At 44.8% G+C, this 144,179-nt stretch overlaps 1 protein-coding gene across 2 annotated transcripts; it reads right to left on the minus strand.

Annotated features, from left to right (window-relative positions):
• Nucleotides 1–5,052: 5,052 nt before the first annotated feature.
• Nucleotides 5,053–117,681, minus strand: LOC105470570 (zinc finger protein 831). 2 transcript variants are annotated; one of them, XM_071079098.1, is made up of 7 exons: nucleotides 117,408–117,681; nucleotides 102,320–110,884; nucleotides 70,229–73,969; nucleotides 68,982–69,118; nucleotides 57,880–58,031; nucleotides 11,724–11,884; nucleotides 5,053–10,960 (listed from the first exon to the last, which is right to left on the minus strand). In XM_071079098.1, exons 3-7 carry the CDS (start codon nucleotides 73,931–73,933, stop codon nucleotides 10,115–10,117), a joined length of 5,001 nt encoding a protein of 1,666 aa, XP_070935199.1. In that variant the 5' UTR covers nucleotides 73,934–73,969; nucleotides 102,320–110,884; nucleotides 117,408–117,681; the 3' UTR covers nucleotides 5,053–10,114. The 2 variants fall into 2 exon arrangements, with proteins under 2 accessions (XP_070935199.1, XP_011720997.2); XM_011722695.3 differs by lacking the exon at nucleotides 102,320–110,884.
• Nucleotides 117,682–144,179: the final 26,498 nt, after the last annotated feature.

A 144,179-nucleotide genomic window follows, 5' to 3' on the forward strand; every position in this document is an offset into this window, starting at 1 on the left:
GTGGCCCCCAAAGCTTAGGATAAACCAATCACAGAGAACTCGGGTTCCCAGGGGGATAAACACCAAGTGATATTCCCAGCTGCACTTCTAAGTTGAGTCAAAACAGTTTTTGCAAAAACCTCAGGAAAAAAAAAAAATGGCCTTTCTAGAGCTACTGTTGGAATCAGTAATGAGACATCTAGAAGTTTCTTTCACATGACTGAAAGTAATTTTAAGAGTAGAAAAAGTCACAGAAAGTGTAGCCTGGTGCCTGGCAACATACTAAATATTCAATAAATGTTCGTTGCAACAATGAAAGCTTCTTTTTTCTTATTCTCAGTTTCTCCCCTAAGAATTTAAAACTAGAAGAAGATTATAAGACTAACACATTCAGCCCCATGCAGTTATTTTCTCCAAATCACTTGTTTTTAGCACAAAAGGGATAACTATCTGTGATGTATTTTTCCATTATTTTCTTTGTGCAGGAGGTTTTTAAATTAATTTATTCTCTTTCTGCATCAGGTTGTCTTACAATTGAAGATGTGAAGTGTTTGTCTTCCAAAGGCTTTCTGGTGATGTCTTTTTTTGCTGTTAACGTCTTCTTTGTCTATGCCTGTGATCCCTGCCAAATTGCCCATGGAACAGTAACTCAAGTGCATAAATTATGAGACCACATAGGCACCAGGCACATCTATTCGAGTCTAAATGTCTTAGGAGAGAAGTTTTCTTTTTGGAAAACAAACACAATCAAACCTTGATTAACTGGAACATTTGGGGGATGAGCAGTCTAGATAATTTGATTTTCTGGGTAATTTTCAGTTAACCAAAAAGTCATCAAAGTTTTCAAACCCTGATACAGAAAATCTTGATAAAAATGTTCTTCTTTCCACTTCTGGCAAAGGCGGTAGAGCATAATGGAAAATTTTGGAAGCAGAAGGTGGTGGTGTCATGGCAAAAATGTTGGACTTTAGGGGTGAAGTCCTGGTGTCAGTCACCACTTTGCCTCTGACTCAAGCTCGGGCAAAACCCTCTGGTCCTTGGTTTCCCCTAAAAGGAAGAAGGTGCAAACCAACGCTCTGGATTTTCTCAATGTGGTGCCCAGCATTGATGTTCATTATTTTTCGTTCCAGTTGGCTACAGAAGTTTGTAGAGCGTTTGGGTTGCATCTACTTTCACAGTAAAATCCTATCCTTCCCTATGTAAATATTTCCTTAGTGTCTACTCAGTGTTCAAGTGTGCTTAGGAATGGTAAAGCAATAAACAGCATCTATTCCCATAGACGTGTCATCCTTTCTCCTGGCTCTTTCTCCTTGAGGTGGAATGGAGCAAGGCAGGGGGAAGATTTTGGGATTTGATTAAATTATCACCAATTAATGTTGTGCTGTGTGTAGGCTCTAGAAACATGTCCTAATGGAGCTGGGAAGAAATACTGGACTGTGGGCCCTGGACTCTGCCTGTGGTCCTGCCAGGGTACGTCTTTCTCTCCACTCCAGTCTCATCATTAGCATGAGGGCTGAGCTGTTTCTGGGGCCGGCACTACACTGTCACCCTAATGCCCAAGACCAGAGCTTCTCAACCTCAGCACCACTGCACTACATACTGGATACGTCTTTGTTACGGCAACTGCCTTGTGTTATGCACTGCAGGATGCTGAGCAGAATCCCTGCCCTCTGCATACAGACGCCTGGGAAATAAAATTGCCCCCTCTGAGAACCACTGCCTTAAAGCATGATATCTTAATCTTTCTTGGGAAAAAGAATTTGGGGATAACATCAGGCATCAAATATTTGATGGTTTCTCCCAAGGAAGTTAGGCCTCAAATAGTGTCCACCTGGGTTTCTTTGCTATGTGGGATCGAAGACGCATTCATTTCCTTTATGCTGAGGTGCCTGGAAATTACCTTCTAGCAAAAGTAGTCCCAAGTTACCATGTTCAGGTGGAGAAGACACTGACACGGATTGAAGCTACCAGGAGGATAATAAAAACTATAAGCACAAGACTAGTGGGAAGCATCTTTCAAGCTTCTGTGCTCCACGTAAGGAGAAATGAGGCTGCTGGCATGAAACAGAGGAGGAGACGCATCTTAATGCATAGGATGATTTCTTCTTCTCTACTGAGGACAATTTTTAAACATTTTATTTGCATTAAGCGTTTTGAATTAGGGTAAAGATACACTTTCTAACATTCCCTTAACATTCTTCACCCTTACCACCATCTGATATTATGTAGTTTACATATGTGTTTGCCTGACTCCTGAAATACTTCCTCTCCCGCCCCCAAATAAAAGCTCCATGGATTCTGTGTCTTTTTCACTCTTATATCCTCATGTGCCTGCTACAGACTTAAGCACCCAACAAATATTGGCTGAACTAACAAGATGGAGTAAGTAATGGGAAACAGTTGCTAAATTCTGAAGTGGATGAATAATGCCATTGTTCATCTCTGATAATGAGATGGATCTTCATAAGGAAAGGGGTTGGGGCCAGGTGCGGTGGCACGCCTGTAATCCCAGCACCTTGGGAGGCCGAGGCAGATGGATCACTTCAGGTCAGGAGTTCGAGACCAGCCTGACCAAAACATTATGTGATTATTCATTTGAGACCAAAATCCTTTGATTTGAAATGTCAATTATTTAACTGTACAGTTTGACCAAAGAAACTTATCCAAGAAACCCACAATTCTACTTGTGGTCATCAGTTCTATCGTCTTGGAGAAAAAATGGAGACAGAGCTCTGCTCAAAAAGGAGCTAGAACAACTAGAGAACTTAACTGCAAATATACCGTTTAGGTTAGCTCGATGTTTCCCCAAGTGCACTGGGTAATATGAAGATGATATTTAACTGGCACATGAACAATTTTTAATAGTTTTACATTTTCACGCATATTCAAAAATATACTTAACTAGAAAATTCAACGAGTTTTCATAGACATTATTGCTTAGGACAATAATTGCTTCTTTAACACAGAGATAATTTAAATAAAAGTATTAAATAAACAACATACCCACATGTGGCTTCTTGATACATATGACAAAAAGCGTTAAGATGGTTCTCAAATGACTGAAGTTTGGAACAAATAGATTAATTATAATAATTGCGATTACAGTTTGATGAGTTCGGAAAAAAGCTATTAAGAGCCATCAGTTAGTATATCTGTTCCTTCCATATCCTCAATCCCACTTTTCCCTCCAATGAATTGTGCCCCATTGACTTCAAGTGTCTTCAAGAAGTATGTAAATAGACTAATAATATTGTGTTGCACTGTAAAAGTAAGTCTACTTATTCTTGCAAGGAGTACATAAATCACCTATATAAGAAGCTATGATTTTGGTTTAAGGACATGGTGAAACCCCATCTCTACTGAAAATACAAAAATTAGCCCGGTGTGGTGGTGTGCGCCTGTAATCCCAGCTACTCGGGAGGTTGAGGCAGGAGAATTGCTTGAACCAGGGAGGTGGAGGTTGCAGTGAGCTGAGATTGCACCACTGCACTCCAGCCTGGGCCACAGAGTGAGACTCCATCTAAAAAAAAAAAAAAAGAAGGAGTTGGGCTATATTATTTATCTTAGACTATTTTTTTCTTCCCTGTTTACTCTCGGTGAGCCATTTTCATTTGTTTACTCAGTAAAAGTGCACTAATGCCTGTTATGAGCCAGGCACTCTTCCAGCAGCTATGAAAACCAGGATAAACACACCATGGGCTCTGCCTCCAAGGAGCTCCCTTTTGGGCCATATATGTAGTCATCTCATTTCCTAACTCATCGGCCCTAGTCCACCCAGTTATTTTAACAAGGGGAGGACTTTTGAGGAAGTTTTCAATGTGTTCTCTCTCTCTCTCTCTCTCTCTCTCTCTGTGTGTGTGTGTGTGTGTGTGTGTGTGTGTGAGTGAGGTTCTCTGTGTGTGTGTGTGTGTATGTGTAAAGGATTCCTTCAGGCAAATATGTCCAACTAGAGTATTCGTATTCGTGGTTTACACATCATGTAGAAAAAGCAAGGCTAGATATCTGACCTTTCACGTATGATGGAGCCAAGAGGCTTCAATCCTGCTGTGTTATACCCCATTGCACGCAATATGTGCACAGAAGGCAACCAGATCTCTGCGGCCACAGGCAGAACTGGGCCACTCTTTCCCAGGTGCTGCAGGTACAAAACCTCTCATTCCCAATAGGAATGAGATATCCATTCACTCATACCTTACACAGAAAAATAAGTCACCTATTTCTGGGCTGAAATAGCCATGGACTAATCCCAAGATGCTCAACGGTAGAGGCTGTTGAATTTGCCTCTGGCAGAAACTGAAGGAAAGCGAAGGCAGACTGAATCTGTCACCACTGGAAACAAAGGTCCCAGACGCCACTGAGCAACTCTGCATACACAGCCCAAAGATCAACAAGCTGACACTAAAGAGACTTGAAAGGTGCTCTCTGTGGTTCTTAGTACGGCCAAATCAATTTTCCTCACAGTTAGAAGTATGGAAGCAGTTATTTCAGCAGAACTTACAGCAGTGCTTGTAGCTGGGCATGAATTCCTAACTATGCATTCCTATATATCATTTCTGTACTCACTGACTAATCAGCCAACACTCAAAACACCAAAACAAACAAAAAAAATGTTTATGCAACAAAACATTATGTGATTATTCCTTTGAGACCAAAATCCTTTGATTTGAAATGTCAATTATTTAACTATACAGTTTGATCAAAGACCCTTATCCAATAATCCCACAATTCTGTTTGTGGTCACCAGTTCTATTGTATTGGAGAAAAAATGGAGACAGAGCTCTGCTTAACAGGAGCTAGAATAACTAGAGAACCTAACAGCAAACATACTGTTTAGGTTATCTCGATGTTTCCCCAAGTCCACTGGGTACACCACTGGTAATATGAAGTTGATATTTAACCGACACATGAACAATTTTTAATAGTTTTACTATATTTTAATGCATATTTGAAAATATACTTAACTAGAAAATTCAACAAGTTTTCATAGACATTATTGCTTAGGGCAATAATTGCTTCTTTAACACAGAGATAATTTAAATAAAAGTATTAAGTAAAAAATATACCCATACGTGACATCTTGATACATATAGCAAAAAGCATTAAGATGGTTCTCAAATGACTGAAGTTTGGAACAAACAGATTAATTATAATAATTGCGATTACAGTTTGATGAGTTTGGAAAAAAGCTATTAAGAGCCATCAGTTAGTATATCTGTTCCTTCCATATCCTCAATCCCACTTTTCCCTCCAATGAATTGTGCCCCACTGACTTCAAGTGTCTTCAAGAAATATGTAAATAGACTAATAATATTGTGTTGGGCTATAAAAGTAAGTCTACTTATTCTTGCAAGGAGTACATAAATCACCCTCATAACAAGCTATGATTTTGATTTAAGGATGTTTTCTCTGTTAATGAGTAATGCTAAATGTCCAGAAAACATCAATTCCAAGGGAAAAAGTTTCTAGATTATTGCACTGTGGGATCGTGCCCTCCTGTGGCTTCAAAGTTTCGCTACATTTAAGAATTTAAAATTAGATTCCTCAGTTACGGACTACAAAATATGGCAGATAATGACAAACAAGCTATATGTGAAAAGGAAGCATCACAAGAAAATGAGATCATTGGACATGACCTAATCCCTTTGTTGAGTGGAATGGGATACCAATACGGCCGACGAGGCATTGGGTCAATGATTAGGAATAATCAGATGTCCCATTCGTAAAGGATATGGTTTGCAATGGTTTTAGTTAAAATGTTAACAAATCACATGAGACATTTGCATTTTAAGTTTTATTTTTATCAAAACAAAATAATTTAACCATATAAAGAAAGAAATTTCAACAACCAACCCAGAAGCCAATCAATTCCCTGATTGTGAACAAGCAATTGAGTAGTAAATCCTGAACAGTCGACCACATATAAAAGACATTCCGTCATCCTCTAGTGCTCCAAGTAGCAGAGGCTGATGTTTTTCCCTGGTTCCTGTTCTTCCAATGGTGAAGTAATGTGCTCGACTGTTCCTATACTTCTTCAGACCAAATTATGTATAAGTGCAAAGCATGGATGAAAAGAATCATACAGTGTATAAATCTAGCACATAATATTTTCTAGGTCCTGACCCTTATATTTAATGGGTTCTGAAAAATAAGGACAAGAAATTGTGCTTGAGTATTGAGAAATGTCGTGTTTCAAAAGCCAAAGTGCCTCCCTACATGAACTATGGGAATAACAACTGAAGTGAGGAAAAATACACAAGCCCAGTTTGCTGCAATAGTAGAAATATGATCACCCATAGAGCCGGGCAGGCCATTTTCTCCTCACCATATTAAATTATGTCTGGGGAGTTGAGCAGCAGCACATTCCGATAATGATGACAGTTTCCATAACTATAAAAATCTGCTGCACCAGGCAAATTTTGTGCAAAATGCAAATTTCTGTGCTGGGGGAAAAAAATGAATAATGTGATCATTCTAAGTAATGAATGTAAATGCAAGGAAATACTTTTTGGCATGAGACTGCAAATTGTTTATCTTTCATGCCAAGAACTGTGGTCACAGTGCGCTTCTACAAGGTTCCTCTTCCGGTCTCAGCTTTAGAAGAGTGATTTCAGGAAGAAAAAGTCTGACTTACCCTAGGTTACCACCATGCTATTGGCAGTGTTTTCATTAAAATTCAGAGACACTCTCCTCCATCTTTTTTTTAATCACTTGGCAAATGAACCATAGGTTCTCCTGGTTACTGTGAGATGTGAACCAAAGGGGTTATTAGCTTTGTCTCATATCTCAAGGGTTAAGCCTAACAGGAGAGATGAGCTGTTTTTCAATGTGTTTTACAAGAAGGAGGATTCCAGTTGTCCACTAAAAATCACATGACTTTGAGTCACTTAACAATGTAGGTTGCCAAGGAGGGGAGGATTGAACCCTCTTCCCTCCAGACATCTTTAACAGCAAGATTTAGCTGGGTGTAGGTACAGGTGGAGAGAGAAACTTGGTGAGTCTTGAACATCATGGGGAAATGTCACTTTTGAGATTGGCAAAAAAAAAATTCAGTGCCCTTTCCTTAGGTCATGACAGCGTCCCTGTAACTACTCTCTGTGGAAGAAACTGAGGCATCAGTTGGTTAAGATCCTTACCTAAAGATACAATAAAATTAACACGGGAAAATTAGCACTGGGGAAAGAAGGAAATCCCTGATCTTTAAACTCTGGTTGCTTTGTTCTAAAATAAATTTGTTTTTCCTTAACCATCATGCAGTACACACTTGCAGAGTATACAACTGCGGTAGTTATCAATTGATAATACTGACATTTTATTTTCATTAACCCAAACTGGGTTCTAGGTTGTTGATGTTACCCTTAAAATGTATTCTTATAATTGTATTTCGCTTTAAGAAACCCAAAGGAAAATTAAGATTTATAAAATCAGAGATTGTTCATTGCTTTATAAAAAGATTCTTCATTAAAAAAAAAAAAATCTTTACCTTAGGATGCTTTTCAAGAGCCAGCTCCCTTAGGGTCATTCAAAATACATTTTTAATTTTAAAAAATCCATTGAAATACAGCTTTTTCACAAATTCATGTTGATATAAAGTAAGGTACACTTGTAAACACTGCCAGCCACTAGCCAAAGACCAGCAAAGCAAGGTGGTTTGGCTACCTGTTCTACCTTTGTAAGAGATACAGGGAGTTAGAGATGAAATCAATATTCTGCCATATTTGACCCAGGTTGGGATGTGACAGCCGGCAACGGTGGCTCCTAGAAGGACACAGCTTCCACCATTATCCTGAAGTTGGTGCTATTTGGAGCTATGACTTACTGATTTACAGCCAGTGATCCCGTTCATGCCACAGTAGCCACCCAGAAAGGAGGGGTCTAGAAGACAGATTTTTTCCCCTGACCAGTGCCTCCTAAGACAAAGGAGCCAGTTCAGCCTACAGATAGGTTTTCTCCATTCTTACCGGAGAGTTCTGGTTTTGCTTTTAATTTTTTGAACTATGAGTCACATGTATAGGTTGGATGATTGCACCCTAAAATCTGGAACTCTGGGGAAAAAATTAGATGGAGCTTCTTCAGGTTCAGGTTCTTCACAGCAATAATTGGTGGAAGGTGTTTGCATTTCAGTTCCTCACTGTCCCCACCCAAACTTCTTGCATGCAAGGCCCCCGTGGCAACGGTTCCCCATGGGGAATATCTTCAAGCCATTGAGTCCATGCATTTTAAGGAGAGAGCAGCTTCTCTATCAACCATTCTCAGAAAAATTGGAACCTGGAGATACATTCATCTTGTCCAACTCTCTTATTCTCACTTAGGGAAACTGAGGTACAGAGAGACTCTTAACCAAGATTTCCCAGCTAAAGTCAGGACTTCAATCTCCATCCAAGGCTCAGACCATTTGCCTACACTGCCTCTCTCATTATAGTGGCATGAATCATTCAAAAAGGGAGATAATCACCACATCACTTTTGTTGGGTTTAAAAAGTACACTAAGTGAATGTCCAACATCCTTTTTACCTCCCTTCTTATGTTTTTCTTGGCTGGGCCTGAAATCCTTGGATATTTATGAGTGCATATGAAATGGTCACAAATATATACTAAGTAACCAGGGAAGCTGGTCTGGCATTGAAGTTTTCTATGAATAACACCAAAATTGGAAAATTCACATGAAGATACTTGAAATTTGACCATACTTAGTCACAGGCACAGACTGACGAAAGTGTATTCGTATGTGTGAGATGCTCTGCATTGCCGTGTCTTTGAAGTACAAGATGTCACATGAACATCATTACATCAAAGTTAAACCAAAAGAGCTCAGCTATAAATTTCAAATTGTACAAAATCATACCAAAAGCAAGTATAAAATTTTATTGAAATACAGCAATGTAAACCTCTTTAAGTTTCTCCTCTCCCATGGAAGGATGGGGAGAGGAAGGCAGTGGGTCTGAGGCTTTGCTCACTGGGCTGGTTGATGCAGACCTGCTGTTTTCTTCTGCACAGGGGCGCACTGGCTTGGAATACTGGAGAATTTTATCTGTGCAGTTCTGACGTGCACAATACAGAGGCTGATTTAATTTGACAGCAAAGTAACACTAAGCCCCGAAAATAAAATTACTGAGATGTAAAACAGCGTCAAAACTCCAATTAGTTTTGTATCCTTGAAGCTTCTGAAGGAAATCTAAAAGGCTCCCGTCACGATGAGCAGGCATCAGTTTAAGCTGTACAGATTACTAAAATGTAACCCTCTAATTGAAACTGCTCAGAGCACAATATGACAAAAAGAATCAGAGGAAAATAAGTGAATTTTTCCCTCTTAAAAATGACTCATTACAGACAGACAGTTCTATTAACTTTTAATACAATGTTCCTTTGCAAAAACTAGAAAAACCAACGGTCTCAGAGATCTCCACAGCAAAGGCACCAGGCACAAGAGCATGTACCTGCGTCATCTGACCATAAATAAGCATTGACCATTTGTGCAACATTTAAAAGTAATCAGCATTTCACCGGATCATAGGCATTTTGAAGTGTATTTACAACTCCACTAAGGACGTGAATACTCTGAACAAGCTTCAGTTTTTTAATGTATCCGAATTTTGTCTCCAAAATGAACAGAAGTATCTTTGTGCCCAGTTCACACCCCTGTCTCTTTGTCAAGCTACTCCAATTATCCCAAGTATGCTCTCTACCTTGGAAGCAAACCCTCAGTTTACTAACGGAGAAAGCCAGTTGCCTCGACTGTGTGGGATCCACTTGTGAAAAAACGTGTTGATTGTGGCTTTCTTGGTTAGTGCCATTTGATTGCAGAGAGGCAGTGGGGGACAGGTGCAGAAGAGGAGGCTGGGAGTCAAGGCCCAGTCACTGTGCACGTTGACCATTTCCGGAGTTTGCTTCCTTGCCATGTCTGCCCTGCCTGGCACCATGTGAACATAAGCAGAGCACTCCCAAGGAGAGCTGGGGAACACTGTGGCTGAGTTGGGGGTCAGGAGTTGGTTGGAGTTGGCTTGTAAATAACTCAAAATGGCTTTCCTAATCTGTAGGTGTTTCACAGATAGAGTTTAGTTCTTCCGCCAGTCTGACAACATTCACTTGTGAAGCGTCAACAGTCTTTGACCAAAGATACCATCTTTCTCTGGAAGCTTCATATTTCTATAACCAATCGGTCTTCATCGTCGCTGCTGGTATCACTGAACTCCACACGAGTTTGCTTTCTCATTCCTTCCAGACTCCTCTTCTTGAGGGATTTAGAAGGGGCTTCAGGAATTTCTATGGGCTGCTCTGGCTTAGAAGGAACCACAGAATCCTTCCGAGTGATTAATTCAGATACCTGACGTTTCCTACCGTCACTTCCTAAAGAGGGGCAGGGGACGGCCATTTCCCCACACCCATACTGGCCTCTGGAAGGAAAAAATGTCTTATGTCTCTCTTCCTTTTGGTGTGAACTAGCTGAACTTGGTCTTGAAGCTGGTATTTCAAGATGAGTTTTTTCAGTTGACCCCAATGGAACCGAATCTGAAATTCTTTGTCCAGATGAAGGTCTCCCTGGCAAGAGGGTCTGTGCTTTGCCCTCTCCTGTGGCTTTGCTGTCCGGGGAGCTTGGTATCAGAGTCCTCCCTGCAGTCTGGCTGTGGTCTTGTGGTTCAGCACTGTGAATTTCCTGGGCTATGTGATCTGTTCTCGCTGGCAGAGATATACAAATGGCAGACACAGAGGTAGCAATGTCGTGGCGGGGAAAAGTTCCTTTGGACCCAAAGGAAGAAGGCCCTTGAGCATCTGAGAAAATGCATGGTTTGGGATCTGTTGAGACTGGATCCTGGGAGGCCGGCAGCTGAGTCTCCAGCAACCCAAGGTCAAGACTTTTGCCAGGGGGTAGAAGAGCGTCATTAACCACTGCCAGGTAGGTGTCAGATTGCAGAGAGAATCCTGATGTGGCAGCAGTGCTGTGAGCAGTACAGTCACTGTGCTCACCGGCAGATGGAGAAATATCCTACAACAAAGTGCAAAGAGAAAAAATGGGGGGAAAAAAGGTTAATTGGTACAAAGAAAAATGTGGTCAGAAACGTGGTCCTCAATGAAAACAGGTCTTGAGGTCTTAATGATTCTTTACCAAGCGTGAACTTCAATATGACACCCTCAATAAGTTTCCATTAATAACTAATTGGTGCATTAACTCGAATAAAGCTCCCGATTGATATAAAATAGGTTGCTGAGATCCTGTGCTTTTATCTGGCTTTGTGAAAAACAGAACTGCTCAATCATCTAACCAGTTCTCAGCTTCCTTTTTTAAGTCACTACTGCTCATGAAGCAGATGTACTATTTTATAGGACTGTGTATTGAAGGTTTTTGCTTGTTTGTTTTTGTTTTTTTCCAGATGAGTGTTTTTCCAAGTGTGGTCTGGATACATATCTTAGTGGTTTTCAACACGCAGCCCCACAATCTGTCTGGGGGGCTTCATGTTGCAGTGGCACCTGTCAGCCATCTCTCTATTCAGGTGTGCAGTAATAACATACTTGGGTTTTTTAAAGAAACCATCAGAAATCATCCCAATGTTTGCACTACCAAAGCTGCTCAGTCATTTGATACAGAATGTTTTGACTTATTTGTTTGTCTTAATGGGCTTTCTGTGAGGCGAATCTTCATAAGGTGATCCGAGCAAGTTCTGCCACACTGAACAAGAGCAACAAGAACAAGCAGAGCTATAAATCTAGACCAGCAATAGGTAGGGGCAGTTCAAAATCATCACGCCCACCTTCACAGTTCGTTTGTCCATTTCCCTGACAGTCCTTGAACTTGTGCCAAGAGAGAGGGTTCCTGAGGTTTGTCTGCAGTCACCTTCCTTCTTCTCTTCCTTCCCACAACAAGGAGGTGATTCTGTGGTGGCATGAGATGGCTCCTCTTGCAGATTCAGACCTGAAAGGGGAGAGGCACATTTACGTACATCTGGAATTATAAAATTAGCAAAGAGTAATTTCCTGGGAGGTGGTCCATGACTTCATGATCGCCTCTGAGCTCATTAACCCTCATCTCACAGGGTGTGTGCAAGAACTCAATTTATCTCCAACCAATTCACGCTTGGTCAAATAAAATATATCCACTCTATGAAAAAAGGAAATGGCCAAACCAGTTCTCAAAGGAGAAAAATCCCTGAATGATACATATCATAAAATATATCTATATTTCATGTTGCTTCTTCTCATCAGAGTTGTATTCCTGGTCATGTCTGTTTAGGTAAATTTTAGATCAGCTTGAATTCTCTGGACATATTACAAAGTGGTCAGAATAGACATTTCAATCGATGTATAGTGGGAACTTAGAAATAAACCATGTCTTAATTCCCACTAGAGTGCTGGGCAGCAAGGGATGAGGTTGGCTTTTGTGATGCTGTTGTTTTGTTGTGGTGGTTATTGTTGTGATTGTGGAAAGAAAGAAGGGCCCTGACAATATCTGCAAAACAGCATTTCTTGTACCTGTCTTTCCCTCATCCTTCACATGCACTAATGACCTGGCAGACCAGTCAAAAGGATCACAAAATTTCAGAGAGGGCAGGTTCCATCATGATATGAGATCAGGGAAATATCTTAAAACGACTGTGTCACTAGAGAAGAAGCACTAGACCCACTTTTAAATTTGCTTTCATTTTGATGAAAGGTACACATGTGCAGTCTGAAAAGTCAAGCCTAACTATGTATTAAGAAAAACAGCAACCCCTGCCAACCCATCCATCTTTTCCCATTTGGGAGTCTTTTGACTTTTATCTCCTTCATGTCTAATAACATTGTTATAGGACTATATCTGGTGGAAGTAGTAGCTGTGACTTCTCATGGGGAGAGAGGAGGGTTTCCCTCTTCTTCCAGCTCCCCCACTCTTCAACCTTCATGACCCCACACACAAGCACACATTCCGCCTCTCTATCTTCTCAACAGTTCTCTAACACTGATGGCCTGTTTTCATTTAGACGAATATTCCGTGTTTATTGTGTGTGTGTGTGTGTATATACATATACATATATATATATATATATATATATATAATCTATTATTATATTTTACCTGTCAGCACTGAATCATGTAGTATACTATGATTATGTTGCCTTTCTTGCCAAAACTGCTTTCCCTGGAATTATTTTACTTTTTAAAAATTTCGCTGAGTTTTCTATGGACTTATTTCTAAAATCATTTTCCAACCGCCTCTCCAATTGTCTGGGGTTTCATTTCATTCCCTGAGAAACGTTTCCTTGAAACTTTCTGATTTGCTCCAAGTGGACCATGTTTCTCTACAGCATGGCTGTGCCCTCAGGGTCTCCCTTCATCCCTGCCGTGCTGATTCTCTTCACCTTTTTCCTGGTTCCTGAACCTCTACAACTTCTTTTTTCTTGGTTTACTCTCCTGCTTTCCTAACACAAAACTTCTAGTAGTTTCATGAGAAAGGGTACATGAAGTATAAGTCTTTAGATGTAATTGGCAGCTTGGCTGGGTATGACATTTTGAATCAGAAATCATTTCCCTTTAGGGTTGCAGACATGGTTCTATTGTGTTCTAGTTGTTGAGAAGTCTGGAGACAATATGACTTATGATTCATGATCCTTTGGATGAAATCTTTTTGTTTGTCACTCTCTGGAATCCCCGAGGCTCTTCCTTATTTCTGGTGTTACCACAGTCTGGGTCTATCTTCATTCATTGTCTGGGCACTCAATCAATTCTTTCAACCTGAATCATGTCCTCAGGTTTTAGAAAAACGTGGTTCTGTTTTTATTTCCTTTTTCTTTCTCATGTACAATGCATTGTTTTGAAATATATACACATTATAGGTTGACTAAATTAGCTTATTATTAATAACATACGTATTAGCCCATATGCTTATTTTTTTGGCAAGAACACTTAAAATATACTCTTAGCAATTTTTAAGAATACAAAACATTGTTATTAACTATAGTTACCATGTTGTACAATATAACTCTTAAATGTACCTGTTATTTCTGATTTTTTTCCCTTCTGTTTTGTCTTTTCTCTCTTTCTAGAACTGCCCTTATTGGGTTATTGGATCTCCTAGTAAAATCTTCTAGTTTTCTTATCTTTTCGCTCTGATGTTCTATTTCTTGGTCTTTTTGTTTCACTTTCAGGGGAATTTCCTCAACTTTATATTCCAATGAGTTTCTATTTCTGCTATATGCTTTTAATTTCTAAGAGTTCTTTCCCATGTTCTTTTTTTATAGCATCTGTTCTTATTTCATGGCTCTAACATCCTCTCTTTTACCCCCAGCAATGTTAATAATGGTTTTTTGTTGTTGTTGTTGAAGTCCATAGTCCCTCTTCCATATTCCTTTGTTTCCATTAGTTTATTTTTATTTCTCTCTAGGTTAGTGGCTTTCCTGAGAAATACAGCAATCTTAGCTGCTTATGTTTAGGAAATGGGCACGAAAAGGCTGACTTGGTGTTCTTTACAAGTGTAATCTGTCAACCATGGGCCCTACTGTTGTTAGGTTATGTGGTTGCTCTGTTTCAGTGGGAACCCTGAAGTAGTTATCTGCAGGTCTCCATGTGTGCTGGTCAGCTTCTACAGGAAGAGTCCTTGGGTCTCCTGACTGTAAAATAGAAGCCAGGCTGCTGGCATTCTGAAGTCAAAATTAGAGAAGAGATTCTGGGGGCTCATATGCAGTATTCACATTTGCTCAAACCCCATTTTCGATCTAGTCCCCTCACTCCCCTGCTGAACTAATTACGCCAAGTGTCCCCCAGCATTTTGTATGCTGTCCAGAGACTAAGCCCCTAGACTTCCACAAGGGTGAAGGAAGTTACCAAGCTAGAAACGGGGTGGGATTTGAAGTCTGATTGCTTCTTAGTCTTTCAATCAATCTTGTTTTCAGCCTCACCTGGTACCATGAATGTCTGAGTTGTGGGGAGTCTTCCCACTGTTAAATCAGGATTCCATTCCTTGGGGTCAGCTACATCAGTTCCCATTCAGACTCTGCACTCCAGCTTTCAAACTAGTGGCATCATTTCTTCTCCAAGTCGTTTCTCCTTGTGAGCTTATACATTACAAACACTTTAATTACTAACCTCTTGTGAGTTGTTAGAGAAAAGTAGAGGTAAATAAATGTGTTCCATCCTCCATCTTAAACCAAAAGAACAGTTCCACTTCTTATATCTAAAGGGGTAAGTTACTAGATTACCAAGTGTGCTAATCTTGAGCAAATCAACTTTGAAAATCCGTAGAGAAGTGCACAGTTTGGGAAAGAAAGCAATGCTTTTTTCTTCCACACAATCTTTCTTGACCCTCCCGTGTACTCTGGTAGTCTAATGGCACACAATGAGGCTTTTGTTATTCCATTCACCTGTTCAACAACCACATCCTGGGCCCCTTCAATGACCCAGGCACCATGCTCCACCTCGAAGAGTCTGAGAAGAACAAAACAAAGATGGCGCTGACCCTCAAGAGCTTCTACTGTAATGGGGAAAGAGAAGCAAAGACAAGGAAGCAGACACATATTGTGATGGGGTCACAAAGGAAACACATCGAGGAGGGGGGTATTACCGAGAGTGAAAATGGGAGTATTACAGGCAGTAACGATTAACAGGAGGCTATTCCAGAGACTAATGAGAAATGGAGGAAAGCATACTACAGAGTCACGATAAGCAGGGGGTAGTAAAGAGAGTAATGAGGGGGCTTATTCCAAAGAGTAACTGGGGACGACTTTTATATAGTCAAGGAAGACTTCTCAGAAAGGCGACATCAGAAATGAGACCTTCCGAGTGAGAAAGAACAAGTCCACGAAGGATGTTCTAGACAAAAGAAGGAACAATACAGAGACCTTAAAGGGGAAAGCAGCTTGGGGGAGCAAGGGACTCATGGGGGGCCAATGTGGAAGGAAAGTCATGAATGAAGAGGCAGGGGCAAGATGATGTGGGGGAAGTCAACAGGGACTCAGATCTTGCAGAGTACAAGTGACTGTGGTAAGAAGTTTAAATTTTGAAGCCAAACTTGGGAGAGAGGTGAATAGAGGTGGGAAAAACAGGTACAAGCTTACTAGGATAATCTAGGGGCCAGATGAGATGGCTTGACTAGAGCACCAGAAGTAAAAAGGGAAAAAAGAGGTGGATTCAAGGTACGTTTTCATTCTCACCCATGAAAAATTACCAAAAATTAATGGTGATGATATGCATTTCCTTAGCCTCATCGTTCACCAAGCACAAGCGCTCACTCTAAGTGAATTAAGCTCTGTCCCCACAGTGACAAAACAACCAGGCAATGCATTCAATTCAATGAAGAAGTAAAACCAATCAGTGTAGAGAAAATAATCAGATTGGCCAAATGTCTTCCCAACAGGTTGTTTTGGTTTTTAAGCTTAAGCAGAAAGGTCATGTACACATTTGACCAATAACTTCTGACTCATCTATGAAAGCAAAGGAAGAAAATCCACTGATCTGATTTGTTTTTGACCCTACAGTCTACAGAGAAGAGTGAGTTATCTTTAATAATTGTGAAAAATGCCCAAATAATGTCACTGAAGTGTGTTAAACTGATTTGGATTATTGAGGAAGGACACTAACTTGCTTTTAAATGAATGGCCCTTTTCAAAAAGTAAGTAGTTCCCTGGCCAAATTTTAAATCACAGAATGTGATTCCGTTTAGGCTTCAGCATCATACTATATGAATCACTTCCTACATCTTCAGAAATTACAAACTCCACTGTCTTAATGCAATCTTCAGAAATTCAATCGCTCTTACACAATTATGTGACTTTTATTAGAGAGACCATCTCTCATCACAGCTCTCTGTGCCGTGCTCTTCCTTCCCTGATTAAAGGCTGTGTTTTTAATAATTTCCCTCAGAAATAATCGCCAGACTGCATTTAGAGGAAGAGGCCGCTTAAAGTGTTACAGCAATTTTAAATGTGGCCATCTTGAAAAGGCTATAGGAAACTGTAAAATACTTAGAAAGAAAATGAAATAAATAAACAACATGATGAAACTTAGAACATGACTGTAGACATCTTTAATGCCAAACCTTCTTCCAGCTGCCTAATGTCTAAGCCATACTAAAATGCTATAAATACACTGCTCAAATATCATTAACTAAAAATGTAAGTAATTTGATATATGTCTTTTGGTTTGTCCCAATACACCAAAACTCCATGAATTTGGATTCCAAAGACTGAATTATTATTTTTAAAAAGGGCTAAAAATGAGTCTACAAAATCAACCTTCTAAGCAAACTGCAAATATGAACAAGAACATAGGAGTAATTTCCTAGACTATTAATTGATCTGTGATTAAATTGTTTAGAAGCATCCCTGGAATTAAAAGATCCACAATGTACTAGCAATTACTTAAAGAAAGCTGGGCAGATCTCTAAAAGTAATCACTTTGTGGATAGTTAATTATTCAAATATTTTTAAGCCTGTTTTCGAGCCTACGTTATTGAGCCTAAATATTTACTGGGCACCGAGCACAGCCAACAACTGTGCCAAGGACTATGCTAAACACAGGGCATTTGTTCCCTGGAAAATGAGGCAGACACACCCACATGATAATTCTAGTTCACTGGGGGAGAAATTCAGTAAGCAAATAATTATATAAAAAATTCACCAAGCAAATGTGGTAAACAGCATGAAAGAAAAAGCATGAAGGTACTAGGTGGCCATGATATAGGACCCCAACCCAACATCTATCTATGGAAAAGAGTAAAACCATGCGCACAGTCAATCATCTGACATCGCCCCTGTTCTGGACGGCTTTCTAAGTCTGAATCATCTATTCATGTAATTATTCAACCAATTTTCTTTAAGTCTCTGTCGCATACCTGACGTTATGCTAAAGTTTAACAGTAAATTCGTTTGTTTCTGCAATCCTATTACATTTTTTGTTTATGAAGCCTCTTTAGGAAAAAAAAAATGGCTAAAAATGATGGAAGAAAGAGGTTTTATTCCTCTCAGGCAGAGAGAACGGGAGACGTCGGATGTCAATGCCAATCAAAAAATAATCAGAAGTTAGTGGGCGGTAAGCAGTGAGAAGCAGCCCCGACTTCAGCTGCACAGGCAGCGAGGGTTGTGGGAGAGGACCAGAAAGATGGATTTATCAAGTACAGCCTCGGGTATTTCTGCACTATCCTAATGCAATCTTTTGAAAGTTTGCCTCTAAGTAATCATAAACAAATCTTTTATTTCAGCAACCACTTTTCTTAGTAATTCCCATCTCTTTTCTATTTCTTTGATGAAAGGCGATCGAGATAACCACCCTCCCCTTGCAGAAATCCTGAATTCAGTGCAAAGTAGTGTTTAAAATTTTGCTTTGAGTTAAAAATTCTGTCATGTCCAGACATCAAGAGTGTGCCCTTAAAATACAGAGTGAAAATAGGATTATGAAATTGGAGAAGGAAAAAAGATGATAAAAAAGCAAATGCCATTTGCAAGATTGAACGCCAAAACAGAAACTGGCTGATCTACTCTGTGTATCATTCTTTTAAGTTTCTTGTTGCTAAATGAAAATTGTCTTGCAGGTCTCTTCCCTGGGACATAATCGATATACCTGAAACAGCTTCTCATCTTTCCTCAAGATTTACGCCCTAGAATGAAGGAGGAATTATTCTGTTTTAGCAATTTCAGAGCACTATGACTTAATAGCTTTGGGGAAAGAATTAATACTTCTTCATTAATTCTAATGAGAAAAGATGTCGGAAGTCCTGTCAGAGAAGGAGAGTGAAGGCACAGAGAGAGAAGAGGGCTCTGGAGAGACCCCCCTGACCCATCCCCGGCCTCCTGCTGGCTCCAAATACCTCAGAAATCCCTTCAGAGGAGGATTATGTGAGCCCAAGGAGAGAGACTGTGGAGGGAGAGGTGAGCTTGCCCAGACCTGTGATGAACGAACAAAAGAAACCACTGAAGAAAACCAAAGTGTACAAAGCCAATGTCTACCTTTGTGCCAGAGATGTATTCAACCCTCTTCATACAGTATTTAGAAATTGTATCTTTTATGTGTGTGTAATTAGGTAAAGCTTTTACTTCAGAAACCACCTGTAATCGCCGTCGTCTCTCCATTTCTGTTCCTGAGATGAAAGGAACGTGTTTTGATCACTTTTTCCTCTCAAATACTTTCTCCAAACTCAGTGAATGGGGCTGGTTTGAAACATTTTGGTGACTATAAAGCTTGGTCGTGTACAGAATTCAACAGTGTTCCTTCATCAAGTGGAATAATGAAAACTGCCCAGGAACAGTCTTTGAAAAGTTTATCTCAAAATTGACTGAGGAAAATGCGTTTTGTGAGTTTGTTAAAAACCAGTGGTTCCAAAGCAATGGTGATGTCTAGAGACATTTTGGGTGGTCCTGACTTGGAGTGGAGGGGATGCTCCTGGCATGTTGTGGGTAGAGACTAGTGACCCTGCTACACATCCCACACTGCAACAAAGAATGGTGTGTCGCCAAATGTCAGCAGTGCCCAGGTTGAGAAACCCTAGTTTAAACCAAAGATCACAAACTCAAATGCTACAGGAGCCAGACAAATCACTAATTCAGGCGCCTGCCTGGGGATGGCCAAACAGCAAGCGCAGGCCCCAGGGGCGGCTGACCCCCAGCTCCAGCCAACTGAGACAATGAAGGTTGGAGGGTCCAGCTCACCAGATCTGTTCGTTTTTCAGGAGAAAAGTCGAAATCTGTATTTCACATGCTTTCAAACATTCATAATTAATTAGTTTTCAAAACAACAGTAGCACTGTGCTACCCAACACACCTGTGGCCTGAATTTGCTAATGAGAGGCCGGTTGGTGGTGACCTCTTGTTATTTAAGAAACTCACATGCGCCGCGCACTCTGATAGCAAAGCTTCACCCTGGTTTTGTTTGCTGTCTTGCTGAAGCAAAGTTTCTTTTTAAAAATACTGTTAAAAATATTGATGGGAGAGTAAAGCTGTTTTTGAAAAGTAATTTGGTGGTATCTTATAAGGTGATACAAATAAGTATAAAACCATTGATCCAGCAATCGCTCTTTAGGAAATTAGGCAAGCATGTGTACTGCAGCAATAGCTGTGGTAGGAAAAACAATAGGTATCAACATAAACATCCATCAATAAAGTAAGGGTTGAATAGATAAACAGTAGTACATCCAAACTAGGGGACTGGATGCCACTATTAAAATAATCCATATACATATCGGCCTGGAGTTATGTACAAAACATATTAAGAAGAAAAGAACTGCCGATTACTACATCTGATATAAGCCTTTGTATAAAAAACAACAACAAAAAAATGTGTCTGTCTGTATTCGTATGTGAGTGGAGAAAGATGTAGAAGGATGTGTGTCAACCTAACTTTCGTGGCCTCAGGGGCAGTGAGGCTGGAAGTTGTCAGGCTTTCCTTGGATAAGTCAATGCTGCTTTCTTTTTTGCAACAAACGTGATTTTGTGTTATCAGTTGGAAAGAAAAATAAGAGACACAAAATCATATTGGTTCAAAAATTCAGACTCAAAATAATGAGAAAACCCCCAAAGTATATTATACCTGAATATGCTCAGGCAAAACTAAAAGTCAAGTCAGTCCTCTTACCAGAAGATCAGAACAGGTTCCTGAAAGACAGAGATAAATCCTCACACATCAGTAACTAAAATTTAGTTTTTCAGGCACAGAAAAACTGAGAGATTCATGAAAGGAAGAGAAAAATATATTTTTTCCATCTCTAGCCAAATCTAGAGTATTTCTGTACTATCCTATTTTTTTTTTGAAGCTTTGCCTCTCTAAGTAATAATTTAAAATCTGTCTCTTTTTTTTCCCCCAGAAACCACTTTTCTCTATGGTTCTCATTTGTCTTCTCTTTCTTTGATGAAAGGCAATCAGTTGAAGAACACTTCACTTACCATTTTCTTCAAAAAAACTTCATTTTTAGTGGGGAAAGTATGCTTAAAATCTTTTGATAAGTCAAAACTTTAATTGTGCCCAGACAAGAAGAGAATGCTCTAAAATAAAGGAAGGATAAATTGTGATGAAGAAGGAAAACTAAATGAAGGGAACAAATTGCTAATATTATTTGCATTCTTCAGTGCCAAAATTGAATCAGGAGAATCTACCTTATGGATCATTAATTTCAAACTTTCTTAACTCTAAATGAAAATTGTGGAGAGAAAAGTTCGGGCTTTGGAACATAATTGATGTGTTTAAGCAATTGCCTCATCATTTCTTAAGATTTACACCCTGGGGAAGGAGATGTTATCCTGTTTCAGCAATTCTGTAAGCAATATTACTTAACTAATGGCTTTAGGAAAAGAATATCTCCCTATTAATTCTGACAGGAAAAATAATGGTAGAGAACCATTACTTCTAGTCAGAGAAACAAGAAGGGAGAGAGTGGATGAGGGAGTCCTAGAGTTCAGGCTGCCATTTTGTTTCTCCTTGGGAAAACATTTTGAGGTGATTTGTGACAGAGAGATCGGGCACAAGAAACACCAAGAGCACTTCCTCCCACCTCCCTCCATCACCTCATGGCAGAGTAACACAAGTGCAAAGGGTAAAAAGAAGAAATAACTCTCATCTACTTGATTTCAGAGAATTACATCACCATCCTCACATAATACTTAGCTATTCGACCTCTTCAACATGATTAGGTAAACCTTTTACCTCGAAAAGTATCTGTCTGAGAAGTTTTCTTTGCTTTTCTATTTTTTCAATGAAAGGCAGCTGCGTTGATAACTTCAGCCCCAGAGGAATTTTCCTAAACTATGTTAGTGGGGGAAAAAAATCCAGTTAAAATATTTTAGTCACTTAAAACCTTAGTTATGTGCTGAATTCAGAAGAAGAGATTCCAGTGAGAGGGAAAGTAAGAAAGACAAGGAGAAAGAATAGAGGTCTCCCTCATCCCCTGCCCTGCCTTGCCCTGGAGTTAAATACAGGTTTATTGCTAATAATTAAGAAGCTCTAATTCTATGTACTTGTTGTAGTATACACGTAGCTGAAGATTAAAAAAAAAAAAAAAAAAAAAAAAAAAAAACAGGACACAACTACACAATGATTGGTATTGTGGTAAATGCCACAGAGGAGATGGGTTATGAATCATCCCATCTCCACACCACAAGGGCGCTTCGTCTGCTTTGAGAGTCAGAAGTGACCAGTCTGAGGAATCGCCACTTCACAAAACTATCTAACGAGGGCTGACTTGGTGATGAAGCCTCAGCCCTGGTTCCTCAGAGAGACGTGGCTGAAGGACCCATCGAAAGAGCAGAAAAATACATTTATCAAAATCGAGCAACCCATGCCAGGGTATTTCTCTTTCCTAGTGCAATTTTTTGAAAGTCTGTCTCTTCTAAAGTAATCATGCATTTTCTTTCAGAAATTATTTTTCTTAGTGGTACCTATTTCTCTTATTTCTTTGATAAAAGGCAATCAATTTAAGATTTCCCATTTAGAGATTTTTTTTTAATTTTTCTAAACAATATTTAGTGGAAAGTCATATTTAAAATCAATCCTTAAGTTAAAATTTGTGCCCAGACCACAAGTGTGTATCGAAAATTTAGAGAGCAAAAGGATATATAAGACGAGGAGAAACAAAATATGATTAGTGAAAATACCTCTTGAAATATATAATGCCAAAATTGAAATCAAGAGTATCTACTGTTTGAATGATTATTTTCAATGTTTCTCAACACTGGATGAGTTCATAAACAACAGCCCATTTCTTGAAATATAATTAAGGTATTGGAGATTTTTCCTCAAGATTTGCATCCTTAAAAAGGAGAAATTGATCCATTTCAATGATAATAGCTGGGAAGAAAGATCTCCCCTTCTCTCCTTCATTAATCCTGAGAGGGGGAAAAAAATGGGCTCTTGTCAAACTAGAAACAGAAACAAGAAAGAAAATATTAGAGTTGGCATCATCAATTTTGGTTTTCTAATCACCTTAGGAAACAAAACTCTCTAAGTCTAGCCTTTGTGAAGCGACAAATATTGAAGGAGTATTCAGGGCTTCGCTCAAACCAAGACTTCAGACGAGTAAAACCTAATTCGACGAGAAAACCAGCAAAAGATGATGGGGGAATACTGTTCTGTTTTCATAACGCTTTTAGATATTCTATCTCGTGGAGTACTTAGGCGATTGTACTTTTCTTGCTTCTCTTTCAGTTCTCTTATTTTTTGTGTCGTAGAGGAAAGTGAAGCATTTGGAAAGCAGAAAACTTCCTTTCACCCAGTTATTTCTTCTAAACAATACTAGTGGAACAGTCAATTTGAATATTTCAGTAATATAAAATCCTGTTCAGGTACCAAATTCAACAGCATTTCTTAAATACTGTTTAAGACAAGAGGACTGAGATAAAGAGGAAAGAAATAAATATCGCCCAAAATACTCTTTAAAAACTTTCACACGCAGAAATGTACTCAAGAATCTATGCTTTCTGGCTTATTTCACAAGTGTCGTTTTCTTAATAATAAAACAAACTCAACTGGGTGGACTGTGGGGGTCACTGAAATACTTTCAGCTTGGCTTCTTTTCTCAAGATTTCCACCTCAAAAGAAAAGAGTACCCCGGGAACTGCAATCCTTAGCAATGCAGCTCAAGTGGCGTGTTTTTTTTTTTTTTTCCAGCAAAAGCCTCTTGATAGTTTCTATGGGTTCTGATAAAAAAAAATAAATAAATAAAGTGGGCCGGTTATGAATTCTTTTAGACCAAAGCAAGGAATAAAATATCAAGAGTTAGATCTGCCCTGCTATGAACAGATCATGGAGACTTGAGCCTCAAAGTTGCGTATAACTCGGAAGCTGAGACGTGGGGTAACAAAGAGGAATGGAGGAATAATAGGAAGAGAGGGGCCACATTCTTACAGAATTCTGAGAAGTCGCTCATTTGTCCTCACACCAGTTGTAGAAATTATTTTAAAAATAAAACTTAAATTATAGGACTTTTTTTCTTTTTTACCTCAGAAACTATCTCCTAGACGCACAGTAGCATCTCTGTCTTCCTGTAAATTTCATCAGTCTGGTTAAAATGCATTAAAAATTTACAAGCTCAGTCACGCACAAACCCAAAAGCTTACCTGAAAATACAGGTAGGACGACAAAAGCAACATTTAGGAAAGAGAGGAAATAAAAAAGGAAGAGTACTTCCCTAGAAATATATATATATATATATATATATATATATATATATTTTTTTTTTTTTTTTTTTTTTTTTTTTTGAGAGTGAGTCTGGCTCTGTCACCCAGGCTGGAGTGCAGTGGCGCAATCTCGGTTCACTGCCTCATCCTCCGGAGTAGCTGGGATTACAGGCACCCACCACAAAGCTGGGCTAATTTTTTGTATTTTTAGTAGAGACAGGGTTTCACCGTGTTACCCAAGATGGTCTCCATCTCCTGACCTCGTGATCCGCCCGCCTCAGCCTCCCAAAGTGCTGGGATTACAGGCGTGAACCCCTAAAAATAATTTTCAAACCAATCTAATCAATCCGTAAATCTCATTTCTAGATGTTTTTAAAAGAGTCGCAATTGATGTATTGCTAGAACTGCCCAGAAAGTCCAATTTTTGAGGCATAGAAAAAGCCTTTACGTCTTTCCTGAAGAATTCTACTCTACCACTCACAAAAGGAGTCTCTTTGGCAATTCTAAAGCAATATAGGAAAGGACATCCATGATCTGACAGAAAATGGAGGTAGTCATTAACTCTCGTCCGGAGAAGAGTGTAAACAATGTCAGGCATCCAGAAAATTCCATCTGGAGAAGGGGTAGAGGATGCCGCAGGAAGGGAATCTTGTGGCAGGCACACAATTCCGCACAGAAGATAGACAGCAGCTGGGGGGCTGGGGGGAGGGGGGCGCGGGGCGCGGGGCGGGGGCGGTGAGAAGAACAGAATGAAAAATACGCAAACCTTCCCCAAGGGGAGAGAAGGTAATCTTTAGAGTCTTCCAGCTTGCACTTCCCTGAATCCTCCCCTGGGGGTGGTCTTGGGCCGGGGTGAGGGCTGGAGGAACGGGTTCACCATAGCACAGGGTGTCTACCTGGGTATTTTCTTGAGTGAGACAAAACTGGAGAAGTAAGACTGTGCTGCCCCAGAATCTTCTCTCAATAGAAGTCACAAAGTCTGCTTAAAATGCTTACAGATGGCCGGGCGCAGTGGCTCACCCCTATAATCCCAGCACTCTGGGAGGCCAAGGCGGGCTGATCACCTGAGGTCAGGAGTTCAAGACCAGCCCGGTCAACATGATGAAACGCTGTCTCTACTAAAAATACAAAAACTAGCCAGGTGTGGTGGTGCATGCCCGTAATCCCAGCTACTCGGGAGGCTGAGGCAGGATAATTGCTTGAACCCAGAAGGAAGAGGTTGCTTGAGCCAAGGTCATGCCACTACACTCCAGTCTGGGCGACAGAGCGAGACTCCATCTCAAAAAAAAAAAAAAAAAACTTACGAAAGAAATAACTAAATCAAGGATGTAAAATAAAAGTCAAAGTCAAATAAAAAGAGATGAAAGAAGGAGGGAAACTTGAACCTTAAGCAGTTGTCATCAAAAATGTATTCGAGACATCTTGTTGGCTCATATTTTAAACTATGTTATGACTAAATTCAAATCACAAAAATAATACACAGCTTAAATGATCACGGAGTAAACTAACATAATGGTTTTGAAATAAAGTAGTTTACACTGTTTCTATGAACACTGACAGAAAAATAATGAGAAAATTGCGTGAACATCCAACAAAACCTGAGGGCTGGAAGCGCTGGGAGTGGGTTCTGTTTGGTTTTCTCACTCAGGCCATCATAAAAATTTATTTAAAAAAAAAAGTCAATGTGGAGAAAGGGGAAGAAAATGGGAAGTGGGCCTGCATCCCAAGGATGCTATGTGGGGGGAGTAAAAGAAAAATAATTGTCATATCCACATGCTTTCTATCACTTTATGGAGCTTCAACTTCTCTATGCAAAAGCAACCTTCAAAGCTTCTATTCGGGGAAATTTATTCGTCCATTTTACCTCCAATATTCCAATATTTCTCTCACAGAGAGGAAAACAAAGCTACCATTTTCCTTGCTGAACCTCTTCTGGCCCCACGTCTGCTGTGTGTGACTGCCAAGTATACTTCATGATTATGAAGGTTATCTCAGGGAAAGAAATCCATACCCAGGCTCTAATAAATACAAGGGGGAGAGGACGAGAGGAGATGAAATAGCATGAGGTGGATAAGAAAATTTAAAATAGGTTTTAGCGTAGAAATGTACCCTGTATATAAGATCTCATCTCGGTACTCATTATCGCTTCTGGGTGTATTTTCCAAGTCAGAAGGGTGCAGTTTTGATGCTGTCTCCCTCACGAATTTCAAAGAGAAAAGAAAGTTAACCCTTTTTCTTCCATGTATTAGCTTTGAAAACAAAGAAAGCAAATGTGGCCTTTCCTTTGTGGCCAAGTCAAGGTTGGACAATCTAGGCGACTGGCTGCTCCTCTCCTCTGGTCAGGGTGTTTGGCTAAAATGCCCCAGGTCTTGAAAAGGCCAGGCCTTACCTAAGCCAGGCAGCCCCACACAGAGGGGCGGGCAGAGACCACATGAGAAATAGAGAGGAAGAGAGAGAGAAGTCGAGATGAACTGATTCCAGGGGAAACTGGGAGGTCAGGACACTTGGTAGATGGGAACAAGCTTCCCAGTTCTTCAGAGGTAACCAGTTTAGTATTTGAAAAACAGAAGGCCCAGAAATCAAGCCAGCTGTGAGAAGGGCCCCAGGCCGACTGAGCAGGGACGAACAGGAATGCCCAAACTGATCAGGATTAAAAAGAAACAATCAGAATTGGGTAATTTTCAAGCAGGTGAAGTCCCCCAGGGAGGAATACGCCAGAAAGGACAAGCGTCCGAGGTCTCTACCGCTTTGCCATAGGGAAGGGTTGGCAGATAAAATATGGATGCCTGGTTCCCGGTGAACATCAAATCATTTTTAGCATAAGTATGTCTTATGCAATGTTCAAGGCATACTTATGCTAAAAGAAATTATGTATTCTGGGAGTTCTCTTTTTTTATTTGCAAAATCTGGCCATCCAACTTTAGGGAGGTGGAAGAGGAAGCAGGGCAGGGACTGGCCGAGCTTAGATAAGTCAGTCTGAAGATGTCAGGCCTGGCAGTCGCCACCTCCTCCCAGCTCCGGGCACTATAGCACTACAAGCTGTACATCCAAGGATGACCGCGGGCTGCGGTTTGGGATGAGTAATTATCATCAATAAAGACATCTCCATGGGGGGAGCACCTCACAAATATCCCAAGCATGGAGATGGCCCTGACAGCCCTCAGAGAGTAACTTCCATGAGCTCCCGAAACTCAGCAGAAAAAGTTCACAGCGGCTCACGCCCATAATCCCAACACTTTGGGAGGCCAAGGCAGGTGCATCACCTGAAGTCAGGAGCTCGAGACCAATCTGGCCAACATGGTGAAACCCCATCTCTACTAAAACTAGAAAAATTAGCTGGGCACGGTGGCAGGCACCTGTAATTCCAGCTACTCGGGAGACTGAGGCAGGAGAATTGCTTGAACCCGGGAGGCAGAGGTTGTAGTGAGCCGAGATCACAACACTGCACTCCAGCCTGGGTGACAGAGCAAGACCCTGTCTCAAAATAAAAAGCTCACAAGCAAGAGGTAAGACAGGGACAGGTCTGTGGAGAGAACCAGCATCCCACAGCCCTGCTATCCTCTTAGGAAGTTTTTAGGACCACCATGAAAAATAACCTTCTAAAGATCTACTTTGAAAAATCATTAGTCTATGATCATCTCAAAAATACTTCTCCCACTCTATCCATTTTCTTCCCTGAATGGTCCCCTAACTAGGAAAGGCTTTTAGGTATAGTTCACTATTATGAAGGTTCTTTCTGGGTGAGAAACCTTAGCTAGCCTCTAATAAATGAGAGTGGGAAAGGATGAGGGGAACAGAAATGGCATGATGTAGATAATAACCTTTAAAAGGGACATTATGTGGAAATGCGTCCTGGTGTTCCGGATGAGGCGGCCACACTCCAGTAATTGCAGGTTCGGGAACATTTTCTAGATGAGAGTTTTGTTATGCTCATAACTTCTCCCTCAATTTTAAAAGGAAGAAAAAAAAGAGGGAAAAAAATCTTTTTCTTCTTGTCTTAAGCTGGGATGGGGGAGAAAAAGAGCATAACCTTTGGCTTTTATTATTAAAGTTGTCAATAGCATGGCCTTCAGAGAAGGGCAGGAGTTGACTTTTTTCTACCAAAAACATCTTTGTCATCCACTTGAGGGCAAAGGGCTCATAGGAAAATAACCCTAAGCCAGGCATGGTAGGTGGTTCCCGCCTGTAATCCCAGCACTTTGGGAAGGGGGATCACTTGAGCCCAAGAGGTAGAGACCAGACTGGACAACATGGTACAACCCCATCTCTGAAAAAAAAAAAAATGCAAAAAACTAGCCAAGCATGGTGGTGCGTGCCTGTAGATTGCACCATTGCACTCCAGAGTGGGCAACACAGTAAGACTCTGTCTCAAAAAACAAAAAACAACAAAAAAAGAAAAAAGGAGAAAAGAAAATGGCCCGTCATGCAGGGAAAAGGAATCAGCCTGAAGGCGAAAGCTCTTCAAAGGGAGAAATCAAGCAAGCCAGGAAGACCCTTCTATATTCATTTGTCCTCTGTACCTGGGAGAGGAGAGAGATGAAATATAAGAGGACAAAAGGGCATGTTGTTTGGCCCAAGAGACTCGTTGGCTGGGCAGGGATGGACAGACACCCTGCGCTTTTTGTTCCTCACCTGGCTGCACAGAGGCAGAGAAAGGTGCAGCCACATCACCAGTGCCTCCTGACTGGGGAGGGATCTCGAACAGACCAGGAAGGAAGAATCAATTTACAAGGATGTCAGACAGACTTGGGAGGCCACAGTACATTGACAGAAGGCAAGGGACTGACAGAGGGCCAGAGTGAAAACCTGGTATCCTCTATCCTTCTTGTCTGAGACATTGTTAACCTCACTGTGCAAAAGCAACCTTCAAAAATTCTATCTTAAAAATTATTACTCTATTTACCTCAGAACTATTTCTCCCCTACATGTGAGGACCCAAGGCTATCTGTCTTTCAGCACTGAGCATCAGCTGGTCTTCTGCTCACTGGAAGAGAATTGGCTGTGTGCTGCACTCTTTTGGAAGATTCTCTGAGGGGGAGAAAGCTATGCCCACCTGCTAATAAATACCAGGAAAAGAGATGAAAGTTGATGAAACAGTACAGGGCAAATAATAAAATATAAAATAGGTGTCAGTACAAAAGTCTACCTTATGGTTCTTTTTTTTTTTAATAGGTAGCCACTCTCCTCTGATTATAGGTCCAGGGTATATTTTCTCAGTGAGGATTCTAATGTAGCTCATCTCAAATATTTTCAATGAAAATAAAAGTAATTTATGCATCCAACAAAGTTCTGGTTTGGGTAAAGACTATAATGAACTTGGTCTCACACAGCAGCTCTGATAAGGGTCTGGGTTAACTCTGCTCTGGAAACACTAATTGCAGCCTGCATCACAGGAAATACAAGTGGGGTGAATGGGGAAACTCCTGGGGGCAGGGGGCAGAGGTTACACTGAAAGGAAACATGTGCAGCAGCAGAGAGATGAGGCAGGCACCAAACACACTCAGCAGAGAAAAGCAGAACCCCTGTGGGTCAAAAGTCTCACAAGAGAAGCAGAAAATGATCGTGGTTGGCTGTTCCAGGTCAGCATCACAATGGGGAAACGTCATGTTGGCAAAGGGGACCTTGGCTGTGGCACGATGACAATGGTACTTCATCCCTGTGGTCTTCCTCCTCAACACCCACAGCCCCAGACTCACCATGAGGAAAATGTCAGACCTACCTCAGCAGAGGGACATCCTACAAGGCACCTGACCAGTCCTCCAAAGTGCCATAAAAATAAGGACAGTGACTGAGAGCCGGGTCTGAGAGGAGCCTTAGGAGCCATGATGACTAAATGTCATGTGGGACCCTGAATGGCAAGAGGAGGGCATTAGGGAAAAACCAGGGGAATCTGAACAAATGGTGAGTTTAGGTAACAATGATGGGTCAACAGTTAACGGTCATTAATGGTAAAAAATGTGCCATACGAATATAAGATGTTAATAATAGGGGAAAGGAGGCGCAGAGTTTATGGAACTTCCCTGTAGTATCTTTACAACTTTTCTGTACATTTAAAACTGTTATAAAAGTAAAAGTTTATTAAAAACAACAACTGCCCAATTCCTTAGGTGGTCTTCAAAAGATCACGAAAACTCCTTTGTCTTGGGGGAGGGATTTGTGTTTGCAGGGGGCATCTTTCACTTCTGTTGTTTTGAGTGTCTCAAAACCTAGACTGTCTCTAAAACCCTGGAAGTCTACACGTTCTCCTTTATTCTCTGGGACTTGGACAATACAGCTCTTCTAGGATGCTGCTTCAGGGTATCTTTCCTTCCCTGATAGGCCGTGAAATAAACACATTATTTTTTCAGTTCTCTCATTTCAAGCCACTTTCTTTAACAGTATTTGGGGTATTGTACTGTCCAGACAAACGATCTAATTGGCAGAGCCCAATGCAAATGAAAATGGAGGGCCTTGGCCGGGCGCGGTGGCTCAAGCCTGTAATCCCAGCACTTTGGGAGGCCGAGACGGGCGGATCACAAGGTCAGGAGATCGAGACCATCCTGGCTAACACGGTGAAACCCCATCTCTACTAAAAAAATACAAAAAAACTAGCTGGGCGAGGTGGCAGGCGCCTGTAGTCCCAGCTACTCGGGAGGCTGAGGCAGGAGAATGGCATGAACCCGGGAGGCGGAGCTTGCAGTGAGCCGAGATCCCGCCACTGCACTCCAGCCTGGGTGACAGAGCAAGACTCCGTCTCAAAAAAAAAAAAAAAAAAAAAAAAAGAAAAAAAAGAAAATGGAGGGCCTTTACTCAACATTATTAAGAATTTCAAGCCCACAACAGGGGAGCATCAAACTGAGCATGGGACCTTGGTCACACACCCATCAAGATGGCCTTGGATATTGTTCTAAACTCTAGTTTGGAAGATGTTTATTTCTTATTATGAAGCAGTTCTTAATACCAACCATGACAACCCATCCAACAACCGCAAAGACAGGAAGAACCAAGGAATGAAACTCTCGTGAAAGTGCTTGCAGCAAGGTGAGGCTGCTCCTTAAAGACGAGCCCTGCCCGCCAACAGCACTGTACCCCTCTGTGTTCTGTGGCTACCCCAAGGTGGCCCATCATGACCCCTGGCTGACTTCTCTTCTTAGAAAGGAACCCAAAAGCCCATTGTAGAAAAAGCTGCTTATCATCAGAAGTAGAAGAAGCAGACAGGAGAGGATGGCCCATCGGGGTTGTTTTCTCTTCTGCTCCTTTCGAGTAGGTAGGGATGAGGGCTGCCAGATGCGTGTGTGCGCATGCATGTGTGACCCACCCTAGGATCAACTCCTCAACAGCGGGCATGCAATTGTCAGATGAGAGTTCTCAGCTCTGATCCCCAGGAAAATTAGGGAGGGCTTGAGAAAATTCTTTAAGGTTCTTGTCCTGATTCCTGTCATGAGTTTGGGATAAAGCAGAGGAGTGACATAGGTCTGAGAAATAAAACTTTCAAATGGCCACAGTCCCCTAAAGGGGACATGATACTTCCATATTTATTGAATACAAGGTATTTCGGATGGAGAAGAGGTTGGATGGCCACTTGTTTACTCTCCTTCCACTGAAACAATCATCTATGGAGGCTTTGGCTTTCATAGAATCTCAATTCTTTGCTGTTTCCCAATAAGACTGAGGTTTTTTTCGTGTGTGTTTTTCGGTCTGTCATTTGCTTTGCGTTTTGGCTCTACTAGTGTCCAGTGGGGAAACAGACCTATTGAGTTCCCCTTCATTCTCAGGCCACCTGTGTTCTTGCTACTCAGACTTTTTTCTCCCACTGCACCAGGAGGGACTCAAAGGCAAATGTTGGGAGAAGAACCTTGGCCATCATTTGGGTAAGCTCGCTGCGCCAGCCACTGTCCTGTGCCCAGTACTGAATGGGAAGGGAAGAGACAACAGCTCCTGTGTCTCTAGGTTGTAAAGACAATGGTGACTCTCACCTTCATGCAGAGGCAGGTAACAATGCAGCCACTAAGAACTTGGACCTCAGAGCCAGTTGCCGGGTTTAAATCCTGCCTCTGCCACCACCAAGCCATGTAACCTGGGGCAAGTCTGTCTGTCGGTCTCTGTCTCTGTCTCTGTCTCTCTGTGTGTGTGTGTGTGTGTGTGTGTGTGTGTGTGTGTGTGTGTGTGTACGCCTCAGGGTCCTCACCTATAAATGAGAGGAATCCTAGAACTTCCTGCAACGAAGGTGGGGAAAGTTAAATGAATTGATACTACAAGCACCAAGTTTAGGATCTGAAACATAGTGCTCCAAAAACGTGGGGCTGTTATTCCTGTTAGTACTGTCTTTATGACATCATTGTATGTTGTTGTCTGATTCATTCACTTGTGGTCGGTGGCTCATCTCCCACTAGCTGGGACATCAGCTCCATGAGTAATCTGCCATGATCATCAGTTTTTCCAACACCTAAAACACTGTGTGGGGCACATAATAGATGCTCATGAGATAGCTACTAAAATTAACGAATGAAAACTAGTTTGTCTGACTCCAAAACTTATACCATTGACTACTTTTCCAGTTCATTTATCAAAATCTCCAATATAATCCCTGCACAGGGATGTTTTCTCCTTTAACATGATGTAGATCCTCTTGGAAGGTTCATCAAAGGGTTAACTCAGTGCCCAGTGTCTTTGGGGTCCCAGGGCTGAACTGGACTCTGAGGAGAATTCACATATGGATAGGCTTTACAGAAACTCTCCTTTTCTGATTAATTCCCAGCAGTTCTTTCCTCCCACCCCCATGAGCAAGATCAATCATGATTTGACTCTGCTCCACTATTCTGATTACAATCATATTTTAAAACTCTGATCATTTTTTAAACTCCATTTAATGTCAATTTGCACTTATCAAGTGGTTTTTTCTTCTTTAAAAAGGTAGTTCTCTTTAAAAGCTAAATATGAATTTTGAAGGTATTTCCAAGAAGAAACGGATTAAAGGTGCCCATAAATTTCAGCCCTGTTTCAGCAGGGACTGTTGCTGTAACGGAAAGTGAGAGCCAACCCAGGTTTGTGTATTCCTTGTGCCAGTTTCTCTTCTCTTGTTACATACGGTATTAACTTTCTGGAAGGGTGTATAGGTCTATCCATAAGCTCTATCCATAAGCTCTCCCACAGTGATCAGTGGGGTCTACTGGGAAGGAACAACAAAATATATACAAATAATGGGACCCTTTCATGCAGTGGTGATGGTCTCTCACGCCTTGTTCTGTGTCAATCACAGCATGGTGTTTTTACTTCTCTTATTACTGTAGCTCACCATATAATTTGAGAATTCTTCAGTGAGCAATAGTGGAAAAGCAGCAGTAACTGACTGGAAGTGACAAGGAAGAAAATTAACCTCCCCAGGTGCAGCATCCATAGCTGGGAGACCTTGTTCCTTCTTTTACAAACGGCAAGGGGCGGGTGGTGGGGAGAATGTGCAGAGAGGTTTCAAACAGAAGTGTTTGAAAGCAAAAGAAATTGAGAGCAATGTGCATCTCCAGGCTCATAAGCATGAACATGGAACACGGGTGCTTAGGCATAAGACTCTTGAAACAGGATCATTTGCTTTCTTCAGATAAACAAGCAAAAACATATTTTTCTCTAACAAGAATTTAAAAATTTGTCATTTTTTTTTAACTTGACTTTTTACACTGTGCTGGGGAGCGCAATAATGAGTAAGATTCTACTACTGCCTCGAGAGACTAATGGTCGAAGCATAAGGGAAATCTTAGCCTGAAAACAGCACCTGGAAAATGGCATTCCGGCATCAAGACTAACTGAAATTATTCTTTGTAAGGAAAAAAACATGTGGATGTTCACCTTATCTAGATCTCTAGCTCATGTGGCAGAGCATGCAAGTTGCCTATTTCTGATCCTTTTCCTCAGTAATAAGAACCTACTTTCCAGCTAGAGTACATTGTTGTTCTGCTAAAAACTACATTTCCCAGGTCTCCTTACAGCTAAGTATGACCGGGTAACGCATTTCTGGCTAAAGAGATGAGAGGCAGTGATACATGCAATATCCACCACATGTCCTTACAGGGAAGTAGGTACTCTCTCCTTCCTCTTTTCTTCTTTCTTTCAGCTGGAATGCCGATCTAATGGCAGGAGCTGGAGCAGCCATTCTTGACCACAAAAAAGTAAGGAAAACCTACTGTGAAGAGAGCAGAGGAATAGGACAGAAGAAACCTGGCCTCCAGTACACCATGGAGCCTCCTTAATAGACCCAGACTGCTCTCACCTGGTGGTTATTTGCGAGAGAAACAAATTTTATGTATCTTTTTAAATCATTGGCATTTTCAGTCTTCATGAGACTGCCAAAACTGTATTGTACTTAACACCATGGTAATGTGAAAGATTACAGTGTGAGCTCTAAATTTTAGCCTAGTTCCTAAACTTTGGCTATCCCCATATAACCTTGGTAAATTTGCTATGTCTGTCAACCACCAAATATTAGGACTTCATTCTTTTGTTATATCTGCAAATTATCTGGACCAGGCATAAGCAAACTACAGCCTACAGGCCAAATCTTTTTTGCCTTCTATTTATGTAAATAAAGTTTTATTGAAACACAGCCATGTCCATTTATCTTTAAAGTTTTATTGAAACACAGCCATGTCCATTTGTTTATTTTTATAAATAAATCAATAAAATATAAAATTGTTTATATTTTATTTATTTATTTATTTATTTATTGAGACAGAGTCTCACTCTGTTGTTCTGTCATCCAGGCTGGAGTGTACTGGCTTGATCTCGGCTCACTGCAACCTCTGCCTCCTGGGTTCAAGTGATTCTCCTGCCTCAGTCTCCTAAGTAGCTGGGATTACAGGCACCCACTACCATGCCCAGCTAATTTTTGTATTTTTAGTAGGGGTGGGGTTCCATTTGTTTACATTGTTGTGTGTGGCTGTTTTCTCCCCACAATGGTGTTGAATAGTTGCAACAGGATGGCATGGCTAGCAGAGATAAAAAAAATTTAACTCTCTGGCCTTTTACAGCAACAGTTTGCCAACGTATGATTTAGACTAGTAATTACATTCAAGTATTTAATGAATTCCTTTTTTCACTTAAATAAGATTATTTTAAAAATAAATTTTATATTACTACCTCAGATGGAAAACTAGTATTCCATGCTGGGGCAGACACTGTGAGATGTCAACCTACTCTCATTCTCCCCTTTCTTTCTCACCAGCAAGACTCCAGTGATGTTTAGTGTCACTCTGGAATACTCTTTCTCCAGGATTCCCCAAAGCCAGGGTAGTCTTGTGACCCAGTTCTAGACAATGAGCTGTACAGAGGAATTGCTGGAAGCCCTCCAGAGTGCTTTTGAAAGGCATACCCCTTAGGGATTCAGGTTCTTTATTCCCCGCCCCTCCCCACCGCTTGAAACATGAGCATGGTGCCTCACCCTGCTGCTGCGATCATGCTACCCAAAAAATTAAATGAAAAGAGTAGGGGTGGGTACGGCGGCAATAGAGAAGGATCCTAGGTCAATGGTGATATCCTGGACCAGGCATAGTAACCAGACCACCTATACCCAGATGCCTTGTTATATGGAAAAATATATCCCTCGTTTATTAAAAGTTTCTAGCAAATGTGTTCTAAATTGCTACACACGTCTAAAGTAGAAGGTATGATTGACTGATTGGGGGAAAAGAGCTTCCATTCTTCACCACTCCCTGTATTCATGCCCTTTGCAATGCGATTTTCAGGGTCTCCCATCAGGACCATCAGGAGGTGGGGCTGATTTTCCCACGCCTCAGATCTCAACTGGTCTTGTGACTCTCCCTGGCCAGCAGAATGCAACAGAGTGATGCCATGCCAGTTCCCAATCTAGGTCTCAAGAGCCTTGTGCTGCTAGGTGTTTAGCCAAAAGACGGGAAACCGTTATACCAAAGAGATACTTGCACTCCCATGTTTACTGCCACACTATTCACAACAGCCAAGGTGTGGAATCAACCTAAGAGCCCATACCTGAATGAACAGATAAGGAAAATGTGGTACATATACACAATGGAATAGTATTCATCCATAAAAAGGAATACAGTTCTACCATTTGCAGCCACATGGATAGAACTGCAGGTCATTATGTTAAGTGAAATAAGTCAGGCACAGAAAGAAAAACGTCACATGTTCTCACTCACATGAGACTAAAGAAGTAGATCTCACAGAGGTAGTGTAGAATGGTGGTTAACAGAGGCTGGGAAGGGAAGGAGAGGGGCAGATAAAGAAAAACTGGTGAAGGCATACAAAAATATAGTCAGAAAGAATAAAATCTAGTATTTGATAGTACAGTAACAAAATTCGAATTACACAACAATATATTGTGTGTTTCCAAATAGCTAGAAGATTTATAATGTTCCCAACACAAAGAAAAGATAAACATCTGAGGTGATGGAAATCCCAATTTCCCTGACTTGGTCATTACACATTGTATGCAGGTATCAAAATATCACATGGACTGCAAAAAATGTGCAACTAATATATATATATCAATTTTTAAAGAGGCCTTTGTGCTCCTGTGCTCACTCGCTTGTCCTCTCTCTCCTCCCTCTGTCATCATGCCTAGCCTTCATGGGAGGATGGAAGACATAAGGTTCTTTCACCCCCACTGGCTGGTCTAGGATGGCCTCACTAGGCCTAGGATCTTCCCATTGGCTGGTCTTCTACCCCTACTGGCTGGTCTAGAATGGCCTCACTCACAAGCATGGAAGTTGGTTGGCTGCATGGAACTTGGCTGGCTATCAGCAGCCAACTAACTTCCATGCCTGTGAGTGAGGCCATCCTAGACCACCCAATTCCCCATCAACCTGCCAGCATTTCCCCCAGCTGGCTCCACAGATGAATGAACAAACCGAGCAAGATCAGCCGAGCCTGGCTCAAACCAGCGCAATACCTAGCTGACTCAGAGATCCATGAGCAGAAATAAACACATGTTGTCATGAGACACTGAGTTTTGGGGTGGTTTGCTATATAACAACATCTAACTTACGTAACAGGTAAACATACATTTTATAGAAAGTAGACACTGCTGTGTTACAAATATACCTGTGGTACCTTTGATATATAACATGTGGATGTTATATATTTATGGTGATTAATATGCATATTTTTATTAATTTTTTTTCTGAATATTTATTTGCAATTATCACTATAACCTATGTGGTTGAAATGGAAAGCTCAGTGTTTCATAACAAGGGTCTGGAGTCAGACTTCCTAGATTCATAGCTCTTGCTTTTTCTGTAACCTCCAGTAAAGTCACTTAACTTCTCTAAGCATGTTTTCTCATCTTTAAAATCACTATCATTATGGCACTTATATTTTTTTCAAAGAGAGAAAGAAAAAGGGCCCATAAATAGTCACTGATCCATCATAAACACCTCAGTGGGGTGTTTATGATGGTGTTAGCTAAGATTATTCCTACTACTATTCTTATTACATAATATAAGACAATGGAAACCAATTATAATATGAATGAGGAATCAATATAACTGAAGTTTGAGGGTATTTAAAACACTGAAGGTCAAAATAAATGATTATTTTAAATAATGCATGAGGAAATAGAGTTGCTCCCAAATATCCCTGTATGACTGGATCCTTCAAGTAGATACTAGGTCTTTTTCTACTTCTGTTTGTATTAAAATAAATAAGGCATTTCTCCATGTCCAGCCAAATGTTATTTTACTTTCCAAATGTTATATCTGAGTCAAGCAAGTGGAGTTGGTCCCATTTCAACCCCTCTAATGAGATCTCAGAGCATCTATTATACTAAGGAGCAGATATGCCTCAGTGTAAGAGATTTTTCCTCCAAAATTTATCTCAGAAAATAGTTACCTTAAAAATCGAATTCATACAAAGGCTCCCATTTTACAGAGAACTCTCTCAATTACTTCATTTTGAATTACAAAATACTGTTTGGGAAGATACATTAGCCTGAAATGACGCCATTCAGTGCTGGTCTGGGTCACTTATAGACATCATCTGAGAAAATTGGTTTAGAAAAAGGTGATGGAAGGGGAACCTTTAACAGAAATTTAGTCATTATTCTTGAGCATTTGGGATACAATTATAAGTAAGCATTGGATGCTATTGTAAACAAATCTCTTAAAAACTGATTTAAAAAGCAAAAGAGAACATGTTTATTTGCTGGAAATTGCAAATAGGCGCCTACAGGAGAAATGAAAGTGACTGTCCTAATGTCAGGTGAATGAGTGCTTATGGCTGTGGATAGATTTCTATTATGGCATTGTACTTGGATTCTAAAAGGACTAAATCTCAAAGAGCTGGGATGAAAGTGAAATGCTATGCTCTGAAAACTCTATTAGATGACTCAAACAAGTGGCTCTGGTAATGACAAAGACATTATCAAAGATGCCTGCTACAAGTTCAGCTAGAATTACTTTGCAAAATGTGAGCAGAGAACATAATGTCCCCAAACTAAGATTTTATGTAATGCATGATTTAAAGGGACATAGGCAACTAGATTAATAAACTAAATATTATAAGTAGAAATTTGCCTTTTTCTTCTACATCTTTATATTTTCAGGTTGGCCCCCAAATTTTCAGTCTTTGTGTTGAGAAAATAGGGGATAGCCTTATATCTGGCATGAATGAGAAAGAGCTGCATTTTATGATTTACATATAACTTGGGCTCTTGTGAAAGTGATTTATTAAGGGGGTACTCCCAAGAAAAATGTGGAGGGAATAAGAGAAGCAGGAAGGGGTGAGACAAAGATGGGAATGGGTGGAGGCCTGGCCTGGTGGAGAGGGGTTCTAGGCAGGACACCAACAGCATCTACTACCAACATCACCTGTAGCACAAAACATGGAGAAGGCAGCTTGCTGGCTGAGCAAATCACTGAGCACCTCTACCCATTAGGAAGCAGATCAGGCTGTGATCAACACTGTGCTGTGTGTTCAGCAGCCACGCCCCATCTCAATTCTCCTTCAGGGAACATCCCTGAAGGAGACTTAGGACCACTCCTTTTCATCTCTTGGAGAGAGCATATTTTACTTGCCTGGCCAAGTAGAAGGTTTGGGGCCAGGCATAAGACCCACACTGATGCTGGGATTTTGAACAGAAAGTAGGTAGGATATAAGCCAGGGCCATGGGGCCACCATGTGCCTAGGGATGAAGGCAACCCAGAGGGAAGTCTACTCTGATGTGAAGAGGGATCAACAGAGTCCTGGTGACAATGTTTACATCCCTGGATCCAGCTGGAGCTACCCTGGGCTCTTCCATCACATGAGCAAACAAATTCCCTTTTGTGCTTAAGCCTTTTTGAGCTGGGTTTTCGTCTCTACCAAGAATGATAACCCATACCAAAACATTCTCCTAACTCTTACAGACATTGCACGATTTCCCTGATGCCCCACAGAATGAGATGGGTGAACTCCATGGAGGCCTGCTGACCCGCACCACCCTCCTAACCATATTAAAGGTGGACTAAAGTTTACCTCATGTCATCTAATGACAGACCTAAAATTCAGAGTTTGATTGTCTGCTCCTGCCCCCTGGAAAACCATTTAATGTGTCTGCATATGAGCCACAAATCATGACTCTGATGAAAGAAGCCAGTCTTTTCTATAAAGAGGCATTTCCAACAGACATTGATTAATCTAGTTTCTCATCCTTCTAAGCAAAATAATAGAGAAATAATCATTTTCTGCCTTATCAAATTACACAGGTGACTGCTTGGTGACTCCACAAATTTATTGAGTGGTGAAATGGGAAGCAAAGAAGAAATATGCCCTGCGTCCTCAGAAGCACTGAAAGACTCGAGCTGTCAGGACCAAAGCAAGTCTTGCTAAACCAGCCGTGGAAAATCCAAGGCAAGATTGGGAAAGGTAAATACAAAACCTAACAAAATAAAAAAGAACAACGTCTTCAAGGAGACTTCCAGAGTAAACCACGTTAAGTGGGTTTTCTTAGCTTTAATGCAGAGTTACTTAAAACTGAGCAAAAAATGTTCCCCATTTCTTAAGTTAAAAAAATATATATATATGCATTGAATCTATAATGGAATATTACTTAAATGAATCCAGATTAATTGAAATTAAACACAATGGAACACAACAGATATAGACTAATGAAAAGACTAATAAAGAGCTTTTCCCCCACCACTTAGAAGCATGCAGTATTCTACTCTACAGAATGAAAAAGGAAAAAAAAAATTACAAAATTTAAAAACCCTACAAATCCAGGAAGCAATTTTTAAAAATATTGTTTTCATATTAAAAAATACACAACCAACTACTTTTCAACAATTAGTGTATGGACTCTTAAAAATCAACAACATATTTAATGTTTGGACAAAGATAAATGAGAATACATGTCTCTCTGGGCTGCCCTTTTGGAATCACTGTAGCAAATAATTCTGTTGTTGTTTTCTCTATTAGATTGAGCAACTCTTAAATCTTCTCTGTTAAACTGTAAAGCCTCAACATTTTAAGAAACAATGGGAAGTCAGAGAAATGTGCTTGATTTGCCCCTCAAGAAACAATGTCTAATGCCCAGTAGTTGCCTAGCAAACAGCTGCTGAATGCATGGATGCTTGAATGAATGAAGCTACCAGAGCTGGATGATGTGCAAAGAACAGTAAGATCTGTCAAGACAATTGGGCAGTTAGAGTAGATTAGATGATCAGGGCATCAGGGTAAAGCCATCACGAGGGGACGAAGGAAGGCTGGGATGGGATGAGGCAGAAGAGGCGCCCCCCACCCAGTGCTCTCCTGCCGTAGGGTGCAGGAGAGTGTTGGCCTCCTGGAACACATGAGAAGTCAGCCTGGAAGAGGATGCTACCAAACCACGGACGAGAAGCCCACGGCACCTCGAAGCAACCAGGTGGCGAGGTACCTCGGCTGGTGAGAAGCCGGGCATGCAGGACCCATACTTGATAGGAGGGGAAGCAGGGTCTCCAGGAATAAGAGGAAGTCCCCCCCACCCACCACGCACCATCACATTTCCAAGGCAGCTTCTGAAGGCCTCCTGCTGCGAAGGTACTTAAAGTGGGTGCCCTCCTATATTCTCCCGGGGGAATGGAAAAGGAGGACATGGTTCCCCGTAATCCATCTACCCCCAAAAGAGCGCTGGCCACACTGGTTTCAGTGTTTGGCTCAAGTGACCTGGATGCGGGGGTGGCGGATGACAGGGAGAGGTGACTCCTTCCTCCCTCCCTCCTGTCCCGTGGCCTCCTGGCAGCCTTTGAAGTAAAGGTCTCAGACTAGCTGACTGTATTTGGGCCCAGATGGGGTATGTGTGCAAGTGCACATCCGCGCGTGTGTGTATGTGTGTTTAAATTAGCACCCTGTAAAAACTGAGAGATTTTACTTAACGTAAAATTCTAGGTTCTGTCTTCCCTGTAGAGCTAGATGAATACCAGCCAGCTGGCCTTCTCACCACACAACAGCCAAGGCTATATGATTCAAAGCACTCTTTCAAATTCTAGATGTATTTTGTGTAGTGTTACCATCACCCCCATTTTAAAGATGGGGAAACCGAGGCATAGAAGAGCTGAGACACATCCCTAGGACCACATGACTACAGGTGGTAAGACTCTGCTGTGAGCCTGAGTGCTTTTCTCCGAGGCCCGTTCCCATAGCTGCTGGAACACCGCTGCCTCTGCTGGGAGGCTGCTGCCGGCTCGCTCCTGCATCTCTCTGTTAAAACGTTTGCTTGTTAATATTTTTCCACGTGCTTTTTAAAAACATGGCTAGTTCTGAAAGAGAACCGGTGTGTCTGCAACATGGAGAGGAAGGAACCATCGCACACACTTGGCAAGCGAAGGGTCCGAGAGTCCTGGTCATTGTGCAGCGATTGGGAGCCTGCATTTCGCGGCAGAATCCTGGATTCTGCTTTACATCCCTGCGGACAGGCAGCACCCAATACAGCCTTCGGCACCCCGTTTTGTCCTTTTTCTTCTTTCACCCCCATCTCTCACCCTTTGGTCCTGGGAAACTGAAATCATGCCCCTCTCTCCGACCTCCTCCAAAGCCCCCTTCCTGCTTCCTCCTGTTCTCAGCTGGGGCTCCTGCCTCCCTTCTTCGTGAACATTCTTACTCTTGCATTTCTGGGCGGTGTTTATGTGAGGGCAGTGAAATGTTATCCACAGGCTGGGGTCGTCTGGTGCGGAGGTCGTGACGACAGTCGCTTGTTCAGCGGGGGTCCCAGCCGATTTCCAGAAGCCAACGAACTGGGATCAAAACCCTGCTCTCCCTTCCTTCGGCTTCAGCCTGCCACCTTGGTTCTACCACGGAAACCCCTACAAACATAAAATAAATTTGTACCGCCAGGTCCCTGGTGTTCAGAGTAGGTGCCCCCGATTGCACGGGTCTGGGTCTGGGGTCCGCCCGCCTCCCTCCCAGGCCGACCCCAGGCCCTGCGGCGCCGCGGAGCGAGGAGCGAGCCGGGCGCCGGCAGTACCCGCGGCGGGCGCTAGGGGGCCCCCACGGAGCTTGGAAGGCGGCTTTGCTGTAAACCCCAGCCCGCTGCGCTTTTTTCCGGGTAATAAATTCACAAGGCTTGTTTTTTAACCCCCACCAGAGGTTAAAATAGTTTCATAAAAAGTTTTGGTAAATTCATGGGTAACTTTTGAGGTTATGTGAGGTTGTTGTCAAAAAAAAAAAAAAAAAAAAGGAGAGAGAAAAACAGAGCCTTTTTCTCTGCTCCTGCAAGACTGAGGCTCGGCGCCGGCGGGGGCGGAGGGGGCCCGGGCTTTGTGTTCTTCCAGAAGCGTCCACGTGGATAGGCGGCTCTCCAGGCCCCCAGGCGCCCACCCACCGGGGTGGGGAGGTCTCGGGAGCGCCCAGGCAGGGGTCGGCGCCCGCCTCGCCGCCCGCCCGGGCGCCCTGCAGCCTTCTCGAGGCTTCGCTGAGCTCGACCCCCAGCCCAGCCCAGCCCAGCCCAGCCCAACCCGTGGGGCGAGTGGGGTTCGGGGCTCTGCGTTGATCGCTTGCTGCCATGCCATGGGAATACAGCAAAAGTTACAGCCCCTGAGTAGGGGTTAAAAAGAACTTTATCAGATTGATAAGCCAGGAGACAGGAGGAGGCAGAAAGAAAACAGCGCAGTTAAGGGAGGGGGCGTCGCACATTAACTATGATTCAGACTCCGATGCACTGAGTTCATTTTTCAATCTGCCTTTAGCTAGGGGAAAAAAAATAAGGAAATTATGGAAAATTGAGAAATAAACATCTCTGAGAGTGCTTTGCACCCGGGGGTGCTTAATGAACACTTAATAATTTCAAACGCTAGTACTTAGAAAAATGGCTTTTGTCCGTTCCCGGCACGCCAGGTGCCTCCTAGCAAAACCGGAAAACTGAAAACGACTGAAAATGATCGCTAATGTCTATATGGAGGGTGGTACAAAAATCACTTTTCACGTCCTTTGGAAGTTAAGGAAATAAGCAAGCCAAAAATTTAAGAGTTTTAGCAAGGGAAAAACCTTGGAACTGAGCTTGCATTTCTTTTCCTCAACGTATGAACTTGGGCAAGACTCCTAATTAGGACAGGGCTGGCCACACATCACCTCCTGACCCCACGGGGCCATACTGAAAATTAGATGAGGAAAAACATTTGGAGGAAACTCTCAAAATGCTACTGCAGGAAGCAGTGGTTGTTTTTGGAGCAGATTTCCCATCTCCCTGCCAGCAGCCAGCAGTGGGGTGAGGGCCACTGTGAACCGTTTACCTAGAGGACGATGGGGTCCCTACCAGAGCACAATATTGCCAGGGAGGCCGCTGGAATGAGCTGGAGCTTGGAAGATTATTCCAGTTTCGTTATTTTCTCAACCTTGAGGGCAGGTCTCACCCCCGCAGGAAGAGCACAGTAGGCATGCATGTAGCACAAACTCAAGGTCCCCGAATGTACTCCCGAATCCCCAAGAGCTCCCTGCTCCGGGAAGTATAGACCTGCACCGTTTACTGACTCCTTCCTTAGGCTTGAAGACGTCTTATCCAGACCTGGGGTGAAAATTCAGCACATGCTCACCCCTGCCAGCTCCCAGCCATGATAACCACACGCTGTAAAGCCCTTTGTAGTTCACACAGCACTTTCACAGTCACTGTCTCATGTAACTTGAACCTCTCCTCAGTCTTAAGGGCAAATGAGTCAGGTATTCCTAGACAGGCTTCATGGGGTTCTTGGGCATCAGATTAAATGAATTATGGACTCAGAAACTCCAGGCCCATTCTACAGATGAGGACCTGAGACAAGGAGAAGGAACAATCCTGCCCAAAGAACTAGTAAAAGTCAAAACTCAAACCAATTCCTCTAAATCCAGAAAGCAAAATTATTTATCCCGTACCCACCTTGGCCTCAAAGGAGGCTGAGAGAGAGAGAAAGGGAAACATTTGGCTTTCCAAGGTTAATGGAGTAAGATGGTTGAGGAGACTTTGGAGTGTCTGGCATCAGAAGGAGCCGATTCTTCTGTAAAAATAACAATAAAAGCAGAATTGTGTTCTCAAACTCTAGCTAGATGTTGAGACCTAACCTCTTTCTCTCTGATTAAAAGGAAAGTTAGGAAGGGGTTTAGGCAAGTGTTAAAGATGGAATCAAAACAAGACTTTCTCCATGGCATGATCAAGAGGCTTGAGAGGGAGCTGAGAAGAGAATCGCCTTCCCATTATGAGTCAGTGTCACTGAAGGTTTCTCTCTGTAGCCCCTAAAGTTACCTCTCCCCTAGGCTCCACTCACACCTTAGTTAGAATTAATCCTACAGGCTCATCTGCCTCCAAAACCAAAAGGGCCTGGTCCCTTGTGAAGCCCAGGCAGCAGGTGGGTGTTGGGGAAACAGACCCCGCAAGGTATGCCTGGTGCCTCCGTGATTTTGTTGAGGATGAGTCATGCCCTTTGTGTCCCATTTGTAGCCTGTTGAGTTCCATGCCTGAGATCCTCATTTTTCTTCCTGCCTCATCCTCTGATTCTATTTGGCTACTGGTTCCAGCACGTTGCATAGGAAAATTCCAGAACAAAACTCAGGATTCATTTGTGGCTCTCTGCTGAGAAGGGGGTCTTCCAACTCAAATGTGAGAATGGTTTTCAGAAAGTCTTTCCAAAGCAGAACCGTCCCCATTTCAGGTATGGGACTGAAGAGGATTAGAAGAATTTCTCTCCCTCCCTCTCCTTTTTTTTTTTTCTCTCTCTCTCTCAACTTTTAACATAAACACATATTTATCTTTAAAATGCCCATATTTCAACCTTCTCCTTCAATGACTATATCATCCTGCCCACCCACCTCCCCACTGAACCCATCATTAGTGCACTACCTATTGTTGCCTTCCCACCTTCTGTTGGCACAGAAATCAGAATTCTAATCATGGCACTCTGTTTCTACAGGAATCTATTAGTGATTGCTAAGGGAAACACTTAGCATTTTAGATAAATAAGTACATAGTAGTTAAGTGCTCCATTCCCAGCAGTTTAGAGTATATGGCAAAAATTCTTTATGATCGAGGGACGAAAGAAGGCATGATAAAGAGTGACAGCCTTCGGTTCTCCCACATGCCCTGTTGACACTCCTTTCTGCAGTGGGGGGCCGGATGGAGAGGCTTTTGGGGTGAGCGTCAGAAGTGTGCCCCTCCCCATGCTCCTGTTTATGCTAGCACACTCTCCCTTCTCCGCTCCAGCCGGCCTTGTCAGGATCCCTCATTTGGAAGCTTAATCATATCAGCAAGCTCACCGCACTGCATTTGTAATGACTTGTTTACCAGTCTGTGCCGGCTCCCCTTGCCACACTGGGCTCTCCCTAAGGACAAGGGCCATGTCATGTTCTCGTCTGCCTCTCTTCCTGCTCCCACACATTGCCTGGCGCAGAACAGGCCCCAGTGATTGCCTGGGACCCTCAGGCCGCGTGACTCTCATCTGTCTCACAAAGGTGTCTTGCTCCACCAACTGTTTCCTAAGCTCCTTGAGGTGAGGGCTCAAGCCATCTTCTGTTCCTTTCCTCTCATGGAGCTTCAAAAGACACTCAGTGGCTCACAAATGCATACCTAATTGCATTAAGCCATGAGTAAGATGGTTTCCCCAGGTCTGCATGAAGGAAGAGGGGACATCTGCTGTGATTACCTGCCTGACCCCCCTTCTTTAGGGGGAACCATCTCTCATTTACTCTTTTTATTTTGTATTTTTTATTTTGAGACAGAGTCTCACTCTATCACCCAGGCTGGACCGCAGTAGCACGATCTCGGCTCACTGCAATCTCCGCCTCCTGGGTTCAAGCAATTTTCCTACCTGAGCCTCCCAAGTATCTGGGACTACAGGTGCATGCCACAGAGCTAATTTTTATATTTTTAGTAGAGAGGGGGTTTCACCATGTTGCCCAGGCTGGTCTCAAACTCATGACCTCAGGTGATCTCCCCTCCTCAGCCTCTTCTTAATGGCTGTAGCAGAGATGGCCCCAACTCAACCCTCAGTACAAGGACAGGTGCAGGACCCATACCTGGCCACTCAACATCCCCAGTGACGGGGTCAAGAACAGGCACATGACTAAACCAGGCCAGTCAGACTGAGTCTGGGGACTCAGTTATTAAAAAAAAAAAAAAAAAAAAAAAAAAAAAAAAAAAAAAAAAAAAAAGGTCACGCTAACACAAGCATGGAACAGCTGGGCAGGACCAGAGCTGCCCAGAGATGGAGAGAGACGAACACCCACCTACAGAGCCTCTGGACCCAGCTGAGCTTGAAGCAATTCTCATTGTTCTGTGAGATAATGAATTGGGTTCTGTTTGTTTGTCTAAGCCAATTTGAATAGAGCCTCTTTTCCTCACACCCCAAAGAGTCTCTCCTAATACAGGCATGCCGAGTTTAAAGTTCTGCCTCCAGTAGCAACATTTCAAAATAAGATAACCAGGGAATCTGTTTGGGAATAATAAAAGCTTGAAAAAAGAAACACTGCTCTCATATTGTAGCCCCAGCTTTGTGAGCCTTCTCATTTTATCCCAGGAGTCTGGACGGTGGCCCCAAATCCCACCCTAACCCAGGAAGGGCTGAGAAATTCATCTCTCCAGCTTCTGTTTGTAACGAGGAATAATGCCTCTGCTCAGCCTCTGCCTAAAGCCTTGCATATTAGTGTTTGCTCGCTCAGGCTCCCGGAGGCCGGGGCTTCTCTGAGCTTTCTGGGAGGTAGCTGAGTAACACTGGGCCTCAGCAGCCTGCAGATCAACTCATCTCTTTTGCAAATTGCTAACCGGGTCTAATGAATTGGCTGGGCACAGAGGAAGGCCTTGTGTCCTTTGCAGTGACAAGAGTCCCCCCAGAGCAGGCTGATCCGTCGTGCCTCTGCCGAGGAACAAATCTATTAATATTTGGTGAGAACATCAAATTGTGCCCAGTGGACATAACGTCTGGTCAAGAGAAACACACTTCTCTGTTATTTAAAAACAAAAGTCTTATCGTCCCTCCATGTTCTTTTTTCTACTAGAGAATGCCAGCCTTCCACGGACAGAATGGATAAGAGACCCCTAGTGAGAAGCAAGGAGGGCTGGAAAGGCCCTCCCGTCCATAGGCATAGAAGGTAATATCTTTTACTCATCCAAGGGGAAAAGAAGAAAAAGTTTTATAAGCTGGAGGAAAGGAGTGGTATTTAATATGCTACTGGTAGGCGTATAAACTGGGAAGCAATTTGAAAATGGCTATTAAAAATGTGCAACACAACACTTAAAGACCCAGCAATTTCTCTTCTTGGTTATCCCCTAGAGCAAACCCTGCCTGGGCTAAGGAGATATGAACAGTGTGTCCAAGGAGCATCATGCGTGAAACACTGGTGATGACCAAACTCTTGATTAATAGGAGAATGACTCCATAAATAAGAGCATTCCCACCCAGAGGGACTCTGTCCCTGCTCAGGAAGTTGAGATAAATCAACATGTATTTCATAATGTGGAACCACAAAACATTTTTGAGTAAAAAGAGCAAGTTGTGCAATGAGATATGCAGTGTGATGCTGCTGTGTTACACACACACGGGGGGGGGGGGGAGAGAGAGGAAGATCTGTCAGATGCACTCCAGACTCCAAACTGTCATTTTACCTGAGGATGGTATTGGAATGGGGTAGTGGTGAAACTGAACATCAGCCTTATGTATTGCATTTTAACGGGTTAAGATATTATTCATGATTACATGTGTAATTAAAAACTAATAATTAACTTTTTTGCTCCCCTATGTGGAGCATCACTTTTTCCATGTTTTTTTTTAAGAACAAAGGTGCTCCGCCTGTCAGTGATCTTCTAATCCGTCACCTCATACCCACTCTGTTTACCCCAATTCTTGCTCCACTGCGTGTCTACAGTGAACTTTAGAAAACCTAAATGGGATTAGCTGCACCTTGCCCTTCACCCTTCAGTGGCTCCCTGTTCTCAGGAAAAAAATTTCAGGCCCTGACTGAAGCCTGAGAAGCCCTGCAGGTGATGCCCCGTCCTGTGAGCCTCCGCTGCGCCTGCGCCCGTCCCCCATGCACCCTGGCACACTGGCCGTCTCTCTATCACGTGTGTACCACCTCCTCCTGCCACAGGCAGCATGCCCACCATGGGCTCCCAATCAGTGTCCCAGAATCTCAGAAATGCAGAGTTCCCGGGAACCAGAGGTTACAGTGAGCCGAGATCACGCCACCGCACTCCAGCCTGGGCGACAGAGTGAAACTCCATCTCAATCCATCGGCCAATCAATAAGAAATGCAGGGATTTGGGCTGACTCTGAAACTCTTGGCGAGTGTCTCTCACGCTAGCCCAATGAAGCAGAGAAGGGAAGGGTCTTCCAGGAGGGTCTGTGCAGAATGTTGCCCATGGCCTCTGCAGCCAATTCTGCTGAATTGGTTCAGTGGTTTAAATTCATACAGGTCAAGGCCTTACAAAAGTTGAGGAAATTCTAGATGAAACAATGTAAGTCAATGAGGATCCTACTGACAGAGAAAAAGGGGGTATGGCCCTCCAAGAGTGGGGGCCCAGGGAAGGGTGTGGGGGTTGGTGGTTATTTTAGGTGATTCATAAGCAAAAAGTTAAAGAAAACTGAATTGCACAATGATGAAGCTGTTCTCTCTTCTATTCTCTGTTAATCTTCTGATTAAGGAAAGAAGAAAGTCTTGACTAGGTGCTAATGCATCTTGAATGCTTCCCTAACACTTCCAAATCTCTTTTTAGCAGGAGTATTCCTAGGGCTCACGGACTTCAGCTCACAACAGATTCTGTCTGGAACTTATATACCAAAAGCATTGTAGTGTTTGTATTTTTGCAATGTTCCCTTAATGGTACATAATATTAACTTTTCATTTTCAGTCTCGATAAACAGCTTCTCTTTGAAATAAATGGACCTAAGTTTTTTTGTAAGTGCACCTAGGGGTAAAAATAAGAATCACATAGGTGACATGCAGATGCTACAAAAGTTCTGAAGGTAGCACCTAGATGATTTCAATTTAGGAATCAGTGCTGATCCCCAGATCAATCATCTGGGTGCCTCTGGGCAAGTCACTGGACAACTCTCTAAGCCTCAGTTTCTCCATCTGCCAAAAGAGGATAAAAGTCACTCATCACAGGTTTGCCCAAGGGAATAAATGTGTCTGACCTTCCTAAATTAAAAGCGCCTCCTGATTTTAGTTATTGAGAGAGTTTTCTAAAATCTCCATTGGAAATATAGCCCTGAACCTCTCCGTGTTTACTGTTATAAACCATGCCAGCTGCAGGAAATTGCAAAACCATAAACTCAATGTAGTTCTTATCATTCAATAAAACATCTCCCTCAATCAATATGACTTCAGATGTGTCATCTGGGCACAGGGCCACGCTCAGCTCCTCTTCACTGTTCCAATTTTAGTCTGTGTACCAGGAGAAGCGGCACGACATCCAATGTGCCCAGCAAAAGCCCAAATAATTAACCTCAACCACATCAATGTTCTCCATTCAGTTCCGCAAAATGTGTTTCTAAGGAAATATATAAGAGCACTCTTTATACCACGGAATGTTTTAATGTACCCAAGCATTCAAGTAAATAGAACAGGTCTCAGTTAATGGAACTTTTAGCACAGAGGTTTTCAATAATAATAATTTTTTACAAAGCTGATATGTCATCAGCTAGAAAGAGATGTGCACATAAATATAAAAACAGGGCACATCTATTTATGAGGCTACTTTTTGCAGCCCAAGGGTCAATAACTATCATATTAGGAGAATGATAATAAGGCTGTATGTTGATGGGCATTAGGATCACAGAGAACAGGACGTCCCAGTTGAAATACAAACAAAATCAGTGATGTTGCCTTCATCCCCCCACCTCCCCACATTCTGAAAAATAATCATTTCAGAGCAGTGACCTCATCAGAAATTGTGTAACCACAACCACAGAGAATCTTCGGCAGCTTTTGCTTAGGTAGCGTCGCCCTTCGTATGGATGTGTAATTTTCAGTTGCTTTTTCTAATGGAAAAATGACACAGCAGCACGTGAGCACGTGCAGACACACACACGTACATGCGAAGCTTATCTTTCTAAGCGAGACTCTAACTGGGAAAATAGTGGAAAGAGCATTTTCAAGACATGATTTGCTGTGAATTTCTCCTTAGGCTAGAAGGCATGGCTTTTGACTGAGTGGCACCAGCTGACCCAAGATGACATGGAGTAGCTGTCCGGGGGAAAACTGCCCCCAGCTCCTATGCTAGAATAAGAAAGGCGTTCCAGGTAAGAAATGAATCGGCAGCACAGTCCCATCACACATGCATTTAACCTACACCCTGACTGTTGAAGCTCACCCTTCCCTGACCCAAGAAGACACAACTCCACTCTCTTGCTTAATCCTCACCACAACAACTCAATCCATTAAGCAGTTTTAGAGGTTTAATGCTGCTGTCACAGCAGTTTTAGAGGTTTAATGCTAAAACAAAATGGCACACACCACGCAATGAAGCAGGGATACTTGGGAATTTCTCATACCCCTCTCCAGTGGGAGGATTTGCTGTTTATCTTCAAAGCTGCCTACATGGATGGATGGCCTTTTTTCTTTCCTTCTTTCATCTCAGCAGTCCTCAAACATATTGTGTGCGAGAATTTCTGTTCAGAGTTGTATACACAAATCGTACCCTTATGATAGATTTGCAGGATTCTCAAAGATAATTTTGACAATAGGGATTGTGCCTTGGGGGCCAGCTTTGGAAATGAACCTCACCACCCTTTACAACATCACCCCACTTTAGTGTGGGAGAGGATGTCAGGTTAAAAGGCATGGAAACGACATTAGCAGTTCCATTACTACTTTTACCTCCCCAGAGCTTCCATCCATAAAACAGAGGTGACATAAGATGACTCCTAAGATTGGAAATGGTGATTCCATAGAGTTGAATTTTACGGTTCCTCTACTGCCATCCCACTGGATACCCACTGGGTTTTTCCATTATTGACACAACGCACACTCAGAAACCAAGACTCCAGGTGGCATGCTCGCTCTTGTTCATGCTCAAAGAAGATTTGGGGGCTGGTCTTTGCTTGTGCTTTCATCTGAGACTAAGCTTCAGGAACCTCAAGGTAAAGAAACTTATGTTTGTTAAATTGTTCATTCAACAAACATTTATTGAGGACCTGCTACAATGCTAGGCCCCTGGATGCACACATGGAGGAGATGACCTAACAGCTTGGTAAATAAGGTCTTCTTTAGTTGACATCATTGCTACAGGGGAAAGGCCACCTAAAATTAATTCATTCACAATTCATTCGCAATACCACAATTTCACAGTGAATAGTATTAAGGACTTTGAGAATTTGTCTGGAAAAACGACCAAACCAAAAGTTGTGAAAATAAGTTAATATGCCTACAAAGATGAAAATAAAACCTCCATTTTGGAGGTTATAATGGCAAACTATGAGCTAATTGTTAAAAATCAGCAAAACTTAGTCAAGTATTGATGAAGACATACATTTTTACATAAAATTGTAGGGTAGACCAATGGACTATTTACCTTGCATTTACTTTAATTGCTAGGTCATCAAGAAGGATACCCCCCCAAAAAATATTATAGAGCTTTATCAATTTTTCCAAAGACTTCTCTTAAGCCTCTGATATTCAAGTCACTCTTCTAGAGTTATCATCTTTGTCACTCTTCTCTTGTTCATTTGTCACCTAGTCTGATTCTGCCAGTGGGTGTGAATCAGCAGGCTGCCAATGGTCTTTTCTATCAATTTCACAAAATGCAACATCTTGAGCACAATTTGCAATTTCACTTAGCGATCAATTTACATGATATTGCAAAAATTAATCTGAAGGGCATGGATGGATGTGATGGTAGGCAGGGAGACAGAGAATTGAATGGGGTCTATATTTACCAGCAGTCTATTAGGGAAGGTTATCATATTCCTACCTAACCAGTCAACCTTATGACTGGAGTGTTCCATAAAGAACATCTGGATTTTAAGGTAGACGCCTGTTTTCCCTGGCACATCAATGACTTGATATCTAAGAACTTTTTTACCAATCCCTTCAATGAGACAGCCCTAGTCTATGAGATTAAATGCACCCCTCAGCCCTTATCCTAAAGCGAATGTGATGAGGAAGGATGTTCTTTAAAATAGCAAAACTTCTGTCCATTCTTAGTCACACAGCCTGAGGTGCCTGGGAAATACACCTTAGTTGATATTTTAAAAGAAATTTCAAGTTTCCTGCACCAACTAGCTGGAAACTTGGATGGAATGGACTACTGGATTTAGGATTAGGGAAAAAAGACTCCGTTGTCCGGGGAGTCTCATAGACTCCAATCAATGTACAATCTTATACATTAGGTCTTTATCCCTCATAACTCCTCTGGCCTTCTGCTTTCAGATGACTTCACTGCCAAGCCATCTGTTAATTCAAATGATTAGAACCATGCTTTTGGAATAGTTTAGGAGAGAGGAAAATTAAACATCTTTTTTAAAAATATTTTTTAAAAAAACATCCTCTCTCCATCTTCCTCTTAAGTTATTGACAGGAAGTGTCTCCAAAAAATAAAGAAGAAAAAATTATCAGTTATCACATCTTATTTCAGTCCCTGGACAAAAGCATTCATGACTTCTTATTTCTGAATGTTTTACTGATTCTAGTTGGCCTATAAGGATTAGGATCTAAAGTTTTTCTCTACCTTTAAATTGAGAAATCCCACCCACCCCCACCCCGCGTCCCGCCCCCCCAACTTACAAAGATCCTTCTCAATTTCTTTGTTGGATTCTACCAAGTTTCCCCAAGTTACAGCCCCTTGGGTCACCCAAAACAGATTACCCCATCACTGTACCGCCATGGAAAACAGGTCATCTCTCCTTCAGAAAGAAAAAAACACAAGCACACTCACAAGCACACCCATGTACACGCGCATGCACACACACACACACGAGGTCAGCTCCCTCACCGAGGACCCAGCTCTGATCTCTCCATCCGGGACATGCCAGGTCAAAGGAGACTCGAGAAAGTTGTTTGTAAGCAGTGGACCGCCAGGCTCAGCTCTGGGTTCCTTTGAAGTGACAGTGCTTTGTCTTCAAACACCCAGTGCCCTCAGAGTGCCTGTCACTCCACTGTGAAATATTGGTATTGGCTAGGGCTGGTAATAAAACCCCTATGCCCCTTTGATTTCCAGTGGTATTTATTTTAAAGCATTCTTCCACCCTCCGACTCCATGGTGTCCATCATGATCTGTCAAGTCCAGCTTGCTGGTTTGCCCTACCAGCCTTCCCGGTCCCCTCTCTGACACTTCAATAAGGAGCAGTTGGTGATTGATATTCCCTGGGCTGGGGCTTCTACCACGTCCTGCAGCTCACAGCTGCCCTGCAATGGACATCCTCTACATCCTTCCTAATTGCTGGAGAGGAGGGCCTCTGAAAATGGGAGCCAGGGCCCTAGGCCCCTGGTTCAACTTGATGCTCAAATAACAAACATGAAAGCATAGACATTTGTCACCATTCCAGGCTATTCCTGGGGCCTTATTACCTATGTAAGGGGATGGGGTGGTAGAGCTGTGTTCCCAGGAGGAATCTGAGCTATGGAAAGCCGCTTGTTTCTTAGATCTATATTCAGGTTTTGTTTCTGAATTTTTTTTTCCTTGGATTTGGTTTTATTCACCATTCATTGGTGCCCCCAGTTTGCTCTTGGGATTTAAGTGTGAAGAAAGCAATGCAATGCTGATGTTGAAACAGGATGTGTATGGAAGTGGGATTTCCCCCGCATGGAGGGAGCTCAGGATCTCTGGGATTTCTCCATTAGTCCATGGGGTGAGTGTGCAGGACCCTTCCTGACACTGAAGGGAAGAAGGGGTGAAAGGGCTTTTCATTCTGGGCTTTCTGCTCACACCGAGGCCCCCAGGGTCACCATGAGCATGCAGGGTAAGCTGCAGATGAGGCAGGGGCGCCCGCTTCCATGGAGCATGTTGGGAACTGTGTCCCCTGTGGAGGGGAGAGAGGAGCAGGTGTCCCTGCTGCAGCTGACACAGTCTCATGCTCAGGGCCAGCGTGTGAGCCGGACAAGTCAGGCCACAGCCAGATTTCAGCTCCAACAACCACCACCCACATACATGGCAGCCCCGTCAAGCCCCATCCCACCAGCCACTGGGCTTTTTTCCTGAAGGGAAGCCAGTGGGCCCCATAGCTATCAGCATGGAGGCTACCCGTGGTCACTTGGACAACTGTTCCCCCAAGTGTGGAGCATGTCCTGCTGGCAGTGGCTGGGGCAATTCTGTTTGAATTGTATTAGGTTTACAATAGAACTTTCCTGCAAAAATGGTTTACAAACAATGAGAGCCCAGATTATGTGCATTCTTGTGCACTGAGTATCCATGTGTGTCCCTGCCTTTTTTGTTTACAAACACATTTTAAGGTCACTTCTGTTAGTTCAGAGATAGGATAAAACCTGTAAGGATGGTTGAATAATGGCCCTCAGGTCCTAGTCCATGGAACCTGTGGATGGTTATGACCTGAGTTAGAAAAGAGTCTCAGAAGCAGTAATCAAATTAAGGGTCTCAAAATGAGATAAGCCCATGTTTAGTGAGGCCCCTAAATCCAATGACAAGTGTCCTTATAAGAGAAAGACAGAAGAAGATATGACCCACAGTGACACAGGGAGAAGTCCACATGAAGATGTAGGCAGAGGCCACAAGATGTAGCTCAGGCCACAAACCAAGGAAATAGTTGGAGGCCCCAGAAGCCAAAAGAGGCCAGGAAGGATCATCCCCTAGAAAGTCCAGAGGGAGCATGAGCCTCTTGGCCTCCAAAACTGGGAGAGAATCCAGTTTTATTGTTCAAAGCCACCACGTTTATGGCAATTTCTTACAGCTACCTTAGGAAACTGATACAGGTGACACCCAACTGGAGACACTGTCATCAATGGCAGTCCCACGTCTTCGGGCAGCCCAGCATGTGCCCAGCCCACCTACACTCTATCTGACCTTCCCATGTTCCCTCTTCCTGACCCTGAGCCTTTATCCACTCAATCCCCAGTCCAGAAAGCCTCTGTCTGTTCTCCCTACATCCAGATTTCCAAAAGAACCACCATCTTTCCAGAAAGAGCCTCCTTTTTGTGTTCCCCCCCACCCCTGCCCAACACTAATGAGATGACCTCGTCCTCTGCTGAACAACAAGAAAACACTCATTACCCACGTGCACACTCATGGGCGCTCAGCATGTGCTAACTGTCGTGCACCTGTGTTTATAATGCTGAGCGTATGATGATACTTGGCCATCTGTGCTGGAGTCTGCAAGGCGTTGCTGCACCTTGAATCTCACACTGACAGACCATTGACATCCTAGACAGACAGACAGATGTCCCGGGGAAGCAAACTGATCTGCCAATGTCATTCCCAGTGGCATTTGAGCTAAGGGGTGGTCAGTGGGTCAGTCTGTCTGTCTTTGTCCTGTACCACATTTATCGAGAGCAGGGGTCGCCTTTGTTCCCCTCCCTGTCACAGTGCCTAGTCCAATGCCTGGGAAGCTAAGCAGGGAGGCTGATGGGGAGTTCCAGGAGCAGCTCCATTTGGCTGTCCTTAAGGTGCTGGGAAGAGAGCTGGTGGTAAGCTCCTCCATGGGGGCAACTGGCAGAGCTCTGGCTGATTCTGTTGGATTCTACCAATGACCATCAGAACCTCCTAGGTAGAGGGGCTACCAGCTGTCTGCCAGCATCTCAGCAGGGGTTCCATCCAAGCTCTACTCCATAAAGGAAAATTCGAGAACTGGAGCTGATGGGGGCAAAAGTGAGGGAAGAGTCCATGGGAACAGGGAACGAGGAGTCAACCAGCAAGTACCATGACCCCCGGGAGCTCACTTTGCACTTGGAGTTCCCACACCTCTGGAAGTCACCCACACACACACAATTCTGTGCACAATTCCCAGGTGCCCTGAGTTGGCACTTCAGAGGGGATTGGGCTGGCCCTGGATTCCCAGTTGTGGGTTATACATTGGAAAACTCTTAAGGAGAGAGGAGGGGCATCCACAGGGCACCTGGAGAGCACAGAGGTGACATCAATGGCCCCTGTGGCTGTCACAGGAAGGCCCAATGATAAAGCAGAAAGCTGCATGGCCCCCTGGCCTTTGCATGGGGGAGCACACCCTCTTGTCCTGGTGGTACAGACCAGCATTTAGCCCTGAGATGCCCTCCATGGGGCGTGGCAGCATCAAGCACAGCTCAATGGGCAATTCCGCTGGATATAGAGGAGGGAGATGGAGGTGCAGATGAGAGGTGCAGATGAGAACCACAGATGAGGAAGAGAGCTCAGAGCCAGTTCCCTGATGGAATTTCCACCTACCCACCCCCCTGCATCCCAGCCTCTCCCACATGGGGCTTGACCCTTGACCTTCCTTAACAAAAACAACCTTTCCTCTTCAACAACTGGCCCCAACTGTAAGATGAATTCCTGACTGGATTTAAATTCTCTCTGGGAAGCAAGACTAGTCCTTGTCCTTGCCTACCCTGGAGGCCTTTGGGGGTTGGGGAGCAGAGGTGTGGGGAGAGCACTCAAGTGCCATCTGTCTATAGGGGGCACTGGAGCTACACAAAGGTGGAGGCGGAGTTGCCCCAGCAAAGGATCCCCTAGGGCCAAAGACCTCAAGCATGAGAAAAAGCCCAGGGTTAGCCCTTGAGCCAAACAGACAACAATGAACCACAGAAGGATGGTAATTCAGGCACTGCTGGCCAGATGGGACCCTGCAGCCTTTCCCACAGGGTATTCATTTTTCCCAATCAACAATCAAGCAAGGCTAAGGCTGAGCTCCTTAATGCTGGGGAGAGGGGAGAAAGGGAGAGGAAATTGAGGTCCAGAGAAGCTGAGCCATTTGCCCCGGTTGCCCAGTGATTGCAGCTTAAAATAGCATTTTTTCCAGGAAGCAGCCCCACTTGGTTCGCCCTTTATTTATTTCCGAGCATGGTGAAGAGTGTGCCTCTTACCACTCCACATGTAAGCAATGTACCCTGCAGTTTCACAGAACTACTCATCCTTCTACTTCACATGGGCTCTCAAGCCCATCCACAGACCCACTTTAGCTTTACAATAGCCCTGCAGAGAGAACTAAACAAGCTTTCTTTTTAGAGATGGTGAAAGCAGAGGCACCAAGAGCTGTGATTCATGTTCTCCTGAGTCCCAGAGGGAAGCTGCACCTGGTTCAGAGCTTGGCACAGGTGGCCAGTGCTCAAGGATGTGGATGACTTCTCAATATTGAATTCTCCGTCTTCTACCGCATGCCCTCCCCACTAGTTTAGGGTCACTTTGATTGTCTCATAGACGTCACGCCTCTGTTACTCTCCCTTTTGGGCCTGACCCTTGCGGCACTTGGGGCTGACTCCTGCCCATCCCGAATCCCCAGTGTCTATGCCTTGGGTGGGTGCCTTCGAGTGCCCAGTCTGGATGCACCTCCAAAGAGAGCATTACCTGCTATTTCTGAAGAGGTCTGTCCAGGGGTCCTGCATGGCTTCACTCCCTCGAGTGGGGGAGGGTGGCGGCTTCTTCTTCGCACCCAGGTTGGTGTGCGAAGTCTACTGGCTCTCAGCTGAACACAGCTCTGCAAGAAATTCCTTTTGTACCTGTAGAAGAGAGAAGCACACTTGCAGCAACCAGCCTGGAGAGCACATGCCTGGAAAAATCTGGAAAGTCCCTGCGGGGTGCCCAGGAGAACATGGGGCTCAACCTCTAACTAGCTGGTCAGCTCTGAGCAACTCCCGATCCCTCCATACCTCACCCCCCACCTCTCCAGGACAATGCGCCTAGCTTCAGAGGTTGTTGTAGGAACTAAATGAGGTGGTCACAAAATGCTTCCCAGGATGCTAACTCATAGCAAGGGCTTAGTCAAGGATAGTTGCTGCAATTAGGTTTTAAGCTATGTGGTCTTGACTACTTGGTTCACAGACTGTCCAACAGATTATTCTTCAATGATGGAAATGTTCTGTAATCTGTATTGACAAATACGGTAGCCATTAGGCCCATGTAGCTATTGTGCATTTGAAATGTAGTTAGCGTGTCTGAGAAACTGAGTTTTAAATTGTATTTCACTTTAATGAATTCGAATAGCCACATGTGGCTAGTGACCACCGTATTGGATAGTATTCTTCGTAGACCTTCCATCTGGAGGAGACCTACGGAATCATCTGATTTATTTATCTTCAAAACAAAGTATTCACATCTCAGAGGGAAGGCATGATGACAGTAGAGAAAGAAAAATACTAGAGCTTCTATTTACATTTATTTTCATCTAGTCTTTCTTATTTCTATTGTTTCATGTCATTTCTTATTTCTATTGTTTCATGTCATAGAGTAGAATATATGTATAATTTGTAAATGAACAAATACACATTTAATAGAGTGCAGGCTATAAATTATTTTACTAATAGGACTGTGCAACCACAAACAGGCCATCAATCTAGTCTAGCACCCCCATTATACAGGAGCAAGAATGAGACGAAAAGCCAGGCCTGTAATATGCCTTAAGCTCTTTTAGAAGATCTTTGCACTGCTTCTAACTGCCTGGTCAAGCCACAAGTAATCCCTTCCCTTTACGAGCCTCAGTTTACAATATTTCTACTCCACAGTGCTCCTCAGAACTGGCTATTTTCCTTTCTCATTTATCTGAGCCACTGCCAAGATCCAGCCGCAGTCCCGTAATCACCAGGGCTGCTCACAGAATTTTAAATAAGATCTGCAGAATGCAGTATCCTCTTGGGCGCTGGTTTTTCCTGGCAGCAACAATGAGAAAGTGACATTTTGTTCATCTTTTCTGGCCTCTGTGTTTGGGAGAAGCTCCCCTCATCTGGGCATGATTGCCTCCCCTGCCTGGGGCAGGAGCTGTTATTCCCGGGGGGCGGTTGTGGGGTTTGGGGGGCGGTGGTGGCTGGTTTGTTCTTTGATGCAGTTGTCAAGACCACAGGTTCCTGAAAGAGCTATCTGAGCCAGGGTGGGGACCGACAAACCCCTGAACCAAATCCTGCAGGGCCTGGGTGGAGAGAGATTTCAAAGTGCAGAGACAAAAGGAGGAAGGAAGGGGTGGCACATGGAGAGAATTCTTCTACCTGCTGCTGGGTCACCTTTGCACGAGTCAGTGGGTGGCTGCCACACACTTGCAGGTGTTAAGAACGGCACAGTTTGAACTGCAGGGAGGTTTTACTTTTAGAAAATTAGGAAACCGGGATCTTTCTACTCAAGCAAAATAATGAGGAGAGAGCTAGGAAAGGCCCAGCCTCTGAATTCACACTTCATCAAGGTGGAATTTCAATCCTTTTGTCTTCGAGAAGAGCCCAAGTGGACCTTGGCAATGTCTTCAAAGGACTGTTTAGTTTAGTCATGGGCAGGGTAGGTTTCTGTCTTTCCTGGTTCTCCCAGAACGTTCTGTGTGCAGCCCCTCCTGGAGAAGCAGCATCCTGGCTTAGGAAGGTTTTGCAAGCTCATCTCCACCACCAGCCATGCAAGGCCCCTCAAGGTGTGGCTAGTGCTGTTGGGGCCCCATCCAGGAGACTTTCGCCAGGCTGCACCTCCACACCCGGCTGTGAGGGTGACGTGCTCCTCACCCCGCTGACACCTTCATCAGGCTCTCTCAGGGAGGGACAGTAGACCCAAGGACTGGGTCTGGCAGGTGTATGCAGCCCACGACACACACATTCCTTTCTGGGGCGAAACTATGAGATCTGACATGCTATTTCCCTCACTTTCCTCTCTTGACCCCACAAAGAACAAAGCAAAGAGAAGTGCAGTGGAGGTGTGGATGGCAGAGCCGCTGTATCCTGCTAAACAGGACCTGGGACTGCTGTCAAAGCTCTGGGGCTGTGGCCAACATGACAAAGAGTCTCAGCCACGTGTGGTGGGGGCCACATGCAGCAGAGGCCACGAGGACTCAGGGCCACATCTGTAGGCCTTTGTTTTTACCTCACTGCAGAGATTGTGTTCTCATTACTGAGAGTGCTATCTCATTGAATAAGTAAATTGTGTGATGACTAAAGTGAATAGACACATGGCTTAGACAGATAAACATCCACTCCATAAGGAAAAGCACTAGCTACTAATAGAATTGCATTCTCAAACCCCAGGATTTTTTCTTCTCTACTCTCCCCTTCAATGACTAATGTATATTTTAGGGTTTTACAGGGTGCCCTTCTCCCATACAACCCGCAATCTTCTCCTTGCTCATTTCCATTCACTTGGGGCTTCACAACTCATTGTTCCATTTGTTGGAAGCTTCCTAGGCACAAGTCTCTGAGTGTTTCATGCTTCATACAGCACGATACACAGCTACAAATTAATCAATAAAATCCAGTTCCATGGTCCTGCGCTTGCTTTGGGCAAGGCAGGGAGGTATTTTGTGAGTGCTCCGGATCTCTATGCCTCTAGTTTAATGTCAGGGCAATTAGTCTTCTGAGTATGAATTTTCTGCGTTTTTCCATTTCCACTCTGAAAGTGGATCCTGCATTTTCTAATCTCTCTAACTCATGTAGTTTTGTTAATGAAAACAACTGTTTTCATTACAGTGTGGTATTTGTAGTTGGCAAAAAACATAGAGATGAATGAAAGCAGAATGAAAGGCCCTGAAAGAAACTTCAAGTATAAACAAGAAGTTAAAATTTAACATGTAAGTGGCCAAAAGTGCATTAATGGAGGGGTCTGCTTGATTTTTACGGAAAGGTGCAGCTAATAAATATTTTAGGCTTTGTATGCCACAGACAATCTGTGCCACATATTCTTCTTCTGTTTTTATATGGATAAGCTTTTAAAAATAGACAAACCAAGCCAGGCGTGGTGGTGCGTGCCTGTACTCCCAGCTACTCCAGAAGCTGAGGCAGGAAGACCACTGAGGCCAGGAGTGTGAGACTGTGGTGCGCTATGATCACACCTGTGAATAGCCACGGCCCTGCGGCCTGGGCAACATACTGAGACCCTGTTGATCAAATATATATATGTATAAATAATGTGCTGCTCATGGTTAAAGTAAGTTAAAAACCATATTTAACCCATGGTCCATAGTTGTCTTTATAAACAAAAATAGAAATAAATATTTCTCTATATATGAATTCATATAAGAAGAAAATATAAGAGAACATATCTGCATATTTTTGAAAGTAGGAAATTGAGACTAAAGAAATATTTCTTAGATATACCAAAAAGTAATAACCATAAAGGAAAAGACAGCCCCATTTGACTACATCAAAATTTATAAATTCTTAATGAAAAAACCGTGATTATCAAGGTTAAAAAATAAGAACTCCATTTCCAACAGCACAGTGGACTCAATACTCTGACTGATTACCACCAAAATTATCCTTATACTGAAAATAATTAAAAATGCAGCATAAAATGTAAAAATTTTTTAAACTTATATTTAAATTTATTTATGTTCTGATTAAAAGGTAAGAAATAGTTCAAAGGCAAAAACCAAGTGAGAGCTGCACCCTGGAAAAGTGAGACTGCTTTCACTTCAAGGAATCTGCCAAACCAGGTGAGGATGACCTTCCCATTTTCGTGCTCTGGTGCAGTTGAGGGTACAGGACTCAAAGCCCAGAATGTTCTTCAGTGAGAGGCAAGTGGAAGACCCAACGTCCCTTCCTGCATAAAGCTGAGACCTCTGAAAGGCATACTCTCAATATGTGGGTGAATTAGAATTAAATACTCAGTACCCCTACCACCTGCCCAGGGAACATAACAACAAACAAACGAGCACCCCCAGGCACCCAGGGGAAGCAAAACAAATATTTATTGGAGGAATCCACCTTCAACCCGCATCTCAAAGTTCCAAAAATATCAACTAACTGTCAAAAATTTTAACACAAACAAGGAAATAAGTTAACATATGTGACAGCAAATATATAAAACAGAGTCAGATGTGCCAAGACTTCATATGTTGTCATTGACAGATGCAAAACATTAGATGTGTTTTTAAAAAAAAAAAAAAAAAGGTTGAAAATCAGAGTCAAGGGCAAGAGACTATAAACGTGATCAAGCAAATTAGAAAAATAATTAAATAAAACTTTTTGGAAATAAAATATAATTCACATAAATAATTAAATTTAAAATTTAGCAGACCAATAAAAGTAGGGGAGATCAACTAAGAGGCACTGCAATAGGCCGGGGACTTCTGACCAAGACTTTACAAAAGTAACCAACTTTACCATCCCAAGTAAAAAACTGAATAAAGATACAAAACAATAGTGTTCAGGGCATTGGACATTGAGCAATAAGGGCAGTGATCCATGAAAGAAGAGAAACAGATGAGGTAAGCCTGATGACACCTCAACTTATTGATGAAGAAATTTTCCAGGTCTGGAACCATTTGTTGAAAAGACTATACTTTTTCCACTGAATTTCCTTTGAGCCTGTATGAAAAATCAATTGACCACAGCATGGTCTATTTCTGTATTCTCTATTTTGCTCTACTGATCTGTGTATCCATTTTGATGCAAATACCACACTCTTTGGCATACCTTAGCTTTATAGTAGGTCTTAGAGTCAAGAGGCGTAATCAAGTCGGCGTGCTATTTGCATTGAAATAAACAAATAGATCAACAAATGATGCTGGAACAACCAGATAAGATATCCACAGGCAAAATAAGAACTTTGATCCATACATCACACCATATGTAAACATTAAGTGGAAATGTATTATAAACCTAAATATAAAACTTAAAGGTATAAAACTTTAGAGAAAAAATTAGAAGAAAAGCTTTGAAGCTCTGTTAAGGCACACTTTTCTAAGCTATGACACTAAAAACATAATCAACAAAAAAAGGTACATTAAATTTCATCAAAGTGAAAGACAGTTGCTTTTTAAAAGATGCTACTAAAAGAAAAGAAAGATAAGCCACAGACTGAAAGAAAATATTTACAAATCACATTTCTGATAAGGAACTTATAATCAGAATATATAAAAAAATTCTCAAAACTCAATAAGAAAACAACCCATTTTTGATGAGCAAAAGATTTGAAGAGACACTTGGCCAAAGAAGATATACAAACACTAAATAAGCGCATAAAAAAAGACGCTGGATATCATCACTTGTTAGGGAAATGCAAATTCAAACTATAAAGAGATACCACTACACAACTATTCAAATGACTAAAACTAAAAAGAATTACCACACCAAGTGTTGGCAATAATGTAGAGAAATGGAACTCTCATACACTGATAGTGGAGATGTAAAATGATACAACCACTTTGGAAAACAATTTGGCAGCTTCTTAAAAAGTCAATAATACATCTACCATATGGTCCAGGCTTTTCACCTCTAGATATTTTCCCAAGACAATTTAAAGCATATGTCCATCCAAAGGCTTGCAGACGAATAATTGTAGTCATTTTATTTGTAATAGCCGCAAACTGAAACAAACCAAATGTCTATCAACAGGTGCACTTATATACAAATTGTGACATACTCACTCAATTGCATACTAGTTAGCAACAAAAAGGAATGTGTTATCGATAAACACAACATGGATGAACCGCAAAATAGTAATGCTAACTGAATAAAGCCAGGCAAAAAAAAAAAAGAGAGCATATATTGTATGATTCTGTTTCTACAAAATTCTAGAAAAAGCAAACTATCCCTATGTGACAGAAAGCACATCAGTGGTTACCTGGGGACGGAAGGACTTCAGGATGGGCAGAAAGGAGGAATTACAAAGGGACAGGAGGAAACTTTTGGACTTGACAGATACGCTCATGATCCTGGTTATATTGTTTCACAGGCATATACATATGTCAAAATTTATTTAATTGTATGTTTTAAATATGTGCAATTTATTAAAATTTAATTATACTTTAATAAAGCTTTACAAAAAATAACTCAGTAGATTAAAAAACTGGTAAAATTTTAAAGACAGATTTGAACAAAGTATCCAGATTATAGCACAGAGAAACAAGGTTATTAAAAGTATTAAGAGACATGAAAGATAGAAAAGGCCTAATATATACTATATCAGTATTTCAGAAAGGAAGGAGAGGGAACAGGACAGAGGCAATATCTGAAGAATGATGGCTAAGAATTTTTTATAGAGAGACACCAATCCACAAATCAAAATAGCCCTGTGGATTCCTAATGGAACAAATAAAAAGCAACATACATCTATATATATCAAAGTAAAACTATGGAACACCAAAGGATAAAAGAAGATCTTAAAGTTAGCTTGAGATAAAAGACTTTCAAAAGACAGATGAGTAGCCTAAGAACTGCCTTCTTTACCACAAAATGGAAGCTGACGGATAGTGCAATGATAGCTTTGATGTGCTGAGAAAATAACTGTCAACCTGGAATTGTGTACCCAGCAGACATATTTTTCAACATCAATGATGAAATAAAGATATTTACAGAGTAATAAAAACTAAGAGAATTTTCTTCTCTAATAAAGGAAATTCTAAAGAATATGATTTAGGTAGAAGAAAATAATCCCAGAAGGAAGATCTGACATGCAGAAACAAATGAAAAGACCAGAGATGGGCAATTATGTGGGTACATATAAATAAATGGGCTTAAAAAGACAAGTAATAGGCTTGGAAACATATTTGCAGTATATATAACAGGCAAATAATACATATGAATCTAGGATATATATAGAATCCTATAAATTATATTCATCACTTTAAAAATTTGATAACAACAAATATTAGGAAGCATATGAATGAAGGGCAAACTCTCACTCATGGATGAGACACTCTGTAGCAATCAGAATGAATCAATTTAATCAGTATGTCCTGACACGATGAGATCTTCAGAAACACAATGTTGACCTTAAAAATCAAGCTGAAGAATGATAAATAACTATGATACTTTTATATGTACTTTAAAGACACCAAACAATATTATATATTATTGGTGATTTGCAAAGTATGAAAACACAGATTGATACGATTTGTGCCAAATACATAAAACAACATAATCATCTTTTAAATTTTTCTTTTCTATGTATTGTTATATAATATTTAAGGTAATATTTTACTTAGAAGAGAACTTTATCATTCTCTGTGAGCTAAGGACTATAGAGCAACCTCTGCTACAGTATTTCATTTTCTGTAGAACATTAAAACAACTGAAAGTGGGAAAATGAATCAAGTACTAGGCTTCCTTCTTGAGGAGAGAACACAAAGGTTAGATGATAGATAGACCGAAGATAGACAGAGAGATAGAGAGATAGATATGTAAGTGGATGGGTGGGTGGGTAGGCAGATGGATGGATAAATATCTACAAACATATGTGTATGGGTGATTGGATAAACAGTGTGGTAGGCAGAGTAATACCTCCCCTCAAAGATGTCCATGCCTAGATCTCCATGCCCTCGTGGTGCTGATTCTTTTTCTGAGACAGGGGAGCCAGCCATGTGAGGAGCAAGAGGAGGAATGTGCAGGTGGAGGTAGAGGGACTAGCAGGTGCAAAGGCCTTGAAGCTGAAATTAACTCAAAAGACAGTCATGAGCCAACAAAAGGATCAATGATAAACAAATCACGATCAACCAATAAATGTTTGTGGAACAGCTTCCTTCTCATTTGACCCAGTCAGGAGCTCTTGGTTAGAGCTCCAAGTCCTTGTTCAGACTCTTTCCTGTTCTGTAATGCCCCTGCCCCCCTCCTATGCCCATCCATGGGCTCTTGTTGTGATTTGTTGAGTGGAGAGGGTGTCTAGTCCCACAAGGCCAAAATTTGCGAACTCAAATCCTATGGGGGCCAGGCAGATAGCATAACTGAGAGAGGCTGGCCGAGGGTAAGACATTAAGGAGAGGTGAGCTACAGAGCGCAGAGGAGAGCAGAGCTCTTTTTTTTTTTTTTTGTTGAGACGGAGTCTCGCTCCGTCATCCAGGCTGGAGTGCAGTGGCCGGATCTCTGCTCACTGCAAGCTCCGCCTCCCGGGTTTACGTCATTCTCCTGCTTCAGCCTCCCAAGTAGCTGGGACTACAGGCGCCCGCCACCTCGCCCGGCTAGTTTTTTGTATTTTTTTTTTAGTAGAGACGGGGTTTCACTGTGTTAGCCAGGATGGTCTCGATCTCCTGACCTCGTGATCCGCCCGTCTCGGCCTCCCAAAGTGCTGGGATTACAGGCTTGAGCCACCGCGCCCGGCCAGGAGCACAGCTCTTACCCACAAGGTGTGGCCACTGCTCATCTCCAGCTGGCTGGTGCTATGTAAGGAGGCAGGCCCAGTGTCTTCAAAGCTTCCCATATTTCAAGAAAAGTTAGAAATCCAGATTTTTATGAGAAATCTTTACATCTAATTATGTGGCTGCTAAATGCCAAAAGTTTTAGAGCACTGGCCTAACAAGGGTTTTACATGCACTGTGTTTGGCCCAAGAGCTGCTAGTGGGTTTGCAAGGTGTCCTGGAGTGATATCTCCACGCCTCCTGGGCTCTAGTCTGGGACCCTCAGCCTGGATAAGAAAGTTTTCTCGGCCACCTCCAGGTATGGGCACTAGGCGCACAACAGGTACATGGTAAATATTTTCAAATTAGTCAAGCTGAAGTCTTGGGAAAGTGGGAGCTGTTAATGAGGCAACTCATCCTCTCCCCTCTCCCCACATCTTTCCAACGATGCCTGGAGGCTTCAGGCTCGTCAGCTGTCAGTCAGATGTAGTTGAGCACTTCCTCCTTATTGGTGAGATACTGAGGAGGACCAACAACCACGAGCCAATGTCCCTTGGTTCCCAGAGCCCCGCATGCAGCTCCTCCACCTGGATGGCATGCATTCCCCTTTCCTCCAAGAGCAGACTCGAATTTTCCTTTGGAAGACTGTCCTTCCCACAGCACCAAGTTTGGGCCAGGGCTGATGATAAGGCTTGGAGGTCCCATTACACAGGCAGGCAGACCTTCTTTTGTTCAGACTACCTTGAGTCAGGCTTCTGTCTCAGGACCCTGAGTGATCCATGAGCAAGGAGGGACGCTAGAAAGGAAAGCCCCACTCCTCCAAGCCTGCTCTCAGAGCCACGCCAGCACCATCACCTGGCTGTGTCAGAAATGCAGAATCTCAGGCACTGCAAGAAAAATCTAGAAAACGCCAGGCCACGAGCGTGCCCAGGACAGGCTGGGGTGCACCAAGACAAGCCACTAGTTGGCACACAGGCTATGGAAGGAGACTGGCTGGTTCAAATCTGGGTCCTTGGGGAGGTTATCTAAGCTCTCTGTGTCTCCATTTCCTCATGAGAAAAATAGGATAATAATACCATCCACATCGTGGGCGGTACTTTGTGGGATCGCCTGAAACGACGCACACCAGAAAGCAATTAGGGAAAGCCTGGCACACAGCAAGTGCCCCATAATGTTAGCTCTGAACACATGGTCCCGGAAGACCATTGATAGAGGCGGAAGGGGGAGCCAGAAGAGAAGAGGTCATCTCCAGCCACTGAGGGTCTGAGCAGCTAGAGGGGATAGTTGGGAATTTGGATTGCCCCTTAAAGAATGTCCAGGTTTTGGAGAAATTACTGACAGGCTATGTGCAGTGGCTCACACCTGTAATCCCAGCACTTTGGGAGGCCAAGGCAAGAGGATTGCTTGAGGCCAGGAGTTCGAGCCCAGCCTGGGCAACATGGCAAAACCCCGTCTCTACTAAAAATACAAAAAAAAAAAAAAAAAAAAGCTGGGCATGGTGGCCCATGCCTGTAACCCCAGCTACTCAGGAGGCTGAGCAGGCAAATCGCTTGAACCCCTGAGGCAGAGGTTACAGTGAGCCGAGATTGTGCCACTGCACTCCAGCCTGGGCGACAGAGTGAAACTCGGTTTCAAAAAAGAAACAGAAAGGGGAAAAAAGGACTGACGGTCTAGAGGGAGAATGTTGACAGTTGAGGTGTGGAGTATAAATGCATCAGGGATCTGGGATTAGAATGTGGATTAGAGAATGCGGTGAGGGTGAAGGGCGAGCAGGAGAGAAGGAGATCACAGGGAAAATGATGGCAGAAAGAGGACAGGGGTTAGAGAATTTGCTTTTTAGCTTGTATGCAATGGGCAGCCTGAAGGGTTTTGAGCAAAGGAGAAAGACAATCCAAGAAAGACACAATGAAAGAGTGGCAGGAAAATCCTCATGGCCGCCCGTTTGTTGGGGGTGGACATTTGCATATGCATACCGCAAAGAAAAGCCTGGAAGGGCACACTCCTGAATGCTCACGGTGATTATCTCTGCGTGGTGAAATTACTAGGATGTTTTATTGTCTTCTCTTTGCTCATCTGTATTGTCTAATTTTTCTGCAAAAGACTTTCATTGCTTGCATAATTAAAAAAGCAATAAAAGCTGTAAATAATTAACAGGCTCTCTCTTCCGGACTTAAGTTGAATGGATGTGTTTTCCACCCAGTTATTTCAAAGATTTGCTGGATTCCTGGCCTTAGAAAGGTGCCATCGAAAAATACACAGGCGATGAGTTGTAAGGGGTGGGGGACTAACGGGGAAACAAATTCAGTCCTTTAATCATGAAACTCTAAACCCTAGCAAACAGGAACTCTTTCTCTGGAGCACACGGATACCTTTCAAATCCCATAGTAAATTCTTCTTGGGGTTTTGCGGAAATGACCGAGGTGGCCACTCACCCTACCTTTTAGGGTTGGTCCTCAGTTTTCTCTGCTTGCCGTTCCCATGAGACATCTTTGCCCTCCGAGGCAGGCCTTTCTTCCCTTCTGGCTCAGACGCCTGGTGCTGGGACATGACCCCTGGGACTGTTGGGTAGGAGAACTGAAAACACCAAGCATGTTGGCATCACATTACTCAAAGTCCTCATGATGAGGAAAACTCCAAAGGGTTCTCACTCTGCAGACAGGATGCCTGTCTATAGAAATCAAAGCGGAGATACTGCATCACTAAATGGCCTGAGCCCCTGCAAAGTTCAACCAGGCAAGGGCAGAGCATTCCTGGACAGAACCTCCTGAAACCCTGCCTGGGCTCGATCCACAGAGGAAAGCCTATGCCATCGGTGTTAACTGGAGGCCCAAGAAACACGGTGACCAGCCCCTTTACTGTCCCCTAAATCCACCTCCCCAGGAGCCCCCGCACCTCTGGGGCCCTCCTGATTAACCCACTACTCTCAAGATGGAAACAGCATTCCCCACAACTTTGGGTTCCACCTAGGGAAAGCTGAACAGCCTGCAAGACTCTGGTCTCCAGGCCTTTGTCACTGTCCACAAGGGTTAAATTACAGCTGAGCCTCCAGCACCTTCCTCAGTGGCCGTGGCCCAAGCCACCCCAGAGCAGGACTAAGCTCTCAGTCATCACAACCAGGTGTGTGAACTCCCTCTCAAGGTGGAGCTCGGCATTATCAGTTCATCACCAAGTGAGAACAGCTGTGAGCATCCACCACCTTCCCCCTTTTCTCTCTGCTCCCAGGAACCTGAGAGGGAGGTCTGAATCCAATCAACAGTAATTCCTTCTCCAGAATCCCCAGTATAATGACTCTCTCAATTATTGGGAGTCTCTGGTTTATAATCTTAGAATGATCCAGAGAGCTCACCTCTCTGCTGGAGTGTTTCATTTTACTTTTTGCTTCTGTTACCAGGAAGCTCAGTTAAATTTTACATTTGGTTATGAAGACTATCTCACCTAATGTCTCGAGGATAGTAATTCTTTCCTTTGGAATTTATGTTTTCCACAACTCTGTTAAGGTTCGCATTTGGGCCTTTATTCCTTCCTGCCATCTCTGTGGTATCCCCAGTCTGCCTCAGGAACAAGTGAGCAGTGAGCAGCAGATGCTACATGGGATGGCTTTAGACTTCCCTCCCACACGAGAGGTCCTGCGGGGTCACGACACACTCTCTCAACCCTGGGCCCTGGGGCAAAACCCAGCTTTACCTTGGACATCTGCGCCAGCCCTCCCTCTCCAGGGCTTGTCCAGGTCCATCCTCCACTGCTCCCAGGAGGGCCACTGGGACCCTCATCTCGGAGGCTGCTACCGGGAAAGTGCACCGCCAAGTACACAGACGCCGCCCTTGCCTTCTGCTCCGCGGGCAGAGGGACGCTGCGGCTCAGGCAACACCACGTGAGTCGCGGCTCAGCCTTCAGTGAGGGAAAGGGGTTGTGGGGGCTGTGGGGGCTGTGGGGGCTGTGGCTCCGGGCCGTCCCTGAGTGGGAAGACAGGGCCAGCTCTGGCCAGCCTGGGGACACACCCTGAGGCCGAGTGAGGGCAGTGAGGAAGGAGCCAGGCTGGAGGCGGGAACATGGGTCGGGGCCCACCAGGGGCCCTGAAGAAGGATCTTCTGGGGCATTCTCAGGAGGCTCCCCCAGCTCCCAGTTGGGTACCCAGGGATTTGGGACATCCCCAGAGGGCCTGGCCCTTGCCAAAGTGCTGCCCATGCAGAGGCGATGGATACGGTCGCTGTCACCCTCCATGTCCTGAACTAAGTGTGCCTCACACATTGGAGTGGGCGGGGAGGAGGTGGCCTCCCTGGGAGCCCCGGGTGCTGAGATAGGCGACTCCCTGGCTGCTGGCCTGTTAGTGGCCATCCTGTCCCCCTTGTCCCCCCTCAACTGTGCCCCTTTTCTCCCATCCCGTGGCCTGGAAGAGCTGAGGTCCTCCAGGATGCTGTCCGCCTCACCTGGGGAGGGGCCTGAGGCTGGGCTGGGAGAAAGAGGGGTCCCCAGTGCTGACCCAACAAATGATGCCCGTTCCTCAGGCCACCCACTGCTGCAGAGAGAGTCCTGGCTGTGCCTGGGTCCCCGGGGAATGGGCAGTGGTGAGGGGGTCTCTGCCTGAGGTAACCTGAGGAGGTACTTCGGGGAAAAGGCATTGTCTGCCAGGGCAGAGAGGACTCTGGGAGCCTGAGGTGGGGTGGCCAGTGGGGGGTGCTCCCCAGGGGCTGGGACTGCAGGATGCAGTGGGGGAGCCTTGTCCCTTGGCCCCACCCTCTTCAGGGCAACAGAATCAGCAGCCAAGGAGGCTCCAGAGGACTCCAGAAGCTCGCCCCCCTGCCTGGCACTCTCCTTCGATCCCCCTGGCACTTCCCCGGGATCAGCGTCCTGCTTCTGGGATGACAAAGAGGCAGCCTGTACGGGCCTACCCGGGGTCTCTGCACCCACAGGCTCTGGTTGCTCCCAGCTGTGCAGGTCCTCCACTTTCAGCTTCTTCCTCTCCGAGGGGAGCTTGTCCTCCCCAGAGCCACTGCTGGGCCATCTCAGGACAGTCTGGGCCCACGGGCAGGTCTCCTGAACATCCCCCACACCTCGGGCGCCTCCTTCCAGCTTGGGGTCTGGCAAAACTGGCCTGGGGGCCTCTAGGTCACCCCCTTTGAGGGGGCCAGGTGCTGGGGTCAGCTGCCACCCCAGTTCCAGCCTCTCATTTGGAGAGACCAGGGGGCTCCGACTGCCTGAACAGGGACTGTCTCTGCCGCCCAGTGCAGGAGATGACACAGCCTCTTCCACCCTGGGTGGGTTCCTGTCTCCTGTCCTGGCCACCATCTCCCCATGCTTAGTGGGCTCAGTCACCAAGGAGGCCTCCGGGGCTGGCGGATTTCCCCAAGGCTCTGGCGTTGCCCCTGTGGATGTGTCCTCATGGACAGGGGTCCTCCTGTCTTGGGTGGGGACTGTGCCTGAGCTCCCTGCTGCCTCTTTCTGCAGAGGAAGGCCCAGTTCTGTCCCACTGCCCACTCCCACCTCCCTGGTTTTCTTGCCTCCATGGGGACTAGCTTTCATTTTCTGGTAGATCCTTTTGAATGTCTCATCCCCGTACACCTGCCACTTCTCCTGAGAGAACATCTTCAGCCTCCTCTGGCCACACTTCCTGCCGCCTGCTCTGCCCTTGCCGGCTACGGCCTCCCGCGCAGCAATTCTCTTTACATCTGTGTCCTCTGTGGGCACCGGGGCATCGCCAGTGGGGATGCCTGGCAGGTCCTCCACCGCGGCCTGTCTGACCAGGGCCCGGGGATGCCCACCAGGAACGTCAGTCGAGCTCAGTCCCGAGCGGCAGCCAAGGCGGGCTGGGCTGGGCCTGGGGCTCAGAGGCTTCTGCGTCCTGGGCCAGGGGTCCCGGGGCTCCAGCCATGTCCTGGAGCCCTCGACGAAGGGCAGCGAGTTGCTCCTGGTGACAGGGACACATTCCACGGTGGTGGAGAGCTGAGTGGGGACGGAGTGGAAGAACAGGGGCCGAGACTTGTCTGGAGGCGTCCAGGTGGAGCGCGCGGGGCCCAGGGCCCTCCTACGGCCCGGCTCCAGAGCGCGAATGTCAAAGTGGAAGGAGTCCTTGTAGGTATAGGGCGTGGGAAGGTCGATGCTGCCCTGTTTGGACAGCCCGGTCTTCCGGGGCCGCACGTTGTCCAGCTGGGCATCGTCCACCACCGCCTGGTTGTGGGAGATGAGCCGGGCGATGCGCTCCTCCAGCCGCTTCTTCTCCAGCTCCAGGCCGGCTCCTCGCGCCCCGGGCTCGGCCCCCGCGCCCCCTGGTCCCGGGCCCGGGCCGCCCTCCCCCTCGGACTCGGCGCTGTGCTCTGAGAGGCTGTGCAGGGGGCTGCAGGGCGCGGGCGGCTGCTCCGCGCTGTCTGAGCGTGACAGGTACCCCGAGTCGGTGCTCTCACACTTCCGCAGCCGGCCCTCGGGGGCCTTGGCATCCCAGGGCTTCTCAGCTGCTGTCGCCTGCTGCCGCTGCAGGGCGCACGGCTTCCCGACGGTCGGAGACTTCTGCTCCGGCAACTTGCGCCAGGGCTGTGTGCTGGCTGTGGGGGCAGAGTCCCAAGGAGCCTCTCTGTCGGCAAATGCGGACCCTGGACAGGGAGCAGCTTCGGTCTTCATATCCAGGTTCTTGGCAACTAGGGGCACGTGGGCACCTGGAGAAAGGGGTCTCTCCGATGCCCCTTCGTGCATCTCCTGGCTCCGGCTCTCACCCCTGCAGTCTGTTCTGGGAGGCTCTCCGGCCTTGTCTCCTTCCTCCAGGAGGCCGCCCCCACCCCCCTCGGACTCCGAGGACAGCCGGGAGTTGTTGAGGTGCGTCTGCGTCCGCCTGTGCTTGTAGAGATTGCTCTGGGTCTTAAAGGCGATTCCACAGGTGGCGCACGGGAAGGGCCTCTCGCCCGTGTGGGATCGGATGTGCTTCTCCAGAACACTGGGCTTCAGGCAGTCGCGACCACAGTGTGGACACAGGTACTTGCCAGCATTCCGCACCTTGCCTGGGCTGCCCAGCGTGGGGCCCAGGCCTGGCGACAGGACAGGCAGAGTGCCCACGATGTTCACCGTCAGCGTAGGGGCCGCCGGCTTCCCCACCTGGGTGGGGCCAGGCCCTTCAGGCTGCAGCACAGGGCTAAGTATGAAGGGCACGTTGCCCCCATCCAGGCTGCCCGTCACCAGCGGGGCGCGTGGCTGGAGGCCCCCGGGAGGCACCGTGTGGTACAGTGGGATGGGCAGGGCCTTCAGGAACACAGTGGGGGCCAGGCCCTGCTCTGGCGGCAGAAGGACGGGGCCCAGGGTCAGGTGGGGTGAGGCCTGGCCACCTGGGGCCCCTGGAGGGCCAGGAGTGGGAGCTGGCTGGTCCCTCGGAGGAGGGGCAGGGCAGGTGGGTTCTGGAACCTCCATTCCACATCATCTGGACGGCCCACGATGCTGGAGAACCTGCAGACAACAAGCAGACTTTACCATGGGCACCTCTCCTCTCTCCTCATGCAGTAAATCTTCCCTACCCCGCACCAAGCACTTCACCACCCAACGGAAGCCTGACGATCGCCCTACGAATGTACTCTCATCCGAAAGGGAAAGCTGAGGCTCTGAGAGCAGAAGGAACTTGTCATACAAGCGGACACGCGGCAAAGCGGGATTTGGACCCAGATCTGTCTGAATCCTGCCTCTTATTTAACATGCCATCTACACAGGTCCATGGCAGGTTTGCCACCATCATTCCCTGGCACCAGCACAGCGCCACATGCAGAGACTCAGAAAATGTGCTGACTTCACGAAAAAGCCATGCAGCTTGTCAAGGTCCTCGGAGTTCACAGTGATTCCATGCATTTGCACAAATCCCTTTTCTTCTCTGGGACTGTTTCCAGATCTGCAAAATGGACAGCGAATCAGGGCCTTCCCACTCTGAGGTTCTGAGTCTCCACTGCAGGATGAAGACAGTAAGAAAAAAAATTGACCCAAGGAAAGGCTTGCCAGATTTAGCAAACAAAAATCCAAGACTCCCAGTTCAATTTGATACACAATGCATAGCTCTTTAGTGGGAGTATGTCCCAAATATTGCATGAGAATTACTTTTGGTATAAGTGTGTCCCAAATCTCACATGTGCCATGCTCATACTGAAACACTGAGTGCTGCTTATCTGAAATTCAAATGTGGCTGGGCATCCTGTATTTGATCTGGTGACACCACCAGGAAAAGGAGCACTTCCTCAGCCTCAAGACAAGACTTAGATCTCTGCTTAAAAGTGGGGCTTCCAAAGCCCCTCCACATTGAGTTAGGACAAAACTGGTTCCCTCTAAGCCAGGAGGAGTAGCTTGGCAAATGCTAGGGGAGAGAGCAAGAGAGGTCCAGCTATGCTGTTCACATCACAAAGGAAAAGCCAGATGCAAGAAGGAAATTCTGGACAGGCCCATGACTAGAGAATCAGGGGTCCCCAGATCCTTTTTCCACAGATACCCGTTGCCAAGGAACTCCATAAGCACACTTCACCCATCCCCAGCTCCGCTCCCCAAGAAAACCACATTCCAGCCATTAGCAGCAAGGTGTTCTAAGCAGGGTGTGGTAGAAGTAGTAGCACGACTGGACATGGTGGCTCACGCCTGTAATCCCAGCACTTTGGGAGGCTGAGGCAGGCAGATCACCTGAGGTCAGGAGTTCAAGACCAGCCTGGCCAACATGATGAAACCCCATCTCTACTAAAAATACAAAAATTAGCAGAGCATGGTGGCAGGAGCCTGTAATCCCAGCTACTCACGGAGGCTGAGGCAGGAGAATTGCTTGAACCCAGGAGGTGGAGGTTGCCGTGAGCCAAGATCATACCACTGCACTCCAGCCTGGGTGACAGAGTGAAACTCTGTCTCAAAAAATATATAAATAAAAATTTAAAAATAATAAAAAACATAGAAGTAATGGCACATTGAGCTGGCTCATACTACTCACACTGACTCGAGAGCTGATTGTTAAATTTTCAAAAATTATGCAAGCCAGTTGTGAAACACAGCCATAATTAAAAGATACATTATACAAACTTACAATTAAATAATATTAAAAACAAATAAATGACAACTGGATAATTCAAAATGATTACAGACCTAAATGTAAGCGCTAAAATCATAAAACTCTTAGAAGACAAAGGATTAAAACTTCATGACTTTTTTGGATTTAGCAATGGATTGCTTTATTTCTTTTCTTTCTTTCTTTTCTTTCTTTCTTTTCTTTTCTTTTTTTTTTTTTTTTTTTGAGATGGAGACCTACTCTGTTGTCCAGGCTGGAGTGCAGTGGCACAATCTCGGCTCACTGCAACCTCTGCCTCCCGGATTCAAGCTATTCTCCTGCCTCAGCCTCCCGAGTAGGTGGGATTACAGATGTGTGCCACCACACCCAGCTAATTTTTGTATTTTTAGTAGAGACCGGGTTTCACCAGGTTGACCAGGCTGGTCTTGAACTCCTGACCTCAAGTGATCCACCTACCTCAGTCTCCCAAAGCGCTGGGGTTACAGGCATGAGCCACCACATCTGGCCACAATGGATTTTAAAATATGACACCCAAAGCACATGCAGCAAAAGAAAAATAAATTTTACTTCAAAATCTAAAACTTTGGTTCATCAAAGGACACTTTCAAGAAAGTGAAAAAACAATCCACAGAATGGGAGAAAATATTTGCAAATCATATGCATGATATACCCAGAATATATAAAAAACTCTTACAATGCAACAACAAAAGACAACCCAATTAATTAATTAATTAATTTTTTTTTGAGACAGAGTCTCGCTCTGTCACCCAGGCTGGAATGCAGTGGTGCTATCTCAGCTCACTGCAACCTCCGCCTCCCATGTTCAAGTGATTCTCATGCCTCAGCCGCCCGAGGACTGTAGGCATGCACCACCACACCCAGCTAACTTTTGTAACAACTCCATTTAAAAATGAGCAGAGAACTTGAATAGATTTTTTTTCTCCAAATGCCCAAAAAGCATATAAAAAGATGCTTCATACCATCAGCCATTAGGGAAATGTAAATCAAAACCACAATGAGATAGGACTCCAACCATGGCTATAGTAAATAATAATAATAAACTAATAAGCAATAAAATAACAAGTATTGGTGAGGATGTGGAGAATTTAGAACCCATAAACACAACTGGTGGGGATGTAAAATGATGCAGCCACTTTTAAAACAATTGAGTAGTTCCTCAAAAAGTTAAACATGTATTACCATATGATCCAGCAACTCTGCTCCTAGGTATATATCCCAAAGAATTGAAAACGGGTATTCAAACAAAAACTTGTACATGCATGTTCGTAGTAGCTTTATTCAAAATAGCCAAAAGAGAGAAATGACAGAAATGTCCGTCAGCTGATGAGTGGACAAACGGCAATATACAGTACCGTAGAATCGTAATCAGCCATAAAAAGCAACGAAGTGCTCGCACATGCTAAAACATGGATGCACCTTGAAAACGTCATGTTACGTGAAAGAAGCCCGACACAAAAGATCACGTGTTTTATATGAAGAATATATAATTCTTCATATAAAGAAGCATTTCTTCTTTGCATTTGTCTGAAGAACCTGGAATAGACAAACTCATGGAAACAGAAAACAAATTACAGTGGTTGCCAGAGGAGGGGGAGAATGGGAAATGAGGCTTTAACTGGGTATGATGTTTCCTTTTGGGGTGATGAAAATGTTCTGGAACCAGACAGAGGTGATAGTTCGTAAAACTATGAATGTACTAAATGCCATAGAATTGCACACTTTCAAATAGTTAAAATGGTGAATTTGATGTTATATGAATTTTACCTCAATTGTAAACAGGTACTGTCTCAATTTTTTTTTAAAGTATTGTCTTCATTGAGCACAGGTACTCAATTTTTTAAAAGTACTCTGGGCTGCTATAACAAAAATGCCCTAGATTGGGTGGCTTAAATGACAAATATTTATTTCACATAGCTCTGGAGACAGGAAGTCCAAGATCAAGTCCAAGTCCAAGACAGGTTCAGTGCCTGGCAAGGACCTGCATCCTGGTTCCTAGATGGCCATCTTCTTGCTGCCCCCTCACATCATGGAAAGGCCAGTAGCGCTCTCTGGGGTCCCCTTTATAAGGCACTTGTTCCACTCATGAGGGCTCCATGTCAGGACCTGACCACCTCCCAAAGGCCCCACCTCCTAATACCATCACATGGGGAGTGAGGATTTTACATATAGATTTGGAGCTGGGGGGAAGAAACATCCAGTTCATACCAGCTCCTGCATACTCAGAGCTCACCACCTGCTAAGGATTCTATGGCATCTTCCATTCTCAGGGATCTTGGGGCCATTTATGTGGAATGTGCTGGTGTGGTGGGAATGCTCCCTGGCAGTGTGGAACGTCACACCTCTGGCTCTTCCCAACCTCAGCGTCAGGAGCATCATGTTCACAGCTTGAACTGGCCACAGTGGAAGCACTGACACCACAAAAATCTGCAAATGCTACAAGTCAGTCCTTTTGTTTTTTTTTCATCCTGAAAGTCAGTCTCAACGTATACCAGCACATCACTGAGCAGAAGGGAGGACCCAGAAGACCATTGCACCCACTCTCTGTCCCTCTCCTAAACCTCTGGTCTCATTATGAATCTCACCACACCACACCGTCCGCAAGAGCCCCTGGCTTCAAAACAATCTGAGACGTTCTAATTTTTTAAGGAAAGATGTAAAGGCAGGAATCTTTTGAGATTAATAGGTGGCTACTAGAATGGATAAGAGCTAATAGTAATGGAAGATAAAGGCTTACCTCAAGACGCTGCAACCTTTCTACTAGTTAAGAATTTCAGGAATCTCCCTAGGAGACCAGTAGGCCTGAATTCTTGTCCCTGCTTAACCATCTTGCTAGTGGGTGGCCCTGAGACTGCTTCTTCATCTCTAAGAACAATGGTATTGGGGCAGAGCCACCAGGAGGATCAGATGAAATAAGTTATGTGAAAACATCAAGTGCTGTGCCCAGCACAGAATAAGCGCTCCATTTATTTCACTTTTCAATTATACGCCATAATATTTTGAACTATTAACTACCGGTTCCTCCCCCACCCTGTCTTCCTCCTACCCTTGTCTCTTCCCCCATCCGTCAGCTCAGCAGTCTCCATGCATCGCCTCTAGCAAGGGATGCTGTCTCAGGGTGGGTTCCTGAGAAAAGGATTCCATTCCAAGTATTTTATTTGGGAGGTGATCCCAGGAAACACTTGTAAGGAAATGGGAAGGCTGGGGGTGAAGGAGGCTACAAAATGTCCAGCAAGTCCCCACTGTGGGTGACTGGAGCTTAATCCCACGGGGGACACCAGGAGATCGTGTAGAACATGCACCCCAGGGGCAAGTGAGCTGCCTGCATCAGGGCTGCCTCTGGGAGCAGCCGTGTCCTGGCATATCCAGGTGCGTGCATGAATGCACGGGGCAGACTCTGGCCGCAGGGAGCCATCGGACACAGAAGCACTGCCTGCAGTTGGCTCTGAAATGCTGAGTCGGGGAATAGGTGGGCAGAGCTTCTGTCTGTTCCTGTGGCAGAAACTTAGTAAAGGTGTTTTAATTCCAAAAGCCCTAAACCCTAAGGAAACTGGATGAGTACAAGCCTGTTGTCCTGATCCCCTGGTTATAAGGGTCATGGGTGGGGAGGTCATGGAAGGGAGGAAGGGAGGAGTGAGTGCGTCCAGCTCCTGCCTCAGTGGCAATTCCTGCTCCATTCCCCAGGGCAGTCTGGAAAGAGGGGTGCCAGGACACAGAGCATCAACGGCCCAGAGCGCGCATCCAGACAGGAGGACGAGGCACACGCAGAGCTCTCGCCGCAGGACGAATTCCAGAGCACCCAGGAAGGCCCTGAAGTGGCTGGGAAAATGGGGCCAAATTGAGGGGGTTGTCACCTGAGGGATGTCTCAGTGAGGGCCTGCCTGGGGAGCTGAGGGCTGAGCATCACACGCCCCCCAACCTGGGGGTAGGGGGAGGAGGAAAAGGAGCCCAGAACTGACTCTCACAGGGTGGGAGACTTGAGGCTTCAAAACAGAAATGCCAGGAAAGAGCGCCACGCTTCTGACACACCTGCCACGATGATCGTTTTGTGCTCTCTGCAGCCTGTTCTGTGAGCACAGCAAAATTGGCGCCTTTGAGTAACAGCTGATCCCTGCTGGCAAGATGACAGCTGACTAACACCTTCCTCCAGGGAGATGATGCTTTTCTCAGGAAAACCTCAAAAGGTTGCAGATAATTTCGCTCGCTCTGAATCAAGGAGATGGCAGGTCCTATTGTCCCCATTGGACTCATGGGGAAGCTGGAGGCCAGGACTGGGAAGGCAGTCGCTAGAAGGCTTACCTCTTTGTGTGAGTGAGGGAAGGGTCCGGGACAGCCCCTTGATCACCTGGACTGAATGCCAAGTCCTCACCCTGTCGCCATCCCCAGACTCCCGCATGCAGGGAACTTGGCACATCCCTCATCTGCTGTGTGTGCAGCTCCCCACCTCCTCCCAATTCCCCCCGCCCCACAAACAGTCATATCTTTCGGCGCAAATGTGCAGCTTTATGGAAGAGAGGGGGAGCAAAGAGGTGGGAGAAACTTGAAGAGAAGAAGTGACAATTTCCCAAGCCCTCCTTTGCAAAAGCAACCCATAAATGAGCCTGGGCCAAGAGAGAACACGAAAATGCCATAAGTAGGTTTTTAGAATTTACATTTAGGGCCCCGAAAGAGAAGGCCATGGAGAAGCATATTGGACACATTAGGCAGACAGAACTTGGGTGCTAAGACGGCTGGTGTAGTTACAAGTTTCCCAGACTTCCGTTCATCCTGGACCACCGTCACCCACTCTGCTGCGTATGGGGCCCACTTGCACTGTTACTCCGTCCCACCCTACCTGTAGAGAGCCTGTGGCTGGAACGCCATTGCTTTAAAAGGAATGCATGCAATGTGAATGTACTTCAGGCCACTGAACTGTATGCTTCACAATGGTGAAAGTGTTCTATTTTATGTAAATTTTATCACAATTTTCAAAAAGTAAAAGAAAAAAAAATGGGAGGAAGGGGAACTATATCATTGCCCAGTGAGTTGAAAACTGACGTTCACACAAAAACCTGCACACTGATGTAAACATCAGCAATTGTATTTGTAATTGCAAAAAGCAAGACGTCCTTCAGTAAACAAACATCAGTAAACACACATCCCGACAATGGAATATTATTCATCGATAAAAAGAAATAATCTAGCAAACCACAGAAAGACAGAGAGGAACATGAAATGCATGTTCCTAAGTGAAAGAAGCCAATCTGAAAAGACTTTGCATTGTGTAGTCCCAACTGTATGACCTTCTGGAAAAGGCAAAACTATGGAGACAGTGAAAAGATCAGGGGTTGCCAGGGGTTGGGGGAGGAGCGGATGAAGAGGTGGGTGGAGTGAAAGGGACTGTTCTGATCCTGTAACACCAGATGCTTGCCACTATACATTTGTCAAAACTCATGGAACATGCAACACCAAGAGAGAACCCTAGTGTAGACTCTGGACTATCAATGGGTTCACCAATTGCAACTAATGCATCACCCTCATGCAAGATGCTCATAACAGGGAAAACAGTGGGGGCATAGGCTGAAAGTGGCAGATGGGAAATCTCTGTACTTTATCCTCATTTTTCTACAAACCTAAAACTACTCTTAAAAATTGTCTATTCAAAAATTGTTTTAAATCAAAACAGTATTTAAAAAGAAATGTGAAAAGATATTTATCCCGACCAGCCAAGAAATGCAAGGTATAAACCATGATGTCATGTTTTGCCTATTGCAGGAACAAGGGAGCCAAAAGAAATAAATACTTGTAATAATTGGGCATAAAAGTGGGGAGTGGGGATACTAAATAAATCATCATCAAAAAGAGAAGATCGTTTTTCCCTATGAACCATTAACATAAATACCTCTTACATTTTTAAAAATATGTATCTGTAGGCCACCATGTATGCTCTCGCACACCTGAGTGCTATGGTCCTCTACTTTGAGAAGCACCTCCCTAACTTAAAATCTTCACCTGATACACCCTTGGCATAGACCCTGTACCTGCAAAGCTGTAGCAACATGCTCCCTAGTCCACTGGCGCCCAGCGAGGTTTGCCCAAAGGGAGGTGCTGGCAAGTCAGGGGAAGGAGAGGAAGGTGAGGCCTGGCTCCAAGGTGGCCTTTGTCCCTCTACTCGGGCACAGACTTTCGCTAGGTGGTCCTCTCTAGGTCCAAGCACGGTTCCCAGGCTGGCCTCTCATGCCTGGGTAGGTAACACTCCCCCACTGCTACCAGCCCTCAGGTACCCCAACATCCCAGAACCAGGCCCACACTTTGTAAATGGCCCCTCATCTAAACCCCTCTCAATTGCCTACCCACTTGAATGTGCATCTAGGCTAGCCAGGACCCAAAGTGAAATTACAGCTTACGTTATGTGTGTAGGTGAGTGTTCCCGGAGAGCAAGAGCAGCCCTAACTTTTGTCAGATTCTGGAAGGGTCGAAAAGGGTCTCTGAGGGTGAGAGTAGCTGGTTAGAAACGACACCTCCCTAAAAGCAGGGAAGGCTGCCCGCTTCCTGTCAGGGCCAAATACGTGTTAGTTCCCACTACGACTTCACCCAAATTCATTCTGTTTAGTGACAAAATATGTTTTGCCTAAACAATTACGATAAAGAAGCAGGCCAGAAGAGAGTTTACAAACACACAGTGTGCAGAAAGCTTAGGCAAGTTGGAGGAGAAGAGTGTCTCCAGCAATTGCCTAATTTTCATACACAAATTACGTGGTTTCCCTGTAGATGGTCAATCGGTTGCAGATGTGTGGAGGGAGAAGCTTGATGTCAGGTTGGCTTTGGCAGGAGGGAGGGCCTGCCAGCTGCACTCAGCCGTCCCCGTTCCCTGTCTTCTTGGTGGAAGAATAAAAAAACCTGGGTTTGCGTTCTGGTTTTGCCACCTTCCCCCTCCCTGTGAGGCTCAGCAAGTTCCTTAACCTCAGGATTTTCATTTGTAAAATGGGGAAAACGAGGATTAAACAGATGCTACCTACAAGCACTGATCACAGCACAATGCAAAATGGGAAAAATCTGCTGAAAATTATTCAGATAATTTTCTCTTTTTCTTTTTCCCAAGCCCATCAGCATTACCTTGATCTGTCTAAGACATCTTCTGCCTAAGCTTTGCAGGTTCAGAGCACAGGGAGCTGACCTTTATATGACACCATGTCCAGGCCACAGGCCCAAGGTCTATACATGCCCTAAGCCATCTAATCCACACAGCAGGGAAGTTCTGTTTTTATTCTAACAAGAGGAATAAGGCGCTGAGAGATGGAGGGATTCACCCAACATCAAGGAATTGAGGAAGTATATTCCTTCTAGTGAAGAAAGACAGAGAGAACAGGGAAGCCTGGGCTGGCATGCAGAATAAGATTGGTGTAAAGGACCTCTTCAAGCAGAACTACAAACCACTGCTCAAGGAAATAGGAGAGGACACAAACAAATGGAAAAACATCCCATGCTCATGGAAAGGAAGAATCAATATCGTGAAGATGGCCATACTGCCCAAAGTAATTTATAGATTCAATGCTATTCCCATCAAGCTACCAGTGACTTTCTTCACAGAATTAGAAAAAAACTACTTTAAATTTCATGTAGAACCAAAAAAAAAAAAAAAAAAAAAAAAAGAAGCCTGTATAGCCAAGACAATCCTAAGCAAAAAGAACAAAGCTGGAGGCATCACGCCACCTGACTTCAAACTATATTACAAGGCTACAGTAATCAAAACAGCATGGTACTGGTACCAAAACAGATATATAGACCAGTGGACCAGAACAGAGACCTCAGAAATAACACCACACATCTACAACCATCTGATCTTTGACAAACCTGATAAAAACAAGTAATGGGGAAAGGACTCCCTATTTAATACATGGTGCTGGGAAAACTGGCTAGCCATATGCAGAAAACAGAAACTGGACCCCTTCCTTACACATTATACAAAAATTAAGATGGACTAAAGACTTAAATGTAAAACCCAAAACCATAAAAACCCTAGAAGAAAACCTAGGCAATACCATTCAGGACAAAGGCATGGGCAAAGACTTTATGACTAAAACACCAAAAGAAATTGCAACAAAAGCCAAAATTGACAAATGGGATCTAATCAAACTAAAGAGCTTCTACACAACAACAGAAACTATCATCAGAGTGAACAGGCAACCTACAGAATGGGAGAAAATTTTTGTAAGCTACCCATCTGACAAAGGTCTAATATGCAGAATCTGCAAGGAACTTAGACAAATTTACAAGAGAAAAACAAATAACCCAATCAAAAAGTGGGCAGAGGATATGAACAGATACTTCTCAAAAGAAAACATTTATGTGGCCAACAAACATATGAAAAAAAGATCTTCATCACCGGTCATTAGAGAAATGCAAATCAAAACCACAATGAGATACCATCTCATGCCAGTTAGAATGACAATTATTAAAAAGTCAGGAAACAACAGATGCTGGCAAGACTGTGGAGAAATAGGAATGTTTTTACACTGTTGGTGGGAGTGTAAATTAGTTCAACTATTGTGGAAGACAATGTGGCAATTCCTCAAGGATCTAGAACCAGAAATACCACTTGACCCAGCAATCCCATGACTGGGTATACACCCAAAGGATTATAAATCATTCTACTATAAAGATACATTCACACGTATGTTTATTGCAGCACTATTTACAATAGCAAAGACTTGGAACCAACCCAAATGCCCAGCAGTGATAGACTGGATAAAGAAAATGTGGCACATATACACCATGGAATAATATGCAGCCATAAAAAAAAATGAGTTCATGTCCTCTGCAGGGACATGGATGAAGCTGAAAGCCATCATTCTCAGCAAACTAACACAGGAACAGAAAACCAAACACTATATATTCTCACTCATAAGTGGGAGTTGAACAATGAGAACACATGGACACAGGGAGGGGAACATCACACACCAGGACCTGTTGGGGGATTGTTTGGGGGGAAGGGGAGGGAGACCATTAGGACAAATATCTAATGCACGCAGGGCTTAAAACCTGGATGACGGGTTGATAGGTGCAGCAAACCACCATGGCACAGGTATACCTATGTAACAAACCTGCACATTCTGCACATGTATCCCAGAACTTTTAAAGTAAAATAAAAAATAAAAAAGATTTCTGGTAAGATGATCATCTTTGCTTGAGCCCGGGAGTTTGAGACCAGCCTGGGCAACATAGTAAGACCCCCGTCTCTACAAAAAATAAATAATTAGGCGGGCATGGTAGTACATGCCTGTGGTCCCAGCCACTCAGGAGGCTGAGGTGGGAAGACCACTTGAGCCAAGGAGGTTGAGGCTACAGTGAGCCAAGATCGCACCGCTGCACTCCAGCCTAGGTGAGAGTGACATTCTGTCTCAAAATAAAATAAAATAAAATGATCATCTAGAGAGCCAGATATTGTTTATGCGAGTGAAGAGTTTTTCAAAATTACCTTTGCTCTTTGTTTAATGTTTCATGCTCCAAGGAGGGAGGACCTGTGCCCAGAACTCTCCTGTAGAGAAGATGCGCCTCTAACAGTGGCACAGCAAAGATATGGGCCCAGCTGCCTGATAGGTGAGGGCAGCTTTACGTAAGGGAAGCAAGGAGAATTGCATTCTCCAAAACAGCATCCAAGTCCTGCCCCTGCTACCTGCGAATGGGACCTTATTTGGAAATAGGGTCTTTGCAGACATCATTAAGGATCTCAAATGGTATCACACTGGATTTAGTGGGGGTCCTAAATCCAGCAACTGATGGTGTCCTTATAAGAAGAGGAGAGGATGCAGGGACCCAGGGAGTAGGCCATGAGAAGACCTGCATGAGGACAGAGGTAGAGATGGGACACAATCCAGCCACAAGCCAGGGAATGCCTGGAGCCACCAGGAACTGAACGAGGCCAGGAAGGACCCCCCGCCCCGCACCTCCCCCGCCCCCAGAACTTTAGAGGGAGGGTGGCCCTGTGGACGCCTTGATTTCAGACCGCTGGTCTCCTGCACTGTGAGAGAATCCATTCTGTTGCTGTGAGCCTCGCAGTGTGTGGTCATTTGTTACTGTAGGCTCAGGAAACAAATCCAGGATGTGAAAGGAAGCTCTGCCCTTTGCTGGACTGTAGTGAGAAGCGGATGGGTGCGGAGGAGGAAGGCAAGTGGGAGGGTCAGGCTTCAACCAGGGAGGAGCAGGTATAAGTGGGGGTAACACTACGGCTGTCCCCCAACTTCCCACTGATGGACTCTACAAAAAGTCATCTTCACAGGCTGTCCATGTGTGACCTGGTATGAGGCACAGTCAGGCAGTGGGGGCCCCAGGGCTGCACTGTCCTGAGCCACCATGGTCCTCCCATGACATGAACAGAGTCTGTCGTGGAGCTCACAGGGTACCAGGGCAGGGACAACTAGTGGGAAGAGATGCTCTATAATGAGGGCTCCAGGGTGGATCCCCCACCCTTCAAGTTCTTCATGCTGGGGGTGGAGGATGGGTGAAAGGACACGACATATGGGACATAAGGAGACTGGGTGTTTATTTCATTTGCTCTGCAGAGTGTTTAGAAGAGAGCAGGCTCTGGACGACGACCCAAATCCCACCACGCATTTCCAAGTCCTGTGACTCAGATGAGCTGCACGGCCTCCCTGGGACTCAGTTTTCTTGTTTGTAGAATGGAAAAATATTGACACCTCCCCCATGACATCATGTGATACTCAAATGAACTGTAAATGTGCCTGGCCCAAAGTAAAACCCTAATGGAATCAATCAATGCATGTTTTTTCTTCCACTCCCACTGATCTTAGAGAAGATCTGATCAGCTATGGAAGAGTAAAGGAATTTTTTTTTTAGTATGTCCAAGTTGTAGAGTGAGTTATTAATAGATTTTTTTCAAGGCATAAGACTCTTTCTGAACCATTACACTTAATGGCTGCATAGTATCAATCACTGACCCAGGATGGCCCAGGGCGCTGTACACTACCTGGCACATAGTAGGTGTTCAATAAATATTTGTTGAGTGAATGAATTATAGCCTTAGATAAGACTATAAAGAAATGGCCTGACTTAAATTATCACATTTGAGAAACAGGGAAGGCATTTTTACATGAAACTCCTCTGAAGAGTTTCCTCACTTGTTTGAGCCAAACCATGCTGTTCCATCTAAGATTTCTCAGAAATTCCCAAAGGTTTATATAGCAGAGTCCCTTAACATGCAAATTTAATTCACTTGAATTCAACCTCACAGGCTGCACACAAAAAGAATAATCTCCATCACATGGTAATGCTCCTGGCTGTCAACTCCTAATGCCCAAGTGAAAGGAGGGGGCTTGAAGCCCTGGTTCCCTTAAGCAGGCTCAGCCCCACATCACCCTCACAGCTACTGCTAAACACCATTCCAGTGTTTCCAGCATTTTTGGTAGAGCATGTGCCAAAAATACAAGCTTCTCATCGCATCTGTTGATTAAACAAGGAAATAAGACAAAATTCAAAACCAAAAGAAAAACTGGCTGAGTTGGAGGTACTGAGAAGTACTGTGAGCAGATTGGAAAAACAGCCTCACTTCTTCAATCCTCTCTGTTTCTGTGGCCTCTGCAAGGGCACTTTGCTACTCCTCCCATCAAGATCTGGAGAGTTTTTCTCCACTCCTCAACTCCAGGCAACACCGTGTCACATTAGGAATGGTGTGCCTAGGTGTCCCAAGAAGCTTGCACGCTTCTGCTCTGCCTCTGCCATGAGAACAAGCCCAGGTGAGCTCCCAGGAGGATGAGAGACCACGTGGAGTTGGAGCCGAGCAATCCCAGGAGAGACCCTCCTCATCCAGCCAGTCCCCAACAGGCCTGGCAGCTGACCACAGACACAAAAATAAGCCTAGCCACAAGAACCACCTAACTAAGCACAGCCTAAAATACTGACCCCTAAAATCATGAACCAAATAAGCAGTTGTTATTCTAAGCCACTGTTTTAGGGGTGATGTATGAGACAGCAAGAGGCAACTGAATAGCATGACATGCTGGCTAATAATATGATGCATGCCTGAAGAATTTTAGGGTTAATTTTGCCCTGTGGTGATTTTTGTCTTACCACCATCCCTCATAGCCTGTGACTCTACGAACAGCCCACTTTTCCCAGAGTGCATAACTGGAATGAACAATTATATCAGCATTGAAAGGAGTCATTATTGATTCATCCCTCTGGAAATGGCACTGTGCTTTCACTGTCTTCATATAACACCTAGGCCTTGACACAGCTTAGACCAGAGTTTCTTCTGCTTCCCTTCTGGAGCCTACTTGTGGTCAACTGGTTTTTCCCCTCTGCTTTGTCATCCATTTCTTTGAAGAGCCTGGACAGTCCACAGATTTGCATTTTAACACACAGTAAAACTTTCTTCCGTCGTTTGTTGGGTCAGTTCAGCTCAAGCACTTGCACACTTTTTGACACCCATTTTAGGTCCAAACTGTTGGCTGGAATGCAAAATAAAGAGAAAGCAAGGCCACACGATGCTGGATGGTACAGTAGAACCCTCACTGGCTGAGAGAGTGGGCATGTGGAGCCTCAATTCTCCTTGGCTTAGAGGACACTGCAAGGTCTGCCTCTCCAAGTCTCACTAGCTGGGGGCTGTACAATAGTGCTTGAGGCACCCACATTAACAAAGCAATAGGTTTGATTTAGTAATAGTAGTAAATATAGTAGTAAACTATTTCAAAGGAAAACTGGCAGAATGAATTAACACTGTTTAGGATGACATTACATGGAGCATAGGACCATTGCAAAACCAAGGCAATTGTTCTAGCTTAGTTTCCACCTATTGAATATTTATTTATTCATCCATTCAAATGTTTATTGAGCACCTACTACATGCCAGGTGCTGTTTTATGTGCTAGAAGCTACAGGGTCCTGTTTTGCCTGGGACAAAGGGGATTCCCAGAATGCAGGACTTTCCATTTCAGAACCAGGCAAGTCCAGGGCAAACTAGAATGAATTGGTCTCCCTGGGTATAGTACATTGGTAAGTAAAAGAGCTTATATTATGAAACTTACATTCTAGTTAGGAAGACAAACAAGAAAGTTTTTAAACATAAATTATATAATGTATTGAAAAGTGGTAAGTATTATGGAAAAAAATACAGCAGGGGAATGGAGGGTAGGAGCACGGCACAGGAACATCAGCAGGGCCAGGAAGGAGGGAAGAGTGCAATTTTAAATGAGATGGGCCAGGGGAGCATCCCTAACAAGAATGTCAGCTCTGCAACACATGCTCTTTCATTTACTGGTGTACTATACACCAACTCGTCCTAGTTTGCCCCAGACTTGCCTGGTTTTAACATGGGAACCTATTGGTAGAATGAGCCATGCTGGTACCTGGGATAAGAGTGTTTCTGGCAATGCAAAGGCCAGTGGATGCAAACAGCCAGTGCAAAGGCCCTGAGGCGGGAATGTGCCTGGCATGTTTGCGGCATGACACACTAAATCAGAGGAACTACATCCACAAACGCTGGCCTGCTTAACAATATATTTTTTTAATTCTTTCTGGGCAAGCATTCTATTTCCCTGGGCCTTTGTTTCCTTATCTGCAAAATGGAGAGAACAATGTCTGGGCACCTAATGACCTGAAATTATGGATACTAGGGATGCCATGCTTAATTAAATGACAAGAGGCCTGTCTTGATTACTGCTGTGACTGTTACTCTCCTCCATGGCAAATGGAGAAAGCAAAGCCTAAAGCTTTATTGCCAGATAGAAGACAAGGCCAGCACAAGGATGAGAACTGCCATCCAGAACTGCTCTCCTTCCGCCACTGAGGGCCACTTGGAAGGTGACCTCGGCTGGCTATCATGTGTGCCAAGGGCAGATCTTCCTAGTACGGGCCTGGCTATGTTGAACGTTTATCTTGATTCCTCGTGGCTTAGAACACAAAATAAAATGCTACATAGCACACAATTCGTGATTGCCTAGCAGGCTATCAACAGATTTGTTTATGATGTGAAATAATGAATTCAGACTATTGCATTGGTGATGGTTATTCTTTTATATAATTACAACAATTATCCAGGAAAATAGCAAACAGATGCAATGCTGAATTCAAAGAAAGGGTAGGAAGAAGTGTCCCAAATACTGACGTGATTCAAAATATTATATGAGTTAACCCTACCTCTTAAACTGCCCATGTCGGAACTACAAGATATGGATAGGCACTCTTTATAAATGGACATAGCGTATGCACGAAAGCAAAATACACATGCATGTTACAGAGGGTCTGCGGGCGTTACTGAGAAAAGGCATGTCAGTTAGGACCCAACATCATTCTATGGCTAGAGACTGAGAGGTGGCAAGAGATCATGTTCCTCAAATTTCTCCACCTCTCAACAGGATGTATTTTTTAAATTAAGGTACAATTTACATACAGTAAAATACACCCTCTTTAGTGTACAGTTCTGTGAATTTTGACAAGTAAATACAGTCATGTAACAACCAACATAATCAAAATGAAGAAGGCCATCACGCCCCCAAATCATGCCCCCCCTCTCTGGTCAATCTCTTCCTCCACCTCCAGCCTCTGGAAACCACAGAATCTGTTTTCCGTCCCTATAGGTTTGTCTTTTCCAGAATGTCCTATAAATGCAACCACATATTATGTGGCTTTTTTGGTCTAGCTTCTTTCATTCAGGACAATACCTTTGAGAGACATCCAAGCTGTTGTGTGCTCCAATCATTCATTCCTTTTCCTTGCCAAGTCCTATTTTACGGTGTGGGTGTGCCACAGTGTGTTAATCCACTCCCTCTTTCTGTGGGAGGCATTCCTAGCTCTTCCAGACAGGGAAATGTCAGTGAAGGCCTGGCAGAAAGCCAGCACTACTATCCTTCCCAGGAGGTAACAGGGCCTTCCCAACGGGTACCAACAGAGGCTAAGTGGGGAACCTCGACTTCCACTCACCTCTTCCCCAGCCAGAGCAGTAGCAAAGGAAGCCAGCTAACACAGAAGGGTCACTAAACCCAGACTTGCATACCATAACGCCCAAAGCATCCAAGTCGCAACCAAAAATCACTTGTCCTATCATGAACCAAGAAGATCTCAAACCGAATGAAAGAAGACAATGCACAGACGCCAACACCAAGATGCAAAAGATGCTGGGATTCCCTGACAGCTGTGAAGCAGCCATCATGAAAATGTTTCCATGAACACTTACAAACATGCTTGAAACAAAGGAAACCTAGAAAGCCCCAGCAAAGACATAGAAGATAAAAGAAGAACCACATGCAAATAATAGAAATGAAAAATACTATAATCAAAAATTTAAAAACTCAGTGGATGGGCTCAACAGCAAAATGGACAGGACAGAAAAAAAAAAGAATCAGTGAACTTAAAGATAGGACAATAGAAATTACCCAATCTGAGCAACAGAGAGAAAACAGGATGAAAATCTCAAAAATGAACAGCCTCAGGAACCCATGGCACTAACAAAAGGTCTAATATTCATATCATCGGAGTCAGGGAAGGAGAAGAGAAAGAAGACGGGCTTAAAAAGTGCTCAAATAAATAATGTTCAGGAGCTTCAATTTGGCAGAAGGCAAAAAGCTACAGGTTCAGGAAGCTGAGAGAATCACCTACCCCCTGCCCCCCACCAGAATAAACCCAAAGGAATCCACACCAAAGCATGTCATAGTCAAACTCCTGAACTCTACAGATAGAAAATATTGAAAGAAGCAAGTGAGAAACAATGCCTTAGCTACGGAGAAAACAATGCTAATGAAAGCAGGGTTCTCATCAGAAACTTGGAGGCAAGTTGAAAAGGGTACCATATTTTTCAAGAGCTGATGAGAAGGAAGTATCAGCCCCAAATTTTATATCCAGTGAAAGTATGAAAACATCCTCCTGGAATGAAGAGGAAATCAAGATATTCTCAAATAAATGAAAACAAATAGAATCTGTCACCAGCAGGCCCACCCTCAAAGAATGGAAGTTCTCTGAACAGAAAGGAAGTAACAAAAAGAGAAACTTGGAACATCAGGAAGGAAAAAGAACAATGGAAAGAGTAAAAAAGTGGGTAAAAACATTTCCTTTTGAGTTTTTGTTTTTTGTTTTGGGATTTTTTTTGTTTGTTTTGTTTTTTGTTTTTCCGTTTTTGAGATGGTCTTGCTTTGTCACCGAGGCTGGAGTGCACATACATTGATCAGTGGTACGTACATGGATCACTGCAGCCTCAACCTCCTGGGCTCAAGCAATCCTCCTGACTTCGCCTCCCAAAGTCCTGGGATTACAGGCATGAGCCACCACTCCTGGGCAAGTTTCCTTAATCACGTTTGGTGGTTGAAACAAAAAATATAACACTGTCTGATATGGTTCTAAATGTATGTAAAGGAAATATTTAAGATAATTCTAAATGTGAGTGCATACATGGAGCTGAGATTTCTACTTTCCACTCCAACTGGTAAAATAATGACACCAGCAGACTATGATAAATTCCATATATATATATATATATATATATATATATATATATATATGGAGAGAGAGAGAGAGAGAGAGAGAGAGAGAGAGAGAGAGTAATACCTAGAGCAACCATTATGTGGGGGTATCTAAGAGAACTAGCCAGAACCGCAGGCTGCAAAAGTGCTCCCTGTGCAGCCTACAGCCTTGGATCAGGGATAATCCATCTGCACCCTTCCAGACAGGGAAACTAAAGCCATGTACAGCCAGCTAGCCTCCTGTGCCAAGAGTCCACACACAGTGGCCGTTTCTTCTGCAAGCCCCACTTCCTCTATGCATGCCACAATCTCCAAAGCCTTCTATCCCGCTGGTGCCGAGGCTCCCAGATGCACGCCTGCATCTCTGCTTGTGCATGGTCTGCTCTCCAGCAGCACCCCAGAGGGCTGTCAGCTGTTGGCCTAACAGCTCCACACAATCTCAAGTCTAGCTGAATCAGTCAACTTCTCTGCTATCTGGTGGCTAAAATCACAGCTTCTCCGATGAGACCTGAATGCCTTCCAAATGTGTTGTTCCTTGAGTACTCTCCCTCAATCTTAGGGCACTCTATAGAGTTTCCTTGTACCTAATAGTCACTCTTTCATTGTACCTAATCATTCCTATGCTAAGTTTCCCCTGCATAACCCACTGGGTGGTTTCTGTCTTCTGACTGGGCACAGAATTCTACAGAATTGTCTCTGGGAATGGTCCCAAGAGATCCCTAATGATGGGATTTAGGGACTGGTGGTGGTGTGCTTTTGGATGTGAGCACAGTGCTGAGCTCCTTGCCAATGAGAAATGTGACTCTTGTAACCTGTGAGGTACAAAAGCATCACAATTAATAAAGCCATCACCTGTTGTCGATTGTGGCAAAGTGCCAATTTAGAGCACGTGCCTTGGAAGCTCAAGTGGCTTCTGCTCCTGCCGTATGGCAGGAATGATGACCGTAAGGGATATGGTATGAAATGGATTTCTTTTGGTGTCCTTGAGTGCTTACAGAGAGCAAATGACAAGCTCTGGTCCATTAATTCCCACTTTGAGTCATGGTCTGAGAATCATACAGCTTCCATGATAATCCTAAAAGAATCTCTCATTTTTGTAGCCACAAGGCTGACGTTGCTGAAAATCAAACAAAAAATTTAATGGTGCAAGTTACTGAATTAAAATGGCAGTTGAATTCACAGTCATGCCAAGCTTCTTATGTGAAAATCTGGGCAATAATCAGGAAAAAATGGGATCCTAAAACTCAAGGTGAGGACATCTTGTTGGACCTAGAGAAACTGACAACATTGACCTCCAGGTCATTCTGAGCCTCCCGTACAAGTGGCAGCAGCTTCCCCCTCACTGTCCACAGAGGCCAGACTTCCTGAGCTGGAAAACCTTATGATGCCTTCACATAAGGTAGATGCCTTGAAAGGGGATACTGATCCTTCTCAGAATCCACCACAACCAGTCCCTGCTCCCTCTATCTAGACTTAACTAGATTTAACTAGAGTCAAATCTCAGCATGGCCCAAGGAGATAGGTGCTCACTATGACCCAGGAGGAAATGGCTCACGCACCAGAAGAGCTGAATGCCTTGGCTAATATGTCAGCAGAAACCTAGGGAACTTGTGTGTGCAAATGAATTCCATGGGTTTATACCAAGGAGGGCAGAAAACACCACCAGCCATTGGACCAAATTCATTGACAGGAGAGCACTTACCAGAGAATCTCAATTTAATGTATTAGTTGTGCAGCTGGATATGGCTTTAAAGCTTCCTAGGTTGGTTGACTGAAACCTGGAAATGATGGTGACCCGCATTTAGTGAGGCTGGAATGCTAGAGCTTCCCTGGCATGACACAGAGGAGGGGATCTAAAGACCATGATAAATACACCTGCTGGGCCAGGTGTATCACAGGCAACCTTCAACTCTCCCAACGGCATGCCTCAGGAAGACCCAGAAGGCCCCTCTTCAGGAGGGCACTGAGAAATGCATTAATGAGGGAAGCACCCGCATCCCCAAAAAGATTTGCGGTTGCTCTTTTTCCAAGCCAGGAAGAGCTGTAGGGGACACCACTATTGAGACAGGCTCCCTCATTTCACTGTGGTTGTTGGGGGGTCCCAGAATAGCAGAGGACCACGTGGCGCCACTTCATTGCCAAAGACAAGGAGAGCATGTCAACCACAAGAGCAACAGGGAATGGCAGGAATTCGAATTCTTTGGCTGGCAGAGATCTTAGCAGTAGCTAACTGATCACGTTGTCCCTCGGAGGGAAAGACTAGTCAGTCTACTAAGATATCACCTGATATCATAGGAAATCATAGGAAATAATAGGAAAAGTTCTAAGTGTGGTGGCAAATAACCTGACTCAGTCATCGAATGGAGACTCACTGCCCTTTACCCACTTTTCAGAACTAAGGCAGTTTGCAGACCTACGGGCCCTTGATTGAAGGGAAACCCAGGTTCCCTTGAAAAGGACACTCTACTATTGCCAAAAGGACACCTTGTAAATCTTTATTTATGCCTTCTCAAAGGGACCTATTGCCACATACTGGAACAACTGCAATTTGGGAGAAAAGTAAATACTCAAACTTTTCAGGAGTTAGTAGATATTCCAAGAGGTAAAGAACTCAGAGCAGCTGAGGTCAAGGAAGATGTGGAATAGGTGGTGGAAGAAGAAAAGTCACAGATATGAACTACAACTTCTTCATCAATTATATAAACGAGGACTGGAGGGGCTTCGTGTATGGTCTCTACATGTGTTATATGAATGAGTTTTATTTTATCTTTACTAATCATTCTCTACTTCTTTCTCCTACTTCATGTTTTAAATTTTTATACATGAGTTATTAGAAGTTAACTTTACAATGTAGGCTTTAGGGAACAGAATATTCAGTGATATCTTGTCTGAATTTGAAGAGCAATTGATACAGCCTGTGCTGAGTACAATGACTGCGTCTGCTCATTTCGAACAAGTGAGAACCTCTTCACTTGCTAGAAGCATGGATGTATCTTGTTAGGTGGAAATATTACTATAAAATATTCTGTTGTAAGAAAGTTCAAATGCATGTAAAGGGTACACATGGGGCTGCATAGGCAAAGGGATAGACTGTGTCAGGTAGAAATGTATTGCCTCTCAGCTCCAAAAATGCCATTCAATACATGCTGTATGATGAAAGATGCAAACTTTTAAAGCTTTTCTCCTTTAAAGTGGACACAGTGCTAAGTTTTTCCAACACAGGATGTTGGAGGGTCATTGCAGGAGGAAGAGGCTTCCTGCAGTTTCCAGGAGGGGCCCAGGAGAGGGCCAGTGGTGTGGGTATGAGGACATGCCATAGAGCTCCCCCTCCCAGCCACAGGCCCCAGGACTCACTCCCTCTGCAACCTTGCAGCCTCGGCCCAGCAGTAATCTGTCTGCAGCCCCCACAACATAAAAACCAAAGTTCTTGCACAGCCTGCCTGTGGCTGGGGGGTTCACATGGATCTGCTCCTTCTGCAACGACATAGCCAGCACACTGTCCTTCTGGGAGCTCTGGAGACTTCTGTCCTACTAGTGCCACACTCCCAAAACACCCCCACGTCTCTGGATGCAGATTGCCTGCCACCTCCCACCTGTACTCCGGAAAGTTGCCCATTGTTTGCCCAGCAACTCCAGATAAGCTTCAGTCTCGCTAAGCCAGCCAACTCCTCTGCTATCCAGTGGCCAAATCACATCTCCTCCAAGGAGGTCTGACTCCTTCCACGTGTGCTCTTGCTGGGAGAACTGGAAGCTATCTCTCTCAGTTGAGAAGCTGAATCTCAATCCTACGGTGCCACATGGAGTTCCCTTATGTCTTACAGTCCCTCTTCATTATAGTTACTAATTCTTATCATCAGCTTCTCTCATTTAGCCTATTGTATGGCTCCCACTTCCTGATTGGACCCAGACTGTTACATCAAGATAGACCACATTCCAGGCCATAAAATCAACCTCAACAAATTTAAAGAACTAAAATCACACAAAGCATGTTCTCTGACCACAGTGGAATCAAACTATGAATCAACGACAGAAAGATAACAGGACAGCTTCATATACTTGAAAACGAAATGGCACACAGTTCTAAATAACCCATGGGTCAAAGAAGAAGCCCCAAGGGTAATCAACAAATACACTGATGTGTGAAAACAAAAATACATCTCAAAATTTGTGGCACACAACTAAAGCAGTGCTGGGAGGGAAATTTATAGCACTAAATGTTCACAATAGAAAAGAGGAGTATTTCCCACAATGTGATTATTTCACACTGCATGCCTGTATCAAAACATTTCATGTACCCCACAAATATATACACCTACTATGTACCCACAAAAATATTTTTAAATAAACTGCTATTAACTGTTTAAAAAGAAAAAGAGAGAGGGTTTCAAATCAAGACTCTAGACTTCCACCTCACTGTAGTAAAAGGAAAGCATAATAAATCCAGAGCACGTGGAAGAAAGGAGATAATGAAGGTAGGGGAAGAAACTGGCCAAATCAAAACAGAAAAATAATAGAGGAAATCAAGAAAAAGCTTTTTCTTAGACAAGATTAATAAAATTAGTCTTTTTTTTTTTTTTTAAAGACAGTCTCACTCTATTGCCCAGGATGGAGAGAAGTGGCATGATCTTGGCTCACTGCAACCTCCACCTCCTGGGTTCAAGGGATTCTCCTGCCTCAGCCTCCCATGTAGCTGGGATTACAATTGTCTGCCACTACGCCCGGCTAATTTTTGTATTTTTAGTAGAGATAGGGTTTCACCATGTTGGCCAGGCTGGTCTCAAACTCCTGATCTCAAGTGATCCTCCTGCCTCGGCCTTGCAACATGCTGGAATTACAGGTGCGCACCACCACCCTGGGCTAATTTTTGTATTTTTAGTAGAGACAGGATTTCACCACATTGGCCAGGCTGTTTTCAAACTCCTGGCTTCAAGTGACCCACCCATCTTGGCCTCCCAAAGTGCTGGGATTATAGGTGTGAGCCACTGTGCCCAGCCAAAAATTGGTCTTTAGAATCTCTACAAAAACCGACACAGGACAAATGAGAGAAGACACAAACTATTGATGTCAGGAAGGAAAAGGGGCTATCACTACAGACCCTGCAGACATTGAAAGGACCTCAAGGGAATACTGTAAATAACTCAGCTCACATAAATTTGATGACTTAGATGAAGTGGACCAACTCCTCAAAAAGCACAAACTACCATGATCCACCTAATGTGAAACAATCATTTGAATCACATGAGAATCACACTATAACTATTTATCAGATTGAATTTGCAATTTTGAAGCTCCCTACTAAGAAGTCTCCAGGCCCTAATGTGGAGAATTATAACTTTAAAAGAAGGATTAACACAAATTCTACACAACTTTATGCAGAAAACAGAAAAGGAAATAATACTTCCCAGTTAATTTTAAGCACCTAAGTATTACCCAGCGACCAAACTAGACAAAGACAGCATGAAAAGACAACTACAGACAAATATTCCTCATGAACACAGATTCAAAACCTCTCCCAAAATATCAGCACATAGAATTCTGATAAGAAAAAAATTATACACCTTGAATAAGGATTCCAGGAATGCATTCAATGTAATCCACCATATTAACAGGGTAAAAAGAAAAATCACATAATTGTATCAATTGATGTAGAAAATGCTTTTGGCAAAATTCAACACCCGTTCATAATAAAATCTCGCTGGAAAATAGAAATAGAGGGAAATCTCTTAATGTGATTAAAAGCATCTACAAAACACCAAAGTTTACATTATACTTAACGGTGAAAAACTGAATGTTTTCTCCCTAAGATCAGGAAAAAGAAAGATGTCGACTCTCATCACTCTCATTCAGAAGATGAAAGTCCTAGCCATACAATAAAGCAAGGAAGAAATACAGAATACATACAGGGAAAGGAAAGACTTGCAAGCAGGAAAAGAAAAAATAAAACTATCCCTATTTGCAGATGAGATTATTGTCTACATACAAATTTTCAAAGAATCTACAAAAAAATAAAAATAAATAAAATAAAATAAAACCTTCCTTGCACTAATAAGTGAGTGAAGCAAGGAACACAGGATACAAGATCAACATGCAAAAGTCAATTACATTTCTATACACTAGCTGTGAATGATTGAAAACTAAAATTAAATGAAAAATGAAATATGTATTTGTAAATCTAATAAAACACGTACAACACTATTACACTGAAAACTACAAAACACTGATGAACTAACTCAAAGAAAATCTAAATAATAAAGAGGCATATTGTGTTCATGCATTGGAAGATGCAACATAGTGAAAACGTCAATTCTCCTTAAATTGATATATAGGCTTAATGCAATTCCTATCAAAATCCTAGTAAGATATTTTTGTAGGCACAGATAAGATTATTCTAAAATTTATATAGAAAGGCAAAAGAACTGGAATAACTCAAACAAGTTTGAAGAAAGATAATAAAGTGTAAAGAATCAGTCTACCTAACTTGAAAACTTATTATATAGCCAAAGTAATCAAGACTGTATTGTCAGAATAGACACACACATGAGTAGAATTGAATAATAATAAAAACAAAAAACAGAAATCAATCTGCACAAATATGCCCAACTGATTTTTTTTTTTTTTTTTTTTTTGAGATGGAGTCTTGCTCTGTCACCCAGGCTGGAGTGCAGTGGCACAATCTCAGCTCAGTGCAACCTCTGCCTCCTGGGTTCAAGCAATTCTCCTGCCTCAGCCAACTGATTTTTGACAAAGGTTGAAAGCAATTCTGTAGACAGAGTGTAGCTGTTTCAACAAATGATGCTGAAACAATTGACTTTCATAAGAAAAGAAAAAAGAAAAAAAAAAAAAAAACCTTGACCTAAACCTCACATCTTACTTATATAGAAATTAACTTAAAATAGTTAAAACAGTCTTAAATGTGAAATATAAAACTGTAAAAGCTTTAGGGGAAAAAAGCATAGGAGAAAATCTTTAGGATATCTAAAGTGGGAAACAGTTCCCAGACTTGAAACAGAAAGTATTAGCCATAAAAGGAAAATATAATAAAATGGACCTCATCAAAGTTATTTTTTTTTTGCTCTGTGCAAACCCCTGCTTATAAGAGAATAAAAAGCTAGCTACGGATCTGGAGAAAGTATTCACAAACAACGTATCTGACAAGGACTTATATTTAGAATCTATAGAGGACTATGAAAATTTAACAGTTAAAAAAAATCCAACAACAATCCAATTAGAAAGTGAGCAAACACATGAAGAAAGTTATCACCAAAAAAAGGTATACAGACAGCAGATAAGCACATGAAAAGGTGTTCAACATCTTTAGCCACCTGGGAAATATAAATCAAAGCCACAATAAAATATCACTTCACACCTGTCAGAATGGCTAGAATAAAAAATAGTGAAACAGCAAATGCTGGGGAGGATCTGGAAACACTGCCCACATTGCCAGGATCCATTTTGGTGTGGATGTGAAGTGGCACAGCCATTCTGGAAAAAAGGGTGGCTGTTTCTTAACAAATCAAACACAGAACTATTATTCAACCCAGTAATTGCACTCTTGGGCATTTATTTCAAACAAATGAAAACTTATGTTCACACAAAAGCTTGTACATAAATGTTTCTAAAGCTTTATTTGTAATAGTCAAAAATTGGCATCAGCCCAGATGCCCTTCAACAGATGAATATTTAAACCAACTGTGGTACGTCCATATCACAGAACACTACTGAGCAATGAAAAGGAGGATGCTGTTGACACATGAAACATTCGGATGAATCTCTAGAGAATTACACTGAATGAAAAAAGTCAGTCCTTAAAGGTTACATACCACACTGAATGATTCCATTCATATCACATTCTTGAAATGACAAATTATAAAAAACTGGAGGACAGACTAGTGATTGCTTGGGGTTAAGGGGTGGGGTGGGTACAGAGAGAGGGAGAGAGCAGGAGGGAGTTGGGGTGGCCACAAGGAATCCTTGCGGTGATGGAAATGTTCTGTATCTTGACTATATCACTGTCAATATTCTGATTGTGATTTGCAAGATGTTGCTGTTGGAGGAAATTGGGTAAAAACTACATGTGATCTCTGTATTTTTTTCTTACAACTGCAGGTGATCTGCAATGATCTCAAAACAAAGAGGCTAATTTATAAAAATAATAAATACATAAATAGAATCAAAACAGGAACAACCTTCCCAGTGTGTGAGTCAGTGTTATTTACCACAGCCTTCATAGTGTATCTAGAACCGACACTAGCCATGAGCACCACAGCCTATCCTTGGAGAAACACTGACTCCGCACAGACCATTTTCCTTTCATTTTCTTTATATCAACTCACTTTTCCTTATGTACCCTTATATATTCAAAGGAAAATTGACATCACTACCATTTACCATATCTGGAAAAGCTCCAACATTGCTATGAATACAAAGTGATCATAAAGAAACTACAAGGGGCTGGGCGCAGTAGCTCATGCCTGTAACCTCAGCACTTTGGGAGGCCAAGGCAGGTAGATCACCTGAGGTCAAGAGTTAGAGAACAGCCTGACCAACATGGCGAAATCCCGTCTCTACTAAAAATACAAAAAAATTAGCCAAGTGTGGTGGCGAGCACCTGTAACCCCAACTACTCAGGAGGCTGAGGCAGAAGAATCGCTTTAACCCAGAAGGTAGAGGTTGCAGTGAGCCAAGATCATGCCACTGCACTCCAACCTGGGTGACAGAGCGAGACTATAGCTCCAAAAAAAGAAAAAAAAAAAGAAAAAGAAAAAAAAAAAAGGAACTACAAGGAAAGCAATGAAAATCTGCAAAGATCTCTCACTTGGTGACAAGCCAGTGCTGAGAACAAGCTTCCTACCTATGCCCCAAAGTCGCTCTGCAGAAATCCCTGAGTGTAACCTTCCAGCATAACTCAGTCTTCCCTGCCGTGCCACACCCAGACAGGCAGCACGGTGGGTAAAGTGCCCAGACCTTGGAGATGAGACCTGCCTTTGAACCTCTGCTCTGCTACCTACAAACCCTATAACCTGGAATAATTCACTTAAACTCTCCACGCTGTGTTTTCCTTATCTGAAAAGTGGGGCTCATGTTCATTTGTTCGAAGGATTGGATAAAACTATAAATGTGATTTGTCCAGACATGGTAGACTCTCCCTGTGTCTGTTCCCGCCCCACCCCTCTAACCAAACAGCCTACCCTACCTCCCTTTTACAGTCTTGGTTCTCTGCGTACATGGTGTTCATGGTCTCTACCAAGAGAAAATCTCTCTAGCTGGTAACTCCGTGGCCCCTGATGGTGAGCCCATTTTCCCTAGGCAGGCGCTTTTGGGTAATCCTGCTCACATGGCACTCCTCCTTCATGACCACCCCTCCCCAGCTTCCCAGCAGAAGCACAGCTAAGGAAGCAAATCTCACAGGACCCAACATTGCTACAGAACCTAAGCATTCTCTCTGATTAATATTAGCTTATGGTCCTAAATACTTGCTCTTAGCTGGGGCAATAAAGCGAGGGTGGTTAAAAAGCATATTATTTTAAACTGGCCCTGACGTTGATTCTGTTTTTCCCAGTCAGCTAATGTTATCATTTTTCTAAGTTGCATCCTGTCCCTCGTTGCATTTTGGTAGATAACATCTCTGGTTTCATTCTTACAGAAAGATTTGCTACGGGAAAGGAGAAACACGTTACCTCTCAGAGCATGGCTTCCATGGCTGATCTGAGATAGCCTCTAGTTCTTTGCTATTTTGGACACTGGGAAGTCAGATATGTGTATAAATACATGGTCTATTGGCCCTTGTAAATCTAATTGAAAAATGCTACCCTTGGGTGGCTGATCAGTAGAATTGCTATAAATAGTAGCTCTATCAAATATCTTGATATTTCAATTATATTATATATAAATAAAAATGGGCTAATAAAACATATATATATATGTATATATATACACACAAATACTTGGGCTAATATGTTTCTAAACAATTCACACTTTCAGTTTAATTAGGTCCATCATTGGAGGAAAAAAAACAGTTTATAAAGCAATAAATTTTCTTCTAAATGTTTTTCTGTTTAGTAGAACGTGGATTGTGGACCTGGTTTTTGACAGCCATTATGAATTGTAGCAAATATTTTGACAAAATCTACAGCGGTATTAAGCACACAAGAGAATTACTTGAACTGGGTCACACAGTTTTACGTAGCATTTTCCCTTTAACTGCGTGCTTGAAGATAAATATATCATTAAGAACACAGAGTAAAGAGTTTGTTTTTTTTTAACTGACATTTTATATATGCTTATGTCATGGAGCATGTTACATACCTTTGTAAAGAGTGGAGTGTTTTCAGCCAGTGATGCTCTGATTCAAACACACTGATCTGGTTGCCCAGAGAAGACAGCCACAGGTCCAGAAAGGACCATGGGGCTGGCCCCGCAGAGGAGAGATGAGTTCAAGAGGACCTGCTCACACTCTCTGTAGGGAGCCCGCTACTCTTTGCTGAGAGGGCATTTTAGTGTTCTCTCCCAGTTCCTGCTCTGCAGGCAGCATCTCAGAGAACAGAGAGATGCTCCCTGAGCCTTAGAAACTAAAATAAAAGAGGGCAGCCTCTTGTGGCTTGGCCTTTTTGTCAAGTCCACGTTTAACTGAGAAAAGCACCATTTCAAGCAACCTGGAAGAGACTCAAGCAGAGATACAACTTGGTATGGCCCAGAAATAGGAAGTAAATTATTTCCTATACATTACTTAACGTCACAATAGCAACCCTTAGAAAACAGGAAGAGATAGAAGCAGAGAGAAAAAAAAAAAGCCACAGCTCAGCTCTTTAGTAATTGTTACTATTGGCCTAACTACCTATAAACAGAGCCTGCTGCCCAGAAATGTAGGTGTGCAAAAACCATTGCATTAGAGATGAGGTTGTTCTGCGCAGGGAAGTAAGAATTAGAGCCTGGGTGGTTGTTTTCCTGGAGATGTGGATGGAACAAGTGTTTGCAGAGCCTCCACATGTAACCCCAGAGGTTCCCGAGGGCCCAGAATGAGCATCTCCACTGCAATTGACAAAGCAATGGTGATATTTTGCTCAACATGGATGTGTTTGAATTAGTTTTTATTTTTAAGACATGGCACTGATCACTCTATTCAACATAGTACTAGAAATCCTAGCCAGAGCAATCAGGCAAGAGAAAGAAATAAAAGGCATCCAATGAACGAAGCATGTGGCAATAGTCACCAAAGAAAAAGAAAACTAATTCCAAAGAATTGTTAACTTGCTTTCTCAGGCCCTTTTTTCCAAAGGAAACAAACAAACAAAAAGATGCCTCTCTCACTTGCCCAGAGCAAGCCTCATTCGGAAAACTGAAGTCTGCGTCGACTGTTCTTTCAAACAAAACTACCTCATGCAGCTAGAAACAAAAAAACGCAGGAAAACCAGGAGGAGACATGAGATATCCTGTGTGTCCGAGGGAGACTCACGGGTAGAAAGGATAACTCTCTCATCGGCCATGCCCCTCCGGCTCTGCATCATCAGACACACATGCCTGTGCAGAAGCTGCGGTCAGGAGGAGCAGGGACACCCCTCGCCTTTGCAGTTCAGTCCCTGGGCCCCTCTCCAGAACCCCAATGTGCAGTCACGTGGCAGGAAGCCCCAGGGAGAGGAGCTGGAGCAGCACCCCGAGTGGAGCCATCTGGCACACTCAGGGCTAAGTGTCTGGCTGGGTCTCAGCAGGAAACGGGGGCTTGGGGAGTTGACGCAGCCTCACAAGCAAGCTGGGGATGAAGGAGCACCTCTGGGGCCTCAGAGGAGTGCGATCAAGAGCAGCCATAAGACCAGCCCCCTGGGCTCCTGCACGGCCCCTCACCACAACCTTCCTCCCTCCATCATCATGACCCTCTTCTGAGGATCGAACTCATGGCCCCAAGAGTATGTGTCAAATAAATGAATGGAAATAGATGAATATTTCTTGTGTCTTGTGTCTCTTGTATATACCAAGGAACACAATTTGTGAAGACCCAAGTCCTCCCAAGGTCAGCCATGATGGGTGGTCCTTTCTCCTCTTCCGGAGGCTCCCCAGGTCTGGGCACCTGGCAGCCTGTCTCTCGTTCCTGTGGATCCGTCCATTCTCTGGTCTGTGGAGTCTGGTGTCGTGAGTGACTGTAGGAATGCTCATCTCTGCCTCGGCTGTGCCTGGTCTCACAATGGAAGCCAGCATCCGGCACGGGGCCTGGCACAGAGCCAACTCTCAGTCCACACCTGCTGAATGACAGAGAACTGCAACTCCCTCACTTCCCTGAACTTGCTGGAGAGACCATAAACTTACACACCAGGTGGGAGCTGACGCCAAAGGCTCCAAAGCACAGTCTATATTCCAATGCAGGTGCTGTCACACCTTGTGCTGTGGGGCAGGCAGCAGAACCCAGGGCTCCTCTCTGGGGCTCAGCAATGCCCTGCCTTGGGAAGGCAAGCGCTCCACTTTCCAATGAAGCTGGTTCCCTCTTGGGGTTTGGTTCCCCTAACATCCTCTGTATGCTCTCTCCATTGTCAGAAGAGGTTGATCATCACCAGCCCTATGCTAGGGAACAGGAAGCTGTACCTAAGGAGCCCCCTCAGGAAGGAACACTCCTCAGATGTGCGACATTGTGCTGAGGGCCACTGCTCTCGTCTCCGTGCATATAGAAAACTACCTCCCCCTGGAGTGTCATTGGATGAATACCCCATGCAATTATCTGCTTGCACATCCTCAGGGCCACTTCAGCGATGTTTTTAAGGCATGATGCATCCACCCAGTTTTTGATTATCCATAGTAATGGGGGTCAAGGATCAGTTGAATAATTGAAATGGAAACTTTATTCGCACTGAGGGTTCCTCTCCTCTCCACGTCCTTCCTCCCTTCCACAGCATCCAAACAGGAAGAGGGGCGCTGTTGGGCGGTGGAAGGGGTACTGGGTTGCTAGTCCTTATCCCAGCCCCACCAGGACTTCGTTAGGGATTTGCTTGGTGTTCAGCAAGCCTGAGCTTCTTGGTGGGGTCTGTGAAGTAAAGGGCTGTACCATGTCATCTTTATTTATTTTCATAACACACTTCTTCAAATTGACTTGCTTTTATCATTTAACTTGTCCCAAGCTATAATAATCGATCTGGTATTTTTTGTAATATTCATTAAAATAACTCCATAATTATGGCACTTAAAAAAAAGTGATACGAAAAGTGACCACCCACCCTGGCTTAGATCCTAGGACAGAAAGAGACATCAGTTGATAGACTGGTGACACGCACATAAAGTCTGGAGTTAGTTCCTAGGAATGTACCCATATGCGTTTCTTAGTCATGACAAATGCCCCATGAGCATGTAAGATGCTACGGGAGGTTCACTGACTGAAGGGATGTGGGAATTTCTGTGCTAACTGTGCAGGTTTTCTGTACATCTAAAATGATTCCAAAATAAAAAGTTTATTAAAAAGAAAAAGTCCCTCCTAATGTCAAATAAATGAGGTAAAAAGTTAAAAACCAAACAAAAGTGCCCCCTGGGGGCTGCATGCCAGCCTTTGGGCATGCAACCTGCAGGTCTGAATGGTCTGACACTTTGAACAACAGGGATGGCCTGGGTTTAGGTTGATTTCTCCAGCCCAAACTCCTCCGGGGAAGGCTAAGTGAGAAAGAGAAAACGGATGATCCACGTCGCCGTCCCCTGCGGCTCAGTGGGCACAGAGTGGGCAGAACTTTGCCAAGACAGTGTCCTCCTGACCCACAGACAAGCTCCCTGCATCCTGCCCTCCCCTCACCTCCGCTGACCTGCGGCCTCATCCCCTCTCCCTGTGCAGCACAGGCTGTTTGGGAAATAAATGCCCCCGGACACTTTCTGGAAATGCTCCCGTCACATTGACGGAGATGGCTCCATCAAGCTGGTTTCCTGCGCACGCCAGGCTGTGACTGTGGCGTCCTGGGGAAAAGGCACACAGCCTCTCGGTGCCCAGTGTTCCCCTGGAGTAATTGCCTTCTGCAGCTCCCTGTCGCCGCGGGCCAGTCTCACCACATCACACAGATAATGAAAGCGCCTGAGGAACAGAAAACAGAGCCAGAGGAGGGCAGGGCGTGGTATATTCCTGCTTAGGAAGATGTGATGTGGCTCTGAGCACTTGGCTACCGACTTTTAATCATAGAGTGTGAAAATGAAATCACTTCCAGCACCTGAAGTGATTTCTTTGGTGTCACCTACTGTTTTTGTAGATTAATTTTTCAGACCAGAAAGAAAAAATGTTTATATTTCAACTACAACAAGAAAAGCTGGTTCCCCCTCCTTGTAGCCCCAAAAGTTTCTTCTGTAAGGAGTTTGCTTTCTTATTTGTTTTTTTTAAAGGGAAGAGCTTACTGGCCCAGATGGGGAACAAAATGCCAGGGATGGGACCCTGCCACACCCATCACTCGGGGGGCTGACTAATCAGTGTCTGTTGGATGTATTTACAAAAACAATATGTTTAAGACTTTCAATAAACAGATTTAAACACAGATTTGTATATTGGCCTCTGCCAACTCTTCTCCAAGCCAAGAATCCTTTGTCCTTATGAAACCAAATAATGACTGTTCCTTGAATCCAAGTCCTGGCCCGAGAGACCCTGGCCCTTCCCAGGGTTTGGTTTTCTCTTCCTTTTGGTGGCCTCTGACCTCTCACTCTGGCTTTATTTCCCACTGTCTATCCTCTGGGTATGTTCTCACTGTAAGTCCCCTCAAATCCTTTTTGGAAGGAGGCAGGGCTCAAATGATAAACCACCCAACTCGCCTCCCAAGCCAGAGTTCAGAATCCCAGCCACAGCAGGAGGAAAGAGCCAGCCTGGCTTCATTTTCCTCTTCCCTTAGCACAGGGATCCACCCCCACACTTTCAGTAGGACTTGCTTTCATTTTAGTTTTTAATTTTGTTTTCTTCTTTCTCACTCATTTGTGGGAGGTAAAAATTAAAACAATTGAACTCATGGAGTTAGAGAGTAGGGGAGTGGGGAAAAAATTGGGGATGGTTAATGGGTACAAAACTATAGTTAGAATGAATAAGTTAGAATTTGATAGCATAAAAGGATGACTCCAGTCCACAATAATTTATAGTACATTTAAAAATTAAAAGAGTATAATCAGTATGTTTATAACACAAAGAAATAATAAACGCTTGAGGTGATGGATGCACCATTTACCCTGATGTGGTTATTAAACACTGCGTGCCTGCATCCAAATACCCCACGTACCCCATAAATAAATACACCTTCCATGTGCCCATAAAAAGTGAAAATAAAAATAAAATTTTAAAGAATTTTTTTAAAGTTCTTTCTTCTTTTAAAAAAAAACATTTAGTTGAGATGTTTATTCCGCCTTTGAAGAATTCTGCTTTGCAGCAACATTGAGGGACCGGAGGACGTTATTCTCTGTGAAATAAGCCAGGCAGAGAAAGAAAAATGCTATCTGATGTCACTTCTATGTGGAATCTAAAACAGCCAAACTTATAGAAGCAGAGAGTACAGTGGTGATCACCAGGGAGTAGGGAAGGAGAAATGGGGAAGGTGAGGGTTAAAGGGTACAAAGTTTCAGTTATGTGAGACGGCTAAGTTCTGGAGGCCTAGTGTACAGTGGAGTATCTGTATTGCATACTTAACATTTTTTTCTTTTCTTTTTCTTATTTATTTATTTATTTACTTTTGAGACAGAGTCTCACCCTGTCACCCAGGCTGGAGTGCCATGGTGCGATCTCGGCTCACAGCAACCTCCACCTCCTGGATTCAAGCAATTCTCCTGCCTCAGCCTCCTGAGTAGCTGGGTTTACAGGCGCCCACCACCATGTCTGGCTAATTTTTTCTATTTTAGTACAGACAAGGTTTCACCATGTTGGCCAGGCTGGTCTCAGACTCCTGGCCTCAGGTGATCCGCTTGCCTCAGCCTCCCTGGGATTACAGGCGGGAGTCATTGCACCCAGCCCATGCACTTAAAATTTGCTAAGAGAGTAGATCATATGTTACGTTTTCTGGCCACACATAACAATAAAGAAGGCAAGAGGAAACTTTGGGAGGTGAATACGTCTACAGCCTTAATGGTGCTGATGGTCTCACAGGCGCATATTTATCCCTAAAGTCATACAGTGTATGTTAAATATAGACCACTTTTTACACAACTCGCTTTTAAGTGCTGGGAATTTCAGTCTTTAGTTGAGCATGAGGGGAAGCACACAATTCCTCATGTACCCTTTAGGTGGACCCTACTTCTTCCTCTCTAGGAGGGGTTTCCTGGCACATGTCTCAAGGCCAGCCTCTGAAGATGAAGTCTTCCTAGAGGAGGAGAATTGTTCCTTTCACTCAGGGTCTCCAACCCATCTCTTACCGTTCCCAAAGCAGGGGAGACTTTTGGAATTTTAGAGCCAACAGTGCTTCGGGGATTATCTAACACAGCCACATCACAGTACGGTGCCCCCTCTCTCCTTCCTACACTCAGGGTGGACAGTGCAGCCTGGCCCCAGCGGTTCTCCCTGCTGTGCTGGGCAGCGGAAGCCAGCTTTACCTGGACTTCCAAGGCAATCATTGCCAGTAAGATTTGACACCTGAGCTAAAACCAATTTGCTACCCCCTCATTCTAAAGATCACAGAGCAAGAAAAGTTGACCAGCTAAGGAGCAAGATGAGAACAGACCTACGTCTCACCAGAGCCCAGCCAGTCACCCAAAACACCAAATTCCAGCTGCTCCCACTCACATCAGAGTGCTCTAGGCATGTATGTGCAGACACAGACTCAGGTGCACGCAGACAAAAATATGAGTGCATTTCTGTGCCCAGCCTTGTCTGCTTTCCCACCTGCTAACAAGTGTTCTGGCTTTGTCCAATCTCTTCCTTCCCTTCCTCCTACCTCTGAGAGGTTTTGCCTTTACTAGACTGTTCTATAGTCTTTTGTATGATGCATAATCAAGATGATTGGGAAATAATGACAAAAGCCAAACAGGCAGATTGTAACGAAAAAAAGCTATGAAAGAGGAAGACATTATCCCTTCCAGGTGTCAGGGAAACTGTATTCAACAGTTACTCACTTGTCCAGCAAATACTGACTGAGTCCCCAGCACATCCCAAGTTTCATTCAGGGCTGCAAGACTGGGGAAGAATAAGAGAGTGGCCCCCTTGCCCTCACGGGGCTGAGATTTCAGTGTGAGACACAGGTATAAATAGGAAAATACATACATGAGTGAAGTGATTTTAGAGAACACTGCAGTGAAGAAAAGGAAGAGAGTGGTATGAGTCACAGGGGAGGGGTCGGAGGCTGTCTATGGAGACAGACCTGGGAGATAAGAAAGATTCAGCCCCGGGCACATCTGGCTAAGGGTGAAAGACAGAGGGTACGGTGAGTGCCAAGGCGCTGAGATGGGCACTCTTCCCTGTGATGCAGAAACCAGCAGAAGGCTCATGAGTTGTCAGGGTCACCACAAAGTGGGCAGAGCCAGGAGAGAAGCCAGGCAGCATGCCGGGGACAGATGACACAGGGGTTAGGCCACAGGAGAAGTTTTGTTCCAAGTGGCATAGGACTTGTCTCTGAGAGAAAGTCATCAAGAGAAGCAGCGAGGGCAGTGCGGAAGGAGGAACTTCTCACGGAGTCTGAAGAAGAGGGACACTGGAGTTGCTGCAGGATGGCAGGAAAGTGGAAGGAAAAGAGGCACCAATCGCAGGGGATTGTGGTGGAGCCTGCTTCGGTTTCACAGGGTTCGAGCAGAGAGCTTGAGTTCTCATGGTGCTTTCTGCTTGCTGCTCTGAGTCTGGGGCTCGTAAAGCTGCTCTGGGACTGGACCACCTGGGTCCCGTCCCAACAGGGTTATGTGTGCCTTCTATGCGGGTTACTAACACGTGTGAATGAGCATGTGTGTATTCTTGGAGAAGCACTTAGTCTCTGCATGTATATCTTTCCCCAATTCTACATGGGAAGACCAAATCCGGATCTCCCAACCCGCTGCGAGAAGTGATCTCCCCGCTGCCGAACCTCAGCAGCAGGGTCCCTATGACACTTTTAGGTGAATCTTGGCTCTTCTCACATTGTAGCGGATTTAGCTTAGCTCTCTGGACTCTAAGATCTTCAAAAGTGAGAGCTGCACTTTTTTTACGACTAGCTCTTTCTAGCATCCTCTGTGAAGCGTGACCCACCTGACAGGCTGCAGGAGTCTCCACCACCTCTAGGGTCCCGTGCCACCATAGTCACTCCTCACCACCTGAACAGGACAGTGCCCTGTAATGACTGGTTTATACATCAGGCTTTCTCACCAGACCATGTGCTCCTTGAAGGAGTAGATGAAAATTTCTCTTTCTTAGCCCAGCTCCAAGTAGGTACTTGGTAAGCAATTGTCCAACGGAATCTCTCAGCTATTTTGGGAGAGCAAAAAATTGCTGTGGCTTTTTCAAAGAGTTTGCTACAGTAGGAAGTAGCAGGACAGTAATTCCCTCTCCAAGACCATGCTGGCCAAAGTCCCTCCTGCCCTGTCCTTGACCTCCTGGAGTTCAACTTGATGGAGTCGCCAGCTCCCATTCCCATTTGCCCTTCATAGGGTGTGCTGGTGAGGCCCCAGGACCATTGAACATGTCTGTCCAGCCTTCCAATCAGCTCTTGGCAGCGGGGCACCTAGGCTGCCAGGGCAGCTTCCAGCACGAATAAGCACTTGGCCCTGTGTGCCTCGGCACTCACTCCCTCGGTGAGGCAATCCACCACTCCTTCCAAGCCTTCCGTTCCCAGGGGTAGGCTGTCCCAGGAAGATGCGCCCAGCCCAGGGAGGAGGGACAAACAGAAATCGGGCCCTGACCTTCTCAAAAGTCAGGCAAGGGGTCTGGAGCAGGCTTAAGATCTTGTTGACTCCTTCCTGTTCTCTCCGGGTCCAGTTCCACAGGAATTGGCTCTGTTGGGAAGAACACAGAGCATGTGGGCTGGGGGCCAAGGCACGTGTGCTCAGCAGCAAGGGTGGTGGGGAAATCAGGTGGGTGCTGAGCTCAGGAACAGGGACTGGATGAGACACTGCTCAGGGGCGAAAGAGTGAGGTATTGAGTGTGTTGGGCTGAGGATGGTGGCGATGGCAAAGTGGGATTTTGATCAAGTTGTACAGTCCACAGCTGGCCAAAGTCCGGTTTCCTCCCTTCACCTTCACTCCTGCTGTATACAAAGCCTTCTCCACCACCACCAGAGGGATCTTTTTTAGACATAAAAGTCCACCTACACATCCCCACTCTAGCTAAAACCCTGCAGTAGCCCCATCGCTCTTGGGACAAAGTAATGTCCTCCACCTAGCAGGGCCCATGTAGGCTGGCCTCTGCCCACCTCCTTAGCCACTTCCCAAGCCCCACTTCTTGTTGCCTGCAGCACAGCCACACACTGGCCTTTTGGCTCCTTGGATGCCGGCCCATGTCAGGGGCCCCAGGGGAGCTGTACTCATGGCCTGAAGTGCTCTTTCCATTCCCAACTGCCTCCTACTCAAGCTTCACTTATGTCCTCAGGGAAGCCTCAGGTGCCTGCTCCCTGACCAGCTCAGATTCAGGGTGTTCATCACAACTACAATTAAAAAATTTAATGTATCATTACTTGCTTAACGTTGCAATCCCCATAAGAGCAGGGACTTTGTACCCTATTCCCCAGCTCAGATCCCACTGCCCTGGCATGCATGGATGGATGCATGCACCCTCCAATCAAACCGAAGGCCCCCAGGTTCTCCTTCACGCTTTGCTTATGCTGTTCCTCAGCCAGGAATTCCCTTCCTTCTCTTGATCCACAAACCCAAAATCCACCTGTCCACCTACTCGCTGCCTCCTCAACAAAGGCCTCTGGGACCCCCCAACCCTCTGTGAGTGGTGATCTCCCCGCTCCCGAACCTCAGCAGCAGGGTCCCTGTGACACTTTTAGGTGAATCTCTGCCTGTCTCACATTGTAGGGGATTTAGCTTAGCTCTCTGGACTCCTAAGATCTTCAAAGGTGAGCGCTGTACTTTTTGTTCTCATTGCTAGCTCTTTCTAGCACCTAAACTGGTGCCTGGCAAACAGCAATGAGTAATAACTATTATGATTGATCAGGCAACAGACCAGTGAAACCTGGTGTGTGAGGGAGATGCTGTCATTACAAATATTACTTAACAGATGAGGAAAGGAGCTTGATAGCAGTGAAGCAGCTCACCCCAAACCACTCAGCCAGAGACTGGCAAAGACAACCTGTGGACGAGGCTATCTGGCCCCACACCGGCATGTTCAGCCACTCAACCAAGCCCCACCTTTGGTGTACACCTTCCCCTCGCACTGCTAGACAGAGGGGCTGGGCAGCCACCTCCTATGGGTCTCCCAAAGGTTCAGCGTTGCCTCGTGGAGAACATCTCCAAATGGGGCTCAGTCGGCAGCAGTATTTGAGGCCAACCCTGCTAACTCTAAGAGCGCAAATCCCCAACAATCTTAGCTAAAAGCACTACAAATCTCCATAAAGGACTTTTCAAAACAGTGCTCTCTTCAGAAAGTCCATGCCCAGGAGCTGGTGTTGAAAGTCATCCCTCATTCACCTGGCAGTGATTCACCTGACCAGCCTGCAGAACTCAGGTGGAATCTTGGCTCTGTATCTCACCAGTTGTGACCAAGTTACTTTACCTTCCTAAGCCTCAAGGTTTTCATCTTCAAGTCAGGGCCACAAGAACCCCAGGCACGTGGGAGAATTAAACACAAGATGCTCAGCACTGGGTAGGGTGTATCATAAACACCCGGTTAACGCTCACGGTAGCATCACTGTGGTTAGGATTATTCTCCTCAAAGGTCTGCAGTCCTGTGGCATCTCAGCAGGAAGGTGCCCAGGGAAAGGGCCGCTTCCTTCTGTCCAGAGACAGGTGCTGGAGCCTCAGGAAGGATTACCCCAGGAGACAGAAGCCATGTGGTTTGCTGGGAATACACAGATCAGGGTGGCAGGTCACAAGCGTCTCAACACACCCCCTCCAGCCTTAGGCATCCACCTCCACACCAGCCCCTTCGCATCCTCATCCACGCCAGGAGGACAAGTGTGTGCATGTGTCCCAGCAGCCCACATGCACCAGGAACATGGGCCTCTCAGGAGACCCAGCCACTATCAGCCTGGTACCCCTGCCCTATCAGAAACCCATGGACGGCTGGAGGCTGTGCTCATGGGTCTCCCATCTGGGCAGGCAGGCCAAGTGTATTTGCATATAATTTGCGTGTGTTGACACAGCCGTTCCCATCTCTGCAAGGAGCACTTCCAAGCTAACCTGTTATTACTGCTCCTCTGAAGCTGGCACTGCCTGCCCGCCCACAGCCGGCGAGTACTATGCAGAGAGACAGGCCGGGAGCTGACTGAGCTCGGGCTCGTCCCGCTGACTTCCCTGGGCCTCTGTTTCTCTCCTGGACAACAAAAAACTACACACCTCCGTTGGGCAGACTCAAGGAGAGCTCCTTGCCCACAGAATGTCAGCGTGTGCTGGCGCGGAGTACTGGCCACAGCGTAGTGGGCTGTTTGTTATTCTCAGAAGATCAGGAATTAATCTGGATGGAGAAGTTTGCCTCAATGTTTTTCCCAGATGCTGGTTCTGAGTCTCACATGGTGGATCCCCTGTGCTATGGTTACTATTCATAGATGATATATAAAAATGTAGGATTGCCCAGTTAAATTTGAATTTCAAAGACATAATAAATGTTTTAGCATAAGTATATCCTGTGCAGTCTTTGGGACACGCTTCTACTAACAAAGTTTTCATTGTTCACCTGAAATTCCCATTTTAACTGGGCATCCTGTATTTTATCTGACATCCCTACCTGTGACCCGAGGCCCGTTGGTTTCCATTACGACTTATATCCTGTTTTCTCACAGTTTTTACCTAAACTCAAAGGAACACAGTCTCCATTTCCTAAATGTGCAGCTTCCCAATCTAGAATAGGGAGGGCAGAGGTTACATGTGAGGAAAATTGAGACTTGCTGAGGGGAGAGAGGGAGGGGAGGAGAGAGAGAAAACATGTGTTTCCTAATTGAGGTAAAAATCTAAAATCTGTTCCTCTTTGGTTTCTGTGAGGAGCCTGGTGGTTACCATTGTGAACGTGAGGCCACATTTCCTGTGGCAAAGGGTATGTGTGTTTTTATCAACAGAGCCCGTTTCTAGGGCTCCTCTCAGGATGTGAGGCCCACGGCAGGTCACAGAGGAAGAGGCGGGCCACGGCAGGGCGAAGGGGGCTGCCCTGGCGCTGGTGTTGGATGGGGGTCCAGCCATTGAGGCTCCCTGGAGAGCCTTAGCCCTGTGTGGGACGACAGCCCCCCTCAAGCCCTCGACTCAGATTCCCCTGTACACACCGGCCAGCTGGAACATTCCACAGAGAAACGCTGTGGAGACTGGGCCTTGCCGGATTCCCTGGGGCCCTCAGGGCAAGTTCCAGCTCTGCCAGCCACACAGTGTCAACATCACAGGGACAAGGCTCAGGCACGAAGCGTGTGTCGGGGGCCCTGTGGAGGGCGTCTGCTCACCACACAGGGGCTCTGCAGCCTCTCTCTCCGACAGGCTAAGCCCAGGCTTTTGGCACTCACTCAGGAGGGAACCGTTTTCCTTCACAATTTTTTTTGGAGGAGGGAGATCTTATTTTATAGTAAGATCAATAGATATATTATGGAGTGTAAGGTTAAAGTTTTATATCTTTAAGATACAATGCAAAAAGTACAATGAACTGTATAAGACTCCATTTCTTCCTCCATAAAATGGTATTGGTGAAGGTGCCATCCACACGGGCCCATTACAGAAATTAGACAAAGAGACGTAAGCAAAGCCCTTCTTAGGCACAGCCCCAGGCCACGGTCATATCTTCTTTAATTGGAACTTTGCCGTTCAGACTGGGCCCAAGGATTAACATCCCTTCATCTTATCTGGCTTATCAGACCTCTACACACAGAAAGAAATCGCAAAGCAGCAAAGGGAGTCTAGGTTTTGAGCACCAGAGGAAGTTGGTTAATCTTCAGTTGATTTTCTGATGGCACCTCTGGTCTGATCTCAAACAGAGGATGGGGTCTGACAGTCCTTACCTTGTCTGACCCATCAAAGTGGGCACCCATCCTATTCATCTGTGGCCACAGACATGGCCAGCCTGGAAGGGATGGAGACCTTCATTACCAATGGAGACACTATCCCCTGGCTCTGCCCCTCACGGCCTTTGGCCAGGGCTGAACTCGAGTGCCCCCAGCCCAAAACACTGCAACGGCACCTGCCCTCCAAGGCACAAGATGCTTTGGGGAAGGATGTGGTAAGCTGTGTCCAAGGTGCAGGGGTGTGGTCAGGAGGGCAGAACTTACACCAGGTATGTGGGTCTGAGGTGGGAGGCTGCAGGACCTCTGAATCTCCTGGCTGGGTGAGAGGAAGGAATTGAGCCTCAAGACACAAGACCCAAGGTCAGCACCCTGCTTGCTCTCACACTCTGTTCTAACCCATCTTCAGAACATCAGAAACGTAGTGGTAGTGATGCTTCCTGAGGACTGAACAGGGACTTTGCCACTGGTCCTCGGAACTCATGTGCACCCCTTGGATTTCCCCCCTCAACAGAGAGGCCAGCCCCATTCCATCATGGAAACCCTCCCAGCCTACTCTGACGAGATTGTCCATGCCCCTGTCTTGGATGGGTTGACCACAAATGACTTAGGAACTAAATGAAGACTATGCATTGGCCTTGACCAATGGCACTGAACGATTAGCATCGATGGCTCCATCAGGCTCTAGGTTAGTAGGAGAATATTCTCAAAAATGTCAGAGTATAAGGGATGTCTCTTCTAATTAGAGTCCATGATGTAGTCATACTTTCTCATTGATCTAATAATTGGTACAAATATACAAAAACAGCTATCCCAACAGTGTGCTGCCATGTGGCCTTGGGTTTTTCATTCTCGCCTGTAATCCCCCCTTACCACCTCAGAAAGCAAAGCTTCAGGCGTACAATAATGCCTGTATTTCAGTTGCTCTTCAGATTTACAGCCTCGCCTCTGAAATATGAACGGGCTTTTTGGAGATAGTCTCACACACAATTTCAGCCAACAGCTGATCAACCCCAGTCATATAATGAGTTCTTGCTAACATATTACACTTTGCCTAAACTATATTGGAAGATGTTCTCCAGTTATGAAATCTGATTTGTCAAAACCAGCCTTGTTTGGAGATGAGGGGAGCCTCATTCTTCTTCCTTGCAGTGGGAAAGCGGCCCTCAAAGCCTTTTCTTTAAATTCTAAGCCATGATCCAACATCTTTGTCTTTTCCCAATTTCAGCTTGTACAGCCTTTCCTTTTAAAAAACAAAGTATAACAATTGCAATTCTCCCTTGGCCAGTGGCCAGATATCCAAGGGCCAGAGCGAGGAGATTAACGGATACACCCAGAGGGGACAAGGTCAGAGAGCAGAACATTCTGGACACATGTTTGTGTCAGAGACCAGACCCTAAAGGACTGGAGAGCTCCCATCAAGACGGGCTGGCACCTCCAGCTATAGTGACACGCGAGGGCCCTTCAGAGCCTGTGCATGGAACATGCCTGTGACATTAATTAATGCCAGGCAAAATGCAACAGCAGATCTTGGAAACTAAAAATAGATCTTTACTAACTGATTCATCCCCTGACTGCACAGAATTTGGAGCTTTTTATCTGCTTCTCTTCTACATGTATATTATATCACGGCCTTTTTCCCCCTTTTCTCCATCTTTGTTGTTCTTCCTTTTTCCTCTCCTTGGTGAAAGCGATGTTCCCACTCAGCTCCCCTCCGACCCAGAGACATGCTCGATAAGCAAGGAGATCACTGCTTCTCCTGCTCCCATGGTTGTCAGCCATGTAATTTGTACTTAGTATTTTCCATGCCGATGTCCCTGCCTGTTGCATTCCACACAGAACTCTGCAGCTTCATTTCCTATTACAGTCCCTTCTATTTTAGACTTTGTTGATTTCTACTAGGAAGGAGGCCTATTTTATACAAATTAGTTGGACAGCTGGGTCTGATTGCTTCTGATTACTGGGCTTGGGGCCACTAGGGAAACAGGCTTCCCAAAGCCCCTTGGATGGAGGACCATTTCATAGGCCCCCAAAAGTGTGAGTCACTACTCACTCTAGAGAGGAAGGGCCAGCAGCCCCGGTTGGAAATCAACAGGTCAAGTCAAAGGCAGGACGGCACCTTCATCCACATCTGAGGTTTACAAGGCTGTACTGAAAGGTGGGGAGGAGGGGCTAGAAGCCCCTTGGTTCAGAAGATCTCACGGGGACCTGAGTGGGGCTCGTGTCAGAGATAACTGCGTGTGCTTGGAAGGAATCATCCATCATGCTTGCCTGATAGAATCACTCGGGAGGCAACAGACCAGGCTCAATGATTAAGATCCCTTCATCTGGCCTTGCATCCCAGACCTCCAGGTGCACAAAGAAATCACAAAGTCCTCTCTCACCTTTAAGTGCTCAGTCCACAGGCAGGTGGGGGCTGCCGCTCTCTCCCGAAAACCGGTGGCTCCGATGAGGCAGGAGCATTCTCCCTGCTCGTCCCATCTCTGCCTCTGCTTCTCTTTATGCCTTCTCTAGAGAAAAACCGACTGCTGGAAATTTAAAAAAAGAAAAATTGTGTGTGTGGAGGGTGGTGGGTGTCGGGGGTGCCGGGGCGGTGGGGGTGGCAGAGGGACACCGGGGGTAGGTGTGCAGCCTGCCCTGGTGTGGGCTCGGGTTTAATGGCCGACGCTGGTGATATGGTTTGCCTGCTGAAGCTCAGTGCCACGGCAGCTCTGTGTGTGGGCGGCGGCAGCTACACGGCTGGGTTTCAAACCATTACACTGAACATTTGCAAACAGATAAAAAAACAAAACCATCCGGTACAAATGGAAACTTCTGTTCTCCTTTCTCTTTCTTCACTCCTTCCCCTTGCACCTCTCCTCTTCGGTTGAGGAGGAGGAGGGTGAGGGTGGGCATTTCTCTCGCTGGGCTCCCTTGGCCCCCTCTTTTCCGACCACACCACTCCCATGGCCACTCACATGGACAGGGAAGTCAGGTCTTCCAAACTGACTCCCCCAGCTTTGGGAACGTCCAGTCATGTGAGAAGGACTTTCTCTCCTCCAGGGTCCTGCTCAGAATCCAGCCACTGAGAGCCACCAAACCAAAAGACGGTGTGGGCTTCCATATCTGACAATCTTTCATCCTTCCTAGTTTCAAAGCCACCTTAGAAATGGCCAAACACAAAGTGGGGCGAGGTGTACTTTCATATCTAGGTGACACTTTTTCCCGCAGAATATTATGCACACAGTGGAATGTGATACTCCACGAAAAGAAAAGAGGTCTTGTGGTCAAATTACTTTGGGAAATGTTGCATCCTATATTGCTCTGGAATAATCATAGAGCACATTACCAGGTAAAGGCTCTGAGAAGTCCTGCAATAAAGAATCTTGTTTTACTTTGTTTAATCCAACATTTTCAAAATGTGTAAGACCTTAAAGGACCGACCCCTCCTCTTCCTTAACAAAGACAATGACACATACAAACACACACACAATCTTCTGTCCCTCAGCCCAATGGTACATGACCCAAGTCAATTATTTTCGCCAGAGAGCAAGATTGGGCAGGAAAGGATACATGTGGGTAAGGGGTCAGGTCAAAGTTCACCATCTAAGGACACTATCAGCTTGGAATTAACCAAGGTGCCACAAATGGTTATCAATGAACATAAGACTGTGGCTGTGGTTCATGAACAGAGTGTGAACTGAACCATCCACAAATGATTTCTCAGAACTATGGGTCACTGTCAGTACATCTTCCCTCCCACCCCAGCAGGTCTACTCCTCACTGCTCCTGACCACGCATGGCGGGCAGCCTATGGCCAGGCAACAGGAACAAGTACTGTGGGACAAATTAACTGGGCCTCCCTGCCCAAGAGCCCTCCAGACAGTCTTCTGGACACTATAAAAATCAAATGAGATGTCCTCTAGGACACGAAACTTAGGAGGCAGAAGAACAGAAGCCTGAAACACATCAACTGCAGAAGACACATTTGCTGAAAACAGGCGCTTATGTTGGCAGTGACTCTACCAGGAAGAGAGGCAGGGAAGTTGACACGGGGTAGGAGAGGAAAGAATGGTGCCTCTGCTGGGTTTGAGGGTTTCTATGAGTCATCAGTGCAGCAACAGAAGAGGCTGACAGACCCTCCACAGCACGCCATCTGTGGGGCCTCGGGCAAGCCCTTCCCGTCACCATCTCCTCATCTGAAAATGGGTTAAGTCAACTGTTCTCAACCAAGAGTGATTTTTCCCCCTCTGGGGACATTGGGTAATGTCTGAGGACATTATTAATTGTCATGACTAGGGCAGAGTGCTAGGCCTCTAGCGGGTAGAAGCCAGGGATGCTGCTGAGCACCATACAATGCCCAGGATGCCCCCACCACAGAGAACTGATCCAGGCTTCCATGTCAGGAGGGCAGAAGGTGAGGAATCCCAGCCTCAGCAGCCCTTCCAGCCTCCCTCTGTGAGGCTCAACTGAGATGACACCTGTGAGAATTCTGTGCACATCGAAGGCAGTTATGTTCTACTGTGTGTGGTAAGGAAGTGACTGTCATATCATTTAAATGGCATTTAATTTCTTGTTGGGTGACAAGATGGAAACAGATGGAAAGTAGAGTAAAAACTCTGCTTCAGACCAAAAAAAGAGAAAGCTGGCCTGCCTTATAAACACTCCAAATTATATGATTTAAAAAAAAAGAAATAGAAAGAAAGAAAATGCCTCCTCTTGCTTAAGTACATCAGACAACTTGAACTCTGTGTGAACAGAGTGAAATGGGCACAGAAAAGCTTTAAAAAGCTTGCGAGCACTCAGCAGATAATCACTGGTAATTAGAGCATTTTATAGAATCCATTAAAGAGGCTTTAAACAAAGCTGAAAATTATTTGTTGACCTTCACTCTGAAGGAGGCTAACGGTCATGCTGACAACAGTAATGCGTCCAGCCTGGTTGGGGATTTTCTTTTAAAGAAATCCTTGGCCAGACTTGCAATATAATCCTTAGCACACACTGAATTAATAAAGGCCAAGAAAAGGAGAAAGTGAAGTTAAAGTTCAGACTGATCCTCAGGCTGACCATCTAGCCTTTAAGAAGAAAATCTGGCCATGTTCTGATCGGGCAACCCATCCTCCTCCCCAGAAGGACCCCAAAGGTGCAATTCCAAGTCCACAGGCCCAGGACATGGTTCTTTCTTCCATGGCAGAGAAGTCCCAGGTGGGTGCGAGCTCCAAAGAGCCAGGTAGGGCCAGGCCTGCCGTGGCTGGAGCGAGGTCAAGGCACAGCCCACGAGGGAAGGGAGAGAGTCTTGTGTGAGGAACAAGTACACAGCTCACCGTTCTCTCAATGAGGCTTTCAAGGAAGGGACAACCAGCCAAGTTTCTGACATGGACTCTGAATGGGACTCACACTAGCCAGTTCCATCAGCTACCTCTGGGCATCAGCATAGAGACCAAGCCCAGCCTGCTAGACTTGACTTTCCTGTATCTTCTCCACCTGCCTACTCACTCACCAGAACAAGCAATGGTTGTGTATTTGAGCACTTTTCTAGGTCCTAGGAGCAAAATGGCAAAGAAAAAACAAAAGCAGGGCCAGGTGCAGTGGCTCACGCCTGTAATCTAAGCACTTTGGGAGGCCAAGGTGGGAGAATCATTTGAGACCAGAAGATGAAGTCCAGCTCCAGCAACAGAGCGAGACCCCATCTCTACAAAAATCAAAAAGTTAGCCAGGTGTAGTAGTGCACACCTGTGGTTCCAGCTACTCTGGAGGCTGTGGCAGGAGATCACTTTAGCCTAGGTGGTGGTCGAGGTTGCAATAAGTCATGATCATGCCACTGCACTCCAGCCTGGGCAACAGAGTGAGACCCTGGTCTAAAAAAAAATTAAAATTAAAATTAAAATGAAAAGCACAGTCCCTGTCTTCAAGGAGTTCACAGTCGGTTGAGGTTAAAAAGACAAAAATCAGAGAATAATGAAAAATAATCAAATTAATTCAATGGCTGAGAGTTTGAACCTCTACGATGTGCTAGGCACTGAAAATATGAGTAGGCAAATTACTGTCAAAAGCGATAATGAAAACAGAAAAGCACTGTGAAATTTTTGCTAGAGGCATTGCTCATCAAATGCTGTAAAGGCAGGGCCACCTCTCTTTGTTAAAAGGGATTAGGAAGGACTAGGTGTTAACAACCTACTCTACTGAGATCACTGGAAAGGGAGTAGCTTGCTGATTCTGTGATGTGTTGTTATTTAATCCCAGGTTCTGTGCACCCTAACGTCATCTTGTGCTCTTCCATGGCTATGAATCCCAAGCTTTGGAAACACTACCTTAAATGTGGGGGTGGGAGGTATTGGGGAAGAAGAGAACACAAGCCAGCCTCAGGCCTTTCACAGAGAAAAGAAGGCTGTTCAGGACCTAGGACAGCTCCAGTGCCCATCGTCTAGTTTCCCATCCTTCCCAGGCTGCTGGCAGGAGAAGTACGGCTCCCAGCTCAAGTGCTTTGCACCACGAGGAATCAGTTACTCTTTCCACGGGAGTCTACTGATTCCTTCATGCCTCACTCCTTCATGGCTCTGCTCCTTCATAGCTTCCACCCTATTCCCACTGCAAACTACTGACTCTACTACCCATCACTCAACTGTGCTGAGGGAGGATCTGATTGGTTCACTTAGTCCATATGGCGCCTCACAGTTGGGCAGAGCTTGCCCTGTGGGCCAATCCGTTAGCTGCAAGCCATCCATAGAGGATTGCTGTGGGGCTACACAGACACCACTGAGCCAGCACTGAATGAGGCGGCCAAGCCACGTGAGTTTCCCCAGATAGGCAGAGCCAGCAGTTCACCATAGAGTGCTCTTCCCAACACAGGGGTGCTGGGAGATGAGGGTCCAGGCCAATTTGGGGGTTCATGGGATCATTTCACATGGTTCACAGATAGTTTTTTAAACTATAATTGTTATATTTTTATTTTAACTGACTTTGACAGTACAGCTCTAGCTGACATAGCAAACTCATGTGTTTTCCTTTTAAATAAAGTTGTAACCATCAATTTAAAGAAAAATATTAATTTTGCTCCAAAATTTACATGGAAAGGCAAAGGAACTGGAATAACTCAAGTATTGTGAAAAGGAGAATAAAGTTGGAGGAATCACATGACCTAATTTTAAGACTCACTCTCTGGCAACAGTAACCCAGAGAGGGCCATGGAGAAAAACACCTAAATCAATAGAACAGAATAAAGATCCCAGAAATAGACCCATACAAATATGTTTGGCTGATTTTGACAAAGGTGCAAAAGCAATTTAATGGAGGAAGGATAATCTTTTCAACAAATGGTGCTGGAGCAAATGGACTCTGTGGGCAAAAACGAAAGAAAGAAAAGAAAAATCTATTCTACACCTCACACCTTATACAAAAAGTAATTCAAAATGGATCATAGATTTAAATGTAAAACTATACAACTTTTAGAGAAAAAAATTGGAGAAAAACTTTGAGACCTAAGATCAAAGCAGACTTCTTAGATGTCACACAAAAAATTACAATCAATAAAAGAAAAAAATCAATAAATTAGACTTTATTAAAATTAAAAATGGCTGGGTGCAGTGGCTCATGCCTGTAATCCCAACACTTTGGGAGGCCAAGATGGGCAGATTATTTGAGGTCAGGAGTTCAAGACCAGCCTGGCCAACATGGTGAAACCTCGTCTCTACTAAAAATACAAAAATTAGCCAGGGGTGGTGGTGCGTGCCTATAATCCCAGCTACTTGGGAGGCCGAGGCAGAAGAATTGCTTGAACCTGGGAGGAGGAGGTTGCAGTGAGCTGAGATCGTACCACTGCACTCCAGCCTGGATGACAGAGTGAGATGCCACCATAAGTAAGTAAGTAAGTAAGTAAATAAATAAATAAATAAATAAATAAATTTTAAAACTATCACTCTGCAAAAGACCCTGCACAAACCACATATCTGACAAAGGGCCAATATGCAGACAGAGTATTATAAAGAACTTTCCAAACTCAACGGTAAATGAAAAAGTAAAGTCATGATAAGATATCACTGCACACTTGTCAAAATGGCTGAAATTTAAAATGACAACACCAAATGCTAGCAAAGATGTGGAGAAACTAGGTCACCCAGACCCAGTTGCTGGCATGAATGTAAAATGGGACGGTCACTCTGAAAAGTTTGTAGTTAAATAAGATGTTAGCATTGGAGGAAACTGGGTGAAAGGTCCCTGGGACCTCTCTGTACTATTTTTGCAACTTCCTGTGTATCTATAATTATTGAAAAGTAAAAGGCTTCAGAAATGAAGAATATTAATTAAATAGTAGTCAGGTGATTTATGAATGCAGAAGAGACATTGCGATGGTGACAGACATGCCTAAGTTCTGTGGTTTACTGTTCCCATGGGGTGGAGGGCCCAGTCTCAACCAGGAGCAGACTCTCTGGCCAGGCTAACCTTAGGCACCCAATGGATTTTCTAGAAGCAAAACTCCAGCTCTTCTCGAGGTATCTGGTCAAATTTAAAATCACAGTAGCCTCTGAGTCCAAATGAGCCAACTTTCTAAATGGCCAGAGGCCTTGTTAAACTCAACTAAAATTGAACTGAATGACACAGCAGATGTCTTTGTGATAAGGGCAGTCTCCAAAAGAAATACCACATTTCATCACCTCTAAGACACACAATTGCAAGAAGCACCATTATTTTTTGTTCCACTGTGAAAGAAAAATAAGCTGCCAATTAAACCATGACACAATGCATTCTTATCACTTAGAATTTTTAATTTTACTTATTGTAAGAGTTCTTTGAGACTTAATTAGACAGATTTTTATCACATATTACTATTGTGCATACATAAAAATGAAAATACAAGTGAAATAAATTGGCTGTTATTCCTCAAACTACTTTACACTGAGTCCAATTCTTGTGAATCACTGTTCAACTCAGACTCATCAATTTGGGGTTTTTCCACACACTATCACCCTCTGTGCATTCATCCACGAGCACTGATGATATGGCATTTCTTCAAAGAATCCATAAAAAGATTGAAAGTCAAGAGTGCTGGGCTTTGAGGACACTTTAAAATTATACACAGTTTTTCTGTTTCGGGTCCCACTTCAGCAATGTCACTACACATATTTGACTTGCCCCAGTCCTCCAGTCTGTCCCTGAAACCACGACATTCATAGGGGTTAAAAGAGGGCTCCATTGTCCAATCTTGGATTCTTTTCCAGCACACTGATGCTGGTCAGTTGTGTATTAGTTACACATGTCCGCTGGTCATTTGGGTGTTCACACCCTGTGCAGGTAATTCTGTCATGGCCTGAATAGCACACTGTGGACTCTAAGAGCCATCCTGATTTCAGAAAAGCAAACATGTGAAAAACTTAGGGGGGCTGGATGGAGTAAAAACAGAAAAACAGAAACAAGAATGGAAAATAAAAATGATTTTTATTTCACGTTTCCATCTTAGAGACAATGAAATACAGTGAGTGGACTGTATTTATAGATATAAATAAATGTCCTTCAACAGGTAAATTACTAAATAAACCATAGTACATCCATACCATAGAAATATTATTCAACAATAAAAAGGAAGGAACTACTGTTACACCCAGCAAGTGGATGAACCTCAAGGCCTGAGTGGAAAAATAATAGTCCCGCATACTGTATGATTCAATGTATAACATTCTCCGAATGACAAAACTACAGAGATAGAGAAACACTTTATTTATAAATTGTCACGTTATTTATAAATGTAAATAAAATAATGTCAGAAGGCAGTAACCACTATTTAAACAACAACAACAAAAAAAAGCAGGAAACAAAATTGAAAGTGGCTCTGGGGAAATGGACAGAGAGGACCTTTCTGAGGAGGGGATTTGAGAGCAGTCTGAAAAATAAGAGAGCAAAGATCAAGGAAAAATCCAAAGGAACATCCCCTGGCTGTGTCCATCAAGGCCAGTTAGATCATGCTGCAGAACTAAGTCTCTCCAAGTCTCAGTAGCCTAAAACAATAAAGGTTTGTTTTTACTTTATACTTCAGGTCCATACACAGGTAACTTCAAGACCTAAAACCTAAAACAATAAAGGTTTGTTTTTACTTTATACTTCAGGTCCATACACAGGTAACTTCAAGACCCCAGATTGATGGAGAAGCTGCTGTCTGGAGAATCCCCAGTTGCCATGGCAAAGGAAAAGAAAAGGTGTAAATTCCACAGGCTTCTAAAGCTTCCACCCAAAAATGGCACGTGTCCCTCTGCCCACATTGCCTTAGTTACTAGGGAGACCCAGCTTCGAGGGGGTGTGGGAATGGACCATAATCTATTATGTGCTTGTGAGAAAAACCAAAAATATTTGTTGAATAACAGTAACGATGACCTCACAGACAGAGCAGAGGGCAAGCCAGAGTGCAGTGAGGTGCAAACAAGCACAGTGATCAGGGGACAGGGGACAGCGAGCCTGAAGCATGGCAGATGCAGAGACTAGCGGCAGGGGAAGACAGCACCGTAAAACATGGGGAGCCTGTCAGCACCCTGAAAGTGAGGAGCCTGTCAGCACCACGGAAAGCGGGGAGACACATCCTAAAGCCCGGTCATGCCCCAGAAGCCACAGCTTCATCCTGATTATGACCTCAAATGCCTGCAGACAGAATTAAACAACTAATTGTATAATGAGGTGGTTGAATTACACCTAATTTCCACAAATGCTTTTGTTGAACAAACATTGCAATGCCAGAATGTGGTTTTCAATCATTTAATTAGTCTTCCAAAATGCTTCAAAATCGGTGTTAATCACAGTTTTAAAATAATACATCTAATGTGTCCTTAAATACATTACTGTGTCTCAGCATTAATCCTGCAATTAAATATGTCAAGTAATTAATACACATTTAACACCTGGTGCTTGAGATTTTGAAAACAATGTGTTTCTGAAAGCAGGTAACCAATGCATTAAGTCCAAAGGACCTTAGCGATTTTCTCTGGGATAGCCAGAGAGGAAGGAGCCACAGTCTTGGAATTAGGGGGTAGGTGCAGAAATGACACAGGAATTGAAATGAAGGGCTTAGGATGTGACACAGGGTCAGAATAGGCCTATCTTAGAATAACACAGCTGTGCCCCAGGGAAAACATGGGCACTGCCAGGTCCCTTCACCGGTGTGAATTGCTATAAATGATCTGCTGGCACCACTCCCACCTGCCTGGAGCTTCTGCCAGGATGTGGCCATGTTCATGATACTGCCATAAACCAAAGGTTAAAAACGGCAGGTTGACTCCGGCTTTGCAACTTCCATTACACACAAGAGTCCCTAACCCTGTGTCAGCTCAACTTCTACGGAATTAAAGGAAACTCTTCCAGGGGCAGAGAGCTGATACAGATTCCAGCTTTGATAACCCTACAAAGTTTGAGCCACTAAGAGAACTTAAAAGGTCGGAGTTTGAAGCTGACCACCTCTTAGGACCTAGAGATGTCAAGTAATATCTTGGCACTCCCTGTTCTCCATCTTGACATCACTGGTGAACAGAAATAGAGACTGATTACACAAAATGTAGTGAGAAACGCAAGGTATTTTTCATCTTGTATACAGCACTTTATTGATGCACTCCAAAAAAAAAAAAAAAGATGTATTGGGAGCATATTAAAGGCATATTAGTGCATATAACATCTAAAGAATCTGGATTTTGCCTGTCTTGGTATGAAAGTTTGGCTTTTGTAATAGAGACCCCAAATAAAGTGGCTTAAGCAAGATTAATGTCTTCTGTATAATAATCACAACACAGACAATGCAGAGGTGGGTGGTAGATCCACAAAGTCAAAGACCCAGGCTCATTCTAACTGGTTGCTCTTTCTCCCTAACAAATGCCCGTGCCCACATAGCCCAAGGTGCTTCACCAGCTTATTCCAGGAGGAACAAAGGGGTGGAAGGTGGGTGCGCCCCTTCCCTTTAAGGGTGGGACATGAAACTGCATAACTCATTCCTGATCACAGCTCTTTCATCGGAATTTAGTCATCAGGTCATCCCTAGCTGCAAGAGAAGGTGGAAAGTTTTATTTCTATTCCGGGTGACCACGTGTCCAGGTAAAACCTGGGGGATCAGTTGCTATGAGACAGAAAGGAAAAAAGATTTTGGGGGACAACTGGTAGCCTCTGATATGTTGCCTTACAGAAGTCTAGACTCTGGTGGGGAAGAAAAGAATATGGCCAAATTCCAACATTTTATCCTAGAATGAGCCAAATATCAGGATGAAAGCTCAGAGGAGGCGGGGGGGAAGTTTTGGACTGCAATCAAGAGGGAGCTACAGTATCTACCGCAAAGGATCATGGCAGGTTTAAACATGAACGTGCAAGTGCAGCAACAGTTGGGTGTCAGAGGGCATCTTGAGCTCCAGGATCTCAGGACAGAGCTGGTGTCATGTCCCACCATTGACTTTCTGGATAATGTGGAAGGCAGAATTCTAACTACATCCCCTGGTTACTCAATCAAACTTTAATCTAGGTACTGCTGCAAAAGGACTTTGCAGATGGAATTAAGGTTACAAATTAGCTCACTTTCAGATAGGAAAAATACTCTCAATTATAAAGGTGGGGCTGAAGTAATCACATGAACCCTTAAAAGCAGAAGAGAAAGGCAGGGCAATGAAGCAGCAGTGGAGGGTAGGAGATGAGGCAGGAGGGGAAGGAAGAGAGACTCAAAGCATGAGAAGGACTTGACAGCCCATGCTGGCCTTGAAGGGGGCCATGAGCCAAGGAATGAGGCAGCCTCTAGACCCTGACAATGTCCTCAGCCCACAACTAGTAAGAAAACAGGGACCTCAGTCCCCCAACCACACGGAACTCAATTCTGATGACAACCTGAATAAGCTTCACCAGGGCTTCCAGTAAGGAACACAGCCTACTGACTTTTTTTTTTCTTTTTTCTTTTTTTTTTTTTTTTTTTTTTTTTTTGAGACAGGGTCTTGCTCTGTTGCCCAAGCTGAAGTGCAGTGGTGCCATCACGGATCACTGCAGCCTCAAATTCCTAAGCTCAAGCAATCCTCCCACCTCAGCCTCCCAAGTATTGGGTTGGTGCAAAAGTAACTGCAGCTTTGCCACTGAAAGTCATGGCAAAAACTGCGGTTGCTTTTGCACCAACCTAATAACTGGGATCACAGGCATGCACCATCATGCCTGATTTTTTTTGTGTGTGTAGAGATGGAGGCTCACTATGTTGGCCAGTCTGGTCTCAAACTGCTGGGCTCAAGTGATCCTCCCAATCTCACCTCCAAAGCACTGGGATTCCAGGCATGAGACGCCACACCCAGCTCTGCCAACTTCTTGATTTTAGCTTTGTAAGACTCAGAGCAGGGAACCAGCTGAGACATGCTATTCCTGGACCTCTGACAAACAGATTGTGAGATAATAAATGGGTGTTGCTTCAAGCTGCTAAATTCGTAGTAATTTTCTACAGCAACAGTAGAACATGAGCCCAGTGATCTTGTTTGAGTCCCTTCTCTGTGGCTTATTTTCCTTATGGGTCAACAAGAAGAATAATAGTCATTATTCCTTAGAGCTACTGAGAGGCTGAAAGAGGACCGCTGGGGTAGCTGGTGTAGAGGAACCAGTAATCAATGTTCCTGCTGCCATGCAGATGGTTATTTTTCTCCATCTTGGAGGGAAAGGGGCTAGTGGAGGTGGACACTTGTCATGCATGGTCTTCCTCAATCCTCACCACAACCCTCTAAGCCAGGTACTTTTATTAGCCTCCCTTGTAAGAGGAACCTGAGGCATGAAGAGATCGAATGACTTCCCCCAAGGTTGTACAGTTAGTAAGAAGCAAAGTTGAGATTCCACCCCAACCCACGTGGCTCCAGGGCTCTGTGAGGAAGACTGCAGATGCTCCCATCCCAGATGAGCACAGCGAGGTTGGGAACAGAAGGGCCACACAGCCAGTCTATGGTGAGCCAAGCACATGAGGACAGTGTCTTGGGCCAAGACAACAATAAATACATGCCTTCTGGCTTGGCCCATGGTGGGACCACTGGGTTTCTCTTGTCCGTCTCAGGTTTCTGAGAGGTCCAGTGTCTCATTTGTAGCTTCTCAGAGTAGACTGAAGAGAAACCCCACAGTTTCCATCTGCTTAAAGGTCAAAAGAGAGAAAAGCAGATAAACAAAGCCCCATGCAGCTGTTTTCCCTTCAGTCTCTTTGTTCCTCATTTATTTAGCAATCAATGGCCTTCTACATGTCAGGTACTATCCTTGGTGCTGGATGACAGTGGTGAGCAGGATGGCACAGTACCCATAAGGAAATACAAGAGACAAGAAAATAACTGAACAAGGACATAAGATCACCGCGGATAGAGAGACTGCTCTGGGCCTGGGTTCTGCTACTTCAAGTCCCCTTTGGTATGGAGGGAGGGCAGGAGGGGAGCAGGGGATCTGCTGGGTGCTACAGCCACTGCTCCCTGTCCACCATTCAGCAAGATTCTGGGCATGATAGTCCATGTTAGAGGGTTCTGGGGCAGTCCTCAATGCCATTGAGAAGCCAGCAGGGAGCTGACCCAGAAACATGCCCAAGACATCTGCTGGGAACCAAGGAGGTGCATCTGAGCTGCGAGGTGTTCCCGTATCAGGGCACAAAACACCAGCAGCCCCACTAAGGGCCAAGCCCAGAAGGCATGTGCTTATCATCATCTCAGCCCACGGCACTGCTGACCAGTGACCCACACTTGATGGCAATGATGCGCTCTTCTCTGAGACCTGAGTGAGCAGCATGGAAGTCAAGCAGGGCCTAAAGGAGCAGACAGCCAGGGGTAGGCACGCACTCTCACTCCAGGGTTCGTCCTTGCCGCTGAGCTGCCTTCCCTCTCTGAGTGTCTGTTTCCAAGCTGGAAAATGACAGAATGCAGGGAGATGAGTTCTCGAGTCTCTGACCCCTGGACTCCAGCATGTGCTTCTTGCTCACTTGGTCAACCAGCCTTTATCTGCTGCTTGTTGTGTCCCCAGCCCTACACCCATAACCCAAAATCCATGCTTTCTATTCCCTTTTCCTCCTTGGCAATTGTCAAATCGAGGCACACATGGGACCACCTGTTCCGCCCATGGGCAGGGCCATCTGGTTCTGCATGGAGGTGCCTATGGACAGATGTGCATTTGCATACGTTGCTTTAAATTATCATAAACATTGACTTTGGATAATAACTTGACAGGGGAGGTGTGTTTTCCTACTGGAAAAACAAGCATAACAACTGCCCAAAGTAATCCTATGGAAGTCACACAGGACCAGAGGTTGAATAGGCCCTAACAGGTTAGTTGAGAAGCCTCCAGCTGTGGTCAGCAGTGCAAGGGGCTACTGTCAGACCTTGGGAGCCTCAGCAGAGCAGAGCCTCAGCCCAGCCGACTCTTGGCACAGCTCAACCAGGCCAGCAAGGCTGGAGAAGCAGCCTTTAGCCCTGGCCGGCTCACCTTCTTCCAGCTGAGGGGTGCTTGAGATGAAGTTGAAAGTTTGCTGAGGATTCAAGTTAATTCACCAGTGTAGCAATCTGGTGATTACAAAAATGTATAAAAAAGATAATGTGCCCAACTGAAAAAAAAAATAGGCAAAGACATTTCCAGAAGCCATGCCAATGTCCAAGGAGCCTATGAAGAGATACTTCACCTCTCTGATCATCAAAAGAAAAGCAGGTGAAAATGAAATGTCATTTGTTGTCTATCAGACTGACAAGGAGGTGAGATATTGCCAAAGCTGGGCTTGGCAAGGCTGCAGGGAACAGGCCTGCTCTGGCCCTGTTGATGGTCATGTAAAATAGTAAACTTTCTGGAGACCAGCCTGGCAATATGGGCACAGCGATTAATCATCTAGAAAATTTTTCCTGACAACATAATCAGACACATTCACAATAGGTATATACAAGACAGTTTACCGAAGGCAGACAATGGCCAAAAAAAAAAAAAAAAAAGTTAAACCTCCAACAAGAAGAAACTGGAGCAACTAAATTATGGGACATCGCTGAAATGCAAGGCAGTCATTTAAAATGCTGAGAGAATGCTACAGTTTTTATTTTTTTACTTACGAAGATGTCTCTATCATATTATCGTGCAGAAAAAAACAGCAAGTTACAGAACAACACAGGACAATGTTCCCACTTGTGTGAAATTTCTCATACCATGGGGTATATGTGTGCTGTGCACAGTGAGACGCCAGAGAAGAGGCATCCAGAATGTTACCCCTATGTGGAGAGAACTGGAGGAATTTTAATTTTTATCTTTATACTTTCCTGTGTGCTTTGAATTCTTTACAGTGATCATGTACCATTTTTATAATCGAAAAAAGTACAATGAAAACAGTTTCCATTTTACGAAGAAAAGAACAATTTAATGAGGCACAAAGAATGCCAGCACTCTAAAGACCTGGCGATGCCTGGATGGATAGAGATAAATCTGTCTCACGCCCTGGAGACAAGGGCTCTGCAAGGCCGACCCTGCTATGCCTGCACGTGCTGCTTCACACTTCCGTAGGGCTGTACCCATCACCCACTCAATCCCTCACTCCCCTAAAAATGTGCCAAGAAGCAGGCCTCCTTGTTCTAGTCCAGGCCCTTCCTTAAGGATCCTGGTGCTCAGAGGGACACCTGTGTGGGGCTGGGGTCTATAGAGTGGAGGATAAATAGGCAAGGACCACCATGGGGTGCAGGGCAGAGTAGGTAGCAAGAAATCCCTCGAGGCCAAGACTTCTGGAGCCATACACACTGGCATGTATCAGTAAGCAAGGAACTCCACCTCCTCTCTGTCAAGTGAGAGGTGATGACACCTGCCACGTGGAGCTCTCCCAGGGACCCCCTGAGCTGACGCACATGAAGGCTATTGCACCTGGACCAGGACCCTGGCTTTAGTGCAGGAGCCAACTATTAGTAGGAACCATTGCCTTTATTAGGAGTGTGGTTCCTGTCCTCCGAGGACATCAGAATGTGAGCTGCGGAAGAACGTGAAGTACAGAAACGGTGACTTGGGTATTGATGACCACAAAGCTGTTTTCAAACATATGAAAGGAAGGGGCAGAGAGGACACCTTTTCCAACTCCAAACCAAGAAGCAGCCCCAAGACCCAAAGTGGATGCTGGAAGGTTAAAGCTGGGAGTCTAGCATTTCCTTCAACCTTGCCCACAAAAGAGTGTCTCAAAGGGAGATGGATTCAGACACATCTCATGTTTACTGAGCGTGAAACATGCACCACATGTTTCCATGCCCATTTACTCGGGCCTCACAACCAGCTGTGATAAGAGATCTACTAGACCTCCTTTCAGAAGAGGAAACGGGGGCTCACAGAGCTCAGCCATGGTCAAAGTCCCACTGGCAGAAAATGTCAGGGCCAAGAGCCCCACCCAGACACTAGGTTCCTGAGTCCTGAAAGCAGAAGCTAGAAAACTGCCCCCAATTCCCAGACTTCCCACCCAAGAACCATTCAGAATATCCATTAAACACCAAAGGCACAGACGTGTCCATACCCAGGGTGAGTTTGAGGCATTTTTCATCCTGGTACTCAAATTTAGATTAATCCCATTACCAGCAGCTTCCAACATCACCATCAAGCTCCGCCAGACAGAGCATCTTGCCTTTCCAAAGTGCCTTTGGCGTTTAGAAGCCCCAAGGTGCACTCACATCCATAGGGCATGTTCACACAGCCTGTCTTGCTCATTAGGAGGGGAGGGGAGACAAATGCCTCAAACTTCTTTTTCTGGGCCTCGCCCCAGCAATGTGTAGGGTGAAGGGAGAACCATCAGGTGTCTGTTTGCTCAGAGTGCCAGGCCGGATGCCAGCAGTTCAGTGCACCCTGGAAACTCAGGGGCCCTTTCACACTTTCAAACCCTCACACCTTCCAATGGCTACAATGGTTCACATCCTGCTGGAAAAACACAGGGAGAGAAGGAACACGATGCTGAAGCCAGGAATGTGCTTCCAGGCCCGGCTTAACTGCCACACCTCTCACGACACCCACCCAAGAGAACCTTCTCTCCTCCCAGCAAATTAATGGCCCTGTCTCTTTAATAACAGCAAATGTTGGTCAGCTTCTTACCAGGTGCCAGGCCCTTCCTAGATCCCTGAATCCCACCATCGAGACTGTGTGGGAAGTACTGTTCTTATGCCCATCTTACAAATGAGGAAACCAAGGCCAGGAAGTTCATTTCTGCTCTGACCACACCCAATTCAAGGGCTGCTGGCTCTGGTTCAACGTCCGTCAGGAATCCTGAAGTCTGCATATGGTCTGAGTCTAGTTAATAGGATAAATGGAATAAATGTCCTTCAACAGGTGGATAGGTAAGCCTCCCATGGAGTCCTAGTCAGCTGGAAAGAGGAACGAGCATGGGATGCATCAACAACATAAAGGAATCTCAGGGACTTTGTGCTGAGTGAAATGAAAAAGGCCAATCCCGCATACCGTGTGAGTCAATGTATAGCATTCTCCAAATGACGAAATTACAGAAGTGGAGAACCAATAAGTGCTGGCCGGAGGTTAGGGAGGTGGGCTACGACCGTGAAGGGGCTGCATAGGCAGCAACTTCATGGGGCTATACAGTTCTGTGTTGTTTGTGTGTGTGTTTGTTCGTTTGAGCCAGAGTCTCACACTGTCACCCAGGCTGGAGTGCGGTGGCGCAATCTTGGCTCACTGCAACCTCTGCCTCCCAGATTCAAACAATTCTCCTGCCTCAGCCTCCTGAGGAGCTGGGATTACAGGTGCCTGCCACTACGTCCTGCTAATTTTTACATTTTCAGTAGAGACGGGGTTTCCCTATGTTGGCCAGGCTGGTCTCAAACTCCTGACCTCAGGTGATCCACCCACCTCAGCCTCCCAAAGTGCTGGGATTATAGGCATGAGCCACCACACCAGGTCCAGCTGTGTGTCTTGTTAGTGTTGGGGGTTCCATGCATCTACACAGGTGATAAAATGGCACAGAACTAGATACACACACAGCACACACATGCACACCCATACACACAACATACACACACATGAATGCATGCAAAAACTGATGATAGCTGAATAAGGCACTGTGCTTCCATAAGGTGCTATCACTGGAGAAGCAAGGTGAAGGATCCATGGTAAAACTCTGCACCATTTTTGTAACTTCTTGTGAGTCCAAAATTATTTCAAAGTAGGCCAGGCACGGTGGCTCATGTCTCTAATCCCAGCACTTTGGGAGGCCAAGGCTGGTGGATCACCTGAGTTCAGGAGTTCGAGACCAGCCTGGCCAACATGGTGAAACCCTGTCTCTACCAAAAATACAAAAATTAGCTGGGCGTGGTGGCAGGTGCCTGTAATCCCAGCTACTCAGGAGGCTGAGGCAGGAGAACAGCTTGAACCCAGAGGCGGAGGTTGCAGTGAGCCAAGATTGCACCACTGCACTCCAGCCTGGGGAACAGAGCGAGACTCCATCTCAAAAAAATAAATAAATAATTTCAAAATAAAAAGTTTTTTTAAAGTACATCCATTTCTTACCACTTCCCCAGCCTGAGCCACCACCACCTCTGACCTGGTCACACTGCCTCTGCCATCCCCAGCCCCCCGACAAGTGGCTACCATCTCATGGAGAATAAAGGCCAGGTGCATCCCCCTAGCTGGCAAGGGCCGATGTGGTCTGCCCGCCAGCCAGCTCACACTGTGGTTCTGTCTCAGCCACTCCTCCCCGCCACGCTGCCTCCTGGACCATCCCGCATCTGGGCACTGTCCCCCAGGTCTCCTGTGGCCACCTCCTCCCACTCCTTCAGGGCTCAGTTCAGATGCTACCTCTTCAGAGAGGCCTTCCCTGGCCAGTCATCTAGGGGGCCCTTCTAGGAATGACTAGGGAGGGACGGCAGGGAAGACAGATGGAAGACGAAGTGTTCCATACCCCGGCAGGGACAGGAGTATACATCCTGGTCACTGCTCATCAAAGCAAACACTTGGTCTGTACATTTTACCATATGTAATTATACCTAATGTTTTAAAAAACACCTAATTAGTATCCCTCCTCACTGTGACTACTGCATTACCCTGTTTATTTTCTTTGTGGCGTTTGTCATAATCTGTGATCATCTTTTCGTTTATGTGCTTACATAAATGAAAATTTACATAAATGTCTGTTTCTGGATCGTGCTGCACACGCACCGTTGCAAACGCCTAACACTGGGCCAAGGCCATGGCCCCCAGGGTAGGTGGCCCAGCGTCCAGCCAGTGCCAGGCTGGCTACGGTGAAGGAATGTCTCCCAGGCTTGGCACACCATGTGGGCACTGCCCTGTGAGCTCACCAGGGAAGAGTGGAAGACTCCACTCTGCATCCTCTCCAAAGTCTTCCTCTTTTGTCCAGGCCAGAAAAGTTCCGCTGGCGGGAGTACTTGCTCATTTGAGGAATGCTTCCTGAGGCTGGAGAGTGCTGCAGAAACCACAACAACCCATGCCCTGCCCTTGAAGCTCCTCTATTCCAGAGGGAATCACAGGCAGGAAGCACACACATATCTCACAGGCAAGGTGGCAAAACCACCAGGCTGGAAAATAAAGTAGGAGACCTCTGAGTAGAGCTCAAATGAAGTAGGAGTGAGCCCGTCAGAGGGGAACAGTTATGGAAATCGAGGAAAGCACGTGTCAACCATCTGGGCTGAAACACGCATTTGTGGCGATGGAGGAAGAGCAGGGAGCCCTGTGGGGCTGGCTGGCAGCAGGAAGGTGCAGGGCCTCGAGGCCACGGGAAGGACATGGGACTTTACCCCAAGTGAGACAGAGGCCACAGGAAGATCTGATCAGAGAGCAGCATGACCTGACTTAGGTTTTCACAGGATCCCACGGACTGCCTGGAAAAGAAAAGCCTCTAGGGTGAGATGACAAGGCCGGGGAGTCATGAGAAGTAGATGTTCTACGATCAGGGGAAATGGAATGGTGGCGTGGACTCAAGAGACAGTGATGGAGGTGGGACAAATGGCCAGATGCTGACTATACTTCAAAGGCAGGCCCAAGGGCACTTGCTGGTGATTAGATGTAAGGTGTGAGACAGAGAAAGGATCAAGGATCCTCTGAGAGTTTTGCCTGGAGCCCAAGGAAGAATAGAGTTGAAATTTACCCAAGAAGTAAACCTCCTGGGATGCACCCCTTCAGATGAGGAGTCATGAGGTAGGTAGGGGCAGTGGGGCAGTGAGGGGACCAGTTGGGTGGGGCAGCAACCCAGGCAGAAATATAAACATGGAGCCCACTGGCTCAAAGCCATACTCTCCACCGCTTACCCAGGAAAGAGGGAGGAACGGGTCCTGCGACCCAACACCCAGAGCTCAGAAGAGGAGAAGCCACAAAGAAGACGGAGCCAGAGTGACCCACGCTTCACAGATAATCAAGAGTTTGTCCTAGAGGACAAGCAAGAAAGTCTTTCCAGAAAAGGAGAGTGACCAACCATGTGCAAGGTGGCTGATGGGGACAGCAAGCGGAGAAGAGAGACCGTGAATGTGCGGCCTCAGGCCATGCATTTGTATCAAAAGGGGGAGGCCATGGAAGCTGAATGTCAGTGCGTTTGAATGAAAATGGAGGACAGCTAGAGATGGGAGCAGGCAACTCTTGGAGGAGACAAAGCGAAGCAGAAAAATAGGGCGTGGCTGGAGGAGAGTATGGAATCAAGATCGGAGAGCTGTTTCTAAGAGCATAGAAACAAACTTCAGTGTGCACACGCAGTACCTGGGTATCTTGTTAGGAACAGAGCCTCAGAGTCTGCATTTCCCACAAACTCCCCACGGTGATGCTGCTGGGACCACTTGGAGGAGCAAGGCATTTAGGGTGCACTAATCTGCAAGTCACAGAAGCCAGCACTTCCAAATGGCTGAAACAATAGAGACTTTATGTTATTTTACAATCCAAGAGTTCCTACAGCAAGTTATAAACACCTTGGAGAATAAAGGGGAATTGACACCGGGGGAGAGAGAGGGGGCCGTTCGAGAGCAAAGTGCTCTGGCACACATGGGGAAGGTGGCCTAGGATAGGAGCACAGGCTGCTTAAGAAACGGCATTTCCTAAAGAAATCTGTTACTTCCAGCATGGGTAATGATTAAAAGTAACTTCTAACCAAGTGTGTTCTGCCAGCCGGGTACGTTTGCATAAGGGACACTCAATAACTCTTTGTTGATAGATTGATTTCCAAGTGTGGTTCCTGCTGAACTCAAACACACCAAGGGTCGTTTATAATTGGAAGCATCTCGTTGCACCCACCTGGTGAGCCCAAGTCCTTCAGAACAGTTTGCTCTCAATCCTGCTCTCACGCCAGCCAGCCCAGCCTCCATTTAAATTATCACTTCAAAATTGGTGAGGCCTGAATTAATGAGATTTTACTGCACTCACAGCTTTAGATTAAAATCAATGTGGTACCCAAACACGAGTCAATGAAAAATGGTTGGGTAGAGCAGGAACTACTAAACAACTCTCTCATAATTTCATTTAAGAGATGAGCTAGGCCCTCCACCTTCCTTCCTGGGCTTTTCCCCAATTCCTTGACATAGCTGAGATTTCAAAATCTGCATAGCTAACACCTCCTACTCTGTCTTGAGAAAAAATTGAACCCATTACTATTAAAACCCAAGTCCTCCTCAACAGAACATGTTGGACAAAAAGTAAACCCATCGGCGGAGCTTCTCAGACTGCAGTATGCACACAAAGTGCCTGAGGATCTCACTAAGGAACAGAGGGTGATGCTGCGGGGGCGTGGGGGGAGCCTCAGAGTCTGCATTTCCCACAAGCTCCCCATGGTGATGATGCTGGGGCCACTTGGAGGAGCAAGGCATTTAGGGTGCACTGATCTGCAAGTCACAGAAGCCAGCACTTCCGAATGGTTGAAACAATAAGGACTTTGTATTATTTCACATATCAAGAGGTTCTACAGCAGGGCGGGGCCAGGGATGTCAAGTGTGCAGGAGCCACAGCTCCTAGCAGTGACCCAGGTCCCTTCTATTAATACCTCCCTGATCTTGCATCCCTAGTGTGCAAGCTCTGTCCCCAGGCTGTCACAGTCACAAGATGGTTCATGTAGTCACAGGCATCACATCTAGTCCTAATAATGTCCAGCCAAAGAAAGAGACAACTCTCTTCTTTGAGCCTCTTTTTAAGGAAATTTTTTTCAGGCCCCAGCAGACATTATCTTTGCCTCATTGGCCAGGCCTAAAATGCTTGCTCACTCCAGACTGAGCCCTGGTCTAAGGAACGTGACAGCCAGAAATGATTGCCTCCCATCAGACTTGACCCCCTGCACGGGGATGGGATCCTCATCCTGAACACACTCCCCGCGTGGAGGAGGGTGGACACTTAAACCAACTAGAGGTTCTACCAGCAAAGACAAGGAGAGGCGGGCTGCCACACCCACTGCAATAAGAGCCATTTTATTCTACACTGAGCCTCTCGAAGGGGCCAGTCCCTTACACGAGAGAGATCTGCGGTTCAGAGAGGCAACCTGACAAGCACACCTGTTTTCTGACTACAAGTTCTGTGTCCCCTTGCGTGACCTCCTCCTTGTTGGGGTGGTGAGCCCAGCAACAAACAGCAACAATCCTGGACATGCTGTACCCATGGAGGCATCTGGCCCCACTGCACAGGCTGCTTAGGTGCATCTGTAATCCCCCAACCCGGGGTTTAGAGTCAACAGAAGCCAGATCAACAGCTAATCATGCTTGTGAAGCCCAAATGATTTCAGAACTTGGATTGCTAACCCTGAGACAGATGGTGAATCAGGTACACAAAAACAAACCCTATGTGGCACTGAGGGATGTTGCCAAGGGACAAAAGAGGTGACAGTTTTATTCAAAATCAGACTCTGTACCCAGCTGTGCTTCCAGCCAGCCTATGGTAACAGGAGGCCAGATGAGACCACCAACACAGTCATGATTTTTCTTTGGCAATGGGGCCTGAGGAATGACCCTGGAGGCTAGAGTTATAGAACACAAACAGGCAGCCCAGTGTCCTCCTCCCCTTCAGAGCCAAGGGAAAAGAAACAGCCATAGGAAGAGTTTATTTTTCCTGAGCTGCTGGAGGATCACCTGACATTGCCACCAACACAGATTATTTTGCATAGGAGGCCACCCCACCTTGTCCCCACACCTGAACCAACAACCCTGACCGTCACGGGGAATGGAAAAGGTTCTCCTGGCAGGAGGAAGACCTGTATTGCCTGCTCCGTGTGCCCTGGCTCAGCTAGTTTGAAGTCAGAACTTTAATATCCTTTCAACTGGCACTGACTTCAAATATGCTGCACAGAGCTTCTTAATCTGGTTTATGTTCTGTGGACGAGATGCCTGATTGGAGCCCAGAAATGCTGCTATAAAGCAAATGCCCCGATTAGAGACATTCATCAGAAAGCAAGATCCCTTACAGCTGTGTGGCGGGGCTGGGAAGACCACCACGCTCCTGGGAATTAACGGGTAGCCCGCTCTCCTCACCTGCACTGACCCTGTCATCGAGTCACCTCCACATCGCTCTCCTTGAGCTTTCGTCCTCCTTGCCCTGCTTGTCAAATACAGACAGGGCTGCTGACTTTATGTACACCCCTACCCTTCCCCATTTGGGGGTCCCCAATAACCCCCGGCGCTGCTGTCTGCAGGCTCCTCTTTCCTACGGGGTGGTGGCCTCCTTAGACTTCTGGGTCAACCCCTACCTCATCACATCAGGCCATGCACAGAGACTCCACCAAAACAAAGGCTTGGAAAAAGTCCTCCCCCCACAACAAAACTTCTTAGCTGGGGTTGCTTTGGTGAGACAGGATGTTCACATCTGAAATGTGCCTCTGAATATGCAAGTGGGTATTTGCCCATCATTTATTTGCTATGCATAAGATTTCCACGCACGGCTGACGATTTTCTCTCATAAACAGATGCCCCAAACTTCCTCTCTCTCTCTCCCTTAAACCCAACATCTGGGCCATCTACGTGGACGCGCCGTTCTGTGGGGGCAGCCACATGGGGGTGGGAAGGAGATGCAGTCGAGAGAGCTCAGCTTTAGCCCTAGAACGGCCGGAAACTTCCCAGGGACTTCAGGCAGATCGTCAAACCTCCCTGGGGTTCAATTTCCTCCCTGACAAAGTGAAAAAAAAAAAAAAATGAAGCTACTGTTGCCCCTCCTGCCTGCCCAGCCAAGCTGTTGGGAAGAGGAAATAGAAAATGCAATGGCTTTGAAAATTAGAAACTGTGACATCCAATTGTATGATACAGAAAATGACACAGGGCATCGAAGATGGACCACCAAGCCTCTCGAGGAAGACTCTGGATCCAGTCGGGCCTCCTTGGTACTACTTTGATGAGTCTGAAGAGTAGAGGCAGAGTGACGTGATCATAGTAAAAAGAGTAACAAGCAATTTATTGCAAGCTCATTGCAGGTTAGACACTGTGCTAAGTGCTTCTCACGCATTAGCTCGCTGAGTTCTCACCACCCTCTGAGGCTGACATTAGTGATATCCTTATCTTACAGAGTGTACAAGGTCAGCTGGTTTGCAGAATGTCACACAGCTAGTAAATGGTGTCACTAGGACTTGTACCCAGGTATGTCTGACTCTGGGCCCTGAGTGCTTACCCACTAGACTAGACTAAAATCCTAATGGCACGTCTGACTGTGAGCAGCCCTCTTCCCTCTCAGGACCTCAGCTTCCCTCCAGCTGATGGAGAGGATGAGTAAGGGACTCGATGCTGTTCAGACCCCTTCCAGCTTGAGAAAACTCCAATTCTTGGAATGAAGCTTGGCTGAGAGCAAACTGTGAACTCTTAAAGGAAGCACTTAGTGACAGTGCCTCATGCTGCTCCCTGGCTGTGAGACTTTTCTCCTGCTGTGGAGATGGGCCACGAAAAGAGAAGAGCTTCCTGTTGTTCACTTTATAGCTCCCTATTCAGGCAGTGCTTCTTCTAACAGACCCTCAACTGCATGGAGGCAAGTTGTTGTTTTACTGGGAGAAGTGAAGCTTCTTTAGGCTAATTTCTGCCCCCCCACCCCACCCCCCGCTCCTGATTCTTCCTATTCTTTGTAGTCTTTTGCCTTACCAGACTCGGATTTGCAAACCTGTTGTCAAGGCAACACTAGGTTTCTCTCTTTGCACTCTAATGTCTCAATGGAGGTATCCATGGCAACAAGAATACCTTGCGCTTTCAAAGTCAGTGACCTTCCAAAGCTTCCTGGGATGTGTGGAGTTAAATTATGTTTATACAACTTTTAACCACGCCACCAATTTAGTACCTAATAAGCCTAACTGATGACGTCTGTAACAGTCAGCGTTTGCTGTGTAACAAATAACCCTAGAAGTAAGTGGCTTAATCTGGTAAATATTTATCATTGCTGTAGAGGTCAGCTGAGTGGTTCTTCTGGTTTCAGCTGGGCTCGCTCATGCTCACCTGACTGAGCTCCATCACGTGTTTGGGGGGCATCTGGCTGTAGGCTGGATCAGGAGGGACTCATCCAGGACAATCAGGCTCTCCTCCACGTGGTCCCCATTCTTCATTAAGCTATGCCAGGCTTTTCCACACAGAGGCAGTAGGTTGCTGAGGCAGAGACAAGGGAGGGAGAGTGTGAGCAGACAGAAGCCCCAAGGATGCTTGAGGCCTGGGCTTGGGACAAGCTCAGCATCACTTCCACCATATTCCATTGGCCAAAGCAAGCTCTAAGCCAGGCTGGATTCAAGGGGTAAAGATGTGGACCTCACTTCTTGATGGGGTTGGGGAGGATGGCTGAAAGATGACATTGCAAAGAGAATGAGAGAGGAGGGATGGAGAATTTTGGCCATTTTTACAAACAATCTATCACATCATCCTTCCCCATTTGTTGTGGATATATTCAGGCACTACATACATGTGAATGGAGCCTTAACAGCCAAGAAGCAATCTTAGCAGAGATGAGATGGAACCCTCAGAATTCTCAAACCTGTCCCTGCTCCCTCCAGAAAGTGTTCGTCCTCCTCGGAATGATGCAGGTGTGAGCTGTAGCACGGCTTCCATCTATGCATGTTGGTCAGTCCACCTGAACCTCACAGATTGAGACTACCACGGGTCTCCAGGGGAAAAGAGAGATGCTGTCACCAGAAAAAGGGACATTGAGTGCTAGACATCCAAAAACAACAGATGACTCTGCAGTCCTCCCCCAGCTACCACTCGCCGAGAGGCAAAAATCCACAGTGCATCGACAATCACTTCTTTAGCATGAGGAATAGAGTGATTTCTTATTAGGTAAAACCTCTTCCAACTGTGAACCCCTGGAAAATTTCAGGATTTGATCGAAACTATTTTTAAAAACAAAACCTGGAACTTTCAGCTGTCCTGATCCTAGACCAGGAAAGCAGGAGCAGCTTTCCACTTTGCTGCAGGAGCCTGCTTCTTTCCTGAGGCTGGTGAAGGAGGCTGTGCTCCGGAATGGTAAAAGTTGGAGGGTCACAGCCCCTGGGGAATTACCACAGTGACAGTAAAAACCACAATGACCCTCAAAGGTGTCCTAACCACATGCCAGGAGCTGCTCTCACTTAACCAGAGTTCACTTCCTGTTAGCCAAGATCTTTTTGGTAGTGACAGAAATTCAACCCAGACTGGCTTGTTGTCAAGAGGAATTTAAGAACTTGAGGAAGTGAGGTTGGGCTTAAATAGGTTCGTTCAAACGTGGCCAGATCAGGATTTCAGTGACATCGGCACCTATATCTCTCTCTGACTCTCTGATCAGCAGCAATATTGTTCCAAATACCACTTCATTTGTAGGATGTCTTGGCCCCTCACAGAGCCCCCAGCATCTACAATTTTACCCAGGATCTAGTGGGCTCTTGGAAAACAAACTAGAGAATGGCCGACTGTGAAAAAGAAATGTCTTGTGCATAACAGCTTCTTGGACAAGACATTTCCACCTGGAAACTTGAAAACCAATCTATATGCACTTGGCTTCAGCAGGAAAAGACCCAGGAAGGACTGAGCCAGAGCCTGAGGTATCTCCTCCCTAGCATTCCCCTCGGAAGCAAGGAGAAGGTTAGCCCACTTCTCAGAGGAGAATCCATCTGCTCCTTTACCGATCCGCACCCTGTCACCCGTCATCCCTCTTTTTGCTCTCTGTGCATCAGCTAAATAAGTTATTCTCCACCATTTGGCCTTCAAAGAGCAGAAGCAGAAGTGTTTCAAAACAAGCCATGCAATCCACTATGAACGCTTCCATCTCCAGGTGCTGTGGCTCCCTCTAATCCCCCCGTGATTCACCCACTTTAAAATTCCCGCTTTCCTCCCACTTGTTGAAATGTAAGGAGCACCACGTCACCACGTAATTAATTCCCTAATCCCTAGTTTGAAAACTTATTCTTTAAAGGTGGTTGTTTTAAACAAAAGCAAAAAAGAATATCACGGTGTGAAGCCATGCCGGGTCATGGAGGGAAAAAGCAACAGATGAAGATGATGGATGAGACTTTCTGCATGCTTTTTTAAAATGAGTTTTTAAGGTAACTTGCAAAATGCATCCAGGGGCAGTGATGATTAATTTATGTATGTAATCTCACTCATGTGTGACAAACAGCAGTTAGAAATCACCCACAATAACCCGTACACATCTTCCCTTGTTATCCAAGACTTAATAAGAGAAATCCTTGTCTGATCTTTATTAGTGAAGCAGCTTTTTATGAAATATACTTCAGATCAGCAGCAAATTCAATGGCTGCAAAGTCAACAGGAAAGCAGCATGTCAAAACGGATTCATCACCTGCACTTTTAGTGCTTTCAGATCATTTTCTAATTCACCAGTGTGCTGGTTTTCCATGACAATGCTCCATGTTTGTCCACATTTAATATGAAGAAATTGAATCGATAAAAGAAAAGGAGGCTCGGGCACCTTGTAGGTCAGGGAGTGTGTTATTGGCTATTTCAGTAAATAATTGCTTTTAATCTAGTTTAAAGCTCCGTAGCCCCACGGGCTTCGCTGGCTTCTTCTTGTTTGTTCTGTGATAAAGGTACACTTCACATCTTATAATACATTTGTGAAATGTCCACATTTGGGAATTAAATCACAGTTGTAGCACAGTCAAGATATTTACTTTCCAAGCTGAAGCTCCCCCAGAGTGGGGACCTGTGTCTGTCCCTGGCCACATCCCCAGAACTGTGTTTCCCACAGAGCAGGTTGCAGCCAATAACTGCTGAATCAGTGAAATCTCCCCAAAAGGCTCCTATGGCGTTTTATTGAGGAGTCCTTGGATTGACAAATTTGTGTAATCCCGAATTCTCCACACTGAG

This window comes from Macaca nemestrina, chromosome 15 (assembly GCF_043159975.1).
Source record: "Macaca nemestrina isolate mMacNem1 chromosome 15, mMacNem.hap1, whole genome shotgun sequence".
Taxonomy (NCBI): Eukaryota; Metazoa; Chordata; class Mammalia; order Primates; family Cercopithecidae; genus Macaca; species Macaca nemestrina.

Excerpts from the sequence above, each read along its gene's own strand:
- LOC105470570 (XM_011722695.3), bottom strand. The coding sequence starts at position 73,933 with ATGGAGGTTCCAGAACCCACCTGCCCTGCCCCTCCTCCGAGGGACCAG. Across the intron at positions 11,885-57,879 it reads GACCTCTTCAGAAATAGCAG|GTCTGAATCTGCAAGAGGAG; the intron begins GTAATGCTCTCT and ends CTCCCCTTTCAG. Across the intron at positions 10,961-11,723 it reads TGGACAAACGAACTGTGAAG|GATATTTCTCCATCTGCCGG; the intron begins GTGGGCGTGATG and ends ACTTTGTTGTAG.